General features: G+C 37.5%; 1 pseudogene; it reads left to right on the plus strand.

Annotated features, from left to right (window-relative positions):
- Positions 1–21,211: 21,211 nt before the first annotated feature.
- On the plus strand, positions 21,212–113,340 carry LOC148776393 (large ribosomal subunit protein eL33 pseudogene; annotated as a pseudogene).
- The last annotated feature ends 30,839 nt before the right edge of the window (positions 113,341–144,179 follow it).

Consider the following 144,179-nt stretch of genomic DNA (forward strand, 5'->3'; position numbering starts at 1 on the left):
CTTTTGCGTCTGTGTCTTCTACTAGATTTCAATATTATTGAAGAGAGGGGTTGTATCCTAATGCATTTTCATGTCTGGATCCTAAGAGTTCCCAATAAATGTTTGCAGAATATAAGTACATATGAATGAAAAAAAAAAAAAAAGCACTGGTTTCTTAGTCCTAAAACACTTAGCCGAAAAGAGTGAGCTACCATAATTAGGTATTGTGAAATTAGATTAGAATAAGGACATTTAACATCTCTGTCTATAAGTCAAAGCTTTGCAATTGGAAATATAAAAGCAGCCATGTAACATATTAATGAATATTATCCATCAGATTTGACATTTATTAAGCAATAGAAGCTCACTGGGCACTGTCGTAAACACAAACTCTTTTCCCAGTGAACTTAGATTTATCTGTCCTGGCTCTTTTCCTGAAAAAGACTGATTCAATTTCATAGCAGATGGTAAAAGAATACAGAAAGATGACTTTAGTTTTCAACTTTTATAGGCACTAGCTTAAATCAACTCCTTATACTGGGAATTCATCAAATTACCTGGACTAAACATTCCAATTACATTTCCCCCCTTATGAACAGTAAATAAATTTATTCAAGAATTATTCACCTATATTGACACTGCCAGTGATTCGAATACATTATTGCTATCAAGACCATTGGTTCTTACATTTCTTAAGCAGCAGATAAAAGTAATTCTCAATTTTTTTTTAAGCACCATGACCCTAGTTCACTTCCACAACACTCTAATGGGCAGAGATGAAACTGCCTGTTCCTGTGTGAAAGTAAAGCAAATCCTGGTGAGAACTTCCATTTGGAGCACAGTATTCATAAAAGAAAGCAAAGGAATTCCAAAAAAACATCTGCTTCTGCTTCATTGACTATGCTAAAGCCTTTGACTGTGTGGATCACAACAAACTGTGGAAAAATATTAAAGGGATGGGAATACCAGACCACCTTACTTGTCTCCTGAGAAAACTGTATGCAGGACAGAAAACAAGTTAGAACCAGACATGGAACAATGGATTGGTTCCAAATTGGGAAAGGAGTACATCAAGGCTGTATACTGTCACCCTGTTTATTTAACTCATATGCAGCGTACACCATGCAAAAATGATGTGCTGGATGAATCACAAGCTGGAATCAAGATGGCAGGAGAAATATCAACAACATTGGATATGCAAATGATACCACTCTGATGGCTGAAAGTAAAGAGGAACTAAACAGCGAGTGAAAAAGTTGGCTTAAAATTCAAATTTCAGAAAACTAAGATCGTGGCATCTGGTTCCATCACTTAATGACAACTAGATGTGAAAAAAGTGGAAACAGTGATGGATTTTCTTTTCTTGGGCTTCAAAATCATTGTAGACAGTGACTGCAGTCATGAAATTTAAAAGCACTTGCTCCTTGGAAGGAAAGCTATGACAAACCTAGACAGTGTATAAAAAACAGAGATATCACTTTTCCAACAAAAGTCTGTATAGTCAAAGCTATGGGCTTCCCTGGTGGCTCAACTGGTAAAGAAGCCACCTGCAGTGCGAGAAACCTGAGTTCAATCCATGAATTGAGAAGATCCCCTGGGGAAGGGATGGCTACCCACTGGAGAATTCTGGCTTGGAGAATTCCACGGACAGAGGAAACTGTCAGGCTACAGTCCATGGGGTTGCAAAGAGTCAGATACACCTGAGTGAGTCATAGCTAGGATTTTTTCCGGTGGTCATGTATGGATGTGAGAGGTGGGCCATAATAAAGGCTCAGAACTGAAGAACTGAGGCCTTCAAACTGTGGTGCTGAAGAAGACTCTTGAGAGTGCCTTGGACTACAAGGTTATCAAACCAGTCAATCCTAAAGGAAATCAACACTTTATATTCATTGGAAGAACTGGTGCTGAAGCTGAAGCTATAACACCTGATGCGAAGAGCTTCAGGAAAAGACCCTCATGCTGGGAAAGATTGAGGGCAGGAGGATAAGGGGGCAACAGAGAATGAGATGGTTGGATGGCATCACTGATTCAATTGACATAAGTGTGGGCAAACTCTGGGAGATAGTGAAGGACAGGGACGCCTGGCGAGCTGCAGTCCGTGGGGCCTCAAAGAGTAGGACACAGCTTAGAAACTGAAAAACAAAAATAGTTCATGGAAAACAAATTTATGAATTATTTTTGGAGGCAGGATGAAAAAGCCATGATTACTTTTTGCTGTTTCCAGTTACAAGCCTTTTGATTTCAAGAGGGAAATTTTAATTACCTGGAAACTTCTTTTTTTCTATATCCATTAGGCATGATATAATTTTCTCTCAGAAGCTCTGAAAGAAAAGTCTTTATTTTGATTACTATCAAAAATAGAGAGGACTACACTGGTGGCAAGTATACTGAAGTGGTTTGCCATTCCCTTCTCCAGTGAACCACAATCGGCTGTGGTCCATGTGATCAGATTGGCTAGTTTCCTGTGATTATGATATCAGTCTGTCCGCCCTCTGGTGCCCCCTAGCAATACCTACCGTCTTATTTGGGTTTCTCTTACCTTGGTCGTGGAAAATCTCTTCACAGCCGCTCCAGCAAAGTGCAGCCGCTGTACCTTACCTTGGGTGAGGGGTATCTCCTCGAGGCCGCCCCTCCTGACCTTGAACGCGGAGTAGCTCCTCTCGGCCCTCCTGCGCCCGCGCAGCCACCGCCTGTTGGACGTGGGGTAGCTCCTCTCGGCCGCCGGCCCTGGCCTCAGGCGTGGGGTAGCTCCTCACGGCCGCACCTCTTTAAGCAACTGTTAGAACTGGACATGGAACAACAGACTGGTTCCAAATAGGAAAAGGTGTACGTCAAGGTTGTATATTGTCACCTTGCTTATTTAACTTCTATGCAGAGTACATCATGAGGAACGCTGGGCTGGAAGAAGCACAAGCTGGAATCAAGATTGCTGGGAGAAATATCAATAACCTCAGATATGCAGATGACACTACCCTTATGGCAGAAAGTGAAGAGGAACTCAAAAGCCTCTTGATGAAAGTGAAAGAGGAGAGTGAAAAGGTTGGCTTGAAGCTCAACATTCAGAAAACAAAGATCATGGCATCTGGTCCCATCACTTCATGGGAAATAGATGGAAAAACAGTGGAAACAGTGTCAGACTTTGTTTTTTTGGGCTCCAAAATCACTGCAGATGCTGATTGCAGCCATGAAATTAAAAGACGCTTGCTCCTTGGAAGGAAAGTTATGACCAATCTTGATAGTATATTAAAAAGCAGAGACATTATTTTGCCAACCAAGGTCCGTCTAGTAAAGGCAATGGTTTTTCCCGTGGTCATGTATGGATGTGAGAGTTGGACTGTGAAGAAGGCTGACCGCCGAAGAATCTATGCTTTTGAACTGTGGTGTTGGAGAAGACTCTTGAGAGTCCCTTATACTGCAAGGAGATCCAACCAGTCCATTCTAGAGGAGATCAATCCTGGATGTTCATTGGAGGGACTGATGCTAAAGCTGAAACTGCAATACTTTGGCCACCTCATGTGACGAGTTGACTCACTGGAAAAGACTCTGATGCTGGGAAAGGTTGGGGGCGGGAGGAGAAGGGGACGACGGAGAATGAGATGGCTGGATGGCATCACGGACTCTGTGGACATGAGTTTGAGTGAACTCCGGGAGTTGGTGATGGACAGGGAGGCCTGGCGTGCTGTGATTCATGGGGTCGCGGAGAGTCGGACACGACTGAGCGACTGAACTGAACTGAACTGAACACTGGTGGCACAGTGGATAGGAATGCCTCTGCTAATGCATGGGACATGGGTTTGATCCCTGGTCTGGGAAGATTCCACATGCTCTGGAACTACTGAGCCCTTGCACCGCAACTACTGAGCCCAGTCTCGAGAGCCCATGGGTTTCAACTCCCGAGACCACGTGCTGTAATTACTGAAGCCTCACACCTGGAGCCTTTCTCCACAACAAGAGAAGTCGCTGCAATGAGACGTTCGTGCATCACGCCAAGCAGTTGCTCCCACTCGCCGTAACCAAAGAAAGTCCAAGGGGAGCAGCGAAGACCCGGTGCAACCACAAATAAAAATAAATAAATAAGCAAATGCACTGTAAAAAATAAAGGTAGTGATTAAAGTGTACAGGAAGATTTTGATCATTAATATACTGTTGCAATAGAGAAAGAGTCCAGTGTGAACTGAATTTAACTTCAATTTGTACAGAAATGACTGGGTTCTTTAGAGGCAGAGTGAAGTGGAGAATCAGAAAGATGAAAATTTGCAAAAAGAGGAAGGGGAGAAGTTTGCTCCATGTGAAAATCACCTGAGTTTGCTATCTAGTGCTTGTCAACATGGAGCTCCTACCCACTGCCCTGGAGCCGGGATACAGGAGTCCTGTCTTCAGGGGTCCGCTGAAACAAACACTACATTCTTCTGGCAGTCTTGAGTTTTCACAGGCATCCCACTTTAGAGGAGTTAGGATTATCCTAAGGATGTGGGCTCGAGCTGTTAGAAACTACAACAGAGTTTGCTTGGGTCTTTGTAGGCCAATGTCTAGTTGGGAAGAGAGTTCAGAGGAGCCTGGCTAGAGTATGGTCAATGAAAGAATCTTATTCATTTACTATTTAGAAGTCTTCAATTTTTTCCCCTTAAGCCATATGGCAGGAAATAGTTGCCCACATCTCCAAAGTTAACATAACTTGCACTTTGCTGACAGAGAAATGGATTTTTCTTCCACTCATAAAATCATAGATGGTCCTTTTAAGGTCATGCTCCTCTTCTGAAAAAATCAACCAAAGAAGTTGAGCCCCAGTGTATTAATGAGGTGGCTTTTAAAGCAGACTGATAATGTGTGAAATATTAATTATACCCAAAATAGAAGAGAACTGGGCAGAAAAACCATGTATGGTCCAACCCAGGATTCAGAGAGAGGGAGTAGTCAGCATCCTCATGGGTGATGGTCAGCTTTGGGGGCTACTCCCTGAACTGTGCTTTCTAGGCTGATAAAGACAGATCAGAACATCTGATTCTCATTAGTCTGAGGGCAGGGGAGAGGGTGGGGATAAACACAGTAAGAAATGAGGGGACTCTCCTTTACACAGACATTAATTCTCCCACATATAAGATTAAACTACCCCATTACAGTCTCATATGTAAATGGTCAATGTGTGATGTTGCTCAGTCGTGTCTGACTCTTTGCAACCCCATGGACTATAGCCTACCACGCTCCCCCGTCCATGGGATTTTCCAGGCAAGAATACTGGAGTGGGTTGCCATTTCCTTCTCCAGAGGATCTTCCCTACCCAGGGATTGAACCCAGGTCTTCCGCATTGTAGGCAGACGCTTTACCGTCTGAGCTACCAGGGAAGTCTCTGTTGGTCAAAAGATACGTTTTATTCCATTGATTCTGCTTCATCAGGTTCATTTCCTTGTCATTTGCTAGCTTCATCTATTCTTTCACAGTGTAGATGCCTTGGGTACCCTGTCAATATCTTACTTCAAAAATCTCCTTAAAATACTTATTGTCCTCGTTTTAAGTTGAGCTGAATATATTGTATATTTTTAAAGATACAGGATTTTATATAATCTGACCCTGACTTCCATTTTAAAAGAAATGAGAACAAAGGATAATAACGACCCTTAGAAGGTCAATGTGAAGAAAACTTTTATAGCATAAGAAAAATCACTGAAGAATTTCACAACCTGGAGGTAATCATTACGTGTGAATCAGCACATCCCTGCTGATTCCAAATACAATTTCCAATCAGACAAATAAACTGTGCTACTCACATTAATCATGCCTATTTTAAAGTCTGTGTCTGAGAAATCCAGTATGTAGATTAGTTGTGTGTCTATTGTTATTGACTATTTCTTCTCTTGGCTTTGTTGATTAGATTTTATTTCTTACATACTATGCATGAATTTGATAGACATAGTGCAAGAAAAATTGCAGTGGTTCTGAATGAATGGTACTGTTTTCAACAGAGTGTCTTCTAATTTAGGGTAGGGACAAATCACTTTGAGTCTCTGTGTACAGGTTTCTGGTTGACACTCATTAAAATGACGGAATATTTCAATAGTCTCTGCTGAAAGTTCAGTTTTGAACTAGGGTGCCTAAGTCTGAACAAGATCCAAATTTTACTTTTTTAATGCCCAGTACCAACAGACTGCCAAACATTTCTCCTTAGCACATTAGCCATTAGTCACTTCTTTCTGCTTGATTTCTCAGCTTCTTACCCCTGGGAATCTTAGGATTCAGCAGACATTGCAAGAGCAACATCTCGTGGGATTTTTGTCCACATTCCTGCTCTCTTTTGTCCTGGGTCTCAGCATCTGAATTCCAGTCTTGGCCTCTCTAGACCCATAACACTAACAAAGGTTTCTCGGTGCTACTTTCTGCTGAGTCCGAATGTAAATCTCTGTGACTCATCAAATGTCTTCAGGAAAAGCCAGAGGAAAGCTCAGGTTCACCTCACTGTCTCCCTCACCATTCTTTCAAAGATCTTAGCTTCTCAGACTCAGGCTGTGTTTATGGTTCTGGGTTGTCTTCAAAAATCTGGGTTTTGTTTATTTGTTATGATTGGTTGTTCCCAGAGGAGACTGGGCAAAAAGCATATATATTCAGTATTACGTACCCTGGACTATCTAGGCATTTCCACCCTGGTAAAAACATATCTGCATAGAACAGGACTTCTAATGGACAGAGGGGCCTGGCAGGCTACAGTCCATTGAGTCTCAAAGAGTCAGACACGACTAAACCACCTAAGTTCAGCTCATCAAACAGGAAACATGTACATTTTAAAACAGCATTAGCCATTAAGACACATGTATATCATCTGTATTGCCAGTGGAGATAGAAGGGATTGTGTGACACTATTTATTACTGATGAGAGATTATCATCGAGTTATCAGCATTGACAAGGAAGTATTAGCAGCCAAAATAAAAATGTTTCGGGTGATAAAATACATTCAAAAATGAAATTCTGTATAACAAGACCGATATAAAAATCAACAGAAGTTAGTATGGAGTGTTATTTACAGATGGTGACATTGTTTTGAAACAATCTCAAACTTATATAACAGAAAAGTTGTAATAACATTTCTTCTCCCAGGAATATTAATAATAGTCCTCAGTGCAAGTTGACAAATACAGATGCATGCAGGCTAAATCACTTCAGTCACGTCTGACCCTTTGTGAACCCATGGACTGTAGGCTCCTCTGTCTATGGAATTCTCTAGGCAAGAATACTAGATTGTGTTGCTGTGCCCTTCTCCAGGGAATATTGCCAACCCAGGGATCAAACTTGGGTCTTTTACTTTGCAGGCAGATTCTTTACCATCTGAGCCAAGCCCCAAATAAATATAGAAATAAATGTAATACAGTGTAACACATATGATTTTAAAGGAAAAGTCATGTGAAAGCAAAGGAAATTTCATCTCCGTGACCTTCTACTAATGCTAATTTATTAATTTAATTTCCTGATCAAATACATTGAAAGTAGAATGCTAACTTAGTGTGCAGGATAGAGACACAAGTTAACCTAAAATGTGTTAATGTAAAAAGATTTTTTAATATTTAGCTAACCTGGTGGGTATAGAGCAATATGATATCCTAAGAAGGTAGAGGACCATTTAAATGAAAGGACAAATCCATTTCAATATATCTTCAGCATGCCAAAGCCAACGGAGTTATCTAAGGGATTGTTTTGCTACAACTTGACAAAATGTAGTTATCTAATATTCTCTCTTATTGCCATTTATAAAGATACATTCTTTACAGGAAGAGTTTTTTTGAGACCAACAACTTTGCAACAGGAACTCACACTCTCTCCCAGATGGCTGAGAACTGATAGTTTTGCAGATCCATGGGTATGTTGAGGTGAGGAGACGTGTAAATTGAAAACCAACAACTTGTAGGAAATACTTCCTATTTTGCTTTGAATATTGAGTATTGAGAACATGCTTTATTCTTCCATAGGAGGAGAAATGGTGAACTATTACAATGTTGATTTGAAAAGGAGTTGTTTTGATGGCATACATTTTAGGAGGTCTCATATTTTAATCTGGCAATTCACATATGATGTGGAGAAAAAGTTATTAGTGGGGAGTGAGGCTGGATGTTAGAATTTCATAGACACTATTAAAATTATACTGAGTTCTTCAAAGAGTAGACACAATCATGACTGTTCTGTGCTAATATCTGTCTGATACAATCACTAGCTTCACTAGCATCCTTTCATTTCTTTTAGCAGCAATAGTTATTAACAGTAATAAAATCATGAAACATACGAGCACGTATTTTATGCTACATATTCTTTTTCAACATAATCTATGGATAGTGCCTTTTCTCGACCACTTTTTCCTTTGTCAACATGTTATCCCTGCTTCCTCCCTCCAATAAGATATGGTTCTACTAGAAGAGACTCTAGTTTTGGTTAATAAAAACAAGCTAGAACTGGGGATCGAGTTTTGAATATAGATTTCAGGATACTATCAATTGGGTTTCCATGGTGGCTCAGTGGTAAAGAATCCACCTGCAATGTGGCAGACACAGGAGATGCTGGTTCAATCCCTGGGTCAGGAAGATCCCCTGGAGGGGGGCATGGCAAGCCACTCCAGCACTCTTGCCTAGAGAATCCCATGGACAGAGGAGCCTGGTGAGCTCTAGTCCGTAGGGTCGCAAATAGTCTGACACATCTAAAGCGCACATGGCACGCATACTCTGAATTACTTTTAGGCACTACCAATAATCTCAACATAATCGTTTTTAATCTTCTTGCACCACTGTTTTCCTTTCATTATACTGATGTCGATTGCATGAAAGTGAGGACAGAGCTAGGAATATAATTTACAGCCTGTTCCAGGTGAGTATTGATAAAGCATTTTCATAATATGGTCTTTTCAATGAATCATTTCAAATCTTCCTGGAAATTTAAATGTTTGTCATCAGTTCATATTTCTGGCGTGACTATAAAACAGTTATTAACATTACTGTTATGATGATATTATTGACATTTCTATCATTAACATTAAACACCTAATGCAATTTTTACTTAAGCATAAAATAATAAAGTATTTAAAACATTGGTGTATGGACCAGTGTTTTTTTGCCTTATTAAAAATACCACTCACAACAAAAAACAGCATTAATTAGATCCCAAAGCGATATTTTACCACCTGTTTCTGTCACCATCTCCCTAACCTGAGGTAACCACTTGTCTAATAAACTGTTTTTATATGTGGTTCTATGAATTTTGACAAACACATAGGGTCGTGTAATAAACATCATGATCAAAATCAGTCTGTCAGTCCTTAAATTCTCTCATGTAAGGGTCTGTACTCAAGACTGTTTGAGGTAGAGGATCTCTGTCTTTTCCTCTTTCGAGTGACAAAAAGCATCTCAGAGTAGAGGGGAAGGCAATAGGGTTGTGTGTATAATTTTTAAACACTAGTGAAATTGTTTCTATGGTATAGATTACTTGTGAAATTACAAAGTTGAAATGAATAAACTTTTTTTAAATTTTGAAACAATCTCAGTTATAGAAAAATTGCAAGAATATGACAAAGAATGTGTTTCCCTAAACCATTTGAAGGTAATTATTATGTAATGTTCATAATTTCCAAATATTTTAATATATATATTTTTTCAAAAAAGGAAATTCTCTAACACAAACATAGTGCAACCTTAGAACTAGTAGAATTGGTACATTGTTATTGTTCAGTTGCAAAATAATGTCCGACTCTTTGCGACACCATGGACTGCAGCATGCCAGACCCCTGTATCTTTCACTATCTCCTGGAGTTAGCTCAAACTCATGTTGATTTGTGGGTGATGCTATCCTACTGTCTCATCTTCTGATGCCCCCTTCTCCTCCTGCCTTCAATCATTCGCAACATCAGGTTCTTTTTCAATGAGCTGGCTCTTTGCATCAGGTGATCAAAGTATTGGAGCTTCAGTTTCAACATCAGTCTTTCCAATGAATATTCAGGGTTGATTTCCTTTAGGATTGACTGGTTTGATCTCCTTACAACAAGGAGATCCTCCTTGACCTCCAAGGGATTCTCAAGAGTCTTCTCCAGAATCACAATTTGAAAACATTGTGTCTTTGGTGCTCAACCTCCTTTATGGTACAAATTTCACATCTGTACATGACTACTGAAAAAAAACATAGCTTCGAGCACATGGACTTCTGATGGCAAAGTGATGGCTCTGTTTTTTTTAATATGCTGTCTTAGTTTGTCAAAGTTTTATTTCTGAGGAGAAAATGTCTTTTAATTCCATGGCTTCAGTCACTGTGTGCAGTGATTTTGGAGCCCAAGAAAATAAAATCTATCACTGCCTCCACGTTTTCCCCTTCTGTTTGCCATGAAGTGATGGACTGGATGCCATGGTCTTAGTGTTTTGAATGCTGAGTTTTAAGCCAGCTTTTTCACTCTCCTCTTTCACTTTCATCAAGAGGCTCTTTAGTTCTTCTTCACTTCTACCATTAGAGTGGCATCATCTGCATATCTGAGATTGTTGATATTTCTCCTAGCAATCTTGATTCCAGCTTGAGAGTCATCCACCACAGTATTTTGCAAGATGCACTCTACATAGAAGTTAAACAAGCTAGGTGACTATATACAGTTTTGTTGTACTCCTTTCTCAATTTGGAACCAAGCCATTGTTCCATGTCTGGTTGCAACAGTTTCTTCTTGACCAGCATACAGACTTCCCAGAAGGCAGGTAAGTTGGTCTAGTATGCCATCTCTTTTAAGAATTTTCCACAATTTGTTGTGATTCACACCAAGTGGTACTAGTGGTAAAGAACCCTTTTGCCAGGGCAGGAGACAACAGACACAGGTTGGATCCCTGGGTCAGGAAGATCCCCTGGAGGAGGAAATGGTAACCTGCTCCAGTTTCCTTGCCTGGAGACTCTCATAGACAGAGGAGCCTGGAGGGCTACAGGCCATAGGGTCTCAAAGAGTTGGACAGACTAAAGTGACTCAGCACACAGGCACACAGGCACACAGTCGAAGGTGTTTAGGGTAGTCAATACGCAGAAGTAGAGGTTTTTCTTGAGTTACCTTGCTTTCTCTATGACCCAACAGATATTGGTGATTTGATTTCTATTTCCTCTGCCTTTTCTAAATCCAAGTTTTACATATGAAAATTCTCAGTTCAAATACTGTTGACGCCTAGCTTGAAGGATTTTGAGCATTATGTGGCTAGCATGTGAGATGAGCACAGCTGTTCAGTAGTTTGAGCGTTCTTTGGCCGTGCCTTTCTTTGGGTTTGGAACGAAAGCAGAACTTTTCCAGTCCTGTGGCCGCTGCTGATTTTACCAAATTTGCTGACATATTGAGTGCAGTACTTTACAGCATCATCTTATAAGATTTTAAGTAGCTCAGCTGGAATTCCATCACCTCCACCAGCTTTTTTCATAGTAATGCTTCGTAAGGCCCGCTTGACTTCGCATTCCCAGATCTCTGGCTCTAAGTGAGTGCCCACACCATTGTAGTTATTCAGGTCATTAAGAACTTTCTTTGTACAGTTCTTCTGTGTATTCTTACCACCTCCTGATCTCTTCTGCTTCTGTTGGGTCCTTACTGTTTCTGTCCTTTATCGTGACCCATCTTTGTATGAAATGTTCCCTTCATATCTTCAATTTTTGAAGAGATCCTAGTCTTTCTTATTCTATTGTTTTCTTCTATTTTGGTACATTATTACCATCTAATTCTCAGACCCTCTAAAAATTTTTCCTAATGTCCTTTTTACAATAGAAGCACTCAAATTCATGTTGTGTTTTACATTTATTTCTTATTTCTCTTTAGTCTTCTCCAGTCTAAAATATTACGTTTGCCTTCACTTGATTTTTATGACCTTGATACTTTTTTCTCATTTTTTTAATTTTTATTTTTTTAAATTTATTTATTTTAATTGGAGACTAATTACTTTACAATATTGTATTGGTTTTGCCATACATTGACATGAATCTGCCCCGGGTGTACATTTGTTCCCCATCTTGAACCCTTCTCCCACCTCCCTCCCCATCCCATCCCTCCAGGTCATCCCAGTGCACCAGCCCTGAGCATCCTGTATCATGCATTGAACCTGGACTGGCGATTCATTTCACATTTGATAATATACATGTTTCAATGCCATTCTATTTTGAAAATAGCCCATTGGTATGTTGCAGAAGGTCCTTCAGCTTGATTTATCTGAGGTTTTCTCATGATTAGATTTTGGTGATGTGCTCTTGTCAGGAATCCTACAGAGATCATGCTGTATCTTCTCATTGCATCCTATCCATTAGTGAGCATTTTTAATTTATCTAAATATTGATGATGTTAGCTCTAATTATTTTGTAATTGTTCTTCCAAGCTTTTTTGCAAAGTTACCTTCCACCTTCCCCCCCAAAACATTTGTACTTTTAATTCTATAAGGAAGTTCTTTAAAATTATTTAAATATCCCCTTTCTCATCACACCTTTTTGTTTATTATTTTAGCTTGGATTCAAGGTGTCTTATTTTATTCAATAGCTTACTATTATTACTATTCATTACTTTTATTGTTAAAGTTGTCCCATATTTGGCTCATAAGAGCCCTCCAAGCTTTCTTCTCTGTCCCTATGATTGGCTCCATCATTTTCTAGCTCTTCCCTGCTTTCTGACCCAACAGGTTCTAAGGTTTTATCTTATTTCCTTTTGCTACCCTGTGATTACTAAGATCATGGCATCTGGACCCATCACTTCATGGCAAATAGACGGGGAAACAGTGGCTGACTTTATTTTGGGGCACTCTAAAATCACTGCAGATGGTGATTGCAGCCATGAAATTAAAAGATGTTTGCTCTTTGGAAGGAAAGTTATGACCAATCTAGACAGCATATTAAAAAGCAGAGACATTACTTTGCCAACAAAGGCCCAACTAGTCAAGGCTATGGTTTTTCCAGTAGTCATGTATGGATTTGAGTGTTGGACTATAAAGAATGCTGAGTGCCAAAGAATTGATGCTTTTGAACTGTGGTGTTGGAGAATATTCTTGAAAGTCCCTTGGACTGCAAGGAGTTCCAACCAGTCCATCCTAAAAAAGATCAGTCCTGGGTGTTAATTGGAGGGACTGATATTGAAGCTGAAACTCCAATACTTTAGCCACCTGATGAGAAGACATGACTCATTTGAAAAGACCCTGATGCTGGGAAAGATTGAGGGTGGGAGGAGAAGGGGACGACAGAGGATGAGATGGTTGGCTGGCATCACTGACTCAATGGACATGGGTTTGGATGGACTCCGGGAGTTGGTGATGGACAGGGAGGCCTGGTGTGCTTCGGTCCATGGGGTGGCAAAGAGTCGGACATGACTGAGCAACTGAACTGAACTGAACTGAACCCTATGATTAGTCATTTCTCCAAGAATCAGAATTCTTTTTAGTGGAGATTGGTGCATAGAAGCCAAAATTTGGAGTTTAGTGTCATCATTACTGTTCAGGTATCACTAGTTTCCAGTCTTCTCAAAGGGCAGAGCTAGATTATCATTTTTTTAATATGTTTATATTTCCATCTAAGTCTCTTGCACTGTTTATGCCTATATATAATATATATATATATGTATATATAGAAAGCTATGTATTTGTGCCAATATAAGCAATTCCAACCTAATGATTTTTTCTTTTTCTTATTTGTAGGTCATTTAGCTGGCTCCATCATTACTAATTTGTTTACTGTCCTCCATGAAGATGCCTTCCTCGGCTCCACTTGGATTTTTACCCTTAGTCTTTGTCTGTCATTGCTGACTTTTCAGTAAAGATGCTCTCATCAACCTCCTTGGGTTGTCACCTCTCCCTGGGCTAAAGTAGCTTCCCATCCCCTTTTTGGATGTTTGATTTGTTCTGTCTCAACTCAAAACCATCAGTTCAGTTCAGTTCAATCACTCAGTCATGTCTGAATCTTTGCTACCTTGTGGACTGCTGCACACCAAGTTTCCTTGTCCATCACTAACTCCTGGAGCTGTCAAAACCTCAGGATTAAATATTAATAGTTCTTAAAGAGTTCAGTTTGGGGAAAGAAACAGGAGAAGAGGGAGAGGTAGGGTGAAAGAACTATTTCAATTTTCATTAATGCAAAATTGCTCTTCCATTTTCCTATGAAGTGTTATATAAATCTTATTAACCCTTGCTAAATAGTAGGAATAAATAAGAATTTTTTTGAAATATTTTTATTTCTTTAATTATGACTGAGGTTGAGAATTTTTTAATATTGGGTATGTTTTTCTATAAAGAGTATTTTTTATTTTTCTATTTACTCTTTGTTCTTTCTCATTGAATTATATTTTATTATTCACTCTACAAATATTTACTTCACATGTGCTATTGATCTTTAATATGTCTCTCTAACTGGGTGTTTTACTTTTTATGAAAGCTTTATGTGGAATTCTAGTAATGAGCTCCTCCAAGGCAAGAAGCAAGCTTCATATTTATCTTGGACTCATTTCGCCCACAGCACAGTGACAGATATTCACTCATTAGTGATTGCATTTCATTATTTATTTGAAAGTAATTAACCTGAGATTTATGGATAAGTTTAAGAACACTTATGAACTTGAAGACATATGGGTATGTAGGTGTGTCTCTATGTGTATATTTTTCTTAAGAAAGAGGCTAAAATTTCCATGATGACATTGAAATACTTCATTTGGCTCCAATATTTTATAAAACTAGAGAAGATGTGCTGAACACGGAAGAATTATTCACCGTAAGTGTCCCTCCCTCACTCGTCTGACTTTTTGCAACAGCGTGGACTGTAGCCCCCTAGACTCCTCTGTCCATGGGATTCTCCAGGCGAGAGCACTGGAGTGGGTCGCCATTCCCTTCTGCAGGTTTGTGGCTAATATCATAAAATTATTCCACATAAACTTCTGATGATCAGGACAGTAACCTTTGGCCTCAAATCATCATAGCATAGACACTAACAAGAAATTTTCAACACTGGCTGGTAAGAAATGCATCCCCATGGATCATTCAAAAGAAAACAACATTTTATTCATAGATATGATTGTTTTAGTTCTACAAATAAACTTTAAAGTAAATTAACAGCTTACAAAATGTATTATTCTCCAGTGTCTGATAAAAATAATCCTTAGGTTGAATACACTTTTACCAAAACAAACTTCTGTCAGAGTTTAAATCGCAAATATGAATAAAAACACCCATTTCATATTTAATTATTTGTTTTCAATATCATGAATAGCATTTGATAACAAGCATAACACTGTTTAACAGCTTCTAACTTACTCTGATAAAGGATATAATGTTTTAAGTAGGAAACCACGAAATGTGTATTTCTAAAAGATAGTGAGGTAATAGTCTTAGGAGATTCTAAAAGCTTGCCAATTGGTAATTGACTCTGTGAACTCTGAATTACCCAGAGTATATCTTTCTACAATACAATTAGTAGCTATTAAGTATTATTTCAATATATAAATGTCAAGTACAAGGAAATTTGCATCAGTATCTGGCCATTTTTCCTCTGTGGTGGGTATCACACAGATCCAAAACAAAATATCATAAAAAACTTAATCAAGTGCCATATTACCTCAATGAATGCTAGAATCTTTTAAAATTATTTATAATTATTTATTATAATCCACAGTTTTACATTAATCCCCTTTTTATATTTATGGAATTTATGGAATGTCTACAATGCTAAAAATTAAGTATGTGAGATTGGATAGAATGTGCTGTGCTTGCTCAGTTGTGTCCAGCTCTTTGTGACCCCATGGACTGTAGCCCATCAGGCTTCTCTGTCCATGGGATTCTTCAGGCAAGAATACTGGAGTGGGTTTGCCATGCCCTGCTCCAGGGGATCTTCCCAACCGAGGGATCCAACCCATGTCTCCCTCATTGCAGACTGATTCTTTAAGGTCTGAGCCAGCAGTGAAGCTGGCTCCCTCGTGTCTCAGACATTAAAGAGTCTGCCTGCAATGTGAGAGATCCAGGTTTGATCCCTTGGTTGGGAAGATCCCCTGGAGAAGGAAAGGGCAACCCACTCCAGTATTCCTGCCTGGAAAACCCCATGGACAGAGAAGCCTGGTGGGCTACAGTGCACGGGGTCACAAAGAGTCAGACATGAATGAGCAACTAACAATTTCCATTGAAAAGCCCCATTAATTAAGAAGTCACACATTACATTCAGTGTGAGGGGAATATGGACTTTAAAACAATGAGCAAAGGGAGGGCTCAGAAGGCCTGTTAAGATCAAGTATTTGGGTAGGGGCAGAATTCAGAATCCAAACTATATACCCAGGCCAATACTTCTTTTGGTTTGTTGATACAGCAGGAAATTCCTCCTTTTAATATATTTCTGATATTCTTGGACCATTTCATATAGAAATATCATTAATCTTTCCTTGTGAGAAAGTAAGAGTGAAGAAAATAGCATGGGGTTGGGTGGAGGATGTGTTACACAGAAAGAGTAACACATAACAGTATTATTTTATTTGGCTTTATCAACCCCACCCCATAACTGATTTCTACCAAAGCTCAAGTTCAGATTCTAACCCTGACATCTACTAGCTATGTGACAGAGAATCGTTCTATCTCTTAAACCTGAATGCTGTCATATAAAAGTAGGTATGATAATATCTTCTCTGAGTTATCAAGGGGATTAATATACAATGTACATAAAATGCCTTGTATAGTGGCTGGCTTATAAAAAGCTTCCATTGGACATGTTGATACTCTGACTGTATTTTCAAATCTTCAAGACCGGAATGTTTGACCAGAAAAGTTGAGTTTCCTGTGCTTCTACATTACGTTATATATTCTCAAAATAAATTTCTATTAACAAATGCAGCATGAGCCTTCTTTGTAGCCCCCTGAAATCTGAAACAGGTTAAATAACCTGTGTTCTTACAGTGTGCTCTGTACTGTACCACACTGATCAATGTGCATTATCATAATATGTACTTGAACTTGTAGCCAGACTGGAAAATCAATATATACTTAATAAAATGTCTGTTTATTTTGGTCAAACATGGCAATTAGTACAAGAATGCTCTTCTTGTTCTAATTGCTTCAATCACTAGTTATTATTCTATCTGGGAATAGTAAAAGGTCACTTGTTTTTCCCTAACCCAACCTGACTGCATAGACATCGTTCAAGACTTTTTCAAGAACTGCGAATTTAGGCAACAAGACCAAAATTATTTCAGGAAGAAGGAGCTCAAGAAGAACACTGCAGCTACAGTATTGTGTAAAATTTTAAAGGTCAGAACATTGACTTGAACTGGGAATCCAGATAACATCGTAATTGAAAACAGATGCAGTAAGCAGCAAGCAGCCTTCGGGTTTCTGGTTCCTGGACGTTAATGCGATTGCCCGGTTGTGAAGTCATGCTAATTACTCAACATGAAGTTTTACTACCTCTTTCAGACATCCAGCTAATGATAGATTATAAATTACTTTGCTACCTGAAATGTAAGGCCAGACCTATATTATGTTAATGAATCAGATGCTGCCGGTGGTTGATCAGCACAAATCATCAGGGGCTATTAAACCTGTGTGGGTAATGAGCAGCTGTTTGTTTCCGTGGACAAATCTGGATTTATAATCTGGTTTACCAGTATTTTCTATCTAGGAGAAGGTAGTTTACTTCTTTAAAATTCAGATGCTTTTTCTATTAAAAAAAGGGTGGGGTAATATGACTTCTCACAGATTACCCCTCACATCAAACAAATTATGATCATGTATAAGAAAAAATGGGGTATTTTTTTTTTATTATGTGACCATTCTTTTAAAAAATCATTTAGATTTCAAACATTTGCTTAGCATTTAATCATAGAAAAATAAATAAACCTATTGGGATATTTAATATGAAGGAGGAAAGCTGAGGAAGGAAAAGTTAAATCTCTATAATGCTTTATTCAGGGACGTTATGTTGCTTTATATTATAGAATTATTTCACTTTCATTTAAATGATGCCTTAAGATCTTGAAACGAACTGCTGATTATGAATTCACAAATAAGGTAGATTCAATCACAATGAATGTTAAAAGAGTAATATTCTAAAATTCAAGATGCTTTCTAATTTCATATTCAGTGAACAGTTGTTGAAGATATTCTCCTTGCAAAGTTATGCCAACCTTTAATTTAAGTATCTCTTTAAGGCACTATTACAAACCATAGAAGAACTAGTATCATGCCAGTTTATAGATAAGGAGAATGGGGCTCAGAGAAGTCTTATATAGCCTAAAGTTATATAATTAATGCATTACCTATTTTTTGTATTCCAGAGCTAATGCTTTTATCCTTTATACTATATTTTGCCAGTGAGTCACATTTTAAGTCACTTTGCCTGTTTAAATACCAAAGAAAAAGATGAATGGATAAGTATGTACACTCAATTATTTCTTGTTTTAAATTATGGACTCTGTGGCCACACTGACTGAGTTCAACCTTTTGTGTAATCTTGAGCCAGCTGTATTTTACTTACATGCACCTCAGTTCCTCATCTGTTAAAAGGTGATACCCACTGTACTTCTTGTTAAGAGATTTTACATATAAAAAGCCCTAGAACAGCAGCTGGCACTGAATACTTAGGCAGTCAGTAAATGCTAGTTATTATCATTGGTCCATCTTTTTCTGTTACTATCCAGATCACTTTCTTTCTGGATAATCCTATTTCAAAATCAAGAGAAAGTAAGTTTTTGATGAAAAAAAATTTACAATTGACACACCATGTTTATTTATGATACATATTTTATCTCAAATTCAGTAGTTATTCTGTTTATCCTTTTCTCGTGATTCATTGAGTTAGTTATAATGTCATTTCCCTGCAGCAAAGTATTCAGGAACATATCTCTCTCTCTGACCTTCTTTTACAGAGAGAGAACAAGACAGGCCATCGTACTCCCTATGAAGAATGGAACATCCAATTTGAAATAGAATAAATTGGCAATTCAACTATTATAACAATATCATCAACATCATCATATTTGCTAATTTTTTAGAAGAAATGTCCTTTCAACATATGTTAAAGTAATAGCAGTTATATTTTTAACAGACCATTATGCACCAGATTCTATGCTAAGGATTTTTCATTTATGCTTTCTAATTCTAACACAAGCTTTGAAGAAGGAAACAAATGTTCCCGTCTTAAGAGGAAACAAACTCGGAAATTTTACATAAATTGGAAGGAGGCAGAATACAGGTGTTTCGAATATAAACTTGAGTTGGACAGATGAGTTTAAAATCTGTTTTATTTTTTTCTTCAGCTAACTCGCAAACTTTCTGTCTCATTTCTATAATCTGTGAAATGCCTCATCATGTTGCTATGAGGATTGTGTATGATAATGTTTAGAAGATCTTTAATATAATACTGGATACAAGGCAAGCATTTATACAAGGTTGCTCATGTCATGATTAAGCCAGTGCATCAGTATTATCGGAATTTATACTAAAACATAAATCTGTCTCATTATAAAGATCACCATCATTGACAACCATATTTATCTATCCTTAAAAACAGTTACTGAAAGTAAACATTTTGATCAGCTCTTTCTTAATTAGGATTTAATTCTCTAAATATGAAAGCCATGTATATGTATACATTGGTATTATCAGGCTAAATTGAGAAAAGTAATAAATACTTTTCTCCTCTAGTGTTTACCATTGAAGGATATGGCTCTTAAATATGAGTCAAATTGATGGCCTTGACCTTGTTCTCACATGGAGAGCAGGTGCCCACAGACCACTTTAGTTTTTTATTTTTCTTTCTTGAGTACAAATCACAGGAGAAAGAACTCTGATTGCAATTTTTGATGTACTGTGAAGCACTCTTTTATACAGTGGGTTGGCTATTACCCACAGGGGATTAATACATTATAACACCAAATCAGAAATGACATATTCATTTTCACACCAAAAGCATACCAGCAATATTTATTATAAACAAATGATTGATTTGCTCCAAGGAGAAGCAATTTACATTTTTACACACAAGCACACACTCTTTTATAAACTTTCAAAGCTTTAGCATAATTACCTTCTAACCCATATTTTCAATGAAATTTATTCTTAAAAAGCAAAAACTAATAGAGAATGTAATTATAGAATGTTTTACCTTGTTATATTAATTAATAAGTTATGAAAATATTCTTTCAGTGGATTTAAGTAAAAATTGATGTTTTGAAGAAATATCATCATCATCTGGAATGCTGCAGTCTACTTTTACTCATGCAAAAATCACTCAGCTTGTGACACTCCAATACCATTTTATTTACAGTGGCACATCTCCAGATTTTGCCCATCAGTGACTTGAAATAAAATAATATTCAAGCAAAGATTTATGACTCAGTGTATTAGCTTTGGAGAATCTGTTTGTACATCATAAATGACAGCATTCTTTTGTAAAATACTTGAGATGTTTCAGACACAGATGTACCATCTTTTTCAATAACATCTTATTTTATGAATAATTTAAAATTTTCATTTTACCCATTTCTAAGTTCTATATCTTCTGAAGTAAATATTAAACCTTGGAAGTTATATAGAAATGAGTGATATTGGGCTATCTTTCCCTAATTATTATCAATTTTTATTTTTTAATATGTAGCAGAAGGACAAAGCTATAATCCAGAATAAATTTTTTAAAATTCAACAAATAATTCTATGTTCCATGCACTATATTGTGAAAATTTTAAAATAATCTACGGGTGATTACTCTAAATTTTTATAAAATTTAAATTAGTTATAATATCAAAAAGAAAAACAGAAAAACTAGAAAATTCCAAATATACATTTATTGATAGAATAAAAATTTACACCAAAATTTGAATCAATGAATATGTATTGTTTCCAATCGTTTTAATCATATTGTTCAGTGAAATGAGAGAAGGTTTAGAAGAGTAAGAGGATTGAGGACAGAATGCTCAAATTCCTTTGCACATCTGCAAGTGATCTCGAGAACCCCCAATGAAACTGCAGCTGCAGAATGTAAGCGTGTCCATCACAGACCAAATGATTAACTAGTTTTCCATAAATCATAATGTCAAGGTGGATATTTTAACCAACTGTCCAAAATATTTTGAAATGATATCACATACTGACTTGTCAATTATCTGAAATCATTGTGCTTAATTCTGCAGTTTTCAAGATTCCCTTATTTTCTTTCCGTAATTTGCTTTCCAGTTATTTTGCTGATATTGAAAAGTTCAAACTACAATAAGAAAAGTACAGTGAGTATCCGTGTTTCACATTTAAGAATATTAAGAGTACAAGGATGGGGTTTCCCCGGTGGCTCAGTGGTGAATCGTACGCTTCCAACGCGGAAGACGAAGCCTCCATCCCTGGGTGCGGAGGGTCCCACATAACGCGGAGCAGCGAAGCCCGTGTGCCACGAGCTATTGAGCCTGGGCTCTGGAGCCCAGGAACCGCAATACTGAGCCCACACACTGCAACTGCTGAAGCCTAGAGAACAAGAAGGGCAGCCACTGCAGAGAGAAGTTTACGGACCGCAACTGCAGAGCGCCTCGGTTCTCAGGAGCTAGAGAAAAGTGTGCACAGCGACAAAGATTCGGTACAGCCACGGATAAATGTGTAAAGATGCTCAAAGGAGAAGAGAGGGTGGCCTCAGAGCAAACATGGGAAAGAACGTAAGCAAGATTTTAAATATGGGAAAGAACGTAAGCAAGAATTAATATATTTCAGATTCTGAAGCACTAATCCCAAGGCAAGCCAGAAGATTCCACAGCCATATCAAGGAAGTCCGGCCATTTTATTTATTCTTATGTAGCTCTTTTGCAGTTACAATGACAAGGAGATTTAGCTACTAAAAGACACATGTTAATACCAGAGAACTGAAGAGGGAAAATATGGAAGCAACCATCTCCAGTGTTCTTGCCTGGAGAATCCCAGGGACGGGGGAGCCTGGTGGGCTTCCGTCTATGGGGTCACACAGAGTCGGACACGACTGAAGTGACTTAGCAGCAGCAGCAGCAGCCCAGAACTGAAAGAATTTAGTTTTTGAAAGTGCAAATTTATAGCTTTGAAGTTTTAATAAAGATTCTTTCAAGTCAAATTGCAAAAGATATATGCACACATAGTTTTTGATGAAAGTATAATATTTCCAATGAGCCAATGAACCGTGTTCAGTAGGGTCATATCTTCCATGATGAAAGCACAGAAAACGTTGAGTTTCTTGAATATGATAGCTGTGGCAGATGAATTTTTTGAGTCGGTCAACACATTGACTCAGTCAGAAAAAAAAAATAATGTAAGATTTGAGTATCTTTTTTCCTTGAATTTGTCGGTATAGCTATAGTTCCTAATAAGCTCTCCAACTTAAACTCTAATAGGAATTTAATATTCAAATGCATTTAAGAATACTGCATGTATATACCCACTTAGAGGACTGCACTGCTATCTGTATATTAAAGACCTGAGTGGCTCATGTGTATGGACATGTTTTCAGTGCATTTGATATAATCATAATTGATTACTTGAAAATTCTTCAAATTAAATGATTAGCATACCATAAAACTATGATTCTGCTACTGCTGCTGCTAAGTCACTTCAGTCGTGTCCGACTCTGTGTGACCCCATAGACGGAAGCCCACCAGGCTCCCCCGTCCCTGGGATTCTCCAGGCAAGAACACTGGAGTGGGTTGCCATTTCCTTCTCCAATGTGTGAAGGTGAAAAGTGAAAGTGAAGTCGCGCAGTCGTGTCCGACCCTTAGCGACCCCACGGACTGCAGCCTACCAGGCTCCTCCATCCATGGGATTTTCTAGGCAAGAGTACTGGAGTGGCTTGCCATTGCCTTCTCCTAGGAAGCATTTTAAGATATGGTGCTCTGAACCCAATCATCCGACCGATTTAAAAAAAAAAAAAAAGAGGTGTGATATGTTTGATATTTCCATTCTTCCCATCATACTGACTGCAGTGTTTCCACACGGCTTCACAAATAGCTGATCAGCTCTTCACTTTGATTTCGAGTCAGCCAAAGGTTGGCACCAACAGGAATTCAGAGAATGGGTGAGAGGTCCAGTCCTTATTACTGAGTGTCTCCCTGCAAGATCACTACAAATTGGCTGTGTCCCTCTACTAAAGACCAAAACTACTATCAGACAGCATTTGCCTAAGGTAATCTCCCTAGCTTATCGTAGTCACACCTCCTCTTCCCCTTTTAGACCTGTGAGTAGCAACTTTTCTGTCCACTGTTGTTAGATTTAGGATATTTCATCACCATTTCTATTAAAACTGCTTTTGCTTTATAAATTGTTACCATTGATGTTGCCATCTCTTTCCTGTTGGAGTCATGAACAGCCCTAGGAAATAAACACTCAAATCGAGATTCTTGGGTTAAGTTGCTCTTGGATTTAAGGAGTCTACAGACAACCCTTTGCACATGGGAAATAGGACACTGGTGGACGTGAGTTTGAGTGAACTCCGGGAGTTGGTGATGGACTGGGAGGCCTGGCGTGCTGTGATTCATGGGGTCACGGAGAGTCGGACACAACTGAGCGACTGAACTGAACTGAACCTCTCTCAGGTGGTGGCATCACAATTATTGAAATTATCACTAATTGTACCTACATTAAATGCTAGATGAAGTACAGACAGCTGTTGAGAAACCACTCGGCTGTGACCCTCAGACACCATGGAATGTAAATCTAAGGACTTATGCCTCTGTTTGAACTGTTTTTTTCCAGTCACTGACATCCTGGGCCAGCACTAAAAACAAGCATTAAAGTAGAATAGCTGGTCTATGTGTGCAACCTCAGTCCACGTCACTTTCTAGAAAATACCCTTTCTTATCTTGCTCTGGGACAGGCAGATTGCTCTTGTAAAGATAGTCATGTTGTGTTCCAGTCCGTGCTTCATGGACGCTCTTCTCTCTGTTATATTGACATTACTTTCTGTATTCAGCTGAGCTATTTGCCTTTTTTCACAGTGATCAGCAACCTAGCTGATGTCACCGCCCCTTCCTGACATTCCCCACCTTTCTCCTCTGCTCCCTAAGCATTTCAGTTCAGTTGCTCAGTTGTGTCCAACCCTTTACAACCCCGTGAACCACAGCACACCAGGCTTCCCTGTCCATCACCAACTCCCAGGGTCCACCCAAACCCATGTCCATTGAGTTGGTAATGCCATCCAATCATCTCATCCTCTGTCATCCCCTGTTCTTCTGCCCTCAATCTTTCTCGGCATCAGGGTATTTTCAAATGAGTCAGCTCTTCGCATCAGGTGGCCAAAGTGCTAGAGTTTCAGCTTCAACATCAGTCCCTCCAATGAACACCCAAGCACTTCAGAATACCTCTAATAATGCTGTTCTGACACTCTGCTATCGGTCCAATGTCACTTGCCAGTCTTTTCTACCAGACTATAAGATCCTGTGCATTTTTAAAATACAATACAACCATGTGCCAATCACATTCTCTATACATAAGAGGAAATATAGAAAAAACGATGCTGATTTAGACAACTAATGAAAATTATTTTTTCTGAGAGTGAAAATCAATACATGCATTCTTTCTTTGTGCAATGTTTATATATGGGTAAATTCTCACTGATTTTAAAATGTCAAAAATGTACAAAGTAATACATGAAAATCGCCTTTTGTTTCTTTTCATTATTTTCTTCTCAAAATTAACTTACATTAACAATAGAGTGGGACCCATGCTTTTCAGGAAATATTGTACCAAATAAAATAGAATGAACTATTTGAAAGAAGATACTTTTGGCCTTTTTACTTGCCTGGCAGAAAGTGATGGACATATTAACACTAATTATGCTTTAGTATTTAACATTGCCATAGGCTGTGGTTTTCTTTACCACAACCTACCAAAAATATCCATGAGACAAATGATTCACATTAAGTTTTGGATATGTGGGAGGATATTCTATTTGTTTTGTGGATAGTTCTAAATACAGTGTGCTTCTTGGTACACTGCTGCTCTCAGTGGCTCTGTAGTTGCCCAGGAATATAACTAAAAACCTTAACAGGCTGTTTAAGAGCAGGTGTTCCACATTTCCCTGGTTTTCCAAAAATTACAACATTAAACTTAAAAACTACTACATGTAAGCATGTTTTCATATATTTGTGATTGGTTAAATGTATTGAAAAAGCCAAACAAAATTTTTTTCATCCTTTAAAGTACAGTGGATATAAGCATACATACCACAGGTCTTTTTTGTTTTTGCTTTGTTCACTGTATCACATATTAAATAAGAAAGGGCTCAAGGGGGAGGCAAGATAGGCAGGTGAGTCTCAATTTTTTATAGTGGTGCACTCTCACTGCTGTGCACATTTTGCTGCAAAGTAGCTAAAAATCCTACCTTTTATCAATACAAAGTAAAGAACAGGTTTGCAAAGTATTTCCTAAGCACAAACTAAACTCTGGCATGTTTATGTGTGAATATTGTGATTGGCACTGTTAGTCTAATAGAAAGCTAATGGACAACTCTATTAACTACTGTGGCTTAAAATTCTGATTTATGTTTCATCCCCTAATTAAAATCCAGAAACCTTAATGCTGAGATATATTATGGATAAATTTACTTTAGCAATGAGATGTCTCTTAGATGATGTAAATGTCATGGTGCAATTGGAGGACCTTTTCTTAAACATGAAAGATGGAAGTAATCTTTAGCACAGAGATCTAAACCTTTTCCAAAGGACAGGCAGAAGGGCCTAGGAAACCAGCGCATATTAGTGTGTGATGGCTTTCATGTGTTGGTCCTATGTGAGGAGCCAACACAAAATATCAATTTTCTCCCCCAAGTCCTAGTTAATTAAGAAACAAGGGAAGCTAATGGGCTCGTTATGACCTATCTGCTACATGAAAACCGTCAGAATGTGAACCACTTTATTTTTATTTTTTATTCAATTTTAAAGGTCATTTCCATTGACAGTTATTGGAAACGATTGTCTCTCATTCAACATATTCCCCAAGTCCACTGCTCTATTTAATAATGTAGTTAGCGCTATACAGTGTTTGCTTCTTTGAAATAAAGGTCTCAGCCAAGTCTTTAAATGGAAAAGGGAAGAAGTGTGAGTCACAGAGAAGGTACTTTTAGAATTAACGCCTGACTTCCAACCTCTAAATTGTCTATCTTGAGTTAGGATCAGAACAATGGCATTTATTGCTTTAAAATGGGAATCCCAGGTCTCTTTTCTCAAAGTGAAAGTGAAGTTACTCAGTCATGTTCGACTCTGCGATCCACATGGACTACAGCCTGCACCAGGCTTCTCCACCCATGGGATTTTCCAGGCAAGAGTATCAGAGTGGGTAGTCTTGGGTTCTGAAAAGGGAGCAGAAAAGCTAAAGGGATGCAAGAACAAAGAGGATTGCCTGATAACTAGACTGGAGGCTTGTCTCCACACGTCCACCTTCTGTTTACAAATTGCATGCCACCCACCATCTTAAAAATATTTATCAATATACAAATGATGAATCAATGCAGCAATGATAAATAAGCATAATATATAAATATACATTATGACATTTTATTTATTCAACTTCCTTGAAATAAGCAGGAAAAGAAAACACAGGGCTTTAGAAGAACAAAAGAAAAGGCATTACAGAATTACATTCCAAAGTTTGTAGATATCATCTAGGTGAATTCCTTGCATCCTCAGTCAGAGACCATTTAATTTGAACACATGAATCTTACACATGGGAAATTTTTTACTTAATTATAGCCTCACAGTTTCATTTGTCTAGACTGCAACTTCTTCCTTGCAATGAATTTTATCTTGAGTATTTTATGTTCTTTATACTAACTAGAATACTGTGTTATACAGAGATAATCATGACTAGCATTTTATGGTTATTGTTGTTTATTTGCTAAGTCATGTCCAACTCTTTTGTGACCCAATGGGCTGTGGTCTGCCAGGCTTCTCTGCCCATGGGGTTTCTCAAGAATACTGGAGTGGATTTCCATTTCTTTCTCCAGGGGAATTTTCCCAACCCAGGGATCAAACTTGCCACCTCCTGCACTGGCAGGAGGATTCCTTAACCACTGAGTCACTAGGAAAGTCCTAGCATTTAATAGCAATTTACTATTTCAAAAACAATTTCACCTACACTATCTTATATGATTTGCACTACCTGGTAAGTTAGTCAATAGCCATTTTGTAAAGTCACTTAGAGTCAAAAAGTTTGATTTACCTGATTGTAGTTATTAAATTCTATAACCTAGTATCAAATAAGTTTTTCAGACTACGAATGTCAGACTATGGATATCATAACATCTATCAAGAGACTATTATTAAATGAACAAAATTGGTTTTTATCTGATGTCATTTTCTTAAAATCTACCAAATGCACAGCATATATAAGTCAAGGAACTAGATACTGAAAATATAAAAATGGTGAAGATGCAGTTTTTCCACAAAATAAAATCAGTCTAATAATGGTGTTATTGGGACTTCACAGGATCCAAATTTTCAATCTATTATGCCTCTCCCATCCCCCGAACAGTTATCAGATTATCATACTATGGCCATATATCATGGCACAATCTTCTTTTCAAATAGATATTACTTCATGAATAAAATTGGTGCATATAATAAAGGACTGATCTTTATACAATGTAAATTAAGCAAATGCCTTAATAGGATACCCTCTGATGTTGCAGAGTCTTTTGTTTATAAGTATTTCAGGGAGGCCTGGCATGCTGTGATTCATGGGGTCGCAAAGAGTTGGACACGACTGAGCGATTGAACTGAACTGAACTGAAATATGTAAAAGATGATTATGTAATTGCATGATGACCTCAGGGAAAAGACCTCACAGCTTTTTAAATATTTTAATACTTGTCTTAGAAGTTTATACATAAAAATTTAGGTTCAAAGTTGAAAGTAGAGTATTATTTGATGCCAGGTAGCATCTGAAAATCACCACTCCTAATTAAATATCAACTGGGTTGATAGCCTAATGAATTTTATGTCTGTGTCTCCAACCTGAGGCTTGTTTTCATTGTTGCTAAACTATATGACAAAATACAACCTGAATATCGGGGTTCTGTTTCAGATATATTCAAATACATTCTTGTAAACTCTAAACCAAGAGACCAACAGATGAACATCAATTAAGAACAACTCAAACAAAAACTACCTACGGACTCTGAGATATACACAAGACAAAAAAATTTTCTGATGGAGACTTGATCCATGGAAAGAGAGAATAGCTTATAATGAGTTACTCATTCTTAGAGTTTCAGTGGGAAAACAGAGCACGGTCAGTCTCCCAGGGGGTGGCTGAAATTCAGAAAGAAAGCACAAAGTCTTTTGGCTTGTAGTAGCAGACATCAAATTTCAAAGCAACCACTATCTTTGGAAAGTGAGTAGTTAATCCTGGAGGGTAATAGAGCAAGAGAAGAGAAGTGAGAGTGTTAGTCACTCTGACTCTTTGCAGTGCCTTGGGCTGCAGCCCACCAGGCTCCTCTGTTCATGGAATTCTCCAGGCAAGAATACTGGGCTGAGTAGCCATTATCTTCTCCAGGGTATTTCCCGACCCAGGGATCAAACTGAGGTCTCCTGCATTGCAGGCGGATTCTTTACCATGTGAGTCATCAGGGTAAACTTCAAATTCCATGTTTACCCTATTCCTAAATCTCTTCACTGAAGTAGGAAACACACACTATGGGCAGACCGCCAACAACTCTCTAAAGAGAAAAGAGCAAAATGGAACATGGCTGCTGCTCAAGAGAAGGGGTTTGTGAATTGAGTTAAACACTATTAGTTGCCTGCTATATGAATGATACCAAAACTCTGGAGGAATAATACAGAGTCAATATCATCCACAATATAATATGTACAGTTCCAGAATACAATGCAAAATTATTAAGTGTATGAAGAACTTGGAAAATATGATCTGTTCTCAAGGAAAATGATAATCATCAGAAATCAACACTGAGATGACCCAGATGTTAGATTGTTTAGTCTAGGACTTTGAAGCAGATACTATAACTATTATTGACAAAAAGAGGAATATGAGCTTATAATAAATGAAATGATAGGTGTCAGAGGAAAACAGAAACAATGAAAGGAATGAAATGCAAACTTTAGAAGTGAAAAATACGGTATCTGACCCAGGTCAGGTATTAAGACCCAGTGTGGTCTTAATAGACTAGAGAGAATTTAAAAAAAAAGAATCACTAGACAAAAAGATGGATTAATAGAAGATATCTAATCTGAAGAAAAGGGAGGAAAATAGCTAAAGAAAAATGAACAGAACTTTAGAGATAAGCAGCATAACAAAAAGCAAAATCACTTAATGTGTGCATGATTATAACCCCACAGAGTTGATAGAAACTTGACTAGGAAAAATACTTGAACAAATATTGGCCTGAAAATTTCCCAGTTTTGATAAAGACATATATTTACAGATGCAATAGAGTTGGTCAAATTCAAACACGATAAATATTAAAAAAGCATAACTAGATGTTTCATAGTCAGCTACTGAAAACTAGAGATAAAGAGGAAAGTCTCAAAGCAGACAGAGAAGAAGGACAATGTACATTCAGGGGCAAAATAATTAGAATGTTACAAAATTTCTAATCAGAAATTACAGAAAACAGAAGACAGCAAAATGACATATCTGAAGTGTTGAAAGAAAAGCTTGCCCATATGGAATTTCATATCTACAGAAATATCTTTCAAGAATAATAGTGTGACATTTTCAGGGAAAATAAAAGTAAGTTAACCATATGCAGATCCTGAATATAAGGAATATTAAAAAATATTCTTCAGGTTGAAGGGATATGTAATGATAAAGAACAGTATCCTCAGGAATGAATGAAGAACGTCAGAAATGGTAAATATTGAAATAAATTTAGAATACTATCTTTTCTTTCTCAGTTTTAAAATATATGTGAATATTTTACCAAAATATTGCAAATTCTGATTGTTACAATATTTGTATTTATAACATATGACACAGTAGCATAAAAATCAAGAGATATAACCAATTAAAAAATTTCTGCATTGTATGCATAAAAATACATTTGTGAACTGATAAATAGTAATTCAAAATATACTGAAATATTGAAAAAGTGTTATCCCTATAGTAATCACTAAAACAAAGCAAAAATTACCAATCTGATACATAAATTGCAATAAAATAATTTTTAAAATATCAAAATAATACAAAAAGAGGATAGGAAATTTTAAAAAAGGAATAAAAATAAAAGGGACAAACGGAAAAAATATTAAACTTAATTCAACTATATTAATGACTTAATTAATAAACTATACATTCCAATGAAAAGATAAAATGTCAGAAGTGATTAAAAATCAACTCTATACAATATGAGATGTAATAATATATAAAAACACAGTTTAAAAATAAATGAGTAAAAATACAGATATCATGCAAATAGTATATATTAGAAAGCTAAAATAGTTACATAAGTAACAGATAAAATAGATTTGGGGCAAAAGAATTATCATAAATGAGATGTACATTTAACACTGATAGAAGAGTCAGGAACATTAAGCAATCAGAAATCTATATTTAGTTGATAACAGAGCTTTAAAATCATGAAGCAAAGACAGACAGAACCAAGCAAAGAGACAATTCCACAAACACTGCTAAATTTCTTAACATCTTTAATTCAGAAACTGACAGAACTAGACATAAAAGACTCAATAAAGACACAGGTGATCTGAACATTATCTCACTACCATGATTTAATTGACATTTATAGAACGGTGGTGCTAGTGGTAAAGAACCTTCTTGCCAATGCAGGAGACATAAGAGATGCAGGTTCGATCCCTATTTTGGAAAGATCTCCTGGAGGAGAGTGTGGCAACCCACTCCAGTAACCTTGCCTGGAGAATCCCAATGCATGAGGAGTTTGGCAGACTACAGTCCATAGAGTTGCAAAGAGTCAGACACGACTGAAGTGACTCAGCATGCCCATACACACAGAATATGTGCAATGGTTTTAGTTTACACATTCTTCACAAATGCAAGTAACATATCACCGAGATAAAATATATATAGCCCTATAAAAAAATTTTAAGTAAAATTCAAATAATTCAAATCTTTGAATTTGAATTCAACATATGGTATATTCTCTAATATCAATACAATTAAATTAGAAATAAAAAATTATAAATAAGGAAAACACAAATATTTAGAAATAATGCAAAATAGTTTTAGATAATCTGTATAAAGCACAAAGGAATTAGAAACTATTTTAATAATTAAATTTAGCATATCTAGTTTTGCAGGATGAAGCAAGTGTGACTTAGAAGGGAAGGTATAACTTTAAATGCTTATACTAAAAGGAAGAAAGGTCTGTAAAATCAACCCCAAGTTTTCCAGAGGCTGGACTTTATGTAAAGACTAGAAGGATACGAGGTCAGGGAACTTACATGTACCAGATTAGACAGGGTACCACTAAGCTGGTAAGGAGTTGAATTTTACACTGAATCCCCTGGGGAGTCCCCGCAGGATTCTAAGTAGGGAGTGGGGCCAGATTTTTCATTTTAAAAAGATTATTCTGAAAGTAGTGTGAATTGTGAACTCATATTAGAACCATTCAGAGCAAGGGGAATAGATATCAGGAGGCCACTGTAATAATCTGTGCACAGAAGGACCAAATTCCACTAGAATTCAGTCTACGGAAACTGAAAAACATCACTGGTGTCTGGATTATTAAAGGGGTAGTAGCAAAAGGATTTGGTGACTGGTTACATGTTGATAGTGAACAGAACAATGGACCCAGTTTGGCTTTGGTGTAACTGGGAAAGTAAGAATAGCACTAGCAGTCACCGGTGGAGAAAACAAAGGTGAAACAAGAGGGTAACAGTAAACACTGACATTAATTTTCAGAGTCTTTCTGTATCAGTTTTAGTTACTGAGCTTGTTTCTTTTCTCAGTTTCTAATTTATATCCCATTGATCCCTACTCTTATTATTTAATTCTTTCTGTGTGCGTGTGTGTGTGTTGGGCTTACTTGTCCTATTTCAAAGCAATTCTGACTCAACTTTTTAATGCTGAGATAAGACTTATAGAACATAAGATTTATATATTGTTTTCTTTGAGTAGACAATGCAATGGGGAAAATAGTAAACCTGTAAGAAGTTTGATTGAAGGCGGGAGGAGAAGGGGACGACAGAGGATGAAATGGTTGGATGGCATCACCGACTCAATGGACATGAGTTTGAGTGAACTCCGGGAGTTGATGATGGACAGGGAGGCCTGGCGTGCTGCGGTCCATGGGGTCACAAAGAGTCAGACACGACTGAGCGACTGAACTGAACTAAACTGAACTGAAGAAGTTTGAGGCTAGTTGTAAAAGGTAGCATATGGGATCATTCCACCTTTGGAAATACTGAAGACCTTTCTCTTTTAGAGATGGCTAAATGAAATGTCGGTGTGTAATGCAGTAGTGCTATCACAGTAGAACGAATCAGCATCAAATGGGGTGGTTACTAGGTTGTGCTGTTTGGAAAATCTTGATATTCACAGGCTTACTCTATTCTTCATCATTTCCCAGGCAAGAAATTTTCTTATCTGAGATCGATTCTGCCTCAGAATAACTGTAGAATACTCATCTAAAGTTAGCATGCCTCTTACCGGAAATCAGAAAGCATGAAAAGCATTTTTCCAAGAATCTGGGAAAACAGTACACTGTAAAGTGTCTCACATTCATAAGTTCTGTAATAAACTAAATTACTGACTCTGTAGCAACCAAAAATAGCATGATTATATCTTCTAATATTTTTTCACTCTTCATTACATTTGACTTTTACTACATTTGATACCGTTGATCTAGTTCTGTTTCTTCAAACTTTACTCACATAGTTTTCCTAATGTATCTCTTGACTTTTCTTCTCCGTTTCCTCTGAGAATTCCTCTGTGTTCCTTATACTCTCACAATTTCAAATAATTGCTATCAAATGTGTATCTTCTCAAAATACAATTTTCCTGAACCTCAAATCATTATATCCTACTCTCTGATGAATATCTCTACACAGGACCTCAGTTCAACTTCTGACATTCAGACAACTCTCACAGACCTTTCCCTCTCAACCATCTAGATCCATCTAATCAATTTAAGCAACATTAACCACACAGTCTTTCAAAACATGAAGGCTATCTATAAAGCCTCCTCACCTCAACTTTCAATTAACAAGTTCTGTTAGCTTTATCACTGAAATATATCTGGGACTTGTCACTTCTTTGCATTTGACTGGTCATCATATAGCACTGAAACTGCCATAACAGTTGGACTTAACTCTTTCAAATCCATTTTTTTCAGATATTATTATTATGTACTAAAAACACATATGTATGTGCACACAGATACACATACATGTATGTATGCATATTTACACATTCATAAGTGTTTCATTATTATTTTAAATCTTTCTGTGACTCTCCATGGCATAGAGAATGTAGTTCTGTTTATGGCACTAAGTTAGTGGTGGGTAAGCAGTTTTATAATGAATGATGGCATCACCAACTCAATGGACATGAATTTGAGCAAGCTCCAGGAGATGGTGAAGGACAGGGTGTCACAAAGAGTCAGACATGCCTGAGCTCCTGAACAACAACAAGAAGCAGTTTTGCAATGAAGAATGATTCAACAAATAGACAAGATGAACAATTAGTGCTAATCATGGACACTTACAAAAGTGGTACCAATATCCAATCACACGCTCATGAATCTGAATATAATCACTTGTCCATTATCAAACATTTATTGAGTCTCAATATGTGCATGGCTTTCTTCTAGATACTAGAATGCCCTAACTAGCAAGGCAAAATCCATGCTTTAAATTAATTAGACAAGGAGGCGATTAGCCTATATAAGCAAAAAGAAACCTAAGTCTAAAATGTCTCCAGATTGAGACAACAAAACCTAAGAACAACCAGTCACAAAGAGCCAACTAGGCTTTCAAACATAAGACAATCTCTTAAGCTATGGCTAGTCAAATAATGTAATTGCTTTGCTTCCAACTCTTCTCTACAGAAGTTTTTCCACTAGCTCCTGTCTGTGGAGCGGCTCCTAACCAATTCCAGTCTAGGCCAGGCACTGCCCCATTCAAATAGGTATCGGCTCAAATAACCTCTTGCAAATCTAATGAGCCTCCATTTGTCTTTAAACAATGCTCTCATTGTACTTACATTCTTATATAAGCAAAGAAGTAATTAACTTCAAAGCAGTGATATAGTTTCTAAAAATATAAAGCAAGTCCATTGGAGATAGGAAATTGGGGTTGGTTCAACTACAGTAATCAAAAAGTAGGTCTCCCAGAAGATGACATTTGATCTGATATATAAATCCTGAAAATGATGAGATTAATATCTTAATAATGGAGTTACAGTTTTTTTAAGCAGACAGCCAAGGCCCATTAATGAGAATAATGATAAAACATTTGAAGAACAGGAAAAGAGAAAGTGTAACTGCAAAATAGATGAGGAAAAGTGGTAGGAGATGAGCTCTGTGAAGAAAGTAGGCATCCAATGATAAGTCCAATGATAAGATTATGTTTCCAGTTCCCATACTTACGAGAGTAACCTATTACTATGACATTCTTTCACATGTCTTTATCATTATATACCAACTGTTCCAAATTAATAGAAGGAAAAGCCAATCTAATAGATTTATACTCACTTTTGTGTAGTTTCCCAGAAGAAACAATTTTGATTTAGTACATTTTCCTAATCCTTTCTTATATCTTTTCCTTGACCTTATTCTCATTAAATTTTCCTTTTTCTCCCCATGGTTTTCCACTAGAAACACTTATCTTTAGTGAAAGACCTGGGATTCCCTTGAGAGTCAGTCAATCAGTTCAGTTGCTCAGTCGTGTCTAACTCTTTGTGACCGCATGAACCGCAGCATGCCAGGCCTCCCTGTCCATCAGCAACTCCCAGAGTCCTCCCAAACCCATGTCCATCGAGTAAGTGATGCCATCCAACCATCTCATCCTCTTTCGTCCCCTTCTCCTCCCGCCCTCAATCTTTCCCAGCATCAGGGTCTTTTCAAATGAATCAGCTCTTCACATCAGGTGGCCTAAGTATTGGAGTTTCAGTTTTAGCATCAGTCCTTCCAATGAACACCCAGGACTGATATCCTTTAGGATGGATTAGTTGGATCTCCTTGCAGTCCAAGGGATGCTCAAGAGTCTTCTCCAACACCACAGTTCAAAAGCGTCAATTCTTTGGTGCTCAGCTTTCTTCATAGTCCAACTCTCACATCCATACGTGACTACTAGAAAAACCATTGCCTTGACTGCTGCTGCTGCTGCTGAGTCACTTCAGTCGTGTCCGACTCTATGTGACCTCATAGATGGCAGCCCACCAAGCTCCCCTGTCCCTGGGATTCTCTAGGCAAGAACACTGGAGTGGGTTGCCATTTCCTTCTCCAATGCATGAAAGTGAAAAGTGAAAGTGAAGCCACTCAGTCATGTCTGACTCTCAGCGACACCAGGGACTGCAGCCTACGGCGCTCCTTTGTCCATGGGATTTTCCAGGCAAGAGTACCGGAGTAAGGTGCCATTGCCTTCTCCAATAACCTTGACTAGATGGACCTTTGTTGGCAAAGTAATGTCTCTGCTTTTTAATATGCTCTCTAGGTTGGTCACAACTTTCCTTCCAAGGAGTAAGTATCTTTTAATTTCATGGCCACAATCAGCATCTGCAGTGATTTTGGATCCCAAGAAAATAAACTCTGACATTGTTTCCCCATCTATTTCCCATGAAGTGATGGGACTGGATGCCATAATCTTAGTTTTCTGAATGTTGAGACAAGTTTTTCACTCTTCTTTCACTTTCGTCAAGAGGCTTTTTAGTTCCTCTTCACTCTCTGCCATAAGGGTGGTATCATCTGCATATCTGAGGTTATTGATATTTCTCCCAGCAATCTTGATTTTAGCTTGTGTTTCCTCTAGCCCAGCATTCTTCATGATGTACTCTGCATATAAGTTAAATAAGCAGGGTGACAATATACTTGATGTACTCCTTTTCCTATTTGGCACCAGTCTGTTATTCCATGTCCAGTTATAACTGTTGCTTCCTGACCTGTGTACAGGTTTCTAAAGATACAAATAAGTAATTAATAGCTGCTTAAAGAACTTCCAGTCTTAGTATATGTATCTTAATAAAATTCCCGAATAAGAGCTGAGGAAAAATGAGTCTTATTGGTAGAAATCACTCATGTCTCCTAAGTGATTATACATGTGCATGCGTTCATGCTCAGTTGTGTGCAACTCTTTGTGATACCATGGACTGTAGCCCACCAGGGTCCTCTGTCCTTGGAAATTTCCAGGCAACAATACTGGAGTAAGTTGCCATTTCCTACTCCAGGCTATCTTTCCAACCAAGGATTGAGCCGACTTCTCCTGTGTCTCCTGCCTTGTTGGAGGATTCTTTACCACTTAAAAGTGAGCCCCAAGTGATGGAGGCCTGGGCCTGTCGTGAGCATTAGCAGAGAACAAACCTGATATGAGCATTGAGGTAATCTGTGTTACCATGCTGCTGCTGTTAAGTCACTTCAGTTGTGTCCGACTCTGTGTGACTCCATAGATGGAAGCCCACCAGGCTCCCCCGTCCCTGGGATTCTCCAGGCAAGAACACTGGAGTGGGTTGCCATTTCCTTCTCCAATGTGTGAAAGTGAAAAGTGAAAGTGAAGTTGCTCAGTCATGTCTGACCCTTAGCAACCCCACGGACTGCAGCCTACCAGGCTCCTCCATCCATGGGATTTTCTAGGCAAGAGTATTGGAGTGGCTTGCCATTGCCTTCTCTGTGTTACCATGGGTCATGCCAAATTTAAGCATTAAGGTAATAATATATCTCTGACAATGTTCAGGTACACCATTTTGCATAAAGCCTCCTAAGCTTTCTAGTATAAAGCTATTACATAAAAAAGCATAGATTTTTATACCTTTTTTTTTTTTTAAAAAAATGCATTTTAAAACTGCAAAACAGACACCAGAACTGTCTCAAGGAATTAAGTTGTTAGCTTTTAAAACAGTGGAAATGTAGGAGATTCGGATGAGTAGTTAAATTTTACCATAATCTCTGAATCTTTTTATGTAGCAAACTTAACATTTGGGCCCCGAGAGTATCTTACTTGATACAACCTGGCATCTAACCAAAAGTCACCTTACACTGAGTTATTTGAGTAAATTACTGGGGGACCTTGAGATTTGTGAGTAAGAAATTGTGTGTGTGCTTAATTCAAGCCACAGTCATTAAGATTATATATCACACAATCCAGTGTTACTGAGATGTGAATGCTGCTGAGACCACATGTCCTTGATAATTTGCTGAAATGTCTTCAACTCAGCAGTTTAGAGGTTTCTTGCAAAGAAAACTGTTCTCCTTCATATAACACCCCCTTTCTCACTTCTACCTTTTATTTCAAACTCTATGAATAAAGTATATGGAGAAATAAAGACATTCACAAATCTTCATGTGGACTATTATGAGTTAATTGATTTACATGTGCCTCATTCAATATATAGCTTCTAAAATACATGTGTGACTACATCCCAAAGGTCTGCCTGAAATGTAATATGATAAGAAAATGTACTGTAAAATACCCAATAAATGGAAAAGGATGGAAAATAAATACTACCTGAAACAGTTATATTTCACAAAGACATTTGTATGGAACTCTTTCAAATGTAAAACAGCTCTATTTTAGACCTGATTACTCTTTCTGGGTGCTACTAATCATCTGAATAGCAGCTTTTGCTTCTTAATAATGACCATCCCAAGTCCCTTGTTCAGTTCTTCTATTCTCAAGCACAATGTTCAGAATCTCAAGCATGACTGTTTCATGAGTTATTCAAAATGATCTGTTCCTGAATTGCCATTTGCAACCCAGGGGTGGGTTACCATTCAAACTCCTTCACTGGGAAGCTCACCAGAATATGTCTGAAAGTGAGCCAAGATTCTGGGTTTCCTTTTTATTCCTAACAGTGAGATTGTGAGAAAAAGAAAGATACTGGAATCTGAATGGATGAATTTTCTTATGGAGATAAGCTTTCTGCCACTAATAGGTCATGAGGATTTTATATAAACAATCCCACTGCTTGGTACTCATATTTTCCTCCCTAGATTCTCTTCTATGAGAAATTCTCTGTCAGTGTCTCTGTATGATCATTTTCTCAACCAAGTGTCTATAGTTGCAGGTCCAAGCTCAGCAACTGTAAAAAGAACTTACTGCAAGAGAAACCATTTCCAATAAAAGCATCAGGATTTGAGTGGACTGGCCAAGCCAATTTCTGTTTTGTATAACTGCTCAGGTTCAAACAGTTCCTTCCTATTTTTTTTTCCCCATTATAGATTGAAAGACTCCTTTTTACTGCTGAGCTAGAGCAATACAATCCAATAAAAATAGTCAAGTGTCTTTCTATACAAGCTTATAATTTCCTTTTCCTTTAAGGTTATTTGGGAAATGAAAGTTATAAGTCAAAGAAAACTAGGAGGTCTTCTTCTCCCTCAGCCTCTTCAATCCTAGTTAGTCTTATAGCCTTTAGTTGAAACAGTTTAATGAAATTCAATGTAATAAACTTTTATTAAGCATTTGATACCTGGACTTGAATAGCATAAAACACAGACTTTCATTTGACCATTTAAAATAACCAGGACTATTTCAGGAAAAAATCATTTCAGTTAGACTAAAACAAAAATAAAGCTAAAAATGAAAGGAAAAGAAAAGAGCTTTATATTATTAAGACCCTGAGAAGTATCACCGAGTAAGAGGTAGAGTTCAAAGGTGAAGACCAGTGAAGGCCAAGAGATCACTTCAATCTAAAAGAATGCTGTGTCAAGAACTTTAAATGACTTCAGAATTTTCTTCCCCCTCTGTTTCTCTATGTTAGATGTTTTTTTCTCCTTCTGCAGATCAGCCTCTTTTGAAAGGAAAATATATATATATATTGCTTTGATACCTGTATGGATTTACCTGTTTCATCTCATTGTCCCAGGGAAGGGATTGACTGGCTTATCTGTGGTCAGTTCAGTTCAGTTCAGTGGCTCAGTCGTGTCCGACTCTTTGTGACCCCATGAACCACAGCACGCCAGGCCTCCCTGTCCATCACCAACTCCCGGAGTTCACTCAGACTCATGTCCACAGAGTCGGTGATGCCATCCAGCCATCTCATTCTCTGTCGTCCCCGTCTCCTCCCGCCCCCAACAATTCCCAGCATCAGAGTCTTTTCCAGTGAGTCAACTCGTCGCATGAGGTGGCCAAAGTATTGCAGTTTCAGCTTTAGCATCAGTCCCTCCAATGAACATCCAGGATTGATCTCCTTTAGAATGGACTGGTTGGATCTCCTTGCAGTCCAAGGGACTCTCAAGAGTCTTCTCCAACACCACAGTTCAAAAGCATCAATTCTTCGGCAATCAGCTTTCTTCACAGTCCAACTCTCACATCCATACATGACCACGGGAAAAACCATGACTAGACGGACCTCTGTTGGCAAAGTAATGTCTCTGCTTTTTAATATACTGTCAAGGTTGGTCATAACTTTCCTTCCAAGGAGTAAGCGTCTTTTAATCTCATGGCTGCAATCACCATCTGCAGTGATTTTGGAGCCCCCCAAAACAAAGTCTGACACTGTTTCCACTGTTTTTCCATCTATTTCCCATGAAGTGATGGGACCAGATGCCATGATCTTTGTTTTCTGAATGTTGAGCTTCAAGCCAAACTTTTCACTCTCCTCTTTCACTTTCATCAGGAGGCTTTTTAGTTCCTCTTCAGACACCCAGAAAATTTGAACCAGAGGCAAGGGAGTCAAACAAAGATAGCACAGCTCCTATGAGGAAGTTATGGTTGACAGAAAGAGGTGGTCCCCCTCTGAGGGACGTAGTATTGGTTTCCACCAATATCTAGATAGGTGTTCATGAAACGTTAAAATATTAGCAGTCCATCCAAAGATATATTTGAAGTACGGTTTAAAACTAAGTGTAACTGATGACAGGGGAAAAACAAGAGGAAGAGATAGTTAGGGAGTTTGGGACTGACGCTTACACACTGCTGTGTTCAAAATGGATAACCAACTAGGACCTGTACAGCCCAGGGTACTCTGCTCAGTGTTACGTGATACTGATCAGGAGGAAGCTTGTGGGGAGAATGGCTGAGTCCCTTTGCTACCCACCTGAAACCATCACAAGATTGTTAATCTGCTACATTCCAATGTAAAACAATGATAATAAAAAAGGTTTTAAAAAGTCAAAACAAATGTAAATGAAAAAACAGCAAGCCCACACCTATATGATAGTGCAAAAGCAGTTCTTAGGGGGTAACTGTATTAATAAGTTCAGGATATCTAATGTATAGTAATGTGATCATAGTTAACGACACTCTGTATTTTAAAATTGCTGGTACAAGATATTAAATGTTCTCACCACAAAAAATAAATTATTACATGACCTGATGGAGATGCTGGTTAATCCAACAGTGGAATTTGTACTTCAAAGGGTAAAGGTAGTAAATGAACATGTTATGCACCTTAAGGAGAAGAGGGCAGCAGAGGGTGAGATGATTAGATAACATCACTGACTCAATTGACATGACTTTGAGCAAACTCCAGGAGATAGTGAAGGACATTGAAGTATGGTGTGCCGAAGTCCTTGGTCACAAAGAATCAGACACGACTTAGTGACCAAACAACAGCAACATATTCCTTAAACTTATGCCATGTTATATGTCAAAGATATCTCATTTAAAATAAAATTAAATGTGATAAATGAAATAAAATTAAGTGAACTGGAAAGAGAAAGATTTGTAAAGTTAATCAAATCAAGAATTACAGACAGTTTTTTCTGAAGGAGACGGATTTTACCTTAACAGTATGTTTCATAGCTCAGATGACAATTATCAATAGCCTGAACTTTCATGGTATTTGATCTCACTCTTTGCATCATAGCGACACACGTGGCGGATGCATTCCTGAGACATGTAAACAAAATAAGTCTTGCCTCTAATTGGTGCCTTTGGGAACTTCAGAAATTATTTTGATAACAACAGTAATCAAAATTTATATAATTTATAACTATTTTTTGGTTTGAATGCATATGTATCACTTAGTGTGAAGTGACTTAGCAGCAGTAGCAGCAGTATCACTTAGTGGCTTGTGATCTGAACACAAAGCTGAACTTCTCTCACTCTTTTATTCCTTATCTATGTAATAAAAATAGCAATACTATCAGCCTCATAGACAGGCACATTAAATAAGATAGCATATGGGTAAGGCAATGAGAACTCTGGCAAGTAGTAAGCTCATAATAAGTGTTATTAGCTCTGATAGCTATTATACTAAGACAATGATGATATCGATAAAACAATCATACACCTGCTTAAAATTTGATATTTCAACTTACCTCAAGTAAAAAACAAGAAACCTAAAACATCTTTTAGATTTATTTTGTTTTAATTTATATGTATATTCATAAAGACACCATTAGCTGAATTTGTTAAAAAGCATACCTACATGAAGGAAAACATTTTTAAATTCTTTGATTAAAATCACAAGGCTCAGGAGAATGTGTAATGATAAAAATTTATGTTTGAACAAAAGTCTCCTTTAAGTCCTCTATTAATATGACTGAAGTATTGTTGGGACAACTAAACATACTTCTTCCTTGCCCCATAAATAGGAATTTTATATATATGGAGCGAGAGCATGTGTGTGTTTTTAATAAGCATGAATCCTACACAAGAATCTTTTTCTATTCCCAGCCAATTCCCAATACTAATAGCAATTGATTTTAACAGGTCATTATGAATTCTGCTAATTGTCAATCATTAGAAAGCATTTCATAAATATTTGGAAGAAATAGGAGAGACCCCCAAATTCCTTGTCTTCAGAAGAATTTTGAGAACCGTTGTGTGTCAATCATCGGGATCTGAATATAGCTGAAGAAAAAAATCAAGTGATACAGATGGAGAAATGATTTAAATGAAGAGTGGAAGTTGAATAGGTTATCACTGGCTAGGTGAGAGTTCAGAACATAGAATGAGAACAAAGAATATTTACAATAAGGAAATAAACACTATAAATGGAGGCTTGAGTGCAGAATCAAGCAAGATAGCTGTAATTAGGCTCACTCAGATGTAAGTAAACGGTGTGTACTCACATAATGTGGGAAATTAACTTGATTTTATGGAAAAATATTAAGTAAAAATGTTTTCAAAAATCAGAGGAGTTTTAAGTCAATTAAGTAATGGGAGCAACTGAGATTTCTCAAGAAAGTAGCTTCAAAAATTGGTCAATTTCTAGTACCGAGCACCAGTTTGATTAGAGAGAATTCTGGAGGCAGACAAATGAAGATCTTTAGATCTGAGTATAATGACACAGACTAAGGTATTATGTTGCTGTTCTGTATCTTCCTATCAGCACTTGTAATAATAGCAATTTCAATATGAGATTAAATTTTTCCACATGCTATATTCATGTTCCAAAGAATGCAAGACAAACATTACTTCAGCTAAATATGATCTTTATTTCTAGGAAGATTTTTCCCCTGTTATTTCATCCTTTTTAAACTTGTCAGCCTTTATGAGCAACATGAAAAAACAAACAAACACCTAAATACTCTTACAAATCTTTCTATTAAAACAACAGAAATTCTTAATTTGCTTAATGTGTTCTCAGTCACACAGTTGTGTCCAACTCTCTGCAGTCCCATGAACTATAACCCGCCTGCCTCCTCTGTCCTCGGAATTTTCCATGCAAGAATACTGTCTTGGGTTTCCATTTCCTCTTCCAGGGCAATCTTTCTGACTCAGGGATGGAACCTATGACTCTTGCGCCTCCAGCATCAGCAGGCAGATTCTTCACCACTAGTGCAACCTGGGAAGCCCAATCTGCCTAATACTTTCCTCATGAAAATATCCTGGATAATTTCAGTTTTTTCTAATCAAAACACCCTACCTGAGGTCAAGCTCCTCCAGTCATGAATATCCAAAAGCCATCTTTTGAGTATGTGAAATAATATAAGAAAGCCCAGAATGCAAAGACATTAGAAATATGAGTAAACAGATGTCAAACTTAAAGCTAGAAAATTGACAAAATGATGTGACTTGATTAAGCAATATTACTCTAGATGAAAATTAAAAGTGAAAGTGTTAGTCGCTCAGTCGTGTCAGGCTCTTTGTGACCCTGTGGGCTGTAGCCCGCCATGCCTCTCTGTCAGTAGAAGTCTCCAGGCAAGAATACTGTAGTGACTAGCCATTCCCTCCTCTAGAGTATTTTGCTGACCCAGGGATCAAACTCGGGTCTCCTGAATTACAGGCAGATTCTTTACTGTCTGAGCCACCAGGGAAGCCCCATTACTCTAGATACATTAAGTTAAAGTTTATTGATTTAATTACCTTCTTCAATATAAGCAAAAGCTGAGACAAACTATTTTAAATTATTTGCAACCTTTTTTCCAAATAAGAAGGAAGACCGCAGCTTCATTCAAAGATTCATTCAATAAACAAGAGTTTGTGCCTGCTAAGATGGTGATAATGCATTTTAAAGCGCTAAAATTAAATATGTAAATAAGCATGGTTCTTGTACCAACACTTTAGTCGATAATATACACAAGCAATGATACAATCATAATATAAAGATCATTTATAATATAGGGCTACATCAAGATAGTCAGGAAGTACAAAGAGGGATTCATAATAGCCTGAGTGGATAGAGAATGATGATTCTGTTTCAATTATGCCACCTATTATTATAAAAGCAATTTGCTATGCATTGCAATCATCCTCTGAAGGATCCAATGAATTTAACCACTGCAGTAATACCATGTCCTTTAACAAGTAACACATAATTTCATGGTAAAGATCAGGGTCACAGGCTTCTTGTGAATTGTGAATTCTTTGTGAATTCTTGTGAATTCTTTGTATTGGATGAATACAAAGCATACAAACCAAAGTGAAATCATGCTTCAAATTTCTCCTTTCAAATAATTATATTTAAGAACCAACTTTGCTAACATTTTTACTAAAGTTTAAAGATGAAGGGGCCTATAGAAGTAAATACCTAAAGACTAAATCTGTGTATCACGTGCTTCTATTTAGCATCTCCTTTAAGAGAAGGCAATGGCAAGCCACTCCAGTACTCTTGCCTGGAAAATCCCATGGATGGAGCAGCCTGGTAGGCTGAAGTCTGTAGGGTCGCTAAGGGTCGGACACGACTGAGCGACTTCCCCTTTCCCTTTCCCTTAAGAGTTATAGTTGTGAATAAGCTTAGCTCTTCTACTTAATTCCAATGTGGCAATCACAAGTGAGTTTGCCCTATTTTATGTTTAATTCAATGTGAAAAATCTAAAACTACAAATAACAGCAGGGAAGTTCAACACAGCGATTTTTGTTCTTTATTTTATTAGCATGAACTTTTAATGTAGGCTTACTAAAGTAATTATTGTTTGCTAATTATGTACAAGTGAGTTATCATGGATATATTTATTTTAGTTTAGGGGATGAATAGCTTGATTTATAATTGCTAAGTCTTAAAACATATGTTTTAAATTAACTAATATCTGACATAGTGTGTCTTATGATAGTCTTATTTAACTGCAGTCGTTAACTAAATAGCAATTATGAGAAACATGTTTAATGAATTAGAATCACCGTTTTCCAATGACTGTCTACGATGGTGGTTCAGGCTCATGTAACATTTTTCTTTTGGGAAAACAGTAGGGTATATTCATACTACCTAGCTTATTCTATTACATCTCTAATAAATCTCATTTCAGACAATCTCTCCCACCACAAATCAAAATTAAATAAATGACCAAATCTGAGAAGATGCCTTTTGGAGACAGACATATCCATTGCCTGAAATGAGACCATAGTTCTGTTTATAACGAGATGTCAATCCTATTTCATGACATTTCTAATTTCATTCACTGCCACCAGAATCCAAACTCTTGAAGGATGCAATGTAACACTGGTGTTGTCTTTGTGCTTTTCACAGGGTTTGCAACAGCACTTTAGACTGTAATCACTCCGTGTGTACTGAAAGGAATATCTATCTTTTCCCAATATATTATATACCATTTAGATAGCTCATTCTTCATAGCCATTTGGACAAAAGATAGAATGAGCAAGTAGTCATCATTGTCAGACTGGTCCCAGGCAGATAAGATGGAAATAGGATGATTGGGGTGACTTATTTGAAGAGTATAAGTCATTTCTTAATCACTGACACATATATATGGGCTTCCCTGGTGGCTCAGATGGTAAAGAATCTTGCCTGCAGTACAGGAGTTCTGGTTTGATCTCTGGGTCAGGAAGATCTCCTGGAGAAGGGAATGGCTATCCACTGCAGTATTCTTGCTTGGAGAATTCCATGGACAGAGGAACCTGGCAGGCTACAGTCCATGGGGTCACAAAGAGTTGGACACAACTGACAGATAATACTTTCACTTTTTTCAAGTATACATACACACACACACACACACAGTGTGTGTATTATCAATGTCCCCAAATAACCATATCACATAAAATCTAAACTCAGAGAGGTTGTCATCTGCCAAAGTACACAAACAATACCAGCTACAAACTTAATCTAACTAGAATTTTAGTAATTAGAGAAAATAAAAGGATGGTTTTGGAGCTCAGGAGCAATAAATTGAGAAAGGACATAAAGGACTTAAAGTAGGAAAATTGTGCATATATTTTATACTTTGAAACTATCATTTTGGCTCTTAAATAAATCATAAATAACGTAGATGAGAAGCAAGAGTAGCAGAAGCATTAGGTAAACACAATTCTAGATGGCACTATAAATTTTGCTCTTTGTCCATTACTGCTGTGATTATCTTGTTACATGGCAAAAGAATTTACCAAAAAGGGTTAATTCAAAGATATGCAAAGTATGGGAAGGATTTGACCTTCATTTGCTAGGTTAAAGGTAAAAGGGGCCAAGTGAGAAGAAATACACTTGGGTTTCCAGAGCAGCCTGTGGTTGACAGGCAGCAATAAAACTGGGGCTTTATTCCTACAACCACAAGGAACTAAAATCTGCCGACAATCTAACTGAGCTTGGGAGTATATTCTTCCTGAGAGTCTGCAGGTAAGAACTCAGTTTGATCAACACCTATGTTTCAACCTTTTGTGACTCCAAATAGAAAAACCAGTAAGCCCTACCTGTATATCTGACCTACAGAACTGTGAGCTCATAAATGAGTGCTGTGTTACATCATGTTTATGGTTATTTATTACAGCAGTAATAGAAAACAAAGCAGAAAATAAGCAGGAAGACCAGTTACTGATAATTATAGTTATCATGGCCAAATATTGTGGGAACTTAATCAAGAAATATGGTAGAAGCTCAGAAGATGATGTGAAACTGGTCTGGGTATATTCTGGGAATAGTTAAAGTGAAGTTGTTCAGTCATGTCCAACTCTTTGCGACCCCATGGACTATAGCCTACCAGGTTCCTCCATCCATGGGATTTTCCAGGCAAGAATACTGGAGTGGGTTGCCGTTTCCTTCTCCAAGAGATCTTCCCAACCCTGAGACTGAACCTGGGTCTCCTGCATTGTATGCAGACGCTTTACTGTCTGAGCCACCAGGGAAGTTAGGAAATAGTTAAAAGGATCTGTTAATGAATTGGATAAGAGGGGTGAGGAAAAACAGAGAATCAGTTAAGACTCTGGAGTCTGGGGTTGGAACAACCCGATAAAAGGCAGTGTGTTTTATTTTCATAAAAACCACTGGAGTCAGAGATTTTTCATTACTTTGGGGGCATGTGCAGCTTCCCAGATGGCTCAGTGATAAAAAAAAAAAAATCCACATGCCAATGCAGGAGACCTGGGTTCCATCCCTGGATGGGGAATATCCCCTGGAGGAGGAAATGGCTACCCACTCCTGTATCCCTGCCTGGACAATCCTATGGACAGAAGAGCCTGGTGGGTTACAGTTCATGGGTTCTCAAAAGAGTCAGACACAACTGGACAACTGAGCACGCATGCACATGTGTCAGCATGGGGGCATGTGCATTTTGAGGACATATATTTTATGTTATAACCATATAAAATGCTTACATATAAATATAATCATAAAAGTATTTTTATAATTTTAAAAATATATAAATATATTATCAAATATATAAAATTATATTTAAATATATAAATATTTAAGTAGTCATATCGAGTAATTGACTGGGTACTCACAATTGCAGTGATCACTGTATAAAGAGTATTCAAAACTCTAGAACTGGATATATTCACCAAGAGAAATAAGTATGAAAAGTCTAAGGCCTGTGTCATTCAAATTGGTGTCTCTACCAAAATAAATTTGGGGGAGAAAGCATAATCATTCATTTTTATGAGAATTAAAAGGAACACCTACAAAAGGTATGTAAGGTGAAATGTAATGTCATAGACACCAGAAAATATTTCAAGGTGTTCAGTTCAGTTCAGTTGCTCAGTCGTGTCTGACTCTTTGCGATACCATGAATCACGGCACGCCAGGCCTCCCTGTCCATCACCAACTCCCGGAGTTCACTCAAACTCATGTCCTTCGAGTCGGTGATGCCATCCGGCCATCTCATTCTCTGTCGTCCCGTTCTTCTCCTGCCCCCAATTCTTCCCAGAATCAGAGAAGAAGACATAAATGAGGACTGAGAATTATCTATTCTATTTCAGTGCAAAAAACACATTCATGAGTAATTTCAATAAAGTGAAGATATTGAAGGTAATTTGAAGCAGGCTGAATAATTAATAGATGATAAAAATTTAGACCCTGTGGTAACTGAATAGTTCTGGTGAGGGTTCATATAAGTATGGTAATAAATGGGACTAAAGGAAGAGCTTTTTGAAATGCTAGTTTTCTTTCCCATATGTGCCAACATGTTTTTTGAGTCATTATCAGAAATAGATTTGGCATAGTGGGAAAGGTATTGGAATAAATGGTTTCAGATTTGAATTTCTGTTCTGCTTTTATCCTGTGCTGTTAAGAAAAATTCTGGAATTGGGATGACTAAGAAGTAGTTAGCTAACACGCAGAAATAAATTCTCTACGAGAGAAGAATCATAATGTGCATCAGTTCAGTCTCAGTTGTGTCTGACTCTTCGCAACCCCATGAACTGCAGCACGCCAGGCCTCCCTGTTCATCAACAACTCCCAGAGTCCACCCAAACCCATGTCCATTGACTTGGTGATGCCATCCAGCTGTCTCATCCCCTGTCATCCCCTTCTCCTCCTGCCTTCAATCTTTCCCAGCATCAGGGTCTTTTCAAATGAGTCAGCTCTTCACATCAAGTGGCCAAAGTATTGGAGTTTGAGCTTCAACATCAGTCCTTCCAATGATCACGCAGGACTGATCTCCTTTAGGATGGACTCCTTGGATCTCCTTGCAATCCAAGGGACTCTCAAGAGTCTTCTCCAACACCACAGTTCAAAAGCATCAATTCTTTGGTGCTCAGCTTTCTTTACAGTCCATCACTAAAACTCAAAAAGAAGAAAATCCTAATATCTTAAAAATTGCTTTTTAGGATCCTTGAATTAAAGCATGTTTGTGTGTGTGCATGCTCATTTGTGTTCGACTCTGCGATCCCATGGACTGTAGCCCTCCAGGCTCCTCTTTTATTTTTTCCTAGTCACTGAGTCATATTCAACTCTCATGACCCCATGGACTGTAGCCTGCCAGGCTTCTCAGTCCATGGAATTTCCCAGGCAAGAATACTGGAGTGGGTTTCCATTTCCTTCAGTATTAAAATTTCAGGTTATCATCTATTTGGGCCCTTTGAGTATTTTTATATTCCAGAAATAAGCTCATCCCTCAAGTTGCGGGACCAAGAAAGAGGAAACCTGGTGATGTCAACTTTGAATTATTCCAGGGACAGAATTTTTTCCTTCTGTTTTCTTTAAATTTCACCATCACCTTTATCTGCATTTCTTCAACTAATATATTTGCAACTGTACAAATCCCATGTGAAATAGCCCTGATTTCACAAACCTGGGCAGGAGTTTATATTAAATACTACCATTGCGTTGACTGACCAAAGAGGAAAACTTACTCTACATGTGTAAGATCAGATCTGAAATTGAATATGGTAATTTACCTCCAAGTTAAAACTCAAAATCACTGCTTCAAAAAAAAAAAAAAAAAAGAGTTCAGTAGGCTTATTTATAAATGTATAGTGTTTATCCTTAAACCCTGGATAATATGCCATGCTTCACATATGATATAAGCATTTAAAATTTAACTGATTTCTCAGGGAGTTGGATTTCAATATCAGGTCAGTGGCTATGAGTCACTTTCAGACCTAGAGCCAGACACCTTAAGATTTCTGTAGAAAACTGCCACCTGTCACAATTTAGCATTGATTAAACGACAATTTCTAAACGCAAAAAGAATTGAAAATTTCTAAAATCAAAAGAGTTATGTGATTTACACTTATAAAAGTAGAGCCATCATTGTCTTTTCATTTCAGAAGTTTAATGCCACGTTCTCCTTGAATTTCTAACCTGCTGATGGAGAAGGAAGGTGTAAAGGATTAAACAAAGGGGTAAGCAAGTAGTCAAATTCGATGGATCAAATTCTGACGCTAGGTATTATTTTGGAAAATGTAGAAAAAAGAAAGAACAACTATTACAAGCATAATGCAGTATTTGAATTTTGCTGTAACATTTATGAAGCAGAAAATTTTTTTAATCATCAAATGTTTTTATTACAAACCACTTGAGTCTCTGAAATTCAACGTGGCTACACTTCTACCACCTAAACTATCCCTCAGAGTGGTACCAGTCCCAGCCCTACCAAGACATCACCTCTCAAACCAGTTTAGACTCACTTTAAAATAGGAGGAGATTCAGGAGTAAATTCAGGCACTAAGAATTGATGCTTTTGAACTGTGATGGAGAAGACTCTTGAGTCCCTTGGACCACAAGGAGATCCAACCAGTCCATTCTAAAGGAAGTCAATCCTGTATATTCATTGGAAAGACTGATGCTGAAGCTGAAGCTCTAATATTTTGGCCACCTGATGGGAAGAACTGACTCATTTGAAAAAGACCCTGATACTGGGTAAGATTGAAGATAGGAGGAGAAGGGGAGGACAAAGGATGAGATGGTTGGATGGCATTACCTACTCGATGGACATGAGTTTGAGCAAGCTCCAGGAGTTGGTGACGGACAGGGAGGCCTGGTGCTGCAGTCCATGGGGTCACAAAGAGTTGGGCAAAACTGAGCGACTGAACAACGACAAGCGAATGTGTCAGCATTTTTATTTGAACACAGTCACTGTTTCTAGTGGTAATTCTACCCCCATTTGTATATACATTTTATATGCAGTCCTACTGGAAAAGACTGATGCTGGGAAAGGTTGGGGGCGGGAGGAGAAGGGGACGACGGAGAATGAGATGGCTGGATGGCATCACCGACTCTGTGGACATGAGTTTGAGTGAACTCCGGGAGTTGGTGATGGACAGGGAGGCCTGGCGTGCTGTGATTCATGGGGTCGCGGAGAGTCGGACACGACTGAGCGACTGAACTGAACTGAACTGAATCAGTATTATCAGTCTGCTGCTGCTGCTGCTAAGTCACTTCAGTCGTGTCCGACTCTGTGTGACCCCATAGACGTCAGCCCACCAGGCTCCCCCGTCCCTGGGATTCTCCAGGCAAGAACACTGGAGTGGGTTGCCATTTCCTTCTCCAATGTGTGAAAGTGAAAAGTGAAAGTGAAGTTGCTCAGTCGTGTCCTACCCTTAGCGACCCCGTGGATTGCAGCCTACCAGGCTCTTCCGTTCATGGAATTTTCTAGGCAAGAGTACTGGAGTGGCTTACCATTGTCTTCTCTGATTATCGGTCTGCTTCTCCCTAACTCTGCCAATACCATACTTTGATAAAACTATCATTATTCATACTGTCTTTAGAATGATAAAAATCCTCTTCTGATATCTCTTTTAAAATGTGTTATTTACTTGAGTTACTTTTTCCGTTTGCAGCAAATAAATTTGCAGGATATTTATTAAAATACTATTTAAGGGATTTCTAGATTAACTGGGAATAATGATGTCTAAATGTTGACTGTTTCTATTCATGGACATAGTATATAGCTAGCTATTTCTTTGTCCATAATTTCTTTTATGTTTTTCAATAATTATTGGTAATTTTATTGTTTCTCATATTTTGTTTTTAAGCTCTATCTCGAGACACCTTATAGTTTGTTGTTTTTATAAATATAGTCTTTTCATTTCTGTTTTACTTTCTATTTGTTAATACTAAAAATACAGTTAATATTTTTGTGGTTCTTGATTGTAGAAAAGTTGATAATTAAAAAAAATTAGTTGCATTTGCTGATTCTCCTAGATATTTCTTAAGATATAGCAGCATCAACAGAGACAATTTCTATTTTTTAACATCATGTTTGTCTTTAAATAATACAATGTCTAGGACTTCTCAGAATAAGAATGAATAAAATCTAGCCTCTGGATTGGACCGTTAAACATATCGTTTAGTATAGGTTTTTGATAGATGTCCATCAGATAACAAGGAGCTTCCTTTCCAGTTGAAATCATTTGAGTTTCTATTATGAGCTAGGTATCGAAATTTAATGAATTCTTTAAGCTCATTTTTTTTCCCTCCCTTAAACTCTATGCAGCATGACATAGTGATAGTTTTATCTAAAACTGACATTTAGTTGCATTCCTGGGAATAAGCACTGATTTGTTACAATATACTTCACGTGTGTGCATAGGTGCATGCCTATACATGTGTACATATATGGTTATAATATTGAACTTGATTTGCTAGTATTTTACTTTGGATTGTTTTTGTACATGACTTTTTTCATGGAAACTGGTATCAATTTTTTTTTTTTTCTGTTCTTGTCTGGTTTTGTTATTCAGCTTATACTAGCCTCATAAACTTAAACTGAATAGTTTTCCTTTTTTTTCTAAATTTACTGTCTGAAGGTATAAAAACAGGAACATCTGTTCCTTGAAGGTAAAGTCATCTGGGTTGACCATGTGTTTTGTAAGTAAAAAAGGCTGATGATTGAAGATTCAATTTTTGGTTCACATTCTTTAACAGATATCCAGGTTTTCTGTTATTCTCAGTACAGTTTTATAATTTCTATATTTTCTCAATATTCTGTTAGGTAATTGACAGAAAAGTATTCAAAAGAATCTTATTATTTTAAGAAGCACTGCTGTAACTAAATTGGCATTACCTTTTTGTTGTAAATCTGTTTGTGACTTTTCTCCCCTAATCAGTATTGCTAAAGTAACAAATATATTGATCTTTTCTCTCCTAATGTGTTTCTATTAAATTAATTTCCACTTTTGCTTTATTATTACTCTCATACTGCTCCTATAAAATTAGTCTTTTGTTTTATAGCTTTTCTTAGCTCTTTGTTTTCAGAATTTTTTAAAAGTAAATTCCTTTAAAATTATAAATTTGCCACTAATTACTATAGTGATCTTTTTTTTGCACATTAAGTGTATTATTTTTATTTTCGTTCTACTTTATATATATCTGGAAATTTTCAAGTTTCCTTTACCACTTGTAGAATTTTTAGCTTGCATTTATGTCTTTAAACATAGTTTTTCTGTTTTTAATTTTTAATGTCATTGCATTCAGGTATAGTTATATGCTTTGTTTTGGCACTTAATTTGCAAGTGAAAATAAAGTAATACAAAGTTTTTGGTAAAATATTCTCTATTTTGGAGGGCTGGATTCCACATAAATAGGTATCAATTTCAAGCACACTATAGTTATTTATTAAAATTTTTTGTATATATATGAATTACTCTTTCTGGCTGACAATCTCTAGTAGATATGTGTTGTAATTAACTTCTTCCGGATACTGATTCCTTAACTGCTTCATGAAAGTTTATCACTCTTGCTTTGTATATTTGAAGGCTGTGATGTTACATGATTATATATTCATGGTTTGCATAGCTGCTTGAAGAGATCTGTGGGTTTTTTAATTTTAATACTATGCAGTGCCAAGTGTCCTGGAGAAGAGAATGGCAACCCACTCCAGTAGTCTTGCCAGGAGAACTCCATGGATAGAGGACCAGGTGGGCTACAGTCCATGGGGTTGCAGAGTCAGATATGACTGAGCAAGAGAGAGTGCCAAATGAAATACAAATTAATACTTTCACCTTAAAGTAACTCTTATCTGGTATTTAATATTGCTTTACTTGCCTTTTTGATTTGCTGATGCTTACTTGGCATACCTGCTTTCAGACTTCTATTATCACCTTTATATATTGCGTTTGTTTATATGTGTCTTTTATGTAGAATATAGTTGATTTTGTATTGTTGCAGTTGTTTTTAATACAATCTGATAATATTTAAAATAATAATATTTATGTTTTATATTTGTTGTGACTGTCAGTGTATATATAATTTATATGTAAATGTAGTCACAAAAATTGTATTATAAATATAAAATACTATACAGATTGCACAACATCTTATTTTGTATATACTTCCCATTTTATTTTTATTCTTTCTCCACCTCCTTATTGTTATTGTTTCTTTCTTTCTTTATTATTTTCTTTTTAATTTGGATTGGATGGATAAAATTCCTGATATCCCTTGTCTTTCCTCTTCTGGTCTGAAGGATGCAAAATTTGTTTCAGTAATTTCAGTGGTTTGACTTACAGTTTTCCAAACATAGTCAACTGCACATCTTACTTAATAAAACTAAGGGAGCTTCACAAACATTTCTTGAACAATAACCACCTATTATGTCTTCTTTTTCATTGATATAGTTACTTATTTTATTTTCCATAATTTTAAACATAAAGTAACGGTGACTACTTTGTGGTCAACCTTAGTGAAGTTAACCAATGTGCACTTTCTGTGCTCTACCATGTTACTTGCATCTCTTTTCTCTCCTGCTTTTAGTACACTCACTGAAGTATGTACTTCATTGATTCTTTATTCTGGTCAGAGGGATGTTAACAGTCTTACCTTTGTGTCTCAATAAAAGGTGTTGAGTGACAGTTTGAATACCATAGAATTGTGGAGTTATGGTCTCTTGTCTTTCCCGGGATATTTTTCTTTTACTGTCTGTCTGGGATATCTCTGGGTAGCCTTACTTAATTCTTTTGCATATAACCTCTTTTTTCTTTTTGGTAGTTGCAATAACTTCTCTTTAATAGTGATGACATGCAAATTTAATATAAACTTTGTGGTTGTAAATTTAATTTTACCCCCCCCTCGTTTCTTCCACTATTTCACCTATGAATTTCTGTCTTTCTTAAATTCTTCATATATTCTTTCTATACAAATATTGCTCCATTTAATTTGCTATGCAAATTATATTTTCTGTACAAATATTTTATTGTAATTGTAATATCAAAGTTGGTTCTTTGTTATCTAAAATTTATCATTATCACTGGGATTTTGGAGTGAAGGGGTATATCAAGTATTATCTTGAAATTCACCACTTCTCCCCTGAGTGTTAGCTGTAGTTCATTCCACTTACTATAAGCCTCTGTGTATTATGAGTTTATTGCAGTGGTTTTATTTTTAGGTTCTACATAATAATTTTTTTTCAATTTTAGAGTAAATGTTTGTTCTAACCAGTGATCCCATAGCTGTTTTTATTAACATTATATCTACTTATAAAATTTGGAATTTTAATTTCAAGCTTAGTTTGAGTGGGATATTTTTGATTGTGTGTTTCATTTGATTGTCTTTCTTTCACATTTTGTCTAAATTTTGCAGCTGTCTTAGATTGGGTAATTGATCTCCAAGTTCAGAAATAGGTTGTACAGTGGAATTTGAGGTTTATCCTCTACAGCAACCATACATCTCTGTTCAAATCTTCCTCAGTCTAAATAATCCCACCCTCTGGAAGTATGGTAAATTCAGGAGAACAATCCACGGCAGCCATGAAATTAAAAGACGCTTGCTCTTTGGAAAAATAGCTATGAAAAAAACTAGACAGCATATTAAAAAGCAAAGACATCACCTTACTGACAAAGGTCTGTATAGTCAAAGCTATGGCTTTTCCAGTAGTCATGTATGGATATGAGAATTGGACCATAAAGAAAGCTGAGCACCAAAGAACTGATGCCTTCGAATTGTGGAGCTAGAGAAGACTCTTGAGAGTTCCTTGGACAGCAACGAGATCAAACAGTGAAACCCAAAGGAAATCATCCCTGAATATTCATTGGAATGATTGATGCTGAAGCTGAAGCTCCAATACTTTGGCCACTTGATGGGAAAAACTGACTCATTGGAAAAGACCTTGATGCTGGGAAAGATTGGAGGCAAAGAAGAAGGGAGCTGCAGAGGATGAGATGTTTAGATAGCATCACCAGCTCCATGGAAGTGAGGACAGGGAAGCCCGGCATGCTCAGTCTATGAGGTCACAAAGAGTCAGACAGGACTCAGTGACAGAGCAACAACAACAGCAGTCCATAGCACTGCACTCCTGTGGTTTTCTTCCACGCAGTGGTGCTAGAATAGACTAGAAGTCACATGACTTAGTGCCTACTGTTGATTTCAACCAGTTAGTGGGAGAATAGATAGAGCCACAACATGAAATAATTCGGTGTGTCTAACCCATAAATTCAAATTAGCATGTTGTGACTTTTTTCCTTCTTGCTCTGAAACACAAATCCCCTTAAATTTTTCTTGAATGTAGAGCTGGCCAGATTAAAGGCTAATCACTGTGTAGTTGACTTACTGGCTTTTCCTCATGTTATAATTTTATCAACAGAAGGTGAGGTCATAGAGTCAGGATAAGATACAGAATTGACAAAAATTTAATTGTGTAGCTTTAGTTAAAACTTAAAACTTGCCTTCAGATTATGCTTATGCCTTTGGCTTTCTTCAATCTTTAGGTTAAAAGAATGTTAACTATATTCATAGCTCTGCTGGATGTCCCAGTTGTCAGTGTTTGGTTGGTTTTTCATTTGTTTTTGTTTTTTCTTTCTTGTCATGAGATATCCTTCACTGGAAGAATGTCTTCTGAATTTGTTACCTTAATTTTTTTTTTCATGGCTAGTAATAAATCTACTACTCTTTACCCCTTCTTAAGTGTAAATACCTCCTCTGACCAATGCTTCCTACTAAAAAATTGATATGGATAGTACCTTAGGTCTAGTTACATAACTAGTGGAATATTTGGATCTTTTTGTTTTTGTCAAGCTGTATATTTGTTCTCCCTTTTTCTATGTTCCCAGTGGACCGAAAGTGTTGTTAGTCACTGAATTATGTCTGACTCTTTGTGACTCCATGGGCTGTAGCCCATCAGACTCCTCTGTCCATGGAATTCTCCAGGCAAGAATACTTGAGTTGCCATTCCCATCTCCAGGGGATCTCCCCAATCCAGGAATCCAACCCAGGTCTCCTATAGTGTAGGCAGATTCCTTACTATCTGACCTACCACGGAAGCCCATGGACTGAAATGTAAAACCCAAAATAGCAACAATTGTTTTTTTTCTTCTAGCCTCAGTTCACATGCCTGAGAATTCCACCCAGATCTTTGGCTTTCAAGCTTTGTGTATCAAGCAAATTTATCATCTTTTTGTAGATTCATTAATTTTCTATGACTCACACTTTCTTTACCTACAAACATGGAACTCTCAGCCATCTTCTTCAGAGCCTTGTAGACGCTCAGTTTTATTTCAGCACCCTAACGTGACTTTCTAATCCACAGCTTTGGATCTATTTGCTGAAATTTTCTTTTTTTCTCTTTGTCATTGCAATGATTTTGAAGCTGATTGGCAGTGCTGAAGTTAATGTCAACATCTAAGAATTTCCAACTACAGCTGACGATCAAAGCATCTTATTATTATCTGCTTTCTTGTTATTTTTTTCAGTTCTCCATCTACAGTTTGCCATCTTTAAACAGTACTCTAATCAGAGCATGCTTTCTCTGACTACAGATACCATATAAAATAACCACCCTGCTTTTCCTGTGTGTGTGTTCAGTCTCTCAAGTGTGTCCAACACTTTGCGACCCCATGGACTGTAGCTTGCCAGACTCCTGAGTCCATGGAATTGTCTAGGCAAGAGTACTGGAGTGTATTTCCTACTTGTGTCTATAATTCTTATTTTGCCTCTTCTTCACCTCTTGGCTCTGTGGCAGAATGTTTAATTCCATCACAATGAAATACAGTCTTACACTTTTATAATTTAACATCACATAATGCGCGTGTACTATCCAAGGACTTATATAATTTAACTGTGTGAAACATTTTTGCAATGCACTCTACATAAAATATATTATATGCAATGAAGTTGTTTGTATACAGCACAGAATTTTTTTCTTTGAATAATGATTTTCACGAAGGACTTTAGCTCATCTGGACTCATAAATACTTGAACTCATAAAAATTGTTTCTCTTTACCTTCCAATATAAATCTGCATTTGTCTATAAAACTTTTAGCCCAATGAGAACAGTATGTTTCTTTTAAGGTATTTTCCTTTGCTCCTATTGATTTTGTAAAATAATCCTTTATTTCTTAAGAAAGTTATCTCTACATTTTCATAAAAGAGGAAAACTTTAGGGTGTGAAACAATAGCTTTATGGAGCATCTTTAGTACAATTCAGAATACTCACAGACATCTAAAAGTGGTGAAAAGCCTAATTTTATGTTTAGAACTTTTACCATTATCTTCTAAAACCTTTTACAAATGCCAATTCCCATTGATTTTATCTCTCACTAGCTCTTTATAGAAATATTTTAAAAAACATCCAGATGTATATAAGCTCATAGTGAAATCTATTGACAATCTAAATGAACATATACAGTATTTTCTCTTGGAGAATTTGCAATATAAATGCCTTACATCTTTGTACTTTACAGAGACACACATGGTATGCTATTGTGATCTGGTATAATTTTGTGTTTTCTACAAAAACTTCTCATGTCATCTAAAATTTAAAATAAAAACACCAAAATATAAAAGATTGACTTATGTTTATTATCTTTATATGATGCTGGGAAGGATTGGGGGCGGGAGGAGACAGGGACGGCAGAGAATGAGATGGCTGGATGGCATCACTGACTCGATGGATATGAGTTTGAGTGAACTCCGGGAGTTGGTGATGGACAGGGAGGTCTGGCATGCTGTGATTCATGGGGTTGCAAAGAGTCGGACAAGACTGAGCGACTGAACTGAACTGAGCTGATGTATCATTAATCTTTATACATAAGATTAACTTATGTAGTTTATACATTGTCCATCTATATATTTGAAAATAATTACTTGAACATTCAGGATAGCTAATAGTTATGTATATACATGTATTTTGGTAAAGCTTGTAATTAATCATAAAACCTAATTTTAACAGACTTTTCCAAACCAATTGGTACTTCATTGAAAGAATGTTGATGACTGTTCAGTTCAGTTCAGTTCAGTCGCTCAGTCGTGTCCGACTCTCCGCGACCCCATGAATCACAGCACGCCAGGCCTCCCTGTCCATCACCAGCTCCCGGAGTTCACTCAAACTCATGTCCACAGAGTCGGTGATGCCATCCAGCCATCTCATTCTTGGTCTTCCCCTTCTCCTCCTGCCCCCAAACTTTCCCAGTATCAGAGTCTTTTCCAGTGAGTCAACTCGTCGCATGAGGTAGCCAAAGTACTGCAGTTTCAGCCTTAGCATCAGTCCTTCCAATGAACACCCAGGACTGATCTCCTTGAGAATGGACTGGTTGGATCTCCTTGAGGTCCAAGGGACTCTCAAGAGTCTTCTCCAACACCACAGTTCAAAAGCATCAATTCTTCGGTGATCAGCTTTCTTCACAGTCCAACTCTCACATCCATACATGACCACAGGAAAAACCATAGCCTTGACTAGACGGACCTTTGTTGGCAAAGTAATGTCTCTGCTTTTTAATATACTATCAAGGTTGGTCATAACTTTCCTTCCAAGGAGTAAACGTCTTTTAATTTCATGGCTGCAATCAGCATCTGCAGTGATTTTGGAGCCCCAAAAATAAAGTCTGACACTGTTTCCACTGTTTTTCCATCTATTTCCCATGAAGTGATGGGACCAGATGCCATGATCTTTGTTTTCTGAATGTTGAGCTTCAAGCCAACCTTTTCACTCTCCTCTTTCACTTTCATCAAGAGGCTTTTGAGTTCCTCTTCACTTTCTGCCATAAGGGTAGTGTCATCAGCATATCTGAGGTTATTGATATTTCTCCCAGCAGTCTTGATTCCAGCTTGTTCCAGCCCAGCGTTCCTCATGTATTTTAAATTCATGCTGTTATACTGATTTTTTATTTCATTTTTGTCCATGTTCCTAATGAATAAAGTGGAATCCAGAATATTGTATAACACACATTTTTAGTGCAAAATTTATTCTGATGACCATATTATTCCTTAGTAAAATCTATTTTTAATTAGTTTTTATTTGATTAAATAATACAAGAATGGTATTTTAGAGAAAAATGACAGAGTATTCAAAACAGTCTCTTTAAAATGCACCCCTACCTGTTAAAATCCTTTAGGGATTTCCAAACACATAAAATAATAAGATCCAAGCACCTCACCTGAATCATCTGTCAGCTGACTCTCTCACTGCCTCAGCAGTCTGAGGCCACATTATCCAAAATATGTCAAGTATCCCTTCCCCCAGACAAACGCTGTTCACTCTGCCTAGAGAGCTCTGTCCACAAGCTTTCCTATCAGTCGTTCATTCTCATCATTTAGTTCTTTATATAATTACCGTCTTATTAGAGAGTTGGTTCCTAATCCTTCTCTCGGATTTGCTATTGTCACCATCCATCCCATTGCTATATTTTATATAACATTTATTATTCTAAGAATATTTAATGAATATTCATTTATGAATGTGTTTATTGTATACCTTTCTCAATAAAATATAAAACTATAAAAGAGCAGACAGTTCAGTTCAGTCACTCAGATGTGACCAACTCTTTGTGACCCCATGGACTGCTGCACACCAGGCTTCCCCTGTCCATCACCAACTCCCGGAGCTTGCTCAGACTCATGTCCATTGAGTCAGTGGTGCCATCCAACCATCTCATCCTTTGTCATCCCCTTCTCCTGCAGCAGAAGACAGTTAGTCTATTTGGGTCACTGCAGTATCCTTAAAATGTGGATATGGGCCACCACATTTGGCCCATAGAAGTACTCAGAAAATATTTGAAAGAAATGCTGGTTATTCCCAAGGAAATTACAAAGCAGAGACATTACTTTGCCAACCAAGGTCCGTCAAGTCAAGGCTATGGTTTTTCCAGTGGTCATGTATGGATGTGAGAGTTGGACTGTGAAGAAAGCTGATCCCCGAAGAATTGATGCTTTTGAACTGCGGTGTTGGAGAAGACTCTTGAGAGTCCCTTGGACTGCAAGGAGATCCAACCAGTCCATTCTAAGGGAGGTCGATCCTGTGTGTTCATTGGAAGGACTGATGCTAAAGCTGAAACTCCAATACTTTGGCCACCTCATGTGAAGAGTTGACTCACTGGAAAAAACTCTGATCCTGGGAGGGATTGGAGGCAGAAGGAGAAGGGGACGAAAGAGAATGAGATGGCTGGATGGCATCACCGACAAATGGACATGAGTTTGAGTGAACTCTGGGAGTTGGTGATGGACAGGGAGGCCTTGGTGTGCTGTGATTCATGGGTTTCAAAAAGTCAGACACAACTGAGCAACTGAACTGAACTGAACTGAACTGGTTATTCCTCTTGCTAACTTTGTGACTTTGACTAACTCTCATGGGTTTCCCTGGTGGCTCAGATGGTAAGAATCCACCTGTAATGCAAGAAGCCTGGGTTAGATCCCTGGGGTGGGAAAATCTCCTAGAGAAGGGAATGGCTACTGCTGCTGCTGCTAAGTTGCTTCAGTCATGTCTGACTCTGTGCAACCCCATAGATGACAGCCCACCAGGCTCCCCTGTCGTGGGATTCTCCAGGCAACAACACTGGAGTGGGTTGCCTTTTCCTTCTCCAATGAATGAAAATGAAAGTGAAGTCGCTCAATCGTGTGTGATTCTTAGTGACACCATGGACTGCAGCCTACCAGGCTCCTCCGTCCATGGGATTCTCCAGGCAAGAGTACTGGAGTGGGTGCCTGGAGAATCCCATGGATGGAGGAGCCTGGTGCCCTACAGTCCATGGGGTGCCAAAGAGTCTGATAGGACTGAGCGACTAACACTTCCACTTTCATAGATTCTCTATCCCCTAAATCACTCTTCTATAAAAAGAGAGAAGGCAAAGAAATAATGCTTGTACTCCTTATCCCCTAGAGTTATCATGAGGATATAAGGAGATAATTTGCAGAAAATGCTTTGAGAATTGTAAAACACTGTGAATAGATAAAATGTCATTGCTGTCAAGATTTTCTATTAACTTTCTGAGTGTCCTTCACTCACTCCCAGGATCCTCATCTAGATAATTTGGGGAGTGAATGTCATAGAGCTCCTGACTCTTGAAGGGCTTATGAATCCAACCATTACTCTGAAATCTTACCTTGCTGTAACTGGCTAGTTTTATATTGAAAGCTAATGTGCCAACAATTAGACTTAGCAATGACAAGAGAAATATGAGAAAACTGGGGTCTATAGAGGAGCAGCAGTGAATTTTTACATTTGATCTGTAGAACCTTTATTCACCACAGAAATATTAGTAAAATATCTAACATGTAAGTTTATAAAATCAAATGTATGATATATTTAATAAGCATTCTCCCCTAAGAGGTAGATAAATGCTCAAAAAATTAAGGTCATTTGAATGTAATATACCTGCCAATATTTAACAAAAGTAAAGTAATAAAAAATAACAAAAACCTACAAAGTTTCATTAAGCAATTATTTCTTGGAATATACAATGACAGTTCTTTTAGATTTAATTTAGTAGGACTTGATCAGCTATATTCCATACAACTGTAACTACTCCTACTTTTGTAAATCTTACATAATATCATTATTCAACTGGGAGAAATAATTTCAAAATAACTATTGGTCATAATAACAGTGGACATACCTGTTATTTCAGAATGGATGGATGACTTATTAGACCAGGTTAAACTAAAGATTATTTTCAGGCACAGTGGGAAGGTAAAGTCTTTAATGACAAATTAGCAAAGCAAGGATTAACTTTTTTTCTTTCAAATAAGAATCTATCCTCTTACACTCAGTACCTTCTATTTAATAGCTCCTTAACTATTCACCATTGTTTTATGTCTTAATTTACTTTTACCTCACACAATGCCAAGAACTCATCCCTGTATCCAACCAGAAAAACTTGAAGTATATATAATCAATGACCAAAAAAGTTGTTAGATGCATTTGCTTGTATTCAGTCTGAACAAAGGTAAGATGGCATCACCGACTCTGTGGACATGAGTTTGAGTGAACTCCGGGAGTTGGTGATGGACAGGGAGGCCTGGCGTGCTGTGATTCATGAGGTCGCGGAGAGTCAGACGCGACTCAGCGACTGAACTGAACTGAACTGAAGACTGCTTTCCTGCTTCAGAAAAATACACACATGGTGTTGCCTTTTACTCAGATATCTTCATTATAACAGCAAGGTCAATATTAAGTAATTATTTTTTTCAATAACTGGAAAGATAATTGGATGTGCTATTTTCTATAACTACCTCTCCCAACTAAAACTTCAGTAGTATTTTTATTCACCATTTCACAGATGTTATTTTTTTCTTGTCTCCAAAGCTGTATCTTGTGGATAGAATGTAGTTGTTTGCTTGTTTTGTTTCAGTTTTTGCTTTTTTCTACAAAAGGTATTTGGGAAGCAAATTTCAAACTTCCTGGCGGTGATGATTAAGTTTGTCTCAATTTGACTGGGCTACCAGATATCCAGATAGATGGTAAAATATTATTTCTGAGTGTGTCTGTGAAGGTGTTTCTGTAACACCTTTGGAGCTATAAATGGTGGACTGAGTGAAGATCACCACACCAATGCTAGTGACATCATCCAATCCCTCAAGGGTCTTAACAGAACAAAAAGATAGGGGAAAGAAAGATTTGTACTTTGCCTGATCTGGGTCTCCCATCTTCCCCTGCCTTGGGGCCTCAGTGCTTTTGGCTCTCAGTCTTCAATTTCAGATTAGGATTTACACCACTGACTCCCCTGCTTCTCAGGCCTTTTGGTTTGCACTGGATCTACACCACTGGCTTTCCAGGGTCCCCAGATGCAAGCAACAGATCATGGAACTTTCCAGCCTCCATATTCACATGAGCCAATCCTTCACAATAAGTCTCTTTTGAAACATCTATATTTGCATCTGGGCTTCCCAGGTGACTCAGTGGTCAAGACTCAACATGCCAATCAAGTAGACATAGGAGATTTGCATTCAATCCCTGGGTTGGGAAGATCCCCTGGAGAAGAAAATGGCAATCAACTCCAGTATTCTTGCCTGGGAAATCCCACGGACCGAGGAACCTCACAAGCTACAGTCCACGGGGTAGCAAAGAGTCAACATGACTGAGCACAAACTCTCACAGACATATTTGTATCTATATTTTGATTCTTCTCATACTGTTTTTCTAGAAAACCCTGACTAGTATATTGTCTTTTGTAAGCCTTTTTTTTTTTAATGAACATCTGACTTGGTTTGCTTATCAGATGAAAGATACTGATTAGTTATCTATTTACCAAATTAAATGTTCTTAGTTCTTTCTTTAAACAAGGTTCATTATAAGTTCAACTTTCAAATGCAGCAAAGAGTTGGACATGACTTAGCGACTGAACAACAAACTATTAAACACTTAATCCCTTAATATATTCTATCTTTTCATATGTCAGGTTTTCTATGGAATGTGTGGGTTTCAGAAATTATTCAACTAATTCTAAGACAAAGCTCTCTTTGATAATGCTGCCTTCCCTAAGTCTAGAAAAGACTGTGGAATGTTTAATTTTTCAAGCATTAGACTAGAGTCAATAGAATCTAAAGAAATGGTTTCAAAGATGCATCAGTTTAAAGGCAAAACTATCATGAGGGGGGAAAATTACATAGGCTGATCACTTTGCTGTGCTTTAACACTAATCTGGTCACATTCTCAGAGTTAGTCACTAAACTCATGTGTATGTTGCCTACCAATGTGTAAGCTCAATTAATGACTACTTGAAGGAGGAAAGGTAGAAAATATAAGTGGCAGTAGCCTTTAAAGTACCAAAGACATTGAAGGTTTCACATTTCTTGGAGCAAAGGAAGTATTTGGGAAGCAAAGATGAAGTAAACATCTTACCAAGATGCAACTGGGAGAAATTCCAAAAAAATGAAATGTATATTTCATGCATCATGTCTCACTCCAGTATTGTCATTTTTGACAGTGATGTGCTTTTAGAATATGTCATTTTATACTAACTCTTATAGTGTGCTTCTACTTACTCTCTTATATTTATATTTCACTGCCTGAAACATTAATGCTAAGTGTCAAATTAAGCTAATTCTAAGAAAATAATTACAAATGAATAGGGAAATATTGTCTTCATTCCATATTTAAAATTATATTCAAATCTTCATAACACAATCCACCACTACTTTCAAAAATTTCCTGTCATTTTTCAACATATTTTTATACAGTAATTAATAGATTACCTTTCTTTTCTAGGGCTGAGAAAAAAAAGGTTGAAAATAAAATATATGAAGAAGAAAAAAGCAGTGGAGCAGTAAGAGGATTTCTACATACTTTTTTGAACTCAGAAATTTTGAAAGACCAACCAGTTATGGGTATAAGCCATGATAGCTGACCGAGAGAAAAACTACACCATTTAACGACAGCTCTGTTTTTGTTGTTCAGTTACTAAGTCATGATCCACTCTTTTGCAACCCCAGGGACTGTAGACAGTCAGGCTTCTCAGTCCATGAGATGTCCTTGTCCAGACTATTGGAGTGAGCTGCCATTTCTTCCTTTAGGGGATGGTCTCAATCCAGGGTTCAAATCCGTCTCCTGCATTAGCAGGTGAATTCTTTACCACTGAGCCACCTGGGAAGGCTCTAAAGGAAACTCAGTCTGTTCAGTCACTCAATCATGTCCAACGTTTTCCAGCCCCGTGAACTGCAGCACACCAGGATTCCCTGTCTATCACCAACTCTGAGAGTTTGCTCAAACTCATATCCATTGAGTCAGTGATGCCATCCAACCATCTCATCCTCTGACATCCCCTTCTCCTCCCACCTTCAATCTTTTCCAGCATCAGAGTCTTTTCTAATGAGTTAGTTCTTTGCATCAGGTGGCCAAAGTATTGAAGATTCAGCATCAGTCCTTCCGATGAATATCCAGGACTGATTTCCTTCAGAGTTGACTGGTTTGATCTCCTTGCAGTCCAAGGGACTCTCAAAAGTCTTCTCCAACACCCCAGTTCAAAAGCATCAATTCTTTGGTGATCAGCTTTCTTTATGGTCCAACTCTTACATCCATACACGACTACTAGAAAAACCATAATTTGACTGGACGAACCTTTGTTGGCAAAGTAATGTCTCTGCTTTTTAATATGCTGTCCAGGTTTGTCATAGGTTTTCTTCCAAGGAGCAAGTGTCTTTAGATTTCATGGCTGCAGTCACCATTTGCAGTGGTTTTGGAACACAAGAACATAAAGCCTCTCACAGTTTCCACTGTTTCCCCATCTATTTGCCATGAAGTGATGGGACCGGGTTCCATAATTGCTGCAGCCTGGTGGAGCAGAGACCAGAACCTGCCCCATGACTCCAGGGTGCGGCAAGCTGCGCCCTCATGATTGTAGTAGTAAGCATGCAGAGTGGACATTTTTGGGGCGGGACATTCTCCCTGATTGGCTTCACTGCCTACCCCTGTGTCCGTCTCCATGGAAACAAAACAAGATATTTCTGATCAACAGCAGGGCCTGCGCTAATCAAACTCCCCAGTATCACTCTTCCCTAATGATCTGATGTGACTTCTGCCAATAAAAGTGCAGCTGAACAGAGCCATTTTGTCTTCCTGCCATGAAGAGCAGGAGGGCCCCCTGACTCCCTGCTTGCCAAATTATATACGTCTGTCTTTACATTAAGCAGTCGCCCCCATTTCAGATCTTTCTCACCAGCTTTGCTGTTCACGGCACATAATCTTTGGTTTTTTGATTATTGAATTTTAAACCAGCTTTTTCACTCTCCTCTTTCCCCTTCATCAAGAGGCTCTGTAGTTCTTCTCTTTCTGCCATAAGGGTGGTGTCATCTGCATATCTGAGGTTACTGATATTTCTCCCTACAATCTTGATTCCAGCTTGTGCTTCATCCAGCCCAGCATTTTGCATGATGCACTCTGCATATAGGTTAAATGAACAAGGTGACAATATACAGCCTTGACTTACTCCTTTCCTAATTTTGAACCAGTCCATTGTTCCATGCCTGGTTCTGTTGCTTTTTGACCTGTATAGAGATTTCTCAGGAGGCATGTAAGGTGCTGGCATTCCCATCTCTTTAATAATTTTCTACAGCTTGTTGTGATCCACACAGTCAAAGGTTTTAGTGTAGTCAATGAAGCAGAAGTGGATTTTTTTCTGGAAATTTCTTACTTTCTAACTGCAATTTCATTTTTCTAAGACTACTAGGGAATATGTTGATATTCAAAGGTATAGAGATTTGTAATTGCTGGCATATAAAAAGGATTTTTGAGGGTTTTCTTAAACACTTTAATGCAAGTTTGAATTCGAGACAGAATTTTAATATGGCAACCAATAGTTAAAACTAGCTTCCACTATTTAAAATAATACATTTTACATGTTTATTTTCCAGTGACTTCTAGCTGTGTATGTTTCTGTTTAGTGTTGAGCTATGAATTTTGTTGTGTTTATAAAAATAATGTATCTTTTTATCTATGGTCACTTTTAGGATGTTCTGTTTTTGGTTTGTGAGGAGCTTGAATATAATAGTACTTAGATGAGGGTTACCTTGTATTTGTCTTGCTAGTGGTATGTAATAAACCTTAAATCTTTAGTTTAAATTGAAAAAAAATAAAGACTATTTTCATTCAAATATTAGTTGTTTAATTTTTTCTATCAGCCTTTTCGGCACTCTAAATACATGCATCTCACACGTTTCCACCACATCTCTCATGTCTCTTGTCTTTGCACATTTGTATGTGTATGGGTTTTTTAAACATTTGAATTATTATTTTTGATTCAGGCGGATTATAGTCTATTTTCCTAGACTAGACTGCACTACTCCACTCTTCTGCTGTGCTAATTCATATACTTAATGGATTAGTTTGTTATTAAATCTATCTACTTAGTTCTTACTTTTATTAGTAAATAAGAAGAATTGATGCTTTCAGATTGTAGTGCTGGATAAGACGTTTGAGAGTTCCTTGGACTGCAGGGAGATCACACAGTCAATTCCAAAGGAAATCAATCCTGAATATTCATTGGAAGGACAGATGCTGAAGCTGAAGCTCCGATACTTTGGCCGCTTGATGCAAAGATCTGACTCATTGGAAGAGACCCTGATGTTTGGAAAGACTGAAGGAACAAGGAAACAGGAGTGCCAGAGGATGAGATGGTTAGATCCCACCGATGGCTCAATGCATTAACTTGAGCAAACTCTGGGAGATATGGAGGGCAGACTAGCCTGGCGTGCTGCAGTCCATGGGGTGCAAACGGTCAGAAACGGCTTAGAGATTAAAAAACAACAGCAAAATTTCACAATTCTAAAATTTTTCTTTACAGTTTCTATAGAATTTCTTAACCTCTGTAGATTTTAAATAAATGTGTTTGTTGGAATAAATGAAAGGATTACATGAAAGCTCTTTTCAAACTGATTTGTTTGGAATTCTTCATCTTGCCATCTGTGTTTTGATTGCACTAATTACATTAAGTTTTTAAAATATGTGCTTTATAATTGCACATATGTAAAGAAACGGATTGCGTTTTATTTCTCCTCCTCTTGCCCTCTGTCTGTCTCTGTCTCCGGTTCTCTCTCTTAATACGCTTGGTCACTCTCGGTGGAGCGCCACATTCTACACACACACACGCAAAAAAGATCAAGAATCTCCGAATGATGCTAATTCCATCTTCTTCTGGAATTTTTTTTTTTTCAACTGGGAATAGAAAAAAAAAATCCCTTAATTCAAACAAGTTCTAAATTTATTTGAGTCTGGTGCATTCGTTGTAATGCGTGTTTTACTTATGTGTCACTACTGAGGCATAGCCCACAAAACATCTCAGTTGAGGGGTTAGGAGGTATACTAAAGCTGTCTTACTTCTTGGGAGGTCCTGAATTCTAAACTGGTCTAGTTTCCACCAGGGTCAGGAAGATCCCCTGGAAAAGAGCATGGCAACCCACTCCGCCATTCTTGCCTGGAGAATTCTGTGGACAGAGGAGCCTCATGGGCTATAGTCCGAGAGGTCGCAAAGAGCTGGAGACGACTGAGAGACTAACACTTTCACTTTCCACCATGAGACATTAGAAAACTCGATTGACTGAGCTTTCAGGGGCTTTTTGGTTGACACTTAACTTCTTGCTCTGTGAAGCTCAAGAATTCCCAAAGTTCCTCAGAAGAGAAAGAGTTCAGTGCATCACACACCTCGCTGTAGTTCTCTTCTCCCCAGAATCGTGGCCACTCAGGTAATGTGCCCCTGAGCATTCCCATACTTCCATTTTTGTGTAAGCCAAGACCACAGCAGAGAGGAACATTCTCCTGGATTCTTACCCTCTTTCTAAATTCTCAAATGTTGGACCTACACCAAGAATCAGAACTGCCCAAGTGAGAAATGCTAAAGAAAAGGGATTCCACTCCTCCTGCCTTCCTTGTTGCTATAGCTTAGGTCTCTTGAGGTGCTTCCAAAAGGTTTTTATGACACAATAGCTAGCTTTTCTAGTTGATCCTAACGGAAGTTTTGGTCTTACAGTTTTTTAATAGGGAGAAACAAAAGTTTCTAAGCTAATTTAAACTGTTGTATTTTTATGTCTCAGGAGACTCCTGAGGAGGATAGGAAGAGAATGAGTGGATTTTGAGAATCTACAGTCTGTCATTTTACATATCTTATTTAAGTTCATTTAATTTATCATCTTTAATGAAGCCCCTCTTAAGAATTACTGTTCTCATTTTACATTTAAAACTAGTGACACAGATTCATATTTGTCTTTTAGGAGTTTATTCAGAAAGTGAGGAGTAGGGGTCGTATGGCAACTAAGTTCATCTGACTTGGTCCTGCCTGACATCCAATGCATCATGATTTCAAATTTAATTACCTTAGGCAGTTTTGATTCCAACAAATATATGCCTATCCATGCAGTAGAGTGACCCTAGAAAGCCTTTTATTCTCACAGGGTGCAAAAGGGCATTTCATATGTACTTGTAGCCCAGGAGCTTTTACTACATTAATCCTGTCTAAACACAATTTATTTTAGTTTAAAATTTGTTGTTCTGTCATTCTCTCAATTGTTCACGAAGAAACAGTATAAAGTAAAACCTTTTTAATGTTCCTAATTATTTCCTCAATCATCTTTTTATTCTATAAAATCAAATTCTCTAAATACTGATTTTCTGTGTTAATTTCTACCCATCACCATTATTCTTGCTTGGCTTCTCCATCAATGCATTGAATTAAATTCTAGACAGAACATGAACCTCACTTAATATATTGAAGTGACTATTATCAGCTCCTCAACAAAGCATCCCTGGAGAAGGGAATGGCAACCCACTCCAGTATTCTTGCCTGGAGAATCCCATGGACTGAGGATCCTGACAGGCTATACAGTCTATTGGATCACAAAGAGTTGGACATACAAACAAAATATTCCAATTTATACATTCAGGTCAGACTTTAAAGATCAAGGACTTCCTGGCAGTCCAGTGGTTAAGATTCTTTGCTTCCACTGCAGTCTGCATGAGTTTGATCCCTAGTAGGGGAACTAATATCCTACACATTGCTTGGCGCAACCAAAATTAACAATAATAGTAATAATAATAGATACATTCTCAGAAAGTTAAAAATAAAAAAAAATTATAATCAATTCACTATTTATCTAAGATTTTCATAAATTTTAATGCAAATTCTAATAAAATTTAATTTGCATTAAAATTTTTTAAAAGAGCTAAAGAGTTATAATAATTCTAAATATCTTGTATCTCTACAAATTTATATTGCTTATGTTTCCAGGTCCAAGTTACAAGAGGGACACAAAAATATCTGTCTCATTGTTTTGCAATCATGTCTAAGAGATATGATTTAAGCAAAATATAGATCATTTTATATAATCCATATATTTATTTTTATATACAATTTTCAAAAACCACTCATTCTGGTTGATAAATTCCCCTATTTTCTTTCATTAAAGACCAGTTTATTGAGAACATTAATTTTTGACAAATAAACATATCTTTAATTTATTTAAAATACATTTAAGTCCTAGAGGTGGTACATAAATTATCTTTCAAGTGCATATTACAAAGTTTCCCTTTCAATTGAGTTTAAGTTTCAAATATGGGCTACAGTCCAAAGAGTCGCAAAGAGTTGGACACAACTGAGTGACTGATCAGCAGCAGTTTCAAATATAAGCTAAAAAAAAATTGTTTGTTTGTTCTATGTATGCATTGTCATAGGATGAATGTCTTCTATTCAAGTGATGGAGTATCACATTCAGAGTATCACATTCAGCCTGGGTCTTTCTATGACGTTTAGTCTTCCAGCAACAAAGAAGCACAAATCTTTCCCTCCTAAAAGGAATCCCTCATTTTTTTGCCAAAATATAGTTACATGATCTCCTAGTCCTTTCCATTATCACTCTCCCTTCTCAACCACACATAATTATAGAAGAAAAATTCAGGAAAATATAAATAGGAGACTGATTGACCTATCATTTACACCTTACCTGAAATCACATGTCCTTTTGAAAAAATGGAAGTTGTGTCTCAAACTTTGAATGCTTCATTTGTACTGCTCTACTACACACAAAACAGTATTAAAACCAATCAATTTATGCTGTCAAATATTTATTACAAATGAATTAAGCAAATAGTGGTTGGGAAAAGCAATGACTGTGACATTCAAAATAAAAGACAAACAACATTTATTCAGTGCTTCCTTATGCAAGATTCCACAGATTTAAAAGAAAACAAGAAATGAGTAAGACTATCCATTTTATTGGGTATCCATTCATTAGTTACAGAAAAAGACCTAACATTACAATACAGTGTGATAATTACTGTAATAATTATGTACAAAGTGTTACGGGAAAATGAAAGAGAGAAGGATTACTCTGCCTAAGTGGGGAAGACTTCAAAGAAGACATGCTGTTTGATCTGTCATTAGAGTAAGCACCCGTGCTTTTCATGAAGTAAGGAGACAGAGGAAGGGGCAGTAAGGATGAGATTGAGGACTTGGGTGATAATTTGTTAATTAAGCAGGACCTCATCTGAAATCACCCTTATGCAATTTCTGTGGCAGCTCAGGAAAGTTAGAAACACAACAGGAATGAATGTAGTATCCCAGTCCCATTAAGACTGCTTTGAATATTCAGTTCAGTTCAGTTCAGTCGCTCAGTCGTGTCCGACTCTCCGCAACCCCATGAGTCACAGCACGCCAGGCCTCCATGTCCATCACCAACTCCCAGAGTTCACTCAGTCTCATGTCCATCGAGTCGGTGATGCCATCTAGCCATCTCATTCTCTGTTGTCCCCATCTCCTCCCGCCCCCAATCCCTCCCAAGCATCAAGGTCTTTTCCAGTGAGTCAACTCGTCACATGAGGTGGCCAAAGTATTGGAGTTTCAGCTTTAGCATCAGTCCTTCCAATGAACACCAAGGACTGATCTCCTTTAGAATGGACTGGCTGGATCTCCTTGCAGTCCAAGGGCCTCTAAAGAGTATTCTCCAGCTCCACAGTTCAAAAGCATCAATTCTTCGGCGATCAGCCTTCTTCACAGTCCAACTCTCACATCCATACATGACCGGGGAAAAACCATACCCTTGACTAGACGGACCTTTGTTGGCAAAATAATGTCTCTGCTTTTTAATATGCTATCTAGGTTGGTCATAAGAAGCACAAGCTGGAATCAAGATTGCTCGGAGAAATATCAATAACCTCAGATATGCAGATGACACCACCCTGATGGCAGAAAGTGAAGAGGAACTCAAAAGCCTCTTGATGAAAGTGAAAGAGGAGAGTGAAAAGGTTGGCTTGAAGCTCAACATCCAGAAAACAAAGATCATGGCATCTGGTCTCATCACTTCATGGGGAAAAAATGGGCAAACAGTGGAAACAGTGTCAGACTTTATATTTTGGGGCTCCAAAATCACTGCAGATGCTGATTGCAGCCATGAAATTAAAAGACGCTTTGAATATTAGGGTCTGGCAAACACACAATCCCTCCAGACTGTTCCCTTGAACTCTCACATTTCAAGGAATAGAACATCAAAACTACAACTAGGGAACTGATTTGAATAATCAAGAAATGTTTCTGCATAGCTAATAAAATATAATAAAAATACATTTCCACCCAGTATTTATAATCTCATTGAAGGGGTTGGAGTGACATGCAAGCTATTACTAGCGAAATCTAGGACACAAATCTCACTAGTGATGACCTTTTCATTGTTCCCTTGTCTTTGAAATGTTAACACATTTTTGATTAATCAGGATAGAGAACTCTCTCAATCCATTACAAGAGAGGTTTCAGTTTGCAAATAATTTACAGATACACCATATAACCAAGCAAAAGCTACGAAATGAATGTTAGTGAAGGTACACACTATTATGGTATTCCTCTGTGACTAGTGACATGAGTGGTTAGTCATGTCTTGAAAACATCAATTTCAGGTCATTTTTAGAAAGAGAGGCAATAGTTGAAGCATTTCCAGTTTTGTATAAGTGTGTACTTTGCAGCAGGTTAGGAGATTTCACAGCATGCTAGTTAATTAACAGCATGTGACATAATGATGTAAGTGTTGTGAATGTGTTTACATTGTGTAATGTCAATATTCTATATTGCCAGTGCCTGAACAAAGGAACAAAATTTACAGAGTACATTTGGACTGTATCCATACTAGTTTTTAATTAGTTTTCGTCACTAGTCATTTTTTTTCAATAGAATCATATTTCTAAATTAATTCCACTTAAGTAGTTTTACTTTAAACATATACACACGTATATTGGTGTGTGTTTTGTGTTTTTAACACATCTGTTAATATGGATATTTGTGATAAAGTAATCATGCAGTTCCTGGGGTTGCAAAGAGTCAGACATGATTGTGTGACTGAACAACAATTCAAAACAATCGCAGAAAATGGAGAAGGAAATGGCAACTCACTCTAGTATTCTTGCCTGGGAAATCCCATGGACAGAGGAGCCTGGTGGGCTGCAGTCCGTGGGTTCTCAAAAGGGATAGGATACAACTTAGCAACTAAGCAGCAACAATCATGGAAAAGGATGTGATCTCCATGTTCAGCGTCTCCACCTCAGGAAAATGAGGGAAATTGGCATTATCTTCTTTGTCTCATTTCTTTTCCTTTTTAACTTTTTTTTGTTTACTGAATTATTTCTGAGAAACTTCGATCTCCACTACTCTTCTTTCTCTTTTTTCCTTTTTTTCATTAATAAAAAAATTTTCTTTGTTCCCTCTGACGCTACGATTTGGATCTTAACATCTTCAATGTTAGATGAGGTATGTGCTCAAAGATCCGGGGTCTGTTGAATATGGGAAACTGTGGAGAGGATGTGGTTGAACTAAATGTATCTATTGCTCATAATTCTCCATAAGGACTGCTGTCCTTCCTGTGTCTATTTTGTCGTGCTGTGTCCCATCACTAAGAGATCGAGCATACTACATTCACTATGTGTAGCAGTTTAGCAGACTGCCAGGCAGTGATAACAATGTGCTCATGCCTCCCTCTAATATTTCACTTTTCAGATTCTCTTGGGAAGGAAATTTTCCAAAATAAGTGAAGTCTGGCTAGTGACTCATCTGACTTATTAACACTAATTTTTTTCCCAATTTGGACTTTGTGCCAAGAGTTTTATCTTTTTTCTTCAACAGTCTTTGAATTCCAGAAAATGTCATCCCCAAGAGATCCAGCTAATGACAGCAGTTGGAACTGTGCAGCTAATGCCATGTTAACCTAGATTGTGACCTAATTTTTTCTTATTTTCAGTCTAGGAATGAGTCAAACTAGTAGCATAACTGTGAGAATTTCATCTCTTCTTAATCTCCACCGCTTATTTCCTGGGGAAAAGATCAGTCCGTTGATGCTAATCCAATTCCAAGGCATTTCTTGTGTGGTTTGGGGAGGAAAGGTCTCACATATTCCAATAATTACAAAGACATATCAGGAACTCAGAAAATAAGCTGAATTCAGCAAGTGCTATCAGTAAGGCAGGAAAAATTCTTTGCCAACACTACTTTGGAATCATTTTCACATGGAATTGTTCAAGGAACTGTAAAATGTGAACTCTCGAAGCACCAGAATCCTTCAGATATTATTTTAAAACTTGTAAACTACATGCCATTCCCAATAAATTAAATTAAGGTAATATATACATATACACATGTATCAGTAATTTTATAAATGCATATATCCTGGTGTTTTCAATATTTTATGAAATTGTCCATTTGTAGAATATTAATCTGCATTTTCCATATGAAAAACAATTCACTTTCCACCTATAATAAACTGAACTCATTGCTTTTAACCAAGAAGTAAATTATTGTAAACTTCTCAGAGAATATCATATTTTAAAATTTTGTGATAAGACTAGATATTTTACAGACATGGATGTTTTCCCCATAATTCATACTTGAGGCTGACAGAATTATTGAGGAATTTTCTTTTATATAAAACTGATTTTGTTTTTATTTTTATGCCTCAAATATTTGCTAAAATGCATTACATAGTTCACAGATTTCACACAGCCTCTGCCGAGGGATAAGTCACTCACGTTTGTACCATTAACTGCTGTGGAAAGTCTAGCTCTTTGGCTGCCTGTGGAAGAGTTTATGAGTGTTTTATGATGTTTCTTGGTTATACTGTATTTTTACAACTGTTGCAAATAGACACAAATGTCATAAATTACTGAAAAAGCTATCCTCAATCCCTCTGAGTTTAATGAGGAGCAGTTACAGAAAAGGGAAGTTTGCAAGTGCCACTAAAGTCCGCTTGATGGGTTCCACATGTAGAATAATTTCAGATCTCTGAGTCAGATTGGTTAAACTTCTAATGTTTATCTGTTTCCCTTCTTTGATGCTGTTTTAAATGTACCCTTAATTATGGATGAATTGACTATTTGCTAATAAATACAGCTATTTGTTTCGAGTAAATGATCCAGATTGGCTACCTTTTAGAAACAACCAATAGGTAAATATGTCCACCTCAAAATCAAGTTATCTACATAATATGTGTCCAGCAAGTCTCTACAGCTACATCTTTCAAGTTTATCATTAATAACATTTGGAGAGCTGTCATTGAGATACTACATAAACGTAATGCTCCGTCTAAAAATTTAGTTAAAATCACACAAATATTAATGTAACCACACATCTGTTATTACTAGCAAACATATTTAGTGCCAAATATAGGACTTGGAATAACGCTAAGTACTATGTATGGATTCAAAGAGGTAAAGGTGGAATTTAACGATAGCCCTGTACATGAGACAGCAAAAGAGACACAGATGTATAGAACAATCTTTTGGACTCTGTGGGAGAGGGCGAGGGTGGGATGATTTGGGAGAATGGCATTGAAACATGTATATTATCATTTGTGAGACAAATTGCCAGTCCAGGTTCGATGCATGATACAGGATGCTCGGGGCTGGTGCACTGGGATGACCCAGAGGGATGGGATGGGGAGGGAGGTGGGAGGGGGGTTCAAGATGGGGAACACATGTACACCTGGGGCAGATTCATGTCAATGTATGGCAAAACCAATACAATAATATAAAGTAATTAGCCTCCATTTAAAATAAATAAATTTAAAAAATAAAATTAAAAAGAAATAAAATAAAAACACTTCAAAAATAAAAAAATAAAATATTGAAGACATATTTATAACTATCAATAGAGTCTAAGATTTAATGTTACTGATTAGTGAAGACAACATTGTGATGGAGAAAAAGCAGCCTAGCAAGGGAAATACGCTTGAGAAAGAAAGAATTGAAGTCCAAACTTTATCAAAATTGAACTTAAATAATTAAAAATGGGTTCAAGGAATTATATCCAGGAAGAATCTATTTAGGTGCCTCTATTTTAGCAAATAAAGCTGCATGAATTGGTGAAGAATAAGTCAATTCTATTATAATCTTTCCCAAAATAATCAAAAACAATGAACAATATAGAGGTAATATGAGAAACTCAAAGGAATAGGAAACCCACAATCTTTCCATAATTCAAAGAGATTTAACTGATTTAACATTACTAACTTAAAGCCTTACTAAATCTGGTAATAAGTAGGGAAACTAAGTGGTTATAAATGTGCTTCTCTTCTCGTCTTTCAAAATTCTTCTGAACATGCCCAAATTAGAACAATAATTAAAAATGAAGGCAGTGGTTCAGTTCAGTTCAGTTCAGTCGCTCAGTCGTATCCGACTCTTTGCGACTCCATGAATCACAGCATGCCAGGCCTCCCTGTCCATCACCAACTCCCGGAGTTCACTCAAACCCATGTCCATCGAGTCAGTGATGCAGTGGTAGAGGGAGGTAAACTAGATAACACCAAAAGCACAATTATTTGCTCTTAAGTAATTGGACATTAGCTGACTGTGAAAGTAAGTACTTTGTGGAATTATCTCAAGTCAACCTCATATAAGCTATTATTCTCCCAGTTTTATAAATTATAAAATGCAGCTTTGTTAAATTAAGACTTACAGAAAATCAAGAGTTAAAAAAGTGGAGAACAGCATTGAGCCAATGAAGTTTGTATTAACAAATACTCCAAAATGAGATATAAGTATTAGGCATATTTGAATTCAAGTTTACTCCTAATTTTGAATTTTATTATATGTATTCACACATACACACACTTGTATATGAAATACTACATATTAAATTTAAACAACTCCTGAAATATATGTAATATCTATAGATATCTATATCTATAGATGCATACATTTATAAATGTATAACATAGAATATATAAAATATATGTAAATTTATAAGTATATAAAAGATATACATTTTTTAATATATATTTAAGGATTTGAATTTTTGGTTCCTATTACTGGTTATTGTACTTGATTCAACAAGTTCTTAATTCTATATTGTTTGTGATCCTAGTTACTAGTCATAATCACACATTAAATTTAGCCTAGGATTAACAGTACTCAACAAAATCTAATACCCAAGAGTATCACATTGAATAACTCTCAAACAATGATCATGTATTTTCTTTCAACAAATTATTCTAAAATTTTGTGAAGTTATCTTAACTGAACTTTTAGACTAAGTTCATTGACTTGCCTATCTAAAACCATATATAACTAAAGAATTTAAATATATATATATCTATATATATATATACACCATATATAGTATTTACTGTACATAGAGAGAGAGATACATAGGATGTAACTCTTGGAAACAAATTCTTAATGTCCGAGATAGGGTGAAGCATTGAAAAGTTAATTCAGCCTGAAATCAGCATATGGAAACTAACTTTAAAATGTCTACTATTTTACTAGAAATTTTAATATATTCCTATGAACCTCCCTTTCTTTCTGCTCAAGCATTTTTATTTTTAAATACATATCTGTGTCTTCCTTTACAAATAAAAATAAATGGATATAACTCAAGCATCAACGTTTCTTTTTTTTTCAGACTTGCTACAATAAATAAAAATAATATGGAAAAGCTAGAACTTTTACCTAATGCAAATAAGACAAACACACATTACTGAAATTAGTCTGGGTTTTAAATTGTTCTAGGAGAACCAAAAAGATGCCTAAGGGTAAATGTAGCTGATGTCTTCTTCACTTCTATCATAATTATGTTTTTGTTCTATTGCTGCATGTATTACCATTATCAAACTACCGTGCATTTCATCCTTGCCTGTGGCAATGCAGTGGCCCCTGCTAACAGAAGCCTGGGCGGCACCAGGACTACATTAGGAAAGGAATGTTTTATTTAAGGACTAGCCTGGTAACTCACTACCATATTTCCCTTTACAATTTGCTCACGCTAATTGCTGAAACATTTCCTGCTATTTCAGAAGAGCAAGGACCACAAAAGCCTACAGATGAAATACTGCCAGGTTTACTCTAGAGGAGCGCATTTGTTTTGTGACCCACATTTGAGAGCATTTTAAACATGTCTTGTATGACTCCTTTCTTTCCTGTCTCTATTAGTTCTTCAGAATTGAACATCCGAACTTTGTGCGACTCTGAAATGAGTAATTAATGAAGCATCAGTGTTAGGAAGCTTTCTGAATGAAAGCCAGTGAGATAGAACACAGGTAAATGAACCTAGAGACTCACATGCACAAAGAATTGCGGTCTGAAAAACTTCTGATTCAAAAATGGATTTTAGATTATTGAACTGTTTTCTCCTGATAGCTTCAGTCTAAAGAGGAAATGCTATATCAATGTAAAAATAGTTGAATATCTATGGGATATATCACTGGTAAGTAGTAGAAGTAATTCGTTTTTAAATCACAGTTTTAAAAAGGATTTAGGAATAAATTGGAAATGTATTGATCAAGTGTATAAAGGTAAGTAGCAATTTTCCATTCTATTATGAAAAGTTTTAAATAACTTAAATACTATTCCCAATATTAACAGATTTCTTGTGGATATTTGAAACATATTCTTCATTTCTGGCATTTATTACAAGTGTCTTGTGAAGACACAGCTAAATTCTTCAACTCTGTGAGCTCTCTTTGTCCAGAACATCTTGTACTTCTTACAACTCTCAAAATAATAGATGATAAATGTAAATAGATCAATATACAGACAAACCAAACAGTCTTTAATCAATAAAATGAAAATCTTAAATTCTAAATTCCTGGTACTTTTCATGTATTCAATATAAGCAGAACATTAAATATTTTTAAGGCTTACAGTTTCATTTGGGGTATAATTTCAAATATAGTAAAGGTCTAAATCAACATCTTTTCAACATTACTATCAATGACTAGCTGGGGAGAAAGGTGGCTTCTTTAGTTAAGGTCACAGGGAGTAAAGACTAAGCATATGCCTTTTAAACATTTTCCCAGATAATGTTATGAACTCTAAAATGGGGGTATTGCAGACTTTGGCATTTTCTGCCTGAATAAGTGAATTTGACCAAATAGCCCTACAATTGGTGATTCTGTTGTTTTGTTTTCTGTTCATTTCCACAATGACAAGTCACCTGTTTGGCCAAGTATTCTATTGGTAATTGTAAGTTTCAAATCTCATCATGCATTAAAATCTTATGGGGACTCAATCACGGGTTTTTATTTTTTTCTGTATACAGAAGATTTCTATTACCCCAGAACATTCCTTTATTTCACTTTCCAATCAATCTTTCTCTGCCAGAGGCATCTGCTATTAGTTTTGCTAGTTCCTGAACTTCATGACCCAAAGGTAGGATAAAGGGAGGAGGGAGGTGGGAGGGGGGTTCAGGAGGGGGAACTCATGTACAGCCGGGGAGAATTCATGTCAATGTATGGCAAAACCAACCAATATAATATTGTAAAATAATTAGCCTCCAATAAAAAATAAATTAAAAAAAGAAAAAAAAATGAAATTCCAACTTATAACATTGATTTAGACAATATCAGAGGAAAACAATTCTTTAACCCCCAAGTAAATTTTGTAGCATTTCAATATCAGATAAACACCTATTTGGTGAACTTTTAAAATAGAGTTGTCTAATATGCAATCTTTGTTAACTGGCATCATCTTTCTCTATATTCAAGGATTAACAATCTCTCCTTTGATAGTCCAGTTGCTCAGTCACGGCCAACTCCTGTGATAAACTGACCATAAATCTGAATTCTATCCACTCAGAAGCATTTTGTAGAAAAGGGAAAAGAATTGTTGTGAAAACCATTAGCTAATTCAAAACCTCTCTTCAAATATGAAGCATTATAAAATACTGCAAGAATAATCCTCTGCCCTGTATATATTCCTGAGGAAACAGTTACCTTCTCACTGTTTAGGTGAAGAGTATTCAGACTTTAAAATCTCTAGTGTCCCTGATACACACTAAATTCAATGGACCCTTTAATTCTTGTGTCCTTTATGTTACAAATTCCAACTACTAGAGAGAAAGAAAAGAACCTATTCCCCACCTACCTGTCCAGCTTTCTCTTTTCCTGACTCGGCTTTAGGTCCAATAGTTTTGCTTTTTTTATTTTAATTTTTATTGGAGGATGGCTGCTTTACAAAGATCTGTTAGTTTCTTCTGTACAACGAAGTGAATTAGCTATATATGTACATGTACCCACTCCCCCCACCTTGCCTTTTTTGGATTCCCTTCCTATTTCAGTCACCACAAAGCACTGAATAGAGTTCCCTGTGTTATTCAGTAGGTTCACACTGGTTATCTATTTTATACACAAGATCAATAATTCATGTATGTCCAATAGTTTTCAATGCCTTGAACCAACTCCATTCCTGCCGAGGGCCTCGATACATGCTGACCTGCCTTGAGCTTTCTTAACTCTGTTTTTTGAGAGACTGACATCTCCTTCTTCCTTTATCACCAATCAATATCATTTTACTTATTACCTCTTCAGAGAGCCCTCTTTTGATGATTCTTACCTCTGCTTTTGCCCTCACAGAGCGCTATGGATTTTAACTCATGGAACACATACCAGTGGTAATCGCCTATAAGGAAAAAGAATATGAAAAAGAGTCTAATGACACCAAAGATCATGCTCCTAGGGGGTGCTAGTGATAAAGAATACACCTGCCAAATGAGGGAGAGTTAGATCCCTGGGTCAGGAAGCTCCCCTAGAGTAGGAACTGGACCCCACTCCAGTATTCACCTGAAGAAGTTCGTGGACAAACGAGCTTCGCTATGTAGCTTCCCCCTACAGTCTATGGGGCCACAAAGAGCTAGAGGTGACTGAGCACACACATACATTACCAATGGTAATTACCTATAATGAAAACGAATTTGTAAAACAGCCTAATAACACCAAAGATCATGCTCTTTTTTATGTATCTAGAACTTAACATTTTAACTGAAATAGTAAGAATTTTCAAAGAGCTGAAGGCTTTGCCTTTCTGAATAAGAAAGCAATGACATTTGTTTGTTAATTGCCTTCAATTGCCCTGGAGTCAGAATCCCCAGAGCTCTTTTCTTCTGTTCACTCACTGGATGTCTGTGGAAGAGGGACTCTGCTTCTTGAAGCATCCCATGTGTATTAACCCTAACATCGGGGCAATGCTGCTCTCCTGAGTAGAGTTTATGCTTGACATGCTATCAGGAGGCTGAGAAAACACTTTCTAATTTCTCTCTTCAAAGGAAAGAACCTCTTCCTTCAACAAGATTGAGTTATCCAAGCATACAGGAGCCTCTGTCTATTTAATTTTGTTCTCAAGATGTCAGTTATTTCTCTCTATTCTTTAGGTGTTTATCTCACCCAACTCAATGAATTTGGATAATGGAGAAAAATGGACTCTTGTTCTTTTAAGAAAACTGATTTAGGAAACTATATCAGGGCTAAATACTGTCTTAGAGTTATTTCTTGATATGTCCACTGCCTTCATTGTTCAGTTCAGTTCAGTTCAGTCACTCAGTCGTGTCTGACTCTTTGCGACCCCGTGGACTGCAGCATGCCAGACATCCCTGTCCATCACCAACTCCCATAGTTTACTCAAACTCATGTCCATTAAGTCAGTGATGCCATCCTACCATCTCATCCTCTGTCATCCCCTTCTCCTCCCACCTTCAATCTTTCCCAGCATCAGGGTCTTTTCAAATGAGTCAGTTCTTCGCATCAGGTAGCCAAGGTATTGGAATTTCAGCTCCAGCATCAGTCCTTCCAATGAATATTCAAGACTGATTTTCTTTAGGATGGACTGGTTGGATCTCCTTGCAGTCCAAGGGACTCTCAAGAGTCTTCTCCAACACCACAGTTCAAAAGCATCAGTTCTTTGGCACTCAGCTTTCTTTATCGTCCAACTCTTACATCCATACATGACTACTGGTAAAACCATAGCCTTGACTAGATGGACCTTTATTGGAACAGGAAACCTGAATCTTGTCCATCATTGGCTTGTGCTGATTTTCCCATGCCCTATGATACCTCTACAGCAGGACCGACAGTATTAGGGACCAATGAAAGGAGACTGTCTCTTGCAAGTATTGCTCATTTCTCTTTCCCTGTGTTAACAGAGACAAGCACTATGAAATACTAAATTAGAAGTAGAAGGTGGAACCGAGGTCTTTTGCATAATTCCTCATAAATTAGAAGAGACACGTGCTTGAGCCTTTTTAATCAATGAAAAGACTGTTCTTTCAATGAGACTGTGTTGTGGTTCTTAGCCTAGGAGTACTACAGCCAGTGGTGGTGTGACTTCTGCTATTTTAGTCATAAAATACCTATGCGAACTCCAGATGTTGCCTATGAAGCCAGTTGTTAATGGGGCAAGAGAGGATTCATTCCGTGCCCATTTTCTACTTTGGTGCTGAAATGCAAGCTCGACCATAGTCTAGATCCCACCCACAAGCTGACTTGCACCTGCAAAAGTCTTCAATTTGGGGGCTTTTAAATCACAAACAGACACTCTGACTCAGTCTTCCATATTAAAAATTCCATAACAGAGGAAAAAAGAAAAAAAAACACTCTAAAAACTCAGAGCTCTAATTCCTTAATGAATTATGTATGTGCTGTGAGATATACAGACAGACATAATTTGAGCTCCTATTCTGAATACCGGACAGTAGATTGCGATGTGGACCAAGACCATTTCAGGGTCACACTTGTGAGGAGACCAAAATGTTATCAAGATTTGCTTTAACTGAGGAAACTGGGAATTCCAAACTATTCATAAAACACCACTGACAATGCTAAAGCACAAGATGAAAATGCCATCTACTTTCTACAAGTTAGCTCCACGGTCTTTGGAGACATAATGCATGTGAATATACTGCCATAGACTGAAGCCCATTTTGCACAGATTGTGCGAAGGCTTATTTATACAGACTTGCCCCTGCAGTCACCAAGTTTCATTTTCGACTCCCAATGAACCAGAAATGCAAAGCTGAAGTCATCTGCAGTCACCAGCTTTCTTATACTTTTCACCTGGAGGCATAAATCTTTTCTTTATATCCTTGGGGAAGGAGTGAGTTCTCCTGAAAACTTGGGCCAAGTTCACCTGACACTTCTCAGGAGTCCCATTTAGGGTTTTTGTAGATAAAAAAAAAAGTCAAATCAAAATAATGTTTGCCAGTTTTAGATTTCATTAACAAATACAGAGACACATGTGTCATGTCCCAAGTCACTTATTTTAATAGTAATCTGGAAAACAAAAATGGCATCAGTTTAGACTGTCAGGACTAACTTAAGTCGTGACAGAAGACTCAAATCAATCTCCCTGGCCCTAGGTTATCTCTGAAAATGAGGCCAAAGGAAGTTTAGCCATGGAAGTTGACAGCATATGTGAGCACTCAGGAGTCAACTATGTCATTATTATTAATGTTGATATAAATGCTCTTAGAACTCATATTTTCCGTCCACATGAGCACATAAGCAGTTAATATCATGCTCATTGTCTGCTGTTGTCAAAGGCAGGGTACCGTGTCTTTTAGATAAGTGAAAGCACACAGGCATAAGTGTTGGAACTTCCAGTAGAGGGCCTCAAAGGCAAGCATTGCTCAAGATAAGTTCTGGATTTCCTTCCTGGAGAAGTATCATCATTGTTCTAAGTCCCCTGCTGACTCTGCTGCGAACTAATAGCATTGATAGATAAGATGTAAAAAGATAAAATTCAAAAGTCATAGCCCTCTTTGCCACCTAAATGGGAAGAAGTCAGGATAATCTCAAGGAAGAAATTATGTTTAGTAACTAGGCAGGGAAATGAATTGAACTTCAAGAATGCTAGTAATATTCTTTCTTCATTGGGTTGGTAGTCATATGTGTGTGTTCTCTTTGAAATGATTTATCAATGTGCAAACTGGTGATATGTGCTTTCATATATCTATCATAATTGAAAAAAAAAGTTTACTAACCCAATCAAAACGTGGGCCAAAGAACTAAACAGAGAAGACTGAAAGAAAACATACAGATGGCTAACAAATGCATGAAAAGATGCTCAACATCACTCATTATTTGAGAAATGCAAATCAAAACCACAATAAGGTATCATCTCACACCAGTCAGAATGGCCACCATCAAAAAGTCTATGAACAACAGATGCTGGGGAGGGCATGGAGAAAAGGGAACTCTCTTACACTGTCTGTGGGAATGCAAACTGGTACAGCCACTATGGAGAACAGTGTGGAGATTCCTTAAAAAACTGGAAATAGAACTGCCATACGACCCAGCAATCACACTCCTGGGCATACACACCGAGGAAACCAGAATTAAAAGAGACACATGTACTCCAATGTTCATCGCAGCACTGTTTATAATAGCGAGGACATGGAAGCAACCTAGATGTCCATCTGCAGACGAATGGATAAGAAAGCTTTGGTACATATACACAATGGAGTATTACTCAAGCATTAAAAAGAATGCATTTGAATCAGTTCTAATGAGGTGGATGAAACTGGAGCCTATTATACAGAGTGAAGTAAGCCAGAAAGAAAAACACCAATACAGCATACTAACACATATATATGGAATTTAGAAAGATGGTAACAATAACCCTGTATGCAAGGCAGCATAAGAGACACAGATGTAAAGAACAGACTTTCGGACTCAGTGGGAGAAGACGAGGGTGGGATGATTTGAGAGAATAGCATTGAAACATGTATGTTACCATATGCGAAATAGATGACCAGTGCAAGTTCGATGCATGAAGCAGGGCACCCAAAGCTGGTGCACGGGGCCAACCCAGAGGGATGGGGTGGTGAGGGAGGCGGGAGGGGGTTCGGGATGGGGACACATGTACCCCTGTAGCTGATTCATGTTGATGTGTGGGAAAAAGAAACACCACAGTAGTATAAAGTAATTATGCTCCAATTATAATAAATCAATTAATTTGAAAACGTTTACTAAAAAAAAGGTGTCACTGCACTGTGTTCCAAAAGATAAGTACTTGGAAAAGTAACGAAGAATAGTGCGCAGGGTTGAATCTGCAGGCCTGTTAGATATCAAAACATGGAATTCCAGAGAATAGGGTATGAATTAGGCAGTGATGAAGTTAGAAATGAAAAGTATGAAACAAACCAATATAATATTGTAAAATAATTAGCCTCCAATAAAAATAAAAAAAAAAAGAAACTTTGAAAGCAGCTGAAAGTGAAATAAAAATATTTTACCCCCCCCCCCAAAAAAAAAGACAATGCCTAAAGCCAGGCTTACTGCATAAACTTGGGAAGAGGAAGAAGTTTAAAAAGTTGTTGCTTCTTTCTGGATCTGTAGCTCATTTAAAATTTCATACCCAGGGACACAATAGAAGAAGAGCCTGACAGTCAGGTCCTGCACTAGAGAATGTACTAGATTGAATCTTCCAAATTTCAAATAACACCACTAAACAGGAGCCTAACCCATCAATATTGCGGGAGACCCGGGTTCGATCCCTGGGTCGGGAAGATCCCCTGGAGAAGGAAACGGTAACCCACTCCAGTATTCTTACCTGGAGAATCCCATGGACAGAGAAGCCTGGTAGGCTACAGTCCACGGGGTCGCAAAGAGTCGGACACGACTGAGCGACGGAACGGAACGGAATGGAACGGAACCCACCAATATAAGCCCTGGGTCTGAATTCAGAACTTCAGCAAAGAGCCACAGAAAAGCTTAGAGAGAATAGTATGGTAATGCTGCTGCTGCTGCTAAGTCACTTCAGTCGTGTCCGACTCTGTGTGACCCCACAGACGGAAGCCCACCAGGCTCCCCCGTCCCTGGGATTCTCCAGGCAAGAACACTGGAGTGGGTTGCCATTTCCTTCTCCAATGTGTGAAAAGTGAAAGTGAAGTCGCTCAGTCGAGTCCGACCCTTAACGACCCCACGGACTGCAGCCTACCAGGCTCCTCCATCCATGGGATTTTCTAGGCAAGAGTACTGGAGTGGCTTGCCATTGCCTTCTCCGAGTATGGTAATAGACTGAGGTAAACAAAATTAACCTTTACATAAAGCAAACAGCCAACAACTAACTCAAAGCATCTATGGATTAAAAGCAAATGAACAAATAAATCTGTAGCATTCTCCTCTTAACAAAACATTAGATAAAAGGAAGGGATGGCTCGCTTACATACGAGCAGTAATTAAATAAGCCCGGGAGTTGGTGATGGACAGGGAGGCCTGGCGTGCTGTGATTCGTGGGGTCGTGGAGAGTCCGACACTACTGAGCGACTGAAATGAACTGAACTGAACTGAACTCCTCATCAGAAATGCTACTGGGAGAAGATAAAGAGCATCCTTTCAAAATGTTTATTTAAAAAAAATACTGTCACAAGAGTGTATACTGCAAAAGTATAGGCAATTTTAAAAAATTACACATTCATATTGAGATCTTTTTTTTTTTTTTCTATTTGGACAAACATTGCTGAGGAGCTAATAAAAGACTACTGAAACAAGAACCGACTATATCTTAAGAAAAAGAAATGCAGAGGAAAAATAAATGAGTGTTTAGGAACTGGTAACATGTTATTTCTTTTAATTAAATAACAGTGTAAGCTAGAAATTAGAACCATAACTATTTTTTTTTATTTAATAAAAAGGTTGCAGTAAAGTTTCTAGAGGCCATTAACAAGAAAAATGATAGGCAAAATATTTATAAACTACATGGGAATCTTATTATGTTGTAGGGAAGGACAGGTAGATAGAATAAACTTTGTTGGAAAAAACGTGTTCTTTTACTCAACAAAGGGCCTCCCAGGTAGTAAAGAATCCACCTGCCAATGCAGGAGACACAGGAGACTGGAGTTCAATTCCTGAATCAGGAATATCCCCTGGAGTAGGATGTGGCAGTCCACTTCAATATTCTTGCCTGGAAAATTCCATGGGCAGAGGAACTTGGCGGGCTATAGTCCATGGAGCTTGAAAGAGTTGGACATGACTCAGAGAGAGAACAGTCAACCAAAATTAATATTTACATAAGACTATTCATGTGCTTCTCAGTAGTAAAGAACCCGCTTGCCAATGCAGGAGATGCTGGAGACAAGGGTTCAATTCCCGGGTTGGGAAGATCCCCTGGAGGAGGGCATGGTAACCCACTCCAGTATGCTTGCCTAGGGAATTCCATGAACAGAGGAGCCAGATGGGTTATGGCCCATCGGGTCACAAAGAGTCAGACATGACTGAAGCGACTTAGCACGCGTGACAATTCTAAGTGCTAAGGGTTTGCACAGATTCTGGAGAAAAAGGACCACCCCGAGTGAAGCCGAACAGGTTGTAGCAGTGGGTGGTGAATATAGTTGCGGATGTAGCAGGGAGCCAGACTCTAGGGTGTTCTGTTTGGTAAAGGGATTGGAACATGATTTCAGTTCTTTGGTGTCATGAAGAGTTGAGCTCCTCGTGTTTGTTCTTTGACTGCTGAGAGCTTTTAAGCCTTACCCAGCTCTTCCCCTTCTGTGCGGCATCTGGGCAAGCTGATAAGAAAACCCCGTGCTCCTTCCTTTGGTTCCAGCAGGAGACGCAAAGTACACAAACCACTATCTTCAAACAGACATCCTCATTCAGATTCGACTGCCTAAGCATAATAAAAACTCCAAGTCAGTCTTTTTCCTGCTCTTTCAAGACATTTCAGACTCCCTTGAGAGTGGTAGTGCTCTCCCTGAAATACCTCCTTATGTGAGTGATAAACTTTTCAGCCCCTCTTGGTGTGCATGACACCATGAGCATTTACAACTGAATCAAATTTTGAGTAACTTTCACAGATGGTAAGCCCTTGGAGTGTTTGAGTAGGTGTAGACGTTATCAGACTTATATTTTTTAAAAATTACTCATTTTCTCTGTGAAAAATACACCAAGAAAGGCAGAGGATACAGCAGGAAAACTGTTCCAAGTTACTGCAATTGTCTAGACCCAATGCTCCCCCAATTTTTCACTCTAGGAAGCCCACATAGAAATTAAGACTGTCTGTGTGGTAGACTAGGAAAACAAGAAACTGATCAATGCCAGAAACTTTCCAGTTCCTCTGGTTCCTTCAGATCTCAATGCACATCAGAGTTGTTATCTTGGTACCCTTGAAACATATTAGGTAACTGTGTTGGGAAAGCTGGTATGAAAGAGTGATGGTTTAGACTCAGTGATGGGAGCAGTGAGAGCCAGGAGCACTTTTAAAGGTAAAGCTGCTGGATTTGGTTGCATGCATGTATATTTCCAAGGATTTGACATGAGCAAATGAAAGGATGAAACTGCCATTTACTGAAATGAGAAGAAGTTGGGAGGAGCTGGTTTAATGCAGCAAAAAATAAAAGGTTTTATTTTGATAAGTGTGTTTATCAAAAATGTTTTACCAACCGCTGAAGGAAATCATTCAAGACCGTACTCTTCATTTTGCCAGAACTGCTTTCTTAAAAAGTTAAAAACCAAATGGTAAAATGCACTATCATCTTTCTTTTTGGTCATAGGCAATAATCACAACACTATGTTTTATCTGAAAATGTCTTTATTTCCCTGTTGTTCTTGAAGGACATCATTTCCAGATACAGAAATTATAGTTGATAACACTTCTCTTTCAGTACTTCAAAAATGTGGAGGCATTTCCTTCTGGCCTCAAGATTCATCTGCTGTCCTTTGAACTAGTATTTCTTTGCCTATTGTTCTGGCTATCTCCAGATGCCTGCAAGATTTTTCCTTCAACTTTAGTTCCAGGACTTTAATTATGATGCATCTTGCCTTGAGTGGCATGAATGATAAGTCGTTTCAATCATGTCCATCTCTGCAACACTATGGACTGTAGCCTGCCAGACTCCTCTGTCTATGAGATTTTCCAGGCAAGAGCACTGGAGTGGTTTGCCATTCCCTCCTTCTGGGGATCTTCCTGAACCAGGATCTTATGTGTCTCTTATGTCTCCTTCGTTAGAGGCGGGCTCTTTACCACTAATAACACCTGTTTAGCATTCACTCAGCTTCTTGAGTCTGCAGGTTTTGGCAAATGTGGAAAGTGTTTACTGTTATTCATTGAACACTTTTTTCAGTTCTATTCTCTGCACCCTCTGATTTTGGCCAAAAATATGAATGTCACCTCCTTTACTATTCTACAAGTTCATGGGGCTCTGTTGAATTTTTTCATGCTATTTCTTTCTGATATTCAGATTGCACAGATTCTGTTGATCTGTCCTCAAGTTAGTTAATTTTGTCCTTTATCATCACTGAAGCCCACCAGTGTTTTATTCCTTTTCCTGATTTTTCAGTTACACGTTTTATTTGATTTTTGTTTTATAATTTTTTACTTATTTGCTGAGATTTTTTTCTAATTTTTATTTATTTAAGAGAATTTAAGCTTCTGTTGAAGCATTTTATGATGGCTGTTTTAAAATATTTGTCATAATTCTAACATCTAAGTTTTCTTGCTCTTGATGTCTGTTAACATCTTCTCTAATACACGTTGTTATTTATCTAGTTTTAATGTAATAAGTGTTTTCTCAATTATACTCTGAACATTTTAAGTATGATAGTGTAAAACTCCAGGGTCTATGTAGTTTTTAATTGTTTTTTTAAAATTTTGGTAAAAGTCACATGGTGTAAACATGCTATTTTAACCATATTTAACTATGCATTTCAGTGGCATTAACAACATTCACATTGGTGTTTCAGTTTAGGAAAGTGAAAAGGTTTGGAGATGGATGATGGTTAGAATCTATATATATGTTATTAAAATATAATTGATTTGCAATATTGTGTCAATTTCAGATGCACAACACAGTGATTCAGTTATCCATACATATATATTTCTTCACATTCTTCGATCTTATAGGTTATTACAAACTATTGAGTGTAGTTCACCGAGCTATACTGTACCTGTATTATGTGGAGCAAGGGCTGAGAAGCCCCAGGAGGACGGTTGGCGCTGGAGTGGTGACTGCACGGTGCTGGAGCAACTTAGAGGAGATCCCCCATGTCCAAGGGCAAAGGAGAAGCCACAGTAAGATGGTAGGAGGGGAAAAATTACATTTTAAATCAAACCCCATACCCACCAGACACAGAGGGCTCAAGCAAACCTTTTGAGCCCCAGGACCCAGAGATCCCACAGAGACTGAGACAGAATTGTGTTTGAGCATCTTCTACAGAGGTACGGGTCAGCAGTGACCTGCTGCAGGGACAGGGGCTCTGGGTTCAGCAGCCCTGGGTGTGGCATAAGCCCTCTTGGAGGAGGTCACCATTAACCTACCATAGAGCTGCCAGAACTTACCCAGGACTGGGAAATAGACTCTGGGAGGGCACAGACAGAACCTCGTGTGCACCAGGACCCAGGAGAAAGGAGCAGGGACCCCACGAGAGACTGACCCAGACTTGCCCGTGGGTGTCCAGGAGTTGCCTGTGGGTATGCGGGAGTCTCTGGTGGGGATATAGGTTGGCGGTGGCCTGCTGTAGCATTGAGGGCACTCAGCGCAGCAGTGCCTGCATGGAAACTTCCGAAGGAGGTTCCCATTATCTTCATTACCTCCACCAGAGTTTGGCCCCAGATAAATAGTAGGGAGGGGACACAGCTTCACCCATCAACAGAAAATTGGATTAAAGATTTACTGAGCATGGCCCTGCCCATCAGAACTAGACACAGTTTCCCCCTGTCAGTCTCTCCCATCAGGAAGCTTCCATAAGCCTCTTATCCTTCTCCCTCAGAGGGCAGACAGATTAAAAACCACAATCACAGAAAACTAACCAATCTCATCACATGGACCACAGCCTTGTCAGACTCAATGAAACTCTGAGCCATGCCACGTAAGGCCACTGATGATAGACGGGTCATGATTGGTCCACTGGGGAAGGGAATGCAAACCACTTCAGTATTCTTGCCTTGAGAATCCCATGAACAATATGAAAAGGCAAAAAGATAGAACACTGAAAGATGAGCCCTCCAGGTCAGTAGGTGCCCAATACGCTACTGGAGATCAATGGAGAAATAACTCCAGAAAGAATGAAAAGATGGAGCCCAAGCAACAACAACACCCTGTTGTGGATGTGACGAGATGAAAGCAAGGTTCGATGTTACAAAGAGGAATACTGAATAGGAACCCGGAATGTTAGGTCCATGAATCAAGGCAAATTGCAAGTGGTCAAACAGGAGATGACAAGAGTGAACATCAACATTTTAGGAATCAGCAAACTAAATGGACTGGAATGGGACAATTTAACTCAGATGACCATTATATCTACTACTGTGGGCAAGAATGCCTTAGAAGAAATGGAGTAGCCATCATAATCAACAAAAGAGTCCGAAATGCAGTACTTGGATGCAATCTCGAAAACTACACAATGACCTCTCTTCATTTCCAAGGCAAACCATTCAAAATCACAGTAATCCAAGTCTATGCCCCAGCCAGTAGTGCTGAAGAAGCCGAAGTTGAACGGTTCTGTGAAGACCTACAAGACCTTTTAGAACTAACACCCAAAAAAGATGTCCTTTTCATTAGAGGGGACTGGAATGCAAAAGTAGGAAGCCAAGAAATACCTGGAGTAACAGGAAAATTTGGCCTCGGAATACAGAATGAAGCAGGGCAAAGGCTAATAGAGTTTTGCTAAGAAAATGCACTGGCCATAGCAAATGCCCTCTTCCAACAACACAAGAGAAGACTCTACATATGGACATCACCAGATGGTCAATACTGAAATCAAATTGATTATATTCTATACAACCTAAGATACAGAAACTCTATACAGTCAGCAAAAACAAGACGGACCTGACTGTGGCTCAGATCATGAACTCCTTATTGCAAAATTCAGAGTTAAATTGAAGAAAATAGGGAAAACACTAGACCATTCAGGTATGACCTAAATCATGTCCCTTAACGATTATATAGTGGAAGTGACAAATAGATTCAAGGTATTAAATCTGATAGACAGAGTGCCGGAAGAACTATGAACAGACGTTTGAGACATTGTACAGGAGGCAGGGATCAAGATCATCCTCAAGAAAAAGAAATGCAAAATGAAAAATGGCTGTCTGAGGAGGCCTTACAAATAGGTATGAAAAAAGAGAAGCAAAAGGCAAAGGAGAAAATGAAAGCTTTACATATTTGAATGCAGAGTTCCAAAGAATAGCAAGGAGAGATAAGAAAGCCTTCCTCAATGGAAAGAAATAGAGGAAAACAATAGAATGGGAAAGATTAGAGATCTCCTCAAGAAAATTAGAGATACCAAGCAAACATTTCATGCCAAGATGGGCACAATAAAGGACAGAAATGGTATGGACCCAATAGAAGCAGAAGATATTAAGAAGAGGTGGCAAGAATACACAGAACAATACAAAAAAGATCTTCATGACCCAGATAATCATGATGGTGTGATCACTCACCTAGAGCCAGACATCTGGGAATGCAAAGTCAAGTGGACCTTAGGAAACATAACTATGAACAAAGCTCATGGAGGTGATGGAATTCCAGTTGAGCTATTTCAAATCCTAGAATATGATGCTGTGAAAGTATTTCACTCACTCAATATGTCAGCAAATTTGGAAAACTCAGCTATGGCCAAAGGACTGGAAAAGGTCAGTTTTTATTCCAATCCCAAAGAAAGGCAATGCCAAAGAATGTTCAAACTACCACACAACTGTTCTTATCTCATACACTAGCAAAGTAATGCTCAAAATTCTCCAAGCCAGAAGTATGTGAACCGTAAAATTCCAGATGTTCAAGCTGGTTTTAGAAAAGGCAGAGAAAAGAGAGATCAAATTGCCAACATCCGTTGGATTATCAAAAAAGTAAGAGAGTTCCAATAAAATATCTACCTTTGCTTTATTGACTATGCCAAAGCCTTTGACTGTGTAGATCATAACAAACTGTGGAAAATTCTGAAAGACATGGGAATACCAGATCACCTGACCTGCCTCCTGAAAAATCTATGTGCAGGTCTAGAAGCAACATTTACAACTGGACATGAAACAACAGACTGGTTTCAAATTGGGAAAGGAGTACGTCAAGGTTTTATGTTGTTACCCTGCTTATTTAACTTATATGCAGAGTACATTATGAGAAATACTGTAGTGAATGAAGCACAAACTGGAATCAAGATTGCCGGGAGAAATATCAATAACCTCAGACATGCAGATAGCACCACACTTAAGGCTGAAAGCGAAGAAGAACTAAAGAACCTCTTGATGAAATTGAAAGAGGAGACTGAAAAAGTTGGCTGAAACTCAACACTCAGAAAACTAAGATCATGGCATCTGGTCCCATCACTTCATGGCATAGATAGACAGTGACAGACTTTACTTTTTAGGCTCCAAAATCACTCTAGATGGTGACTGCATCTATGAAATTAAAAGACGCTTGCTCTTTGGAAGAAAAGTTATGACCAAAAAAGGCAGTGTATTAAAACACAGAGTAATTACTTTGCCAACAATGGTCCATCTAGTCAAAGCTATGGTTTTTCCAGTAGTCATGTATGGATGTAAGAGTTGGACTATAAAGAAAGCTGAGCGCTGAAGAATTGATGCTTTTGAACTTGGGAGTCCCTTGGACTACAAAGAGATCCAACTAGTGCATCCTAAAGAAAACCAGTCCTGAATATTAATTGGAAGGACTGATGTTGAAGCTGAAACTCCAATGCTTTGGCCACCTGATGTGAAGAACTGACTCATTTGAAAAGACTCTGATGCTGGGAAAGATTGAGGGCAGGAGGAGAGGGGGATGACAGAGGAGGAGATGGTTGGATGGCTTCACTGACTCGATGAACATGAGTTTGAGCAAGCTCCGGGAGTTGGTGATGGACAGGGAGGCCTGGCGTGCTGCAGTTCATGGGTCACAAAGCATCAGATATGACTGAGCGACTGAACTGAACTGAACTAAATATGTGGATAGAATGGAGGGAGGTGTGGAGTGTTCTTTCTGTTCTCCTGGAACCACCTCATCCCACCTAGTAGATACTGGGTTGGATGAAAAATCGGCTTTCCTCTGGACCAGGATAACACTAGGCAAGGGGACAAGAGTGTGTCAACTAGCCCAGCTGGCACCTCCTTCTTGTTGCCCTTCAGCTGTTAGGTCATTTCCCACTCTTTGTAACCTCATGGACTGCAGCAGGCCAGGTTTTCCTGTCCTTCACCATCTCCCGGAGTTCCTCGGATTCATGTCCATTGAATCACTGATGCTCCTTAACCATCTCATCCTCTGCCACCGTTTTCTCCTTTGGTAATCAATCTTTCCCAGCATCAGGGTCTTTTTCAATAAGTCCACTCTTTGAATCAATTGCAAAGAGCATTGGAGCTCCAAGTATTGGAGCTTCAGCTTCAGCATCAGTTCTTCCAATGGATATTTAGGGTTGATTTCCTTTAGGATTGACTGGTTGGATCTCCTTGCTGTCCAAGGGACTCTCAAGTCATCTCCAGCACCACAATTTGAAAGCATCGATTCTTTGGCCCTCAACCTTCTTTATGGTCCATCTCTCACACCCAGACATTACTACTGGAAAATCCATAGCTTTGAATACACAAACATTGTCAGCAAACTCATGTCTTTGCTTTTTAATATGCTGCCTTGGCTTGTCACAGCTTTCCTTCCAGTGATCAAGCGGCATCTCCAAACCTGTCTTATTGATGTTGGATGACTGTGGAGGCTCAGTTTCTTGCTGGACTGACCCATTTATTTTTATACCAGCTTTATAATTAACAATAGCAGTATAACTGAACATTAAAATTACATAAAACTTAAAAACAGATATTTCTATTTCACTATAATTTGTGTTTCATTTTATTTCCCAGATCTTCTCTACATATGTTTGTGTTTCATGGAAGTTCAAAAATAGCATATGCTATTCCACATTCTTTTTCTGTTTATATTTGTATTTTCCTTCTAAAGTCTATACAATTTCCATTTCTACTGCTCACACAATATTGTAAATGGAGACTTGTTGCTTTTTAAAAGATTGGAAAATCACTTCAAAATCAATTTAATAATTAAATATACAGTCAGTTTTGTACCAAAGTAGCTGTTCATTAATGACCACACTAGTTTCCAATTAGTCACTGCATTAGTTTATTATGGCTGCACAACAATTTATCATGTGTTTATAGGCTTAAAACAATGTAAATTTGAATCTTATAGTTTTGTAGTTCAGAAATTTGTGTAGATCTCACTAGGCTGGGATCAACTTGTTCCATGTCCAGACTATGTTCCAATCTGGAGGCTCAGTGGAATAACCACTCTTCTTGACTTTTCCAGTTGCGAGAGGCTTCTCTTCTTTGGCTCATGTTTCCTTCCATCTTCAAAGCCAGAGATTGTTTTCAAATCTTTCTCATATTTTATCAGTCTTACACTGACTCACCTCACTCTTTCACATTTAGGAACTCTGTGATCACACTGTGACCACCCAAACAGTCCACAATAATCTCCCTACTTTGTTGTCATTTGTTCAACAGATTTAATTGGATCTGTAACCTTAATTCTTCTTTGCCATGGATCCTGACACCTTAACAGAAACTGGGATTAGTTGTGGGGACATTTTTGGATAGCTCAGTTGGTAAAGAATCTGCCTGCAATGCAGGAGACCTGGGTTTGATCTCTGGGTTGGGAAGATCCCCTGGAGAAGGGAAAGGCTACCCAGTCTAGTATTCTTGCCTGGAGAATTCCATGGACTGTATAGTCCATGGGGTTGCAAAGACTCGGACATGAGTGAGCACTTTTCACTTTCACTTGGAAGACCATTATTCTGTCTACATCCATGACAATTCAACTGGGGTTTGCATCTTGATTAACTGAATCATCATGTTCACTGTTTGCAAGAAGTAACTTGAAGTTTACAAGTTTACAACATATAATTTATATTTTCAACACTAATTATGAGCAAATGGTTGTAAAATTAAGATTGATTCTAAATAAATGTGGCTTTTAGAGTATAGATTAGATGTTAAATCATTCTTAAAGCTTGAAGAGAATGGGAACATTCATTTCAAAACTCTTAGATCTTTTACTACATTCCTAAGAGAAATTTGTCAGGAGCAGCAGGTGCAATTAGATTTGCCCCATTTTCTAAGATAAAAATATGGAGAAAAGAGTTTTAAGAGTAGCAAGATCAGTATCAAGAGTATGGAATAACATCATCTACTTTTACAAAGGTGATGAAACTGAACTCTAGAATCTTAGATTGCTTATGGCCACACATTCAATAAGGAGCAATGGGAGAGTAAAAGCCAATAGTCAGCTTTTCTGAACTTAATCCTTATCCACTCCATTTCATCACATCTGTTGAAAAAAGTGATTTTGATTATTTGTTTCAATTAAAGTGTACTTATTATTAAAGGCATAGGAGAAAAAATGCCATCACATCAATAGGAACATTTTTTGAAATAAGAAATTATGTAAAAATAAACTGCTAAAATTAATAGCAATAATTTGATGAAGAATAATTCTATATATTTGTATATAGTTTCCTAAAATAAAATCACTTTCTATTTTACTCCATTGTACACTCTCTGGATAATTGTAAACAGTCACACTATCAGTGATTAAATATACGAAACAAGTCTTCTAATAAAAATGTTCAATATATAGCAAGTTAAAGTGGCACAGATATATATTAAGTAAGCAGTATATTTGAATATGTATATAATCAACCTACTCCATACGGCTTTTATAACTAAATATTTGATATAAATTTATTATTGGACATGTAAGAAATCAATGTCCTTAATTTCATCATCAAAGGAAAATTTTTGGCATTATTTTTATCATAGAAATTGAAATATCTGTTAAATATATTAATTCCCTAGTAAGGTCTCTTCTTCACTATAATTCAGGTCACAATGACCAGTTAATGCAGTTCAGAAACCAAGAGCTTTTGATTGAGGTCCTGAGTCATCCAGCTGTAACTTATGATATGGCATGACTTTGGAATCAATAGCAGTAAACTAGTATTTACTAGACATATAATCCATTTATAGATGACAGGGGGGAAAAGAATAGTCTCTTAATATGTTTTCTCCTGTCTGAAAAATCATCAAAATGATTCAGATATCCCAAAATGATACTGTTGTAACCGTCCTGACTATACAAATTAGCTGTTAGTAAGCAGCTTGTTTTTGAACACATTGAACAAAACTTTGAATTTTTCCCAAGATAAAAGCAAACATTTAGTGCAAATATGGGATCATCCATAATATCTTACTGAACTCTACTGGAAAGCTAAACAATTTTTCTTAACAAGACTGTATCAGAAATTTTTAGCCTTGAAAAAAAATTTGAGTGTTCATGCAGTCTTACAATGAAATATTGGAGAAGTATAAGAAATATGTACTAGTGCTAGAAACATAACAGATACTTATTATTATCTTTTTTTTTTGAAGTTTTTTTGTTTGTTTTAGCACCAAACCAAAGTTGACTATTTTAGGATATTGATTATACCAATTCTTTTGTGCCAGGTACTTTGTAGCATGATACATATGCCAGGGAATTTAAGAGGCCAAGTAGCTTTTCCAATCAAGTAGATTGTAAGATACAGAGAATGAAGCTCTATTATTATTTTAAAATATGCAGACAAATCTGAACAAGAAGGAGCCAGATAATTTATCACTAAAGCCAGGATAATTTGGGGAGTAAAATGAACCACTAATTAGATCAGGATAGCAGACAAAAAACAGGGATTGTTCAAGGCAATTCAAGAGATGTGGTTGTGGTACCGGTCAAGAATATCACAACTGTGGGGAACTTCTCTGGTTGTCCAAAGGACAAGACTCTGCACTCCCAATGCTGGGGGTCCAGGTTCAATCTCTGGTCAGGGCACTAAGATTATACCTACACAACTAAGTCTGCCCAATGCAATGAAGACCCAGCACAGCCAAATAAATTTAAAAAGTAAAAAGGAGTGGGGTTCAAGAGGGAAGAAACATACATATACCTATGGCTGATTCATGTCAATATATGGCAGAAACTATTAATATTTAAAGAAGCTAGCAGACTATTGGTACCAAATGAGTGCTCAGAAAAAGGACAGCTATATATATATAAATACTGATAATCAGAAAATGTGTCAAAAGAAGATGAAATAACCAGGAAAAGGAGACTTTGAGAAGTACCTCCCCAGAAACATGAAATTACCTATGCCACTGAATGTTAGAAATTCTAACTTTAATCATTTATTCATTTCAGCTACACCTTTTTCCTTTTAAACACAAGTATTTCTGAAAGGTAAACACTCTTTAAGCACTTCAAAGGTCTTTATTCTGGTGTATTACAAATTAACTATTACCTGAAACAACAGATTATATTTTGTTTAGAGTTTTCTTGTTTCCAGAATATTTTTGCATATATTATCACAATAAAATTTTTGCACAATTAAAACTTACTAGCACTACCCTTACTACCCAGATGAGGAAAAAATTAAAATATTCAAGCCCAGCAAGTGAAAGGCAGTGCTGTATTTGAATGAAGATTTGTGTTTCCAGTATCTTCAGGACTAGCTTAAGAACTTGTTGTCAGAGTGCAAAGACTGGAAGAGACTGGCTTGTTGTTGGGGGGAGCAAAAAAGCCTTAAGAAGCTGTATCTGGTGATCGCATGGCTACTGCTGACAGATGGCACTGGGCAACAAACAAAAGAAGGCAGGGGAGGAACGGATACAAACAGGGCAGTGGGTTCAAAAGGACAGATGGACAGCAGAGTGGACAACTCTTTCGTGCCATTTCAAATATATTATGCCCCACCTCTTGTAATAGTAACACAGTGACATTTTTGTGCAAGCTTTGTGCAACTGACAGATCCTTGTTTCCTACCTTGTGGTTTCTCAGCAAACATGTTATGAGGTGGTCTTAATCACTGCCTCCCGTACAATGTCACAAACCTCTGTCCATAGTTCATCAGGCACTCTATCTATCAGATCTAGTTCCTTAAATCTATTTCTCACTTCCACTGTATAATCATAAATGATTTGATTTAGGTCATGCCTGGATGGTCTAGTGGTTTTCCCTACTTTCTTCAATTTAAGTCTGAAATTGGCAATAAGGACTTCATGATCTGAGCCCAGTCAGCTCCCAGTCTTCTTTTTTGCTGACTGTATAGAGCTTCTCCATCTTTGGCTGCAAGGAATATAGTCAATCTGATTTTGGTATTGACCATCTGGTGATGTCCATGTGTAGACTTTTCTCTTGTGTTGTTAGAATCGGGTGTTTGCTATGACCAGTTCATTCTCTTAGCAAAACTCTATTATCCTTTGCCCTGATTCATTCTGTACTCCAAATTTGACTGCTACTCCAGGTATTTCTTGACTTCCTACATTTGCAGTCCAGTCCCCTATAATGAAAAGGTCATCTTTTTTGGGTGTTAGTTCTAGAAGGTCTTGTAGGTCTTCATAGAACCATTCTGCTTTAGCTTCTTCAGCATTACTGGTCAGGGCATAGACTTGGATTACTGTGATATTGAATGGTTTGCCTTGGAAACGAACAGAGATGATTCTGTTGTTTTCTCAAAAACATACTTGCAAAACTTGCATCCAAGTATTGCATTTTGGACTATTTTGTTGACTATGATGGCTACTCCATTTCTTCTAAGGCATTCTTGCCCACAGTAGTAGATATAATGGTCATCTGAGTGTTTACCCATTCCAATCCATTTTAGTTCGCTGATTCCTAAAATGTCAATGTTCATTCATGCCCTCTCCTGTTTGACCACTTCCAATTTACCTTGATTCATGGACCTAACTTTACAGGTTCCTGTGTAATAATGCTCTTTACAGCATCTGGCTTTACTTCCATCACTAGTCACATACACAACTGGGTGTTGTTTTTGCTTTGGCTCCATCCCTTCATTCTTTCTGGAGTTATTTCTCCACTGATCTCCAGTAGCATATTGGGCACCTACCAACCTGGGGACTTCATCTTTCAGTGTCCTATCTTTTTGCCTTTTCATACTGTTCATGGGGTTCTCAAAGAAAGAATACTGAAGTGGTTTGCCATTCCCTTCTCCAGTGGACCATGTTTCGTCAGACCTCTCCACCATGACTTAGCCATCTTGGGTGGCCCTACTCGGCATGGCTCATAGTTTCGTTGAGTTAGACAAGGCTGTGGTCCATGTGATTAGATTGGTTAGTTTTCTGTGACTGTGGTTTTCAATCTGTCTGTCCTATGATGTAGAAGGATAATAGGCTTTTGGAAGCTTTCTGATGGAAGAGATTGACTGAGAGAGAAACTGTGTCTTGTTCTGATAAGCAGGACCATGCTCAGTAAATCTTTAATCTAATTTTCTGTTGATGGGCGGGTCTGTGTTCCCTCCCTGTTATATAACCTAAGGCCAAACTCTGGTGGGGTTAATGAAGATAATAGTGACCTCCTTCAAAAGATCCCATGCATGCACTGCTACATGGGTTCTCCCAACCTTGCAGCAGGCCACTACCGACCCACCACACCTCCAATGGAGACTGCTGGACACTCATGGGCAAGTCTGGGTCAATCTCTTGTGGGACTATAGACAAAAAATGATGTACAACTTGAGAAATATGAGTTAAGTTTTATTCAGGGCAAAATGAGGACTGCAGCCCAAGAGGCAGCATCTCAAATAACTCTGAAAGACTGCTTCAAAGCAGCAGTGGGGGAAAGTTAACATAAAAGGTTTTGGTGAAGGGGGAGTTCAATACCATGAAGCACTCATTTTACAAAAGGGTTTTTGTTAGTCATGAGGATCTGATGTCACCATGAAAAGATTTTGTGTTTCTCTGGAGATGAGGACAAGGATTGAGATCATGAAATCTGTTCCTAAAAACATCCAACTATCTAAAGACCTGCCCACAAGATTCCCTGGAGCACAGAGTGCCTCACTCCACCTGGAACTTACTCAGAGACTGTTGAAGGTCAACAGCTATAGCAGCACGGGGTTCAGTCTGCATAGAAGCAGATGGCAAGCACCTTCGTTGTTCAGTCATTGGCAATGCTCTTGATAAGTGCCAGTTTGTAGTTGACAGGTCACTGCTCCTTTCTCCTGGGTCCTGGTGCTTACAACGTTCTGTTTGTGCCCTCCAAGTGTCTGTTTCCCAATCCTGTGTAAGTTCTGGTGGCTCTATGGTGGGTTAATGGCGACCTCCTCCAAGAGGGTTTATGTCACACCCAGGTCTGCTGCACCCAGAACCCCTGACCCTGTGGCAGTCCACTGCTGACCCATGCCTCCTCAGGAGACACCCAAACACAGTTATGTTTCAGTCGCTTTGAGGTCTCTGGTTCTTGGTGCTCACAAGGTTTGTTTGACCCTCTGAGCGTCTCTGGTGGGTATGGGCAATAGATCTGATAGACAGAGAGCCTGAAGAACTATGAATGGAGGTTCCTGACATTGTATAGGAGACAGGGATCAAGACCATTGTCTAGAAAAAGGAATGCAAAAGGCAAAATGGTTGTCTGAGGAGGCCTTACTGTGAAAAGAAGAGAAGTGAAAGGCAAAGGAGAAAAGGAAAGATACACCATTTGAATGCAGAGTTCCAAAGAATAGCAAGGAGAGATAAGAAAGTTTTCTTCAGTGATCAACTCAAAGAAATAGAGGAAAACAATAGAATGGGAAAGACTAGAGATCTCTTCAAGAAAATTAGAGATACCAAGGGAACATTTCATGCAAAGATGGGGACAATACAGGACAGAAATGGTATGGACCTAACAGAAGCAGAAGATATTAAGAAGAGGTGGCAAGAATACACAGAAGAACTATACAGAAAAGATCTTCATGACCCAGATAATCAGATGGTGTGATCCCTCACCTAGAGCCAGACATCCAGGAATGTGAAGTCAAGTGGGCCTTAGGAAACATCACTACAAACAAAGCTAGCGGAGGTGAAGAAATTCCAGTTGAGCTATTTCAAATCCTAAAAGATGATGCTCTGAAAGTGTTTCACTCACTCAACATGCCAGCAAACTTGGAAAACTCAGCAGTGGCCACAGGATTGGAAAAGGTCAGTTTTCATTCCAATCCCAAAGAAAGGCAATGCCAAAGAATGCTCAAACTACCACACAATTGTACTCATTTCACATGCTAGCAAGGTAATGCTCAAAATTCTACAAGCCAGGCTTCAGCAGTATGTGAACCATGAACTTCCAGATGTTCATGGATTTAAAAAGCTGGATTTAGAAAAGGCAGAGGCACCAGAGATCAAAATGCCAACATCCGTTGGATTATCGAAAAAGTAAGAGAGTTCCAATAAAACGTCTACCTTTGCTTTATTGACTATGCCAAAGCCTTTGACTGTGCAGATCATAACCAACTTTGGCAAATCCTGAAAGAGATGGGAATACCAGACCACCTGACCTGCCTCCTGAGAAATCTGTGTGCAGGTCAAGAAGCAACATTTACAACTGGACATGAAACAGACCGGTTCCAAATCGGAAAAGGAGTACGTCAAGGCTATATATTGTCACACTGCTTATTTAACTTATATGCAGAGTACATCATGAGAAATATTGTAGTGAATGAAGCACAAGCTGGAATCAAGATTGCTGGGAGAAATATCAATAACCTCAGATATGCAGATGACACCACCCTTATGGCAGAGAGTGAAGAATTGAAGAGCCTCTTGATGAAGGTGAAAGAGGAGAGTGAAAAAGTGGGCTTAAAACTCAACATTCAGAAAAATAAGATCATGGCATCTGGTCCCATCACTTCATGGCAAATAGACGGGGAAACAGTGGAAACAAACAGACTTTATTTTGGGGGGCTCCAAAATCACTGCAGATGGTGACTGCAGCCATGAAATTAAAAGATGCTTGCTGCTTTGATGAGAAGTTATGGCCAACCTAGACAATGTATTAAAACACAAAGACATTACTTTGCCAGCAAAGGTCCATCTATAGCTCTTTATCTTGTAAAACTTCTACGGTGATGTTAATCATACAATTCCTCTGGGAATAGGATTTTACCCTTTTTCAATAGTGTTTTCTGCCTGCATCCAATCCTTCCATCATAAGATTCTGTACTCTACTCCTATGTTACAAAGAAGTTTCTGTGACTATATTTACACATTGACTTTGGTACGATGAATAGTGAATAGTGTCATCACTAACAAATTAAAATGAAAACTAAACTGAAAGTCAGATCGCCTTATAATAGTAGCATGGCTTATAATGTCCAATTTTGCATTTACTTTAGTGATGAAATATCTCACATTTTCTTTTTGCCTTTTCTTTGCCAGATGTATCAACCTCAAATATCATGTTGGTATTTTTTCACTGCAGTTAGGTCATAGCTGTCATTAGCCAAGAAACCCTGGGGAAAAAGTAAAACATATCTGGGGAAAACTAAAAAAGTAACCAAAAACTCTGTCAAAATATTCAGGTTTGTAACAGGTAGTAGTTCTTATGAAAACAGATTCCAGAAGAGGGAAAAAGAAAGTCAGACACTGAATGACTAGTCTGAATATTGCAAAGTGAACCAAAAAGCCACAGATGTTTCCAGGTTTATGCCTGAAAATCTGGAAAGATGAATGATTTATATATTTTCATTTTTATGATGGGGAGAGTGAAGTGAATTGTTCTGTAAGTAACACGTCATGAGTTGTTGGAACATATGTTGGAAAGCTCAGTGACTTGGTTGCTGAAATTGGCCACTCTGCTTTTATATCTAGTTCATATGTTTTGTTTTTTTTTCTGCTTTAATACAATTTTTATTATTTTGAGGAGAAAATGGAGAGCTGACGGATAACTTTGACTACCTAATAAAGTATTAAGAAAGTTAAGAAACTTTCTTAGTTGAAAGATTAAGCATACAGGAAAAAATGAAGTCAATAACATAATATTTTATTTTAAAAAATGCTTTTGGAAAATTTATTTGAAATATTTCTAAGGAAAGGCAAATAGAATACAATGAAAATTCTTCATATTTTCCTCTTTTTTGTATCCATATTCTATAATTTTTAGCAATATTTTTAAAAAACTTATTCATTATTTTTGACTGTGCTGGGTTTTGTTGCTGTTTGGGCTTTTCTCTAGCTGTGGCGAGTAGGGGCTACCCTCAGCTGAGTTGCCCAGGCTTCTCACTGTGATGGCTTCTCTTGTTGAAGAGCACGGGCTCTAGGGCCTGTGGACTTCAGTAGTTGCAGTTCCCAGTAGAGCACAGGCTCAAGAGTTGTGGCCCACGGGCTTAGTTTGCTCCAAGACATGTGGAATCCTCCCAGATCAGGGATTGAACTCCCATCTCCTGCTTTGGCAGGCAGATTCTTCACCACTGAGCCACCAGAGAAACCCCATGTTCTACAATCTTAAAAAAAAATTCTTAAACTCATGTTCCTGACAATTGCTATATCAGAATATGTTGCTGAATGTATTCATTGTGAATAGTATCAACGACCAGTAAGTATTATTGAAATCTGCCGTCATTAAAGTGATTAATATTGCTTTGAATATGATTCAAAAGGTGCTTATATTAATTTGATACAGTCATCTAAATTTTAGATTTGCTGTTCCTACATTTCTTATTTATATTTTTCCTTCCTTGTCTCTTTACCTTAGACTCAGCTATTTACATCTTCCCTGCCCAGTTCCTTCAAACATACCTGAAAACCTCACTTCTAAATCAGTCTTTAAAACGAATAATAACCCTAACATTCAGTTTAGTATTTACAGAAGAAAATTCATGAGCAAATATACACTAGTTATTTGGTATGATCAATTTTATAGAAATCTAATGTTCTTAGCAGGGCATATGCAAATCTGCAGAAATCTACCAGGATACCCAGCGTTTCCCTGTGGCTCAGACAGTAAAGAAACAGCCTGCAATGTGGGAGACCTGGGTTTGATCCCTGGGTCGAGAAGAACCGCTGAGAAGGGAATGGCTACCCACTCCAGTATCCTTGCTGGAGAATTCCGTGGACAGAGGACCTGGCGGGCTACAGTCCATGGGGTCGCAAAGAGTCGGACACGACCGAGCGACTCACTTTCACCAGTGTTCTCTCTTTGGTCTCCCCTTACTGTATACTATTCTTAATTTTCAATACAATCTGTTACATTCGCACTAGTCCTAGTGAGACTCCAATCAGAAGATATAAATCACATCAGTTATTGTAACAGAAGAAATTAATATAAATATATTGCCAACTAGGTATAAAGGTGTTAACTAGATAACCCAAAAGGTAAATGAAAACATGAAGGTATCAGGGAAGTAGCAATCTCAGGAAGAATTCCCCTAATTGGGCCTAAAATTCAAAATGCTTCATAAATGGAAAATTGTCAGCAATCTTTAGTTCACCTTGTAATGGCCCCACTGTTCTAGAAGGTAACTCATCCAGAGATCTCTGATATTTTACATATAAATATATAATAAATGTAACCAACTTTTGTCTAGTACATGCAGGAGAAGCATTAGCCTAGTATGATCTATTACATTCTAGAAATGGAAGTCTCTGAAATATACTTCACTCAATTCACAATGTTACTTAGTATGCTTAGGCCAGTGCATTAGTCCTTCAGTCGTGTCTGACTATTTGGGGCCCCATGGACTGTAGCCCACCAGGTTTCTCTGTGCATAGATTTCTCCAGGCAAGAACACTGGAGTGGGCTGCCATTTCCTTCTCCAGGAATGCTTAGGCTAAATTGGTGGTAATTATTTAAACACTGCTGGTACTTCTTACTGAGTGAAATCATTTAGGCAATTTTGAATACTCCAACCTAGTTTTCTGTATATGAAACTAACTTTTCTTTTAAAAGCCATAATTTTCAACACAGCTATTTGGTAGAATAGGTATGTCCATGAATAAAATTCTAGATATAGATACAGGATAGACAGATAAATCACTAATACGTATTTATATATTAACTAACATTGTTATTATAGTAAAATAAGATATCAATTTCAAGCTATCCCCTTGTAGACTACTGTGCTGTGAACCAGATTTCAAACATTATTTTTCAGCACCAAACAGCATATTTTAAAAGGTGTAACGCTGACATTAGAAATATATTATCATTAAATTCTGATATCTTGGCTCAAGAACATCAACCATTAAGTAAAACTGCTGATTTATCTGTGATATGGGATTATACTGCAGAAAGTGGGATTTTTTCTGTGAAACTCTGCTAAACTCTCTTATCACACAAGTACACATCAAACAACTTGATATTTGGATATTAAATGTGCTTTTGGTAGCATATATTTATATTAATTTCTCTGAGTGTTTCATTCCATACATCTTTTCTGGTCTCCAGAACAATATATCTAACTGACAAATTTGACGCTAGTGGTAAAGAGCCTGCCTGCCAAAGCAGGAGACATAAGAGACTCGGGTTTGATCTCTGGGTTAGGAAGATGCCCTGGAGAAAGAAATGGCTAACCACTCCAATATTCTTGCCTGCAGAATTCCATGGACAGAGGAGCCCTGCAGCCTACAGTCCATGGAGTCACAAAGAGTGAGATAGGCTGAGATACAAACACTGGCACTTTAGGTCATGAGGGTTGGGGTCTCATGAATGGGAGCAATGTCCTTACAAAAGGGACCCCAGAGTCTGACCCTTCTCCAGAGGAGCCCACAGCAAGTTTCAGTAGAGGGCAGTCTATGAACCAGTAACCGAGCCCTCAGCAAACATTTCATCTTCCAGCACCTTGATTTTGTGGTGATGATTACCACTTCTCAGCCTCAAGAACCTGGAAAAATAAGTTTGTCTTTTATAACCTACTCAGTCTATGGTATTCTGTTACACCCACCCAAACAGACTAAGATCTGTATTTCTCCAAGATGTATAGATAAATGTTATTAATCTGCAGTTACTTGCACATACATATGTTTGCCTCCACACTCTGTAAACAAACCTTACATGAGTAGAAACAATACTTAGATATTGATCATAGATCTCATTGAATGATGAGTAAAAGCATCTATTGTAGATATTTTCTCATATATACCTATTAAAAGTGTTTATCAATGAAATATTTTAAATATATGAGGTAATTCATTTCATAGTTAATATATACATATATATATAGATATAGATATAGCAAGGTAGATATCAAAATGAATATCTATTAATATATCTTTGGGCTTCCCAGGTGGTGCTAGTGGTAAAGAATCTGCCTGCAATGCAGGAGACTCAGGAGACATGGGTTCAATCCTTGGATCTGGAAGATATCCTGGAGCAGAAAATGGCAACTCGCTCCAGTATTCTTGCAAGGGAAATTCTATGGCCAGAAAAGCCTGGTGAGCTACAGTCCTCTTCTGTAACTTAAGCCCTTCTTATGACAAAATACGCTTAGAATATAACAATTTCTCTTTATAGATTATGTATACTGTTATTAAAATGATCCATCACACTATAAAAGTCATTTTATTGTATCAAAAAATTTTACATTTTTTTAGAGATTGGACATAGCAAGGTAATTATATGAAAATAGCAATTATAAAATCAGTCCTTGCAAAGCTAAAATATGCTTCATAAGATTATCCAGTTCCACTTTCACATTTAATCTAATTAGTATGTTCAATTTTTTTGTCTGATTTTGAATGCAATGTACTTTATTAACAGAATGTTTTCTTTTATAATAATCATGATCAGTCAACAAGATTGCTATGCTGTTTTTAAACAGCAAGTGGAGCTGTCAAAAGGAGCCCATTTAGACTTCTTTTTCCTTTTCCCTCCAAAACACGTGATAACTGATCAAATAATTGGTGTATCAGATTATAAAATGTGAAGATGTTTGTATATTGAGGTGCTTAGAGACCCATAAATAGTCACTGCTCTGTAATCCTAATCAAAGTTCTGAGAGTCTATGCAGACCGACTGGGACAATGTAAGGTAAGGTGGAGTCCTCACTCGGACTTCTGAAGTCTATTCAGTACATCTATAGAAAACTTTTTACTGTCTCATCCATGTCACCAGTTTTTGTTTTTTATAGACATCTTCAAGAATATTATGGAAATCAAAAAATAAATAATTTGTAATAAAAAAGACCATCCCCACTTTTTGTTTCTATCTCACCTGTGTCTGCTGCTGTTCTTTAGTCCCTAAGTCCTTTCCAACTCTTGTGACCCAGTGGACTGTAGCCTGCCAGGTTCCTCTGTCCATGGGACTTCCCAGACAAGCATATGGAGTGGGTTGCCATTCCCTTCTCCAGGGGATCTTCTCAACCCAGGGATCAAACCCAAGTCTCCTGAATTGCAGGAGGATTCTTTATCACTTAGCCACCAAGGAAGCCCTTTTTTCTATGTAAATATACTTAAGGTAAGATATCAGGGGATATATTATTTAGAATTAGGACTATTTGTATAGAAGATGTTCTATTCATTTCTCCATGTATCCTGTCGTTATTTTTTTTTAGTACCAATGGTAACAACTGTGTGTCTCTTTGTTAGAAGTTGGGCCTCAAGCTTTTGGAGTACATATTTTTATGTAAATGTGGAAGACTTTTATATAACATCACTTCCACAAGCATTTCTTAACAAGTTTCTGATTGAGGTGGGGATATAAAAACCCTTTAGTTGGGACCATCTGGATATATGATAGACATTTGAGAAAAAGTTACCCATCATGGGACTTTGCATCATATCACATAGTTTCTTCACCTTCTTCCTTTCTTGGTTCTATTTTTCTAGTTTCTTACTAGGTTTTCCTGTGAACACTTCTTAACCAATCATTCTCAAATCTTGCATCTGAGGAACCTAATCTAAAATAAGACGTGAGGTGGCTCAGAGGTTAAAGCATCTGCCTCCAATGCGGGAGACCCAGGTTCGATCCCTGGATCGGAAAGATCCCCTGGAGAAGGAAATGGTAACCCACTGCAGTATTCTTGCCTGGAGAATCCCACGGACGGGGAAACCTGGTAGGCTACAGTCCACGGGGTCGCAAAGAGTCGGACACGACTGAGCGACGAAACGGACAGACGGAACGGAACAGGTGGTGCTTAGCTGTAAAGAATCCGCCTGCCAATGGAGGAGATGTAAGAGACGAGGGTTCGATCCCTGGGTCAGGAAGATCCCCTGGAGGAAAGTATGGCAATCCACTCCAGTATTCTTGCCTGGAGTATCCTATGGACAGGGGAGCCTGGCAGGCTGCAGTTCATAGGGTCACAAAGAGTTGGACATGACTGAAGAAATTTAGCAGAAAAAAAACAACAAAAGACTTTTAGTGGAGGTGATTCTGAAATGATTCTGGGTAAGAATTTCTCAACAGTGTAAACTAAGGCAGGTTTAAAAGGTAGAGTGAAGCAGCCCTCATTACTCTCAACACCGCAATAGTCAGATGTGATGATGAGCAAGGTTAAAGGTTCCCAGCAAGTTTCTGCTTGTCATCAGTCTCCTCTTGCTCCTCTTCTAGCTCTTATTTCTAGCTGCTAGCCCAGCTGACCACAGCAGGCTTAGGACCACCTGCAGCTTAGGAGCTTGACTGTAGACCACAGAAGGGACAGTTACAGAAGGCCCTCTAGATCCCCCATGAGTTTCCCTCCTCCACTTTGGTACCTGAGCGAGGATGATTTCTGTGGCTGACTTGTTAATGTCTCCTTCTCTGATTCTTCCGCTCTTTCTACCTTCATTTCTGCAGATCTCACAGTTGCACCAGATCTAACTGTTCCTTAAATTCTTTATCTATAACTTTCATTGTGACTTATAGAGGCACACACTTAATCATCGTTCCGTAAATATGTAATGAATACATGGATGGTGATTTCACGGAAAGAGATCATTTACAAAGTGACTGGGAAATATGTATTTCCCAAATAATAAGTACTACCTTTTCACGGAAAGAATTAAGATGAGCTAAACTTAATTTTATCAGTGAAAATGTAGTACCTTAAAGTTAAACTTGGGCTTCGCTGATGGCTCAGATGGTAAAGAATCTGCCTGCAATGTGGGAGACCTGGGTTTGATTCCTGGGTTGGGGATATCCCCTGGAGAAGGAAATGGCAACCCATGCCAGTATTCTTGCCTCGGAAATCCCATAGACAGAGGAGGCTGGCAGACTACAGTCCATGGGGTCAAAAAGAGTCAGACATGACTGAATGACTAAGCACAGCACAACACATCAGCTACATTTGGAGATACTTATGAAGCCAAAATCAAAGCAATTATTTTGTGAATTTAGAAAAGAAGCAAAAGGAAAGCATAGGAATAAAATATTCACATCCTCAGTTGATAATTTAAAATTGATCAAGCGCTCGATGTACCAACCATTACTTGTTTAATTGGAGCATAGATAAATGTGTACAGAGAAAAGATGATTCAGTTTCTCTGCAAATATTGATAGACTGGACCATATTGAACTTCCTTTTTCTTGCTGAACAAAAGAAACATGTTTCTCAATAAGCATCCAGGAAGCATTAAGTAAGTAATTTGCCGTTGAACATGTGAAATTTTATACATCACAACTAAAAACTAAGCCTTGAAAAACAGCTATTTAGGTGCTGCATCTGTGCAGAAAGATTAAAGTACCGTTTATTTTATTCAGCAATACAGTGAAGAAATTTAATAGAAATCACTAGGAATTATGTCAATTAAGTAGACACGATATTCAAACATGGGAAAGGGAAAGTAATGAGACTTGATTTCCAAGATTCATTATATATGTAAGAAGCCATTCAATGCAATAAAAACTCATGAAAATTAATATTTTCAAGTTAAATTATTATAGCACATTATTTATATGTCACTTGTTAATGCTGCTGTCATTATTCACTCTCAAGGTGCTGAATAAATTTTAGTGGAAGCATAAATATGTTATCTTCAATTCAGGATAGCCTTTATTCTTCCATTTCAATTGGATTGACCATTTTTATCTCCTACTCCACTCTTCCCCCAGTAATGTCTGTCTATTTTTTTTTAGAAGAAAAGTGAGCTATGGTGTGACTGCATTATAAAATACTGCCTTTATCACTTATTTAGCATCTTAGAACTCCAAATTGCACATGATAAAGGTTGCAATGTATTTATACATTAAAGACCTGCAGGGAGTTATGCTGTGAAGCTAGCATCTCAAACCACTTTTGTTTGCCATATAGAGGTCTATAGATATAAATAGTTATAGATAACTACTTGCTTATAAGTAATCTACAGGAAGCAAAGGTTACTTAAAAGTTAAGCAATGTTTAATAACATTTTTCACACTAAATAAGTTATGGAAAATATCAGCTCTAGAATCCATTGGCCGTGTGACCCTAGCTTCATTTCTCCTCTCTGAGATGTGTTTCCATAGCTGTAAAGAGCAGGGAATGGCTATCCACTCCCGTATTTTTGCCTGAAGAATTCCATGGACAGTGGAGCCTGGTGGGCTACAGCCCATGGGTGGCAAAGAGTTGGACACATCTGAGCGACTAACACTAAAGGGAGAAGCTACCCACTGAGTCTACCTTACAGATGCTCCTAAAGCTCTACAGAAGTAATGAATGGACATGCGTGCTTTGTAAACCCTAAACAGTGCATAGCTGTAAAAGCAAAACATACTGTGAATTATTCAAAGTATATATTTTAATTAGCTATTCTTTTAAGCATAGCTCTAAATTACTTCATTAAGACTAGTGTTTGACCAAAGAGTTGTTCATCATGACCCAACTGACATAGCAGAGTAGCCATCAGAGTGAGCCTTAAATAAAGAGAAAATACTTGCCACAGCATGAAAAGGTATGGATACCATTAACATAGAGAATGTGAATTTGCTGTATGCCTCAGGAAACTCAAAGATGGGCTCTATATCAACCCAGAGGGGTGGGGTGGGGAGGGAGATGGGAGAGAGGTTCAAAAGGGAGGGGATACACATGTACCAATGACTGATTCATGTTGAGGTTTGACAGAAAACAACAAAATCCTGTAAAGCAATTATCTTTCAGTAAAAAAATAAGTAGATTAAAAAAAGAATACACTTTTAAAATAAACGCATCCACAAACAAAAAAGAAAAATTCAAATGATCGTTCAACAGAAGGAAGAATTGTATCTGTTGCTATCACTGCAGGAGAATAGGAACATAAAAACAAACAAACAACCAAAGTTATTTTAATTATTTTAAAATGATAGACATTGTTGGGTAAGTTTGGTGGTATCTGAAAAAACTAAACATGCTTTTACCATATGATCCAGCATTTGTGCTCTTTGGTATTTCACCCAACAGAGTTAAAAACTTATGTCCATACAAAAAACTACACAGTGATATTTATGGCTGCATTATTCACAATTGCCAAAATTTGGAAGCGATCAAGATGTCCTTCAATAGGTGAATGGTTCGACAAGCTGTGGCATATCCAGACAAAGGAATACTCAGCACTAAAAAAAGGAAAAGGTGAGCAACCAAGTCATGAAAAAAAAATGTGAAAGAATTATAAATGTATAAGGATTACTAAGTGAAAAAAGCCAGTCTGAAAAGGCACATATTGTCTGATTTTGACTATATGACATTCTGGAAAAGGCAAAATTAAGAGGCAATTAAAAAAAAAAATCAGTGGTTGCTGGGACTGGATTAGGGCAAAGGATGAACAGGCAGAACATAGATTTTTAAAGCAATAGAAAACTCCCTGTGTAAAACTGTAATGAGGGACAAATGTCATTACATATCTGTCCAAACCCACACAATGCACAAAACTGAGAGTGAACCCTTATTCAAACTATGAGCTTTGAGTTATTCGGACATGTCAGTGTAAGCTCATCTACTGGAACAAAGATACCGCAAAAGGGATGTTGATAACTGGAGAATTTATGCATTGTGGGGACAGGAGGAAGATGGGAAAATTCAGTGTATGTCTCAGTTTTGCTATGAACCTAAAAATGCTCTAAAAAATAATATCTTTTAAAAAGTGACAGATATTGTCCTTTGTAAAAACTGTACTATAAGAATTAGGATGGGTAAAACTGTCACCCAAGGATTAGGAAACATCAACCAATCTATATCTCAAAATTATACAATTTCTGTAATGCAGGGGTATTATCTATGACCCCTTCTATGAATAGCCTTATGATCAGTGAAGTGGAGAAACCTGAGGATAGCCCAGCTGGCAGAGAAGACCTCTGAACCCTCAGGAGAGAAGCAGGAAATTGTAGCACAGCTAAACTCTTTGAGAAATTTTAAAAGGCAGTTTGGAGATATTTGGAGCCTGTGGAAGCCTGCTGGGAACAGGACTCTAAAACGACAAATACGTTGGAAAAATTGTGGTCCAAGGTCATTATTGCTGGCTATAAGTGGGATCCTGGAACCAAAGGGAGCACACAGCTCTTCCTAAATTGAAGGTGTTTATGTCAGAGGTTAAACTGATTTCTATCTAGGCAAGAGATATGCTTCCACGTAAAAGAACAGCATAGTAACTCCTGGCAGAAAACCTAACAAAAGCAGGGTAATCTGGGGAAAGGTAACTCTGGCTCATGGAATCTAGCATTGCTCTTGCCAAATTCTGAAACAACCTTCTTACTAAGGTCATTGGATACAGAATCTGTGTGATGCTGTACCCTTCAAGGATTTAAAATTATTGAAAATTAAATAAATATAAGTGAATTTGTGGGAGGAAAAAGGCAATTTGGAAATACTACCAGTTCACCTATCTTTTTAAAAGTTCACAATATCTACCCAGTGAAATATATAGAATCTATAAAGGGCTCAGGCTGATTGTTCATGTATGAAAATAGTAAGAAACAATTTGACAACTGAAACTTCAACTTTTAAAATATGGGACAAGTAATGCTGTCTTCTATAGAAAGTCATCCATACTCCTGATCACTAGCACTCAAAATATAAATCTAAATTATATTTCCCTAGGAAATTAGGAGAAGACTCTTGAGACTCCCTTGGACTACAAGGAGATCCAACCAGGCCATCCTAAAGGAAATCAGCCCTGAATATTCATTGGAAGGACTGATTGCTGAAGCTGAAACTCCAACACTGTGGCCATCTGATGTGAAGAACTGATTCATTGGAAAAGACTGTGATGTTGGGAAAGATTGAAGGCAGGAGGAGAAGGGGATGACAGAGGATGAGATGTCTGAATGGCATCATAGACTCAACGGACATGAGTTTGAATAAACTCTGGGAGTTGGTGATGGACAGGGAGGCCTGGCGTGCTGCAGTCCATGGGCTTGCAAAGAGTCGGACAGGACTGAGCGACTGAACTGAACTGAGCTGAGGAAATTAGGAAAAGAAAAATGAGTTTCTAAACTATAATATTCGTATTAGTCCTTACATGTTGCACTCTAAACTTAAAAGGCTAAGACCTAAGAGGGAGTTTCTTGCAGGGTCATTGGGACTCTAATAAGGAAAAAGGGGAAGAAGGAAAAGGGAAATTGAATTTGACCTTGAGGTTGTTCATATTTTTCAAAGAAGATATTTATGAAACTTGCATAGTTATTCTAAAGCACTTCTAGCTTTCAAAATTAAAATGTAACATTTGTGGCCTTTCTTTATCAGCAAATTTGGAACGTATTATTCCTGCTCTTAAAAATGAAGGTGAATGAAAATTAAGCTGTGGCTACTGTTTTACATATTAAATGTGCCAGTATCAGAAAGAGGGAATGAAGTAAGTGGAAAATATCAGCTTCTAGCCAGGAAATTAAAATAAAGGAAGGAAAAAATAGCAGGAACACAAGGACCCTTAAATCAGCACTGTCAGGGATGTGACAGACCACTTTTTTCTCTCCTTGTGGTTTCGATTTGCAGATGGACTCTGAGTTGCATCTGTGTCAGAAGGTTTCACTTAAGTAAGGGAAGAAATGAAGTTGGGGCACAAATTGAAAAATGGGCTTTGGTTTAACACCCTGGGTATGAATGGATGAGAAAAGTGCTGGCCTCTCTCTCGTTAGATTCATCAGTTCGTTGTGATCTCTATTCATCTGAGGAGTCATGTTTAACTCTCTGAACATTTTTAAACTATGTTCTTTGAAATGTATCTAAAAAAACACATGTTTCAATCAGGATGAAAAATAGGTATTGCTCCAGAATCTGTTTAATGTGATTGAGTGCAATCTCTTGTTAAAAGTTCCAGAATCAAAATTAATGGAGTTGACATATTTTTAGAGATATCTTCAAAATCAGTTGCCTTTATCATATCAGAAAGGCTTTACCTCCATATATTATGTATGTGTTATGTATACAGATATGTTCAGCCGCTAAGTCATGTCCAACTCTTTGCAACCTCATGGATTGTAGCTCACCAAGCTACTCTGTCCATGGGATTTCTCAGGCAAGAATATTGGAATGGGTTTCCATTTCCTTCTCCAGGGGACCTGATTGAATTAGGGATATAACACACACACCTTCTGCACTGGCAGACAGATTCTTTAGCCCTCAGCCACCTGGGAAGCCCTATATGTATAAAAAATGTCAACATCAACAAGTTATAGGTTTTAAGAGAGATTTCAAATTCTTAGAACTTATGGTGGTTACAAAATCTTGCCAGAAACTGAGAATAGTGAGTGGAGTTTATGATCAGTGAAACATACCACAATTCACATAAAATGGAAGGAATTCCAATGCCCTGCCACAGAGGAAACACTATTTAAACACACCAAAACCACACCCTAACTATCTCACATTTAACAGCAAGAGGTCAGTTTTGAAATGTCTCACATGGGCAGTTCTGACCCGTTGGCCCCAAGCTTCTCCATTTCTTTATTCTTGACTTACTTTCCTTCACCGTTTCCACACTCATCTTCCTTTCTCCTTCACTTGCCCTGTACCATTATCGCTTTCTCCTACACTGATAACATTTTATTTTCTGAAAATTCTAGTTTGGTTTCTTGTTTAGTTTTGGCTACACATTTTGACTTGGAAAGTATCAAAAGGCAGTGGCAAACACAGTCTAAAAGAATCGTCTCTGAGCGCTGAAGAACTGATGCTTTTAAACTGTGGTGTTGGAGAAGACTCCTGAGAGTCCCTTGGACTACAAGGAGATCACACCAGTCCATCCTAAAGGAGATCAGTCCTGGGTGTTCATTGGAAGGACTGATGTTGAGGCTAAAACTCCAATACTTTGGCCACCTGATGTGAAGAACTGACTCATTGGAAAAGACCCTGATGCTGGGAAAGATTGAAGGCAGAAGGAGAAGGGGATAACAGAGGGTGAGATGGTTGGATGGCATCACCGACTCAATGGACAGGTGTTTGAGCAAGCTTCAGGAGGTTGTGAAGGATAGGGAAGCCTGGAGTGCTGCAGTCCATGGGGTCACAAAGAGTTAGACATGACTGAGTGACTGAACAGTATAGGGGTCTTTTTATTCTCTTTCTTGTTTTTTCTTATTTTATTATGTCACAGAATTTCAAATACATAGGGTGAGACCTAGATAATTGTTGGCCAATCATTTCTATATATTCATATTTTTTGGATATACATACATATACATATATATACACACTCAGTCATTTCAGTCATATCTGACTCTTTGTGACCCTACTGACTGTAGCCTGCCAAGTTCCTCAGTCTATGGGATTCTGCAGGCAAGAGGACTAGAGTTGGTTGCCATGCCCTTCTACAAGGGATCTTCCTGACCCACGGGATGGATCCCATGTCTCCTGGATTGCAGACAGATTCTTTACTGCTGAGCCACCAGGGAAGTTTCATGCATATCTACAAAAGTCCCTTGATAGAGGAGAGGATTTGAGAAAATGAATATATGAGTAAATCTTTCTCTTTGAAAAGTCTCCCACTTTAATTTACAAAATTATCTCCTTCTGGGTTAAATTACAAATATTAATATCCTCAAAATATTTTTTTAAATAAGTGTTTCACATGTATGAAATGTACCACTGGAATTAGGCAGTGCAAATAATGGAAAATTCTATGTCTTTTTCTAGAGAAGTATTTATTCAACATTCCAACATATGAGAAAAACTGTGGGAAAACTTTGTGAGGGATATAAAAGGAGGATCTGCTACGTATATAATGGGTGTCTATTTCAGCAAATCATAGTCTTTGCTTGTGTGAAATTGTATTGGTGTACTTGAGATGCTATAACAAAAATACTGCAGAGTATGTGCCTTATAATTGAAAGGAATTTATTGCTCAGAGTTCTGGAGGCTAGAAGTCCAAGGTCAAGGAGTCAGCATTGTCAGGCTGTGGCAAAGTTGCTCTTCCAGCTGCCGACTACCAACGTTTCCCTGTCCTCATAGAGTAGAAGGGGCTGTGGAGTCCTGTGGGATTCTTGTATAAAGACACTAATCCTGTTCATGACGGTTCCACTCTCATGTCTCAAACACCTGCCAAAACCCTACCTTCTAAAACCATTTCACGGAGCATTAGGATTTCAACATATAAATTTTGGGAGGGATACAAATGTTCAAACCATAACATTCCACTTCAGTTATAAAAAATTTGGGGCTTCCCAGGTGATGTCAGTGGTAAAGAGCCCACCTGCCAATTCAGGAAACATAAGAGACATGGGTTAGATCCCTGGGTTCAGAAGATCGCCTGGAGAAGGAAATGGCAGCCCACTCTATTATTCTTGCCTGGAGAATCCCACGGACAGAAGTTTGGAGGGCTACAGTCCACTGTAGAGTCAGATACAACTCAGCAACTAAACGACAACAACATACAAAATCCATATCTTTCTCCTGTATTAGCAACTCAAACGTTTATGTCCAAATTCTCATCTGAATATCATCTGAATCAGGTATGGATGGGACTCCAGATGTGAACTTGTGAAATCTAATGTGCTGTATGCTTCTAAAATACAATGCTGGAACAGGCATAGGATAGACATCTCATTCCAAGGGGTGAAATCTAAATGCAAAATAAATTATAGGCCCCAAGGAAGTCCAAAACCCTAGGGCCCACAGGGTCAGGCAATCCTGCAATCTGGACACACTGATGTGGGGATCCCCCTTTCAAAATACAATGAGTTGGCTCCTGGCCCCCATGGCTTTTCTGGGAAGAGCACACTTCCTGGCTTTCATGTGTTGGGATTCCATGCCTGTGACTCTCTTGAGTTGGAATCTCACACTAGTGGCTCTAATGATATGAGATCTTGGTGGCCCACTCATCCCATTGGTTCCACTGAGCATCATCTTACTGGAGACTCTCTGCTGTCACCACACCTGAGTGCAACATTCCATGGTTCTGGGTAGCTCCATAGTTGAAATCTAGCGGGAGGTGTAGAAGGAACTACCAAATTAGTGACAGGCCCCTGCATCCACAAATCATGCTCTTTGCCTAGTGGGAAAAAAAGAACAGTCCCTCACTTCAAGGCAAACTATTATCTCAAATATAGTTTGAGAAATGAGTTAGGAAAGTGAAAAAAAATAATCGTAATTTAAATGTAATATCACTATAACAATGAAATAATTGTTCTAATGGTGTGCATAATTAATATGAAAAACTTACCCAGAAAAATGATTGCTGTGGAAATTCAAAAGAGAGCAAGAACCTTGGTCTCAGGACATTAGAGAAGTTTATGAGAGTAGGTAGGATTTAAGCTGGATGACAAAGAGTAGGTCAGATATGAACAGAGGCTAAATGTTTAGAGAGAACAAAGATTAGCCATAATAAAGTATTCCATTAGCAACTTGACTGCCCGAATTAGAATTAATAGAGTTGGCTTGAGGACAGAGAAAGAGATAACAACTTTAAAAATAAATGCTAACTGGAGTTAAATTTTGGTTGCAGCATACTCATCACATGAAAAATCTTTTGCATTTTTCTGTGACTTCTGTACATAAATTTTAATATGATTAATTAATTGTCAATGCCTTTTTTATTGAAGACAACTTTGAAGAAAGGTATTAAAGGAAGAAAAAATAAAATTGATAGGAGAGGGTAACTTTATTTCGATAATTTATCATTATCTAATAATAGACGCTTGCTCCTTGGAAGGAAAGTTATGACCAACCTGGATAGTATATTAAAAAGCAGAGACATTACTTTGCCAACCAAGGTCCGTCTAGTCAAGGCAATGGTTTTTCCCGTGGTCATGTATGGATGTGGGAGTTGGACTGTGAAGAAAGCTGATCGCCGAAGAATTGATGCTTTTGAACTGTGGTGTTGGAGAAGACTCTTGAGAGTCCCTTGGACTGCAAGGAGATCCAACCAGTCCATTCTAAAGGAGATCAATCCTGGATGTTCTTTGGAGGGACTGATGCTAAAGCTGAAACTCCAATACTTTGGCCACCTCATGCGACGAGTTGACTCACTGGAAAAGACTCTGATGCTGGGAAAGGTTGGGGGCGGGAGGAGAAGGGGACGACGGAGAATGAGATGGCTGGATGGCATCACCGACTCTGTGGACATGAGTTTGAGTGTACTCCGGGAGTTGGTGATGGACAGGGAGGCCTGGCGTGCTGTGATTCATGGGGTCGCGGAGAGTCGGACACGACTGAGTTACTGAACTGAACTGAACTGGACTGAATAATAGTTTTATCATGACCATCTATATAAGATAGTCCAAATAAAATTGTAATATTTAAAAAATACTTTTACATGCAGTCTTAGCTTACAATTCACTTAAGATATTGGATGACATATACTAGTAATTACCAACTAGAAAATGCGAAATTTTCAAAAATTCTTTTTTCAATAACAACAAGAGCATAATGTTATTAGAAATGCAAATAACAAAAGTGTAAATTCTTGGCAAAATTTTTAAAAAATATTATTAAAGAACAAAAAGAGATGTTAATAAATAAAGAGCTATAACACAATATGAGTTTTAAAATTGCCATTTCTATCCAAATTAGTCTATAGAATCAAAACAACTGCAATAAAAACAACACACTATTTTTCCTTGAACTTGACGAGATATTCCTGAAATTCATATGAAAAAGCAAGGTGCCAGAAACAGTCAAGATAGTGTTGAGGAAGAATAAGAAACTATATGGTGTTTGTAGGTATCAAGGCTTAAACTAACGAATACTGCAATTAAGACAGTGCAGTTCTGACATCTAAGATATCACTGGAATAATGGGGTCCAGATTAGAGGTGGAAACTGATTCACACAGATGTGCGCCTTGATATCTGACACGGTACTCCTGCAAATACCTGTAGAATTAATGAATTATTTAGTATGTGAGTGTCCCCCTTTCATAACAACAGCAACAAAAACCCACTAAGTTCTATAGTAAGACTTTACCAGGTGGAGATTCCAATACAAAGTAGTTATTTTCTTTTCTCCTCTAGAAAAGCATTCAATGACAAGGAGAAAAAGAAAAGAAACACACACGTGTATTGTATTTTCTAGAGAATTAGAAAATACAAAAATATAGAAAGAATACTTACTGCTATGCAGAAAGAGGCCATTAAGCGGGCTAATAGAGGAATGTGAGTTGAGAACATGCTACAGAATTCAGGAAGCGTTAGCAAAGTGTCCTCTCTTTTCTAAAAAAAATGTAATTTGTCATTATATTTCATTTTGTTTTAATTTTTATGAGACTATAATTGATTTACCATGTTATGTTAGTTTCAAGTGTACAGCAAAGTGAATCATATACATATAGATATACATATATATATATAATCAGTCTTTTTTACATTCCTTTCTCAGATAGGCTATTACAGTATTATTTTCTCATATAAGCTACCACAGAGCATTGAGTAGAATTCCTTGTGCTATATGTAGGTTCTTATTAATTTTATATTTTATGCATAAGTGTTAGTCACTCAATCTTGTCCAATTCTTTGCGACCACATGCACTGTAACCCACTAGGCTCCTCTGTCTATGGGATTTTCCAGGCAAGAATACTGGAGTGGGTTGCCATTTCCTTCTCCAGGGGATCTTCCCAACCCAGGAGTCAAACAAACCTGGGTCTCTACCACTGCAGGCAGACTCTTTACCATCTGAGCCACAGGGAGACATTCTCCCACCTTATCCCCTCCACAACCACCTGGTTACATCTGTAACTCTAGTTCCAGTATCTTTCTCTACAGGTCCAAAAGAGTGAGCGTAGCCTGATGGATGAAAGCAAAATTTTTGCCTTTGACCTTCTTTACAATGAATGCATGATGCAGGGGCCAGCATTAGGAATTTCCCAGGGCAACTGTGGTTTCAAGAAACACGTTTCACAGCAGATTTTACTGACTTGCCCCAAGAGATCATACTCTATATCAGCAGTTCTTACCCAGGTCTCATAACCCACTGATGTACCAGGTAATGGGGCAATAAATCACATGCCGTTTGGTATTAGAACATTGAAAATTCTAAATTACATATCTTTTCTTAAATAAGGATGATCTGAGATTCAGTTCAGTTCAGTTCAGTTCAGTCGCTCAGTCGTGTCCGAATCTCCGCGACCCCATGAATCACAGCAAGCCAGGCCTCCCTGTCCATCACCAACTCCCAGAGTTCACTCAAACTTATGTCCACAGAGTCGGTGATGCCATCCAGCCATCTCATTCTCGGTCGTCCCCTTCTCCTCCCGCCCCCAACATTTCCCAGCATCAGAGTCTTTTCCAGTGAATCAACTCGTCACATGAGGTGGCCAAAGTATTGCAGTTTCAGCTTTAGCATCAGACCTTCCAATGAACACCCAGGATCAATCTCCCTTAGAATGGACTGGTTGGATCTCCTTGCGGTACAAGGGACTCTCAAGAGTCTTCTCCAACACCACAGTTCAAAAGCATCAATTCTTCGGCGATCAGCTTTCTTCACAGTCCAACTCTCCCATCCATACATGACCACGGGAAAAACCATAGCCTTGACTAGACGGACCTTGGTTGGCAAAGCAACGTCTCTGCTTTTTAATATGTTATCTAGGTTGGTCATAACTTTCCTTTCAAGGAGTAAGCGTCTTTTAATTAATTCATGTGCCTTGCTAATTAGAGATCTTGCATTTTTACAAGTTCTACACCAAAATATATCAGTGAACCGTCATTCTTTTTGCTATAAGACTCTACACTGGAGAAAGGAACTTCTGGGAACCCTGGAAAGTTTCCCTTGTGCCCAGATGTCTGCTGGCCAGAGGTTCAACAGAGAAGCTGGGCATGTGTGCTCCTAGTATATTTCAGGAAAACTGAAAGGGACAAAAAAATAAAAATTACTGAAGAAAGGTATTTTTCTCTCATCTTTTTTCATTTTCATGTTCATGGCCTCATGGCATTTTCCCTTGGGAGAAGGGAGGGAACAGAAGAAAATCTACCAGGCAAAGAATCATTTATATAAAATATTTCCCTGTCAACACCTTAACTCCAGCAGAGACTGTTCCCGTTCCTCAACCAGCACCACAGTTTGTAAGACAAACCTAATAGTAGGATATGCAGGGCTACACACCTGAAAGAGAACCTTTGTCTTTTCTCCAAAAAAAAAAGAAAAAAAATCAGAAATTCAGGAATGTTTTCATTACATCTCACAGAGTGCCTTTGATTAGATTGGTTTATTGCTCACTTTTTTTTTCCATTGCTCCATTTAGGATAGGAGAGAAGGCTGAGTGGTGAAGGCTGGTGAAAGCATTAATCTTTTATATCCATTCTAAGTGGTTGCTTTATCTGACAAACTATTTCCTTACGGTGAGGAGATTGCATATTTCCAGGTCTCCTTTGTGTCTTTAATCAGGACGTTTCCTATCTATTATATTTTAGTTTTGTTTGCTTGTGTCCTTTATTTTTTTTACATTTGGTCTTCTTTTGTGATCTGATGTTGTGTGAAGAGGTTTTGGTTTTATAAAGTAGCACCATTAGGAATCAATACAGGGGTGCCATGCGCTTCTTAAAAAATAGAACATGCACTTTTTAAAAAAGACCCTTTTTACTAAGATTATTGATTAAGCATAGTTTTTTATTTTTTTCCTAGACTTTTCCATTTATGCATTTTTCCCAAGGGACTTGCCAGGTAGTGCTAGTGGTAAAGAACCTGCTGCCAACGCAGAAGACATTACAGACATGAGTTTGATCCCTGGGTGGGGAAGATCTCTTGGAGGAGGGCCTGGAAACTCACTCCAGTATTCCTGCCTGGAGAATCCCCATGGATAGCAGAACCTGGCTGGCTTTAGTCCATAGACTTGGACATGACTGAAGCCACAAAGCATGCACACACTAATAGATAATATAGATCCAATACAATATGATAGGTCATAAACTGTAATATATGAGAAGCTATTTTTACTACTTAAGTTCTTAATAGTTTGACAATGAAGGAAATAAAAATGCATATCCGTGTAAAGTCAAAATAATGAGTGGTATAGGTGATAAGAATGGAAAATAGTGAAAATACAGATATTCAGATCTCAGAAGACCAAGTTTCATCGGTGTGAATGTGGTAAAAGAATGCCATCTGCTTGAGGATATAAATGTGCTTTATTGTAAGGGAAGTTGATAAAAATTAGTACAAATCTGGAAACAAGTTCGAAATTAAAACATAATTATAGCAAAATATTAATAACACTTATGAACATTATAAATTAATAATACATTGTATTCCTATATTATTTTATAGCTTTTAAATGTTTTTGCTTTCTTTTATAACATTTTAAATGCTAGCAAAATCCTTCTACCTAGCCTTCAAAAGTACATGAACCAAGAACTTCTAAGATGTGCAAACTGGATTTAGGAAACGCAGAGAAATCAGAGATCAAATTGCCAATGTCCTTTGGATCATAGAAAAAGCAAGAGAATTCCAGAAAAAGATATACTTCTGCTTCACTGATTACACTAAAGCCTTTGACTGTGTGGATCACAACAAACTGTGGAAAATTCTTCAGGAGATGGGACTACCAGACCTTACCTGCATGCTAAGAAACCTATACAAAGGTCAAGACACAACAGTTAAAATTGGACATGGAACAACGGGACTGGTTCCAAATTGGGAAAGGAGAACATCAAGGCTGTACATTGTCACCCTGCTTATTTAACGTATATGCAGACAACATCATGCAAACTGCCAGGCTGGATGAAGCACAAACTGGAATCAAGATTGCTGGGAGAAATATCAATAACCTCAGATATGCAGATGATACCACCCTATGGCAGAAAGTGAGGAGGAACTAAAGAGCCTCTTAATGAAAGTGTAAGAGGAGAGTGAAAAAGCTGGCTTAAAACTCAACATTCAAAAAACTAGGATCATGGCATTTGGTCTCTTCACTTCATGGCAAATAGATGGGGAAAAATGGAAACTTTATTTTTTAGGCTCCAAAATCACTGCAGATGGTGACTGCAGTCATGAAATTAAAAGATGCTTGCTCCTTGGAAGAAAATCTATGACCAAACTAGACAGCATACTAAAAAACAAATACATTAACTTGCTAACAAAAGTCCATCTAGTCAAAGCTATGGTTTTTCCAGTAGTCATGTATGGATGTGAAAGTTGGACTGTGAAGAAAGCTGAGTGCTGAAGAATTGATGCTTTTGAACTGTGGTGTTGGAGAAGACTCTTGAGAGTCCCTTGGACTGCAAGGAGATCCAACCAGTCCATCCTAAAGGAGATCAGTCTGGGATGTACATTGGAAGGACTGATCCTGAAGCTGAACCTCCAATACTTTGGCCACATGGTGCAAAGAACTAAATCATTGGAAAAGACCCTGATGCTGGGAAAGATTGAAGGCAGGAGGAGAAGGGGATGACAGAGTATGAGATGGTTGGATGGCATCACTGACTCGATGGACATGAGTTTGAGTAAGCTCCAGGAGTTGGTGATGGACAGGGAAGCCTGGAGTTCTGCAGTCATTGGGGTTGCAAAAAGTCAGACAGGACTGAGCGACTGAGCTAAACTAAACTGAAACTTAATCAAAACTACATTTTTCCCTTAGTGATGGCTGAGAAAAAATGCTGTAGCATTTTCTCTTATTCTTCTATTGTTGAACATATATACATAGAGTAAAAGAAATAGTTCTTGTCAGAATTTATGCTATTATACAATAACTCCCCCTCCCAAAAAACCAAGATTTTGTGGCCTCCCTGGTGGTCCAGTGGTGAAGGCTCTGTGCTTCCAGTACAGGGAGTGCGGGTTTAACCCCTGTTCAAGTAACTAAGATCCACATAGTTTGTGGCATGACCAAGGAGAAAATGTTAAAGGAAAAAAAAAAAAAGCAGCAAGATTTTATGTATATTTTTCATCTTATAATAATCACTCTTTAGTTTACACATTTCAGAAAGATTTTGTACTATCCTTAATAACCTGTACACTAGGTATTTTCTTCGTATATTTTTACAAAATTAAACATTTAGGAAATAAGTGAAATAGAAATTTTATGCATCAGTTAATCTGATTGAAAATTAGTTGGAGCATGAGATTGATATCCACTCACTTTTATGTAATGAAAGCATTACTATATTACATAAATATATAGGGTTAGACAAAAAGTTCCTTTGGGTTTTTCTGTAAGATGTTATGGAAAACCCCAAAGAAACTTTTTGTCCAATCCAATATTTAAATATACAGCAGATATTTTTTCCAAGTATGAAAGTCAATCATGTAGCCTCCCAGGCTCCTCTGTCCATGGAATTCTTCAGGCAAAAATACTAGAGTGGATAGCCATTCTCTTCTCCAGGGCACCTTCCCAACTCAGGGAAGGTGAGATCTACTGCATTGAACTCAGATCTACTGCATTGCAGGTAAATTCTTTAGCCTCTGAGATACTTATAATGCAATAGTAAATAAAAATAATATATTGTAATAATAAAAATTAGATGTTTTTTTAAGCACTTGCTTTGTGCCAAGTACTTTTTAAGCACTTTGCATGGGTTATTATCATTCAATCCTCACAACACCTTTCAGATTAAGATATCCATTGTACCAAATTTTCAAACGAAGGGATACAAATGAAATTCACCTATGACAATACAGGTAGTGGTAGAGCTAGTTATGTATACTCTCCTTACAACTAAAATATTATGTCATGTAAAATATATGAAACATAAAAAGAAAAATTAATGTGCTGGCAAATATGTGAAAAGAGTTGGCCCCAGGTATGCATGGCTTCTAGTTTGCTTCCTCTAACCAACGTTATTCAACTAGAAACTGTTAAGAAGTGTAACAAGAAAGTGTTAGTCACTCAGTCATGTCTGACTCTTTGCTACCTCATGACCTGTAGTTCATCAGGCTTCTCTGTCCATGAATTCTCTAGGCAAGAATACTATCCAAAAGTCTACATGCAATAAATGCTGGAGAGGATGTGGAGAGAAAGGAACCCTCTTACACTGTTGGTGGGAATGCAAACTAGTACAGCCACTATGGAGAACAGTGTGGAGATTCCTCAAAAAATTGGAAATAGAACTGCCATATGATCCAGCAATCGCACTCCTGGGCATACACACCGAGGAAACCAGAATTGAAAGAGACACATGTACTCCAATGTTCATTGCAGCACTGTTTAGAATAGCCAGGACATGGAAGCAACCTAGATGTCCATCTGCAGACGAATGGATAAGAAAGCTTTGGTACATATACACAATGGAGTATTATTCAGCCATTAAAAAGAATACATTTGAATCAGTTCTAATGAGGTGGATGAAACTGGAGCCTATTATACAGAGTGAAGTAAGCCAGAAAGAAAAACACCAATACAGTATACTAACACATATATATGGAATTTAGAAAGATGCAAATGATAACCCTGTATACGAGACAGCAAAAGAGACACAGATGTATAGATCAGTCTTTGGGACTCTATGGGAGAGGGTGAGGGTGGGATGATTTGGGAGAATGGCATTGAAACACGTATGTTCTCATGTGTGAAACGAATCACTAGTTCAGGGTCAATACATGTTATAGGATGCTCGGGGCTGGCATGCGGGGATGACCCAGAGGGAGGATAAAGGGAGGAGGGAGGTGGGAGGGGGGTTCAGGAGGGGGAACTTATGTAAACCCGGGGCAAATTCATATCAATGTATGACAAAACCAATCAATATAATATTGTAAAATAATTTGCCTCCAATAAAAAATGAATTAATTACAAAAAAAAATAAAAAATAAAAATAAAAATAAATAAATAAAGAATACTGGAGTGGGTTGCTATAACTTTTCTTTTTTAATTAATTAATTTATTTTACTTTACAATATTGTATTGGTTTTGCCATACACTGACTTGAATCCGCTATGAGTCTACATGTGTTCCCCATCCTGAATCCCCCTCCCACCTCCCTCACCCTAATGTTCATCACAGCACTGTTTACAATAGCCAGAACATGGGAGCAACCTAGATGTCCATCTGCAGATGAATGGATAAGAAAACTGTGGTACATATACACGATGGAATATTACTCAGCTATTAAAAAGGATGCATTTGAATCAGTTCTAATGAGGTGGATGAAACTGGAGCCTATTATACAGAGTGAAGTAAGCCAGAAAAAAAAAAAACACCAATACAGAATACTAACGCATATATATGGAATTTAGAAAGAAGGTAACGATAACCCTGTATGTGAAACAGCAAAAGAGACACAGATGTATAGAACAGTCTTTTGGACTCTGTGGGAGAGGGCGAGGGTGGGCTGATATGGGAGAATGGCATTGAAACATGCTATGCCTTTTCAAGGGGATCTTCCTGGCCCAGGGGCTGAACCTGGGTCTCCTGCATTGCAGACGGATTCTTTACAGTCTGAGTCAACAGGGAAGCCTGATATAAAATACATGAAACATTAAAAGCAAATGTAATCTGCTGGTAATTAGGTGAAAAGAGTTGGCTCCTTGTTCGTGTGGCTTCTGGTTTGCTTTCCCAAGCCAAAATCATCTGCAATTTGAGAGCCATTTTCCCTGATACAATGTATCATTGTTGTATTTCTAAATATATACCAATAGTCACATGTTATAGTTTACTTACAGATGACTAAGCATATAGGGGCTTCCCAGGTGTTGCAGTGGTGAAGAATCCACCTTCAATATGGAGACACAGGAGCCACAGTTTCTATCTCTGGGTCAGGAAGATACCCTGGAGGAGGAAATGGAAACCCACTACAGTATTCTTGCCTGGAGAGTCCCGTGGGCAGAGGAGCCTGGTGTGCCACAGTCCATGGGATCACAAAGAGTTGAACAGGACTGAACACCCAAAAGCATATAGTAAATACACTTTTTCATTTACTCATTTGATATACCTTTGACTCTGGAAAAAAAAAGGCAAGAATTTTGAACTTGGATTCACTGTCTCTGCAGGTGAATTTTGCCTCTGTCATTCTCTGGCTAGCTGAGGCTATGAGAATCCTTCACCTTCTTGAGATTGCTTGTATATAAAGTGCGGTGATTGACCCCTTCCTAAATTATTTGTGTTATTAGCAAGTGAAGATTCTAGTACATGTTAGGGACAGAGTTGCTAATCAATAAATGGCAGGTATTTTTATTATTTTTTCAGTAAGTTAATAAATATTAAAACATATTAATGTTTGACTTCAGTATGGTGCTATGTTACCTCTACTACTAAATATATTAGCTCTTCTTTGTGCCTCAGATGATAAAGTGTCCGCCTACAATGCGGGAAATCCGGGTTCGATCCCTGGGTCAGGAAGATCCCCTGGAGAAGGAAACGGCACCCCCACTCCAGTACTCTTGCCTGGAAAATCCCATGGACGGAAGAGCCCAGTAGGCTACAGTTCATGTGGTCGCAAAGAGTCAGACACGACTGAGTAACTTCACTTCACTTCTACTATACATTACCCATTTCAAAATTTTACTACATAAATCTCCTGCTCATCAGTTATGCATTTAACTACACAACCCATCATTTGTCCAGCACATGTGTCAGAAGTCTTATTGTATTTATAGAAGTATTTATCAAATTACTAGCTCAACTGCAATTGAGAGTATTGGCTTTGTAAGAGACTATGCAAGATGCTTATGTTATTGAAAGATGTTTACATTATTTGTGTTTACTATTATAATTCTCATGTTTACTAAAATATGGTGGCTATTTTTAAAAGATATTCAAATTTTTCAAACTGCATTCCTTGTAGTATAGATTTTCTAAATGTATTAGATGAGAAAAGTATATAAATACAAAATGTATAATAATCTTCACAATTAATTATTTTGAGATAGGAATTTATTGCATGAAATAATCTCATGAAGTTGGCCATACTTTATTTACTCTGAAACATGGACTACAAGTTAATTATGTTAGATAAATATAACAGCTCATTTGCTTTAAATATGTGACTAATGAGGCAAACTCACAGGTTTAATTGCATTAAAGGTCAATCAGCTTTGCTTTGCTCCATGGAAACAGATTGCACTTCAAACACTAACTATGCTCATCACAAATGAATGAAAATAATCATAAGAAATTGCAAGACTTTGAGCACTTAAGTCAAAGTTCATCATCACAACTAGGTAAAGTCTTCTGAATTGCAAGTCAATGATACCATCAAAATAATACTCAAAACTTATATTAAAAAATAAATAGAAATAACTCACAGTTTTATTTTTTAAACTAAGGTGCTCATAAAAGATTAGCCTTCTAGTGTGATTTCATAATTAGATATAGAGCTTCTTAGTACACATGTTCTGAAGTGGGATCGACTCTGCCTGACACTCAGAGTCCACTCTGAACTGACATTCTACATTTGAAAGTTTTCTCTCCCATTCTTCCTGTTGTGTCTCCTTCATGGCCATCCCTGAACATGTCATATTGTCTGTGGCCTTAGTCTTTCTTTGACCCTTTTGCTCTGTCACTCTCCTTCCCCATAACAACTCATAGCTTTTGCTTTTTAATACACAATCAATAAACATTATATGAATATATATATATATATACACAATGGCACTACACTTTAAAAAATGGTGGCTTGTCTACTTTATCTAGTGATAAATTAATGTACCTTGCTCTTCAGAATAACCCAATATATAAAGTATCATAATTAGATGGAATCAATTTTCAGGATGAAGAAATTAAAATGCAATAATTCTAATAAATTCTGTCACACTGAAAGTTAATAAAGGGCCTATAAGATCCCCATGATTCTATTTCCATGCCTTCTTGAAGCATCACATTCAACTACTAAATGGTCTTGACAACAACTGGGATTTCTTAGGTCTCTTGTTGTACCAGAATTCTGTGTCTTGTCTGTCAAGTTCTCTATTTGTGTGATTTCCCTTGGAAATAGATGTAAAGAGGATCCTCTTGAGCATCTACTATTAGATTCTTATATATGGTACAACCAAGAAAAAGACCCAGACCTATCAATGGTTGGTTTCTTTTACTTTCAAGAATTCTTAGGAATGCCAAATGATTGTTCTTTCACCCACAGACCAACTCTTCTCATACAGAATATTCTTTCTAAGTTTGGTAACATCTTATCCTTTTCTAGCTATTTTACTGAATTCTGTTAAAGAAGACAGCACATCATATTCAAACATTTTTGTCACTAATTCTTTTATATGAACTTTTTGTAATATATTTCAGTACAGTTTTAGAAAAGTAACATAAGTTAGACAAATCAGATAAATAGCAATCTTTCTGAAAGTGAATAAAAATACAGAGAATAAAAATTTTTAAATTAAAGTTATAAGAACATTCAAGAGAGTAAAGTTTTTTTTTGTACTCATTCTAAATATAGCATGTAAGCAAAGTGCTATAAAATTTAAAAAGAATGATGTTCACAAACATCAATTTTAGGACAGGTAACCTACTCTGATTTTAGGAAGAAATATGCATTTTGGATAGAAGATGCATGTGCCTGTGTGAGAGAGAGGAAGAAAGAGAGAATGATCTAACTGCAATATTGTAAAACAAATAAGCACCGATTATTCTTGAAAAATAAAAATTTAGAGAAAAATGAGAAGTTTTCTGAGTACCATATTAAATTAACTGTTTAATACATTACTTAGTAATCATGGCACTTTTTTTCCGGGAAAAAAAAAATCAAAGCTGTTAAATTTCCATGGAGAAATGGAAAGCACAAATATTACCTTTTCTACCAGAAATTTGGGGATATGCTGAAGATAAAAGCAAGTAAGTTCGTTTGAAGTCAACTCTATTGCATTAAATTATAGTCATTAAAATTATGTATCAAATGATAAATACAAACTTTAATAACATTTTTGTTTTATTGTAGTCACTTGAAAAGTCATCATCAAGTTTTAATCAATTTACAGTATAGACAAAATAAGGCAGGGTTTCCCAGATTTACAAATAACTGCTCTCCAAGAAAAATTAAAATGCATTTTGCTACTCTTTCACCTATTAATCAACAGCACAAAATAGACATGTAAGAGCTCAATATTTCTAAATTGCTGTCTGCTTCAAAAAATATTTAATTACACACATTATTGTTGGTCCTTTTATATATATTTTTTTTTACTGTATTAACATAAAATTTTAGGCATTAATTAAAACTTGCTGAAATTTCAAAGCACATAATTTCCTCACTTGTCAGTGCAGGACTCATTTCAGATTTATAGTTTAAAACTTTATTTTGTTGCTGACTTTTTAATTCCCTTAACATTCAGTCACCTACTACCTGAAATCTTGCATTCTATAAATGCTTTCTAAGGAAATGCGATTAATTAACCAGAATACAAAACCATTCACAAACATGTAAGAAGCATATAATAGAACTGACTTTGCACTATGTGTTTCCTGTTTCCTCATTATTTTCTTATAAGAAACAGAAAAGAAATAATGGCATATTTTATTTACTTGACTAAATTTTTATTCAAAAGAAACTTTGAAAATAAAATCAAATAGATCTTTAAACTATGCAACTACATTCTAAAAATAAAATTTTTCCAACAACTTTAGCAATGAAATAATAATTGGACTAGAGCAACAGAATATAGAAATGAAATAAGAAATTCATCCCAGTGCACCAGCCCCAAGCCCAGAGGGATGATATGGGGAGGGAGGTGGGAGGGGGTTCAAGATGGGGAACACATGTACACCCGGGGCAGATTCATGTCAATGTATGGCAAAACCAATACAACATTGTAAAGTAATTAGCCTCCAATTAAAATAAGTATTTTTTTAAAATCTGAAAAAATAAGTAAATAAATAAAAAATTAAATGTAGAATATCAAAATAAATAAAAAGCCAGCATTTTTAAAAAAAAAAAAAAGAAATTCATCAAGTAAAAGCATACATACTGTGCAAAAGTTTGTCAAAATATTTACTTCAAAAGGTCCCTCTCCATTAGAAAAATTCTGTGGAATGAAGGTTCAACTTAATTCAACAAATACTGAGTACCTATTATTTACCAAGCAGAGGATCAGTTTTATAGAGGATATAAAGAGTAAACAATCCTTAACATTCCCTCTTCCAGGATATCTCCCAACCCAGGGATCAAACCCACATTTCCTGTGTCTCCTGCATTTCAGACAGATTGGTTACCCACTGAGCCATGGGGAAAGGCCCTGTAATTATGGAATTGAAAATAAATACGGATACAACATTTAGTCATATACTATAACTAGACAAGTATATAATTAAGTCATTAGGAAAAAACTTTATTGAAAATCACTCATGTTCACACAAGTAAGGCCAATATATCGTGTTATGAGAATAAAATCACAGTTGGTTGGCTGGTTAAGAAGTTATATGGAAAGGTTGGAAAGAAACTGAGTTTTAAAAGAGTGTTATATTATAAAAAATGTTATATTCAAATTAGAAATGCTATACTAAAATATACTAGAATATACTAACAATTTTTCAAAAAAGAAAAAGCATTCATCTTTTCATGAACACTGGCAAGTACCTTGGATTAGAAATAGCTGCAGACCAGGAAGTTAAGGTTGATAAACTTGAGTTTCTAAAGCATCTTGGGAAGTACAGAAGTGGCAGGGAAAGCTAGATACAGCTCCATCGCAAGATCGTAGTAGTGAAGAGGGTCTTTACTCAAAATTTGCCAAGAGGGATAGATCTTTGCATATCTGTGTTTAAGAAGCATCTCACACATTTATCCAAAACATACATCTTAATCCCTTGCTCTGACCAAAATCCATTTTTTCCTGAAGAGTTTAACATTTTATTAACTGGGCCAACAACCCATCAAATTGATGAAGACCCATCTTTGTAAATATCTCCTATTTTTATCCTCTTTGAAGTACAATCCATAAGAAGTTCTATTGCTTATCATTCTAAAATATTTTTGAAATGTTCCTCCTTTTACAGCTATTCTGTGCAGTTGAGTGAAGTCGCTCACTCATGTCTGACTCTTTGCGACCCCATGGACCATAGCCTACCAGGCTCCTCCATCCGTGGAATTCTCCAGGCAAGAGTACTGGAGTGGGTTGCCATTTCCTTCTCCAGGGATTTTCCCAACCCAGGGATCGAACCCCGGTCTCCCGCATTGGAGGCAGATGCTTTAACCTCTGAACCACCAGGGAAGTCAGCTATTTACAGCTGTTGTGTGCGGTTAGCCTAAGCTAAATCATTATAATCTTTTGTCTTTTCTGCTACTGCAGTTATTAAATGGTCTATCCAAATTAAAAAATGTGATCTCACAGAATCCAGAGTTAGGTTTTTAAATCCTAAACCACTGCACTCTATTCTCAGTCTAAAAACAATCTTCAAATAACTTCTCTTGTTAAAATAAAGTCCAATTCCTTACCATGGCCATTAGGATTAATTTCAACGCTTCACAATGATTTTATGACCTCATCTCTATCCCACATCTTCTGGTTAGCTAGTATCCCCCAATATCTGCCTGTGTAAATTCCTTTTTCTTTCATTGTTCCAAGTCTTTTCCTATTTATAGACTTCACGCATTTTTTTCCATATGTGCAGTTCTGTTACCCCAACTCTTCAAAAGTTTGTTCAATTATATGTCTCTTTGTTATGTAGGTGGGCTCACCTAGCAAATATAATTCTCAAATGGGGAAATTATATGGATGGGAAGAAAACCATGCTTGATTTGTGGGCCAAAATCTGTGTTTTAGATATTTGTAAAATTGTTTCCATAATTAAAGTTTGGGTAGGCAGCCTACTCCAGTGTTCTTACCTGGAGAATCCCAGGGATGGCGGAGCCTGGTGGCTGCCATCTATGGGGTTGCACAAAGTCGGACACAACTGAAGTGACTTAGCAGCAGCAGCAGCAATCAATTATATAAATAGAAATAAGTCTCTGTGACAAAGAAGTTTAAATTTAGAGAGATATTAGATTCAATTAAGCAATGATCTGGGCTTCCATGATATCTCAGTTGGTAAAGAATCCACCTGCAGTGCAGGAGACCTTGGTTCCAATCCTGGGTTGGGAAGGTCCTCTGGAGAGGGATAGGCTACCCACTCCAGTATTCTTGGGCATCGCTTGTGGCTCAGCTGCTAAATGAATCTACCTGCATTGCGGGAGACCTGAGTTTGATCCCTGGGTTGGGAAGATCCCCTGGAGAAGGGAAAGTCTACCCACTCCAGTATTCTGGCCTGGAGAATTCCATGGACTGTATAGTCCATGGAGTCGCAAAGATTCGGACATGACTGAGCAGCTTTCACTTTCAAGTGACGGTTTATATCATAAGATTCTCTCTCAGGAACACAAAGAACCATGTGAACCATGTAGTATAAATATTCAACAGAGAAAAATATAAACTCCCAGTATTACGTACACATATGTATTTGGCCTCACTGGAGCGGTGAAAAACTATGGTCTGGTGTTTTCGTTTCCATAGGAGATCCAACCAGTCCATTCTAAAGGAGATCAATCCTGGGTGTTCATTGGAAGGACTGATGCTAAAGCTGAAACTCCAATACTTTGGCCACCTCATGTAGAGTTGACTCACTGGAAAAGACTCTGATGCTGGGAAGGATTGGGGGCAGGAGGAGAAGGGGACGACAGAGAATGAGATAGCTTAAAGGCATCGCTGTCTCTGTGGACATGAATTTGAGTGAACTCCAGGAGTTGGTGATGGATAGGGAGGCCTGGCGTGCTATGATTCATGGGGTCGCAAAGAGTCGGACATGACTGAGCGACTGAACTGAACTGAACTGAGCTGAAAGTGGAAGAGAGTTCAGAAGTACTTATTTGTTTGACATCCTAAGCACGGTAAAATTATCTAATCAACTTTTCTGAGAAAGTAATCAGTGTCTTCCCACATTATTCCCTGTTCTCAAGGGTAAGCATTTATTTTTTTATCATGCCTTATGAAATTAGATTTACCTTAAGATGAGATTAAACAGTTTGGTATATATGCAGTTTCTAAATGTGCTGGATAACTTTTTGTCATTTGACATCTACCATAAGAAAACGGCTAAATGCCCTTGTGATTTAAATCTTGACAATAGTGCAGAATTACTTTGAATATTGTTCACTGATAGAATGGATAGATACAACAGCAATTTGCATGATTATGTAAAACATAGCATAGTTGATTTGCAAAACAGCTCTGTTGATGAACCTTATCTAGTTCAGGTTAGACAATATTAACATAATTTTCCTCAGTGATCTCATTACAATAGATTGAATTTACAAACCATCCAGTGATGCCTATTAAGAAATCAGAAGATTTGACTTTTCAAGCTTGATCATATTCAAGAATAAGATTCTGTCTACTTTCTAACTGGGAAAACAATGCAATTTCATGAGCTCAGAGTAGAATTAGAAGTAAACATTGGTTCTTTGAATGGAAGACAGTATTTTCTCATTTATGAAAACCAAAAGAAAGAAAAAAGAACAATATGTTACCTATAAGTTAACTTTCTGAAAATGGATTACAAAAAGTTAAAATATTTTCTACCAGTCTGCTTTATTTTATATATCTCCCTGTGTATTTTATATCGTGTTAGAAAATCATAGTTTTTGTAGAGTGTCGATTCTATAACAGAGTTTCCCAGGTGGTTCAGTAGGTAAAGAATCAGCCTGCAATGCAGGAGACACAGGAGATGCAGTTTCAATCCTTAGATCAGGAAGATCCCTGGAGGAGTGCTTGGCAACCCACACCAGTATTCTAGCCAGAAGTGTCCCATGGACAGAGGAACCTGGAGTACTATAGTTCACAGGGTGGCAAAGAAATGGACACACTGAAGCAACTGAGCACAGATTCTGTAGTAAACATATTTTGCTTAAAATCACGGCCTGCTTTATAAGTTTATTTTTTTTTAATTTTTATTTTTATTGGAGGCTAATTATTTTACAATATTATATTGGTTGGTTTTGCCATACATTGACCAGCCCAGAGCATCCTGTAACATGCATCCACCCTGAACTGGCGATTCGTTTCACATATGATGATATACATGTTTCAATACCATTCTCCCAAACCATCCCACCCTCACCCTCTCCCACAGAGTCCCAAAGACAGTTCTATACATCCGTGTCTCTTTTGCTGTCTCGTATACAGGGTTATCATTTGCATCTTTCTAAATTCCATATATATGCGTTAGTATATTGTATTGGTGTTTTTCTTTCTGGCTTACTTCACTCTGTATAATAGGCTCTAGTTTCATCCACCTCATTAGAACTGGTTCAAATGCATTCTTTTTAATGGCTGAGTAATACTCCATTGTGTATATATACCAAAGCTTTCTTATTCATTCGTCTGCAGATGGACATCTAAGTTGCTTCCATGTCCTGGCTATTATAAACAGTGCTGCAATGAACACTGGAGTACATGTGTCTCTTTCAATTCTGGTTTCCTTGGTGTGTATGCCCAGGAGTGCGATTGTTGGATCATATGGCAGTTCTATTTCCAGTTTTTTAAGGAATCTCCACACTGTTCTCCATAGTGGCTGTACTAGTTTGCATTCCCACCAACAGTGTAAGAGGGTTCCCTTCTCTCCACACCCTCTCCAGCATTTATTGCATGTAGACTTTTGGATAGCAGCCATTCTGACTGGTGTGAAATGGTATCTCATTGTGGTTTTGATTTGCATTTCTCTGATTATGAGGGATGTTGAGCATTTTTTCATGTGTTTGTTAGCCATCTGTATGTCTTCTTTGGAGAAATGTCTGTTTAGTTCTTTGGCCCATTTTTTGATGGGGTCATTTATTTTTCTGGAGTTGAGCTGAAGGAGCTGCTTGTATATTTTGGAGATTAATTATTTGTCAGTTGTTTCATTTGCTATTTTTTTTTCCCATTCTGAAAGCTGTCTTTTCACCTTGCTTATAGTATCCTTTGCTGTGCAGAAGCTTTTAATTTTAATTAGGTCCCATTTGTTTATCTTTGCTTTTATTTCCAATATTCTGGGAGGTGGGTCTTGGAGGATCCTGCTGTGATTTATGTCAGAGAGTGTTTTGCCTACGTTCTCCTCTAGCAGTTTTATAGTTTCTGGTCTTACATTTAGCTCTCTAATCCATTTTGAGTTTATTTTTTTGTATGGTGTTACGAGGTGTTCTAGTTTCATTCTTTTACAAGTGGCTGACCAGTTTTCCCAGCACCACTTGTTGAAGAGACTGTCTTTTCTCCATTTTATATTCTTGCCTCCTTTGTCAAAGATAAGGTGTCCATAGGTGCATGGATTTATCTCTGGGCTTTCTATTTTGTTCCATTGATCTATATTTCTGTCTTTACACCAGTACCATACTGTCTTGATGACTGTGGCTTTGTAGTAGAGCCTGAAGTCCGGCAGGTTGATTCCCCCAGTTCCTTTCTTCTTCCTCAAGATTGCTTTGGCTATTCGAGGTTTTTTGTATTTCCATACAAATTGTGAGATTATTTGTTGTAGTTCTGAGAAAAATATCATTGGTAGCTTGATAGGGATTGCATTGAATGTATAAATTACTTTGGGTAGTATACTCATTTTTACAATATTTATTCTTCCAATCCACAAACTCGGTATATTTCTCCATCTATTAGTGTCCTCATTGACTACTTTCACTAGTGTTTTATAGTTTTCTATGTACAAGTCTTTTGTTTCCTTGGGTAGATAGATTCCTAAGTATTTAATTCTTTTCATTGCAACAGTGAATGGAATAGTTTCCTTATTTCTCTTTCTATTTTCTCATTATTAGTGTATAGGAATGCAAGGGACTTCTGTGTGTTGATTTTATATTCTGCAACTTTACTGTATTCATTGATTAGCTCTAGTAGTTTTCTGGTAGAGTCTTTAGGGTTTTCTGTGTAGAGGATCATGTCATCAGCAAACAGTGAAAGTTTTACTTCTTCTTTTCCAATTTGGATTTCTTTTATGTCTTTTTCTGCTCTGATTGCTGTAGCCAAAACTTCCAGAACTATGTTGAATAGTAGTGGTGAGAGTGGGCACCCTTGTCTTGTTCCTGACTTTAGGGGAAATGCTTTCAGTTTTTCACCAATGAGGATAATGTTTGCTGTGGGTTTGTCATATATGGCTTTTATTATGTTGAGGTATGTCCCTTCTATTCCCACTTTCTGGAGGGTTTTTATCATAAATGGATGTTGAATTTTGTTGAAGGCTTTCTCTGCATCTATTGAGATAATCATATGATTTTTATTTTTCAGTTTGTTAAGGTGGTGTATTACGTTGATTGATTTGTGGATATTGAAGAATCCTTGCATTCCTGGGGTAAAGCCCACTTGGTCATGATGTATGATCTTCTTAATGTGTTGTTGGTTTCTGATTGCTAGAATTTTGTTCAGGATTTTTGCATCTATGTTCATCCGTGATATTGGCCTGTAGTTTTCTTTTTTTGTGGGATCTTTACCAGGTTTTGGGATTAGGGTGATGGTGGCCTCATAGAATGAGTTTGGAAGTTTCCCTTCCTCAGTAATTTTCTGGAAGAGTTTGAGTAGAATAGGTATTAGCTCTTCTCTAAATTTTTGGTAGAATTCAGCTGTGAAGCCACCTGGACCTGGGCTTTTGTTTGCTGGAAGATTTCTGATTACAGCCTCTAGTTTTGTGCTTGTGATGGGTCCATTCAGATTTTCTATTTCTTCCTGGCTCAGTTTTGGAAAGTTGTACTTTTCTAGGAATTTGTCCATTTCTTCCAGATTATTCATTTTATTGCCATATAATTGCTGATAGTATTCTCTAATAATCCTTTGTATTTCTGTGTTGTTGGTGATCTCTCCATTTTCATTTCTAATTTTATTGATTTGGTTCTTCTCCCTTTGTTTCTTGATGAGTCTGGCTAGTGGTTTGTCAATTTTATTTACCTTCTCAAAGAACCAGGTTTTGGCTTTGTTGATTTTTGCTATGGTCTCTTTTGTTTCTTTTGCATTTATCTCTGCCCTAATTTTTACGATTTCTTTCCTTCTAACTTTTATAATAGAAAAATGGATATAATGAATTTCTCTGGGTACGAGTATCTATGGATTATTAGCATTGAAATGGTGCAGTGCACATTGTTATAAACACGAGGAAGGATACTACTTAGAACTGGGGGTGGAATGGGAGAAAAAAGAGAGAAAATAGATGACCAGAGTTCCAAATTAGTCATTTCTAGACAAGGTATTGGCCAATACAACAAATTAGGATCTGGCGAACAGTATTAACACCATCACAAATGGAAGGAATGCACCAACTCTCTAAGTTGAATCTAAATATTCTTGCTTCAAAAGTTGATAGACCCATATCTTCAAGTTTTGCTAAGTTCAAAACATCCTATGATTTTCATTTTGTATGTGCTTATGTCCTTGACAATGTATCAATAGAAGTATTCTACATGATATCCAGATATTTGGTATTTTTTAATAGTTTAAATTGTTGGTTATCTTTAATTCACATTAGTAAGATAATGTACTCCTGTTTCATTTACTAACATATTTTTATTTTTGCAAATATTCCACATGCCTTTAAAACAAATTAGTATGCTTCATTTGTTGGCACTATATTCGGTTCAGTCACTCAGTCGTGTCCGACTCTTTGCGACCCCATGGACTGTAGTCTACCAGGCTTCTCCGTCCATGGGATTCTCCAGGCAAGAATACTGGAGTGGGTTACCGTTTCCTTCTCCAGGGAAACGGTATAGTTGGCACTATATTTAAATATAAAAGTTTGATAATTGTCGGTTATAGTGAACCTTTGTTTTTCCTGGCTTCCCAGGTGGCACTAGTGGTAAAGAATCTGCCTGCCAATTCAGGAGAAAAAAGAGACCTGTGTTTGATCCCTGGGTTGGGAAGATCCCCTGGCGAAGAGCATGGAAACCCACTCCAGTGTTCTTGCCTGGAGAATCCCATGGACAGAGGAGCCTGGTGGGCTGCAGTCCTTTGGGTTGCAGAGTTGGACTTGACTGAGCGATTAGCACACTTTCTTTTTCCTACAGATTAGGTTTTTTTTTTTTTTCTTATTCTGCTATGACTAAGAGAAATAGGTTAAAATCTTCGAATATCATTTGAATTTGAATAGTTCCCCTTTTGGTTTCTTCCCATTTGGCTCAAATATTTTGACATTATGGTATTAGGGAATACATGTTTAACATTTTACATGTGCTGGTCAGTAACCCTTCTATCATTTTGATATATGCCTCTTCATCTTATTAATGTTCCCTGAAATTCTATTTGTCTATTAATAGTAGAGTTGCATGATTTTTCTTTTGAATAACATTGATCAGTTCCATTGCTTTCTTATTTTTCTTCTGTATCTTCATATTTAAAGAAGGTTGTAAGCTCTTTTTAGTCATGTAAAATGGTTTTATGGCATTGACATATTTTTACTTCAGTGCAGCACCTTTCTCTCATGCTGCTGTATATATATTCCCATCTGTCATTCTGGTCATAAGTTTTTTTTTTTTTTATATGTATCAAAAAAAAGTTGCCCACAGCCATGGACAACATCCTAAATACTTAAGTGCTTGTATATCATTTTCATTGTATACCTTCACTCTTGTCTACTTATTTGTAATGCAAACAATTTTTCCTTATAATTTGCTAGTATCTTTTATCATTACTTTCATGGTTCTCATAGAGATCACAATCTAAAATTTTGATGTATAAAACATATGCATGCAATTTTCCCATGACTCCGTGACCTTAAAGAACTTTAACTCAACATATCTATTCTTTCTCTGGATGCTACCTTAATCATTTAAATTTATCTGATACACATTTTTAACTCAGTAAGACAATTAAAATGGTTTTACATCTAGATTTGCCTATATACTTACTTTTTATATTGTCCTTTATTCCTTCATGCTTCTCTATTTTTCCTGCAGCTAATTTTCTGATAAAGAATACTCTTTAGTATTTCTTTTATTAAAATTATATCACAGATGAGTCATCCTAGCTTTCTAAGAGAAATTAAAATGCATTTTTCTTTTTAATATTTTTCTTGAATTCATGTTTAATTGGAAGATAATTTTTAAATGTTTTTGATTCTTTTTTTTTTTTTTTGGTGTAAAATCTTAGTTTTACCAGTGATGGGTTTGGGTCAGTTGAACACTCATGTAACCACCACTTTGATCAAGAGGCAGAGCGTTTCCACCATCTTGGATGATCCCGCCTGCCTCTTTCAGTCCATCACCACTACCCACAGCAACACTTTCTGGTTTAGATTAACAGGCATTAATTTTTCTCATACTTGATCTTCTGTTTTCCTTTGTTTAATGTTTTTATTCCTTCCTGTTGCTGTATGTATTGGATATCGATATAAATGGAGCAGTAAACAAAAGGGCAACAGGTCATACAATTTGTGGGATTAGCTTCTCTTAATTTATTCCTTACATTTCATAATTGATATATTAAATATATATAAAATTGCACAGTGAATAAACATACTGCAGTCACTTAAATTATGTAATTATTAATATGTTGGCATATTTGTTCTATTTCATACATATCCTTCTCTCTAGCTACCTATCAATTTGTTTTATCAAGTTTCAGACAATTCTACATCCCACTCCAAAATGTCTCAGGGTTAGAGTTCTTTTTTCATGTTAATTTCACTTTCTGTAAAATATGAATGAATTTTAATTGTTAATAAGTACCTCAATCTGCTTCTCCATTTTTGTATTGGTGGCTGCCTTGTTTGCTTCTGGCTTGTTAACTATAAGTAGCATTATTATCAAGGTTACTGTACAAATATCTCTCTAGAAATGTTTGTCAGTTGCTCTGGGATAAGTGCCTGGAATTAGAACTGCTGATTTAGAATATATGAATATTAAAATTTGTTTTAAAATGTGACAAGATTGCACAGACCCACAACCTAATAATTAGACCTTTTCAACTCTCTTCTGCATGTTTTTGTTCAGTCGATAAGTTGTGTCCAACACTTTGCAATCCCATGGACTGCAGCACGCCAGGTTTCCCTGTCCTTTACTATCTCCCGGAGTTTGCTCAAACTCGTGTCCATTGACTCTAAATGAGTCAGTGATGCCATTCAATATTCTAACCCTCTGTCACCCCATTCTCTTCCTGCACTCAATCTTTCTCAAGATCAGGGTCTTTTTAAATAGTTGGCTCTTCACATCAGGTGGCCAAAGTATTGAAGATTAAGCTTGAGCATCAGTCCTTCCAATGAATAATCAGGGTTGATTTCCTTTAGGATTGAGTGGTTTGATTTCTTTGCAGTCCAAGGGACCCTCAAGTGTCTTCTACAGCACCACAATACGAAAGCATCAATTCTTCAGCATTCAGCCTTCTTTTAGGTCTAACTCTCACATCCATACATGACTACTGGAAAAACCATAGCCTTGATCACATGGACCTTTGTTGGCAAAATGATGTCTCTGCTTTTTAATACACTGTCTAGGTTTGTTCCAAGGAGCAAACATCTTTTAATTTTGTGATGGCAGTCCCTATCCACACTGATTTTGGAGACTAACAAAATAAAATCTGCCACTGTTCCCACTTTTTCCCCATCTATTTGTCATGAAGTGTGGGACTGGATGTCATGATCTTAGTATTTTGAAGGCTGAGTTTTAAGCCAACTTTTCCACTCTCATCTTTCACTTTCATCAAGAGGCTTTTCATTTCCTCTTTGTTTTCTTCAAATAGAGTAGTATCATCTGAGTATCTGAGGTTATTGATATTTCTCCCAGCAATCTTGATTCCAGTATGTAATCCAGCCAGTCTAGCATTTCACATGATATACTCTGTATAGAAGTTAAATAAACAGGGTGACAATATACAGCCTTGACATACTCCTTTCCCAATTTGGAATCAGTCCATTGTTCCATGTCTGGTTCTAACTAATACTTCTTGTCCTCCATTCAAGTTTCTCAGAAGGAAAGTAAGGTGGTTTGGTATTCCCATCTCTTTAAGAATTTTCCAGTTTGTTGTGATCCACACAGTCAAAGGCTTTAGTGTAGTCAATGAAGCAGATGTAGATGTTTTTCTGGAATTCCCTTGCTTTTTCGATGATCCAAGGGATGGTGGCAATTTGGTCTCTGATTTCTCTGCCTTTTCTAAATCCAGCTGTACATATGGAAGTTCTCTGTTCAAGTACTGCTGATACATAGCTGAAGGATTTTGAGCATTCCTTTGCTAGCATGTGAAATCAGTGCAATTTTATGGTACTTTGAACACTCTCTGGCATTGCCTTTCTTTGGGATTGCAATGGAATCTGGCCTTTTCAGTCCAGTGGCCATTGCTGAGTTTATAAATTTCCTGGCATAGTCAATGCAGCACTTGAATTGCATCATCTTTTTATATTTCAAATACCTCAGCTGGAATTCCATCACTTCCACTAGCTTTGTTCACAGTGATGCTTCTTAAGGTCCACTTGACTTCACACTCCAGAATGTCTGGCTCTAGATGAGTGACCACAATATCATGGTTATCCCCGTCATTAAAATGGTTTGGTTTAGTTCTCTGTGTTCTAGCTACCTTGTCTTAATCTTTTCTGCTTCTGTTAGGTCCTTTCTGTTTCTGTCCTTTATTGTATCCATCTTTACCTGAAAGGTTCCCTTGGTGTCTCCAGTTTTCTTGAAGAGATTCTAGTCTTTCCCATTCTTTTGTTTTCCTCTATTTCTTTGCATTGATCACTTAAAAAACCTCTCATCTCCTTGCTATTCTCTGGAAATCTGCTTTCAGTTAGGTATTTCTTCCTTTCTCCTTTGCTTTCTGCTTCTCTTCTATTTTCAGCTCTTTGTAAGATCTCCTCAGACAACCACACTACATATGTATAAACACATACAGATACAGATACTGTAATGCACTGTGATCAGCAAAACTCTCAAGTGGAATGCTGTAATCCATCACAATTTTCCATCTTTCCTGGAAATCAGCATCATTTTCACTCCAAAAAACACTGAATTTTTACTTTACATTCCCCATTATCACGCTTTATACCTCGATTTCCTGTTTTCCCCTAGAGTAGAATAAGGCTGCTTTTTGAAAACTAAACTACCTATTTGATATTTGTACCTTTCTTAGATGTATGATGCTTTCATCTTTCATCATTTAAGCATATTGATTTTTCTAATGATTTCCTGTCATCTTCCATCTCAGTTTCTAAAACTCTCATGATTTTCATTTTCACAGTGATTAATACGGCCATTTTTAAAGATAAGGAGAAAAGAGTTCTTCTCAGTATGCTTATTTTCCAGTATGTTTATTTTCTTTCAATCTTGAGTGTATTATTACCTTGAATGTTTCAGAGATAGTAGATTAATAATTTAAAAAATCTATACCTGAAGTGGCCTAACAAGCAAATGCAAAACAGAATAATTAAAAATGCAAACAGACATTA

This window comes from Moschus berezovskii, chromosome 9, assembly GCF_049115385.1.
Source record: "Moschus berezovskii isolate FMDL1 chromosome 9, NW_MosBer_1.0, whole genome shotgun sequence".
Classification (NCBI taxonomy): domain Eukaryota; kingdom Metazoa; phylum Chordata; class Mammalia; order Artiodactyla; family Moschidae; genus Moschus; species Moschus berezovskii.